The following is a 144,179-nucleotide window of genomic DNA, read 5'->3' as shown; positions in this document are numbered from 1 at the left end:
CTGCTCACAGCCGGGCACTTTGAACAGCTGTTTCTGCCTTGTTGAAACAGTGACTCCCATTCTCAGTATCTATTTTTCTTCATTTATATGCATGGGAGATTTCCTTCAAGCACAGAGGCTGGGAGGAGAGTAGAGAGCACAGGGCTGCCAAAGAAACCGTCAGAGGAGGGTAGAATGTAGGAAGTTCACACCTAGGCACCTTGGATTGAGTCTGAGTCCCCCAGAGGCCAGATGCTTCCAGCAAGAGCTGGAATACTAATTCCAAATACAAGGGGGCCAGGGAGAACAGGTCCCACCCCCATCTCTGCCTAGGTTCCAAAAGTACCTTCAGGGTTTGCAAGGGGAAGGACTCAGAATGACAGCCTCAGTCTCACAATGGCCACGGCAAATATGCTTTTTCCGGGACTATACTACTTGGAATCAGCGTGGATGATCAAGCACATGACTTTATGTGGGGGTTCACTGGTGCTGCTGGTGAGGTTTGTGGGTGTGCATGTACCAAAATATACTAATTTCCCGGTGCACAAGCCAACAGAATACCCAACCCAGTACCTGGCACAGTCTGCAGGCAGTGAATGAGCATATCCCACCCACCTCCTCCCCTACTTCCTCTCTCCTCCCTCTGTAGATCCCCCTCTATTTATATCAGTTTTCTTCCTGATTGCCTCACCAGTTCCTGGCTGCAGTCAAAAGACCTTAGCAGTAGGTTTTCCACTGGAAACAAAGTGGGGCTGGGTTAAGTGATTGGTCTCAATCAAAAGCCGTGCACTGGATAGGCTAATTCATGCCTACTGCTACCTACTTCCAGGAGAGCTTTGTACTTGCATTTAAGGATGTGGGATGGGGAGTCAAAGTCTGGCTCATTACAGTAGAATTAAAGACCTGTTCTCTGGGAAGGGATTCAGCATTCTAAGTGGCCCTGGCCAAAGCCGGGTGGTCCTTTGGGAAATCCCCTTTTATTCCTTTCACCTCTTCTGTTAGGTAGTGCTTCTTCAGAAGCCCCCGCGGCGGACCATTCATTCAGGTGGGGCCGTGCTCTCAGTCAGATCCCAGAGCCATAGAAGACAACGTGAGGGTTGCTGAGGATCTGACCGAGTGACCCAAACTGCGTGCGCCATTCCTGCATTTCTTTTCAGCATCTCTGTGTTGTCAGCATAGAAGTGACCATGCTCTGGAAGACACCACAGGCTCGGGGCTCTAGAGATGACTCACCAAGAACTGACTGCACAAGCATGAGGACCAGAGTTCAGATCCCCAGCACCCGTGTAAATACTGGGCTGCATGGTGGTCTGACTGCAATCCTAGGGCTCAGGAGACCAAGGCAGAGGATGCCCGAAGCAAGCTAGCTCAGTGAACTAGTCAAATCAGTGAGCTCAGGGCGTATGTGAGAGACTTGGCCCCAATAAGGTAGAAAGCAACTGAAGAAGACACTCCATGTCAAGTTCTGACCTCTGTATGTGCACTGACATGTGCACTAACCCTCACATTCATGTGTACCCCACACATAGGCAAATATGCGTATGTATACCCATGGGCAGCACACATATTCTGCATGTGCAAAATTAGGTATCATCAGCTTTAAGGCCTGACCAATAATGACCGAATGGACTGATCACTCAGAAGATGAGTCCTGAGGGGCCTGGCCAAGCCAGTTCCCTTCCCCACCCTCTCACACTCAGGGATGGACTGCACATGGTCATGGGTCAGCTACTGCACTGACCCCATCCAGGACTGGAGTTAGACGCTGGTGGGCACTAGAGATGAGAGGCGCCGCCCCTGCTTGCCACAGGGTCCTGTGGCTGGGATGGACAGCAAGCACCAAGCTTGGGGTATCTGTGGTCTGGGGAATATGTGTGACTGGACTTTAGGGGAGACATGGGGAGAGGACTAGGAAATTGCTTGATGCAGCTTTGTTTTTTAGACTAAGGAAAAAAAAGTAGAACATTCTAGACAAAGGGAGCCACATTGGTGAAGCCAGGAGCTCAGCCAAGGAGGGATTCTCCCTGCTCTATGGGTAGAAGCAGACCAAACCTGGGCAGAGATGGCAGCACAGGCGAGATTCTTCTTAAAGGGACTGTGGTTTGGCGCATGTGCCTTTGTGTGACGACTGAGGTGAACGCCGCCCCTGAGGATATGAGGACAGCCATGAGAAACGGAAGCTCTGCTATCAAAGATGGCACTTTGCCCTCCAAGAGCCACAGAGGATGTGCTGGGAGGGTCTGAGGCTGGGGACAGAGAGACCAGCTTCGAGACTGACTAGCAGGCCCAAAGGCTGTGCCTCTGCCACACAATGAGAAGTCTATCTGGGGAGAAGGACTGGAAGGATCCAGGCACTCTGGAGTCAGGGTCCTCGTTCTCACACCAGCCTGAGCCCAGAACACACTGAGTGTCTTCGCTTATCTGAACTTCAATGTTCACACCTGAGAGCTGGCTAACCGCTACACTTTCTTTGTCTAAATATTCAGGATTCTCTATATCCTGATCTAGGAAATCCCTTTTAGAACTGTAAAGCTGGCAAAGGGAATATATATATAATCACACCATACACATAGTACACACACACATACACACACACACACACACACACACACACACACACACACACACATTTTAAGCCATTCACGTCTCTCCGAATACTTTTATTCAACATTTGTCTTCCCGTGAGGCACTCTGGGCTGTCTATCTATAATTAGACTGGCTCCTCACTCATAAGCCAGGCTGTGTGGAGTGAGAGACAGCACCGGATTAGCCCAATGTAAACAAATTTGGTCAGTCCACTTCTCACCCGTCAGGGTTCTAGCTGAGTGGATTTCAACAGCTCCTGGGCAAGTGTTAATGCCATCTACGGACGCGATTGCAAGAAGAAAAAAAAAACCAGTAACGTGGTGGTTTCATGTTTTGATAATGCTCTAGGCTTTGTGTCAGCAGCTTCTTTGTAAGACAGTGCGATGCCCAGGGTGGGGTGGGGGGCAATAGAGCAGGAAAGCAGTACGCAGAACCTTCACGTAGCTAAAGACAGCAGGTGTTTTAATACCAAGTTTGCAAAGCAAAGTATGCTAGGCTACTCAGTTTTGGTTTTTTTTTTTTTTTTTTTTTTTTTGCAACCTTGAGTAAGTCCCTCTTTGAGTCTTGGGTATCCTGACTGTAAAAATGAGACTAAGGACACCTGCCTCCCAGGCCAGCTGGGAAGCGTAACCGAGGCCATCAGTATCCATGACAACCTCAGGCAGAGCCCTGTGGGTGAGGGTCATGACTCAGTCCTCCAAAGCAAAGGGTCTGGAAATCAGGACACATGCGCAGAGGACTCGGTATCGGCAGACCCACCCCTGAGTCCTAGAAAGTAGGGAAGGGTTTGGACCAGATGCCCATTGCCCTAGTTAGCTTTAACTGTTAGCTTGCTACAGCCTGAGAAGGGAACAGGAGGATTGCCCGGATCCTGCCGGCCCGTGGGCATGTTTTGGAGGATCGTCTCGATGGTTAATTGATGTTGGAAGTCCCAGACCAGTGGGCAGCACCATTCCCTGGGCAAATAGTCTAGGTTTGTATTAGAAAGCTCACTGGATATGGCCCGAGTGAGCCAGTAAGCAGTATTTCTTCATTGCTTCCGCTTCAAGTTCCTGCCCTGGTTTCCCCAGCGACGGACTGTGATGTGCAGAAGTAAGCCAAACAAACCCCGCCCTTCCCAAAGTTGTTTTTGGTCAGAGTGTTTTCTGCCAGCAAGAGAAAAATTCTAGACCACCCCTGACATGCTCTGCGATGAAAATTGTCATGAGCTGGCTGCAGATAGCCAATATAAGAGGGCAGAAAGAAAGGCACAGACATTATCGAGCACTGACAGTCTTCCTGTAAACCCATTCCACATACAGAGAAACTGAGGTCCAAAGAAGAATTGAAGAAGGAAGAGAGAATTTGAGATCAGGTTAGACTGACATCAGAGTCTACCTATGGCCCCTGTTTGGGGCATTGCAAAAGCAATCATATCAGATTTAGATGAGGAAAATACATAGTAAGTTATAAAACAAGAAATGATACATTTAGAGGTTACTGCTGATCTCATCGGTGCAGCATCAGGGAGGACGAACTTTGTCAAAAATTCCAAAGCGTCATCTCCCCTCCTTGTTGCGTCCCAGCCCCACGAACACGGCCTGGAACCAAGCGGGCAGTCAATATTCTGGCTGAGAAATGAGTGAACGGAGCTCACAGATTCGCCATCGCCACATGAGCTTTTCTCACTGAGCAAAAAAAGTCTCTCACCAAAACGGTCCAAGGGATTTGCACACTTTTGCCGACACAACTATTTCTGTTTCGCTGCTGTGTCCAGTGGCTAGGGTGCTGACTTCTTATCGAGAGCTGACAAATCAGCTGAGACTAAACCCCTACCCCCTATTTTCCCCGGTCTCTCCTTATATATACAGATGCTCTACACGCAGGCATTTAGCCAGGGCTTCTTATCTACATACCAGCTTACCCCAAAGAGAATACTGCTGTCATCACAGGGCTAAGCCCAGGGTCAATGTGGGAAGGCACAATAGAAAGGTATGAATATTGTGATCCTGCAAAGAAGGCTGGGGCAGCGATCAAGAGTACTGACTGCTCTTCCAAAGGACTAGGGTTTGAATCCCAGCACCCATGTGAGGGCTCACAACTCCCAGGGGATTCTGGCTTCTGAGGGAATTATGGTACAGAGACATACATGCAGACACAATAATCATACACATAAAAATCAAAAGTAAATAAATCTTTACAAAGGCATAGCTATCAAAACGCTGTCTACGTTCACTTTCTGGAGGAGCAGATGATGCTGAGTTAATGTGTGGAAGGCACTTAGAAAGGTGCCTGGCACTTAGTGGGCACTGCCTAAGTGTTAGTAATAGCTAATTACCGACGGTAATTATAGCATGCTGTTATCAACATTGTGAAATTTCTAACTGCAAATGCTTTTAATTTACTGACTACAGTTCTGCGACAACCCTCGAGCCCTGCATACACTATATTATAGAAAATGTGCTGTTGTGTTTGAGGAGCTGAGTTGGGCAGAAAAGACAAAGATGGATCCTTTTTCGTCTCTCCCCCTACTCATTTCTTTTTGTTGGATTACTCGTAGCTTTGGAGCCTTTCCTAGAACTCACTCTATAGACCAGGCTGGCCTCGACCTCACAGAGATCCACCTGCCTCTGCCTCCCGAGTGCTGGGAATAAAGGTCAGTGCCACCACTGCCCGGCTTTGTTGGATTACTCTTAACTTGAGTATAGTTATTGCTCATTACTAGAAATTATGTTCAAACCTAAAGGAGGATTATTCATTATTATAATATGGTGTTGAGCAAGAATTGTTTCCAAGACCACTGTCACCATCTCTTCCCCCTCCTTTTATTCCAAGGTTCTTATTAGGAAAGGGACTCAAGACCCAGACCCAGCCAGCGAGAAGGGTAGGGAATTTTGCTATCAGTAAGTTCTGAGAAAGATCACTTTGATGAAACAGAAGAAACATTCAGGGAGAGCCTGCATTTCCTTTCATGCCTGTGGACAGTTGGGTGAAGGCATGACACGCAGAAGTGCCCTCACTTACCCGATAGATAAGAGACAGAACAGTGTGTCCCAGCAAGCCAGTACATGTTTGACTGGAAATGGGGTTGCTTGTGGAAATCTGGATCTCACCAGGTAGCCCTTCGCCCCCCCCCCCGGCTTGAAGTTGAGCTACCTAATGGATCACAGATCAGTAGGAAAGAATGTGGTTCTGGATTGGGGATGGTTATTACACAGCACTACTGTAACAATAGCTAGCTAATACATCGCCTGGCATCCTGGGCCACTGTCAGATGTTGAACTTCAGAACATGAGGTGGCCGTCCTGCCCTGCCCATATATGAAGAGAAAATACAGTGAAGAAGTTCTTAAGGGAGTCCCTTAGAGTTTAGGAACTTATAAAAACAGAAAGCTTTGTGTCTCCTGGTTTCTTTTTTGTCTGTTCGTTTCTTTTGTTTTTTCAAGACAGGGTTTCTCTGTAACTTTGGAGCCCTTCCTGGAATTCACTCTGTAGACCAGGCTGACCTCAGACTCACAGCGATCCTCCTGTCTCTGCCTCCTGAGTGCTGGGATTAGAGGTGTGCGCCACCACCCCCCAGCTCATCTCCTGGTTCCTAAAGGCAGGAGTCTTGCTGAAGTAACCACGCAACCAATATTAATGGGGACCATGGAGTCGTATGGCTAAGACAAATAGTTAAAATACGAGACTGAGCCTACCCTCACCATTCAACGTGACCAAAGAGCTATGGCATTATTAATCAGACATGGGGAAGTTGATTTAATGGTGGAGCCTAGCTGGAAGCGGCTGTTCCGGGAAGAAAGGAAACCATGCCTGGTTTGTGGCTCCAGTTTGAGGTGTGCAATAACCCTGCAGCAATGCATAGTTCTCACTGCCTGAAAATGCCGCGGCTGTCCTCATTGCTGTCACCTCACCGTGCGTTCACACCCAGCCACTGACAACCGCAAGCACAGCACAGGTCTCCCTACGGCTCCCTTTCTGTTGAGGTTCTTCCCCCGTGCTTTTGCACCAATATACTGTGTACCTGGTTCTTGCGGCAGACAAGCTCCCGAGGGTATCAGTATACATAATTTAAGCCCACGAGTCTCGGAGCTTACAGAAATCCTCAAAGATTGTTAGTCAAGTGGAATCAGCAGTATTACTGCCGGAATTAAGGCTCTTGATTGCAGCGGCAGTAACTGAGATTTTTCTGAACGCTTTCTCCACGCCTGCCTCTGTAGAGGTGTTCTGCATGCAGCGCATCCAAGTCTCAACAGCAGGTTGATGAGAACATTGTGCTTCCATGCTCCCAGGGACAGCAAGGCAACAACTGTCTGTCCCTGTCTCTCTGAAGAGAGCACTCTGCAGCAGCTGGGTGACTACTTACCCCGTTTCTCAGGCAAGAAGAAGTTCTCACATCACAGAGCCAAGAAAGGCCAGCATCAGGATTTGAACTCTGGTCTACCCACTACTGAGCATGTTTATTTGGCTCCACCCATTTTCAGCAGGAGAGAACACGCCACCCTGCTTCTCTGACCTTTCGTCTACTTGGCCAGTCTTGTCAGAAGTCTTGCCTAGGCGGGAAAAGGTGCAGCAGTAGGTAAAGACGCTTGTCTTGCAAGCCTGAGGTCATGAGTTGGAATCCCCAGAACTGACATGTGAGCAGCGACATTTGTGACCCCCAGTTCTCCTGCAGGGACATGGAACAAGGAGCCAGGAGATTTCCCAGAATCCTGAGGGCAAGCTAACTTGGTATACTCAGCAGAAAAATGACAAGAGATGCTGTCTCAAAGAATATGGAGAGACCCAAGGCTTCCTCTGACACTCCCCGCACACACACATGGTGGGGTGCATGCAAGCCTGCTTCACACACGCACTAAAAGGTTTACCACCACCTTGGAGTATGTTCTCCTGTGGGTGAAATCTGGTGACTTAAGAGCAGAGCAGATGGAGTAAGACAGGTGCAGTCTGGTGCTGCCTAGTCCGGCTAGTGCTCCTCTCCCAGAGCCTACGCCACAGTTACTAGCTGTCCTCAGCCCCAGGGCAGGGTGTCCCAACCTTGCTGGTACTGGGGAATGATTAGGAGGCAGCCAGCAGCCAGTGCTAACAAAAGATAAAAACATATGCATGAATCCTTCCCCAAACGTTACAGCTCACAGATTGCTTTTGTGTATTTTAAGTCTTGTATTTGCCCCACAAGATAAACATCACTATGCTCAATCTATTCATAAATTAGGTATGTCATTCATACCCTGCCCTTTGTTGGACAGGTTCAAGCACAATACTTCATTTAACTATCACAAGTCCTACAAAGTGAAAATTACTATTTGGCCTTAAAGGAGAAGGGAATGGAGTCCTGAGTGACATACCCGCTGTCCCCTCCACGCAAGGACAGAGTTAAAATTTGCATGACTTTCTTGGGCAAAACTCCTACTTAGCCCATGCTAGGCTCTCTCAAGAAAGCCTCGTCTCCCCTTTGCCCCAGACACTCACAGACAGGCCAGACTCCACTGCTGTCCTGAGAGGGTGTCTCCTGTCATTGGCTGGGAATGCCAATGACCTGTCTTTCTAGTCCACAGGACTGCTTACTTATCCAGAGAGAGCTTTGTCTCTGACACTGATCTCAAGGAGCCTCATTCCCAGCCTGACCTGATTGGTGGCAAGATCCCGCACCTTGAACCCGAGCCTCCCACCACCCTGGGGTGAGGCTCTGTGGTTCCTGGGAAGTATTGAGTATGGCAAGCATGCGGAGTAGATGGAAATGAACTGTGGTAAGAGGGCAGACCACCATGGCACTTTTAAAACATGGTGGCTGAAAGCCATTCATGTTCCTCCCTGAGTGCCCTCTCCCTCCGTCTAGGAGACTCAAGGCTTAATAAACGGACTTCACTGTTCTTCGGACTTTGGGGATGCTTGGTCTTCCATTCCAGTCATGGTTGTTACATGGGAGCCACAGCATCCCATACAGACAAGAATGACAATCTGCCCTGGCTGGCCATGTGAGTGGATCCCCAGAGGAGTCGTCAGCTCATGCCTAGAGCACAGATGAGATGATCCCGAAGCTTCGTGAGCAAAATAAACGGTGGATCTTGTCTTACTCACAATGCCATGGCTTGCTTAGCTGTGCTGTAATCATGAGAGCAGTGGCCATCTTGAGATTTCTGGAGCCTATCCTGCACGGCAAGGTCCTTAGACTGGCAACCAACTATTCCTACATCTTTATAACAATCACTTGAACACACGAAGACACCGAGGCTCAGAAAGGATGAATTCTGTGCCTAGCGGGTGGATGGGCATAGATCTGAATAAAGTCTAAGACCACTTACTCCTAGCTCTGTCCTCTATACTAAAGGCATTTGTAATGGACCCTCCCTCCTCAGCCCTCATCTCTCGATGGGCCTGTGTCTGGTAAGGTCCTATAGAGATGAGCAAAGCAAACATACTGGCTCATTTTCTTCTCAGATCCAGTGAAAGGTGTTTGGAAATAAACACATCCAGTTTAAATCTCAGACTGCTCCAGGAAGGAGCACTGGCTGCGTCCTCAGAGGGACCCTCCCTTCAATTCTATCTCCTTAGACTCACCACTCCTCTGAGCCTCAGTTTCCCACTGTGTACATGAGGGTGACAGGACTTCCTTCTTAGAAGTCTTGTAGAGAGCTGGGGAGGAATTACTAGGGAAAGAGACAAGATAAGGCACAGTCCATAATACTCTTCAGTAAATTGGGTATTTTTTTTGTGGTGGCTTGAGACTGAGATCCTTCATCATACATCTGCCTGACCCCAGTGGGGAGAGAGCGCCGAAGGTCACAGTGTAGTGACTGCACCCCACCTTGAAGCACCATCCCCCCGAAAAGATGCAGCCCTTTTGGCTTCCACTCAGCTAGCCCCTCCACACGAGAACAAGGCTCTCACACAGACGCCTGGGCTTTGCTCACACATCCCCCTTCACGACTGACTGAGCCCTGACACAGGGAAGAAACATTCCATTGAATCATGTAAATCCCCACTCATCTCCAAATTGGGTGCTGGAGCGCCTCAGGGAAGTGATTTTACACCCTCTCTGACTCCAGCCAAGGTAGGCTTCAATTGCTCTTGCGAGATAATTCAGCCTCCGCCTGCCCTGGCAGCAAAACTGAGTAGGGGCTCCCTCCTTCCTGCCAGAGAGATGGCCCCCTAGGCTGAAGGGGAACAGCATCTTCCCCCAGCCAGGAAAAAAAAAAAAAACAAACAAAAAAAAAAAAAACAAAACAAAAAAAAAAAACAGGCTTAAGCTGCATTCTGTAGCCTTCCCCCAACTGGACAGTACAGGTGGAATTCCATCCTCACCTGAACAAAAGCTCTCAGAGAAGGATGGGGGTGGGGGTTGTAAGAGCCAGTGCACTGGACTGGGAGGTCAAGGTTGCCTGGCTTTCCCCTCTGCCCGCCAGGATTTTCAGAGGCAGGGTTACGCTGTGATGGACTGAGCCGTCCTCGTGCCTTCACGCAAGAAAACCCTTCCCAGCTTGCTGTGCCCCTGGGGAGAACTGTTATCTGTTCTTGTATGGCTGCCTTTTTAAAAAATTTATTTCCAAATCTGGGCCTCACAATAGATTATTCAACCCACAGCCAAGTGAGGTTGCAGGAAGCACACACACGCAGCCCCGGCCTCTGCTTGCCTAACACAGCCCCAGCTTCCTGAAATGCCCTGGCTGCCTCATTGTGGGTCACTTGGCTTCCCGGGATTGCTCTGAAGGATCGCTTTTCTCTCAAGTTGTTGGGAGCCCAAGTCCTAGCGCAAATGTTAGAAAACAGGTCAGCAGCCTCAGCCCCCATCCCACTTCCCCCTGCCCTCCTCAGCCCCTTCCCCACTCCACAACAATTGTCATCATAAAACTCTGTCATTCGTCAGCGCAGGGACATGATTTCACACCAGAGCTCCTTAAGGCAGAGCTTCCTGTCCACATTTCATAGCCTCAGAAGCCAACACAGTCAGGTTTGTCCTAGGGCGTCCACGGCTATGTGGCAGAATTAGGACTTTAGTTCAGCCATCATGAATCTCTGCTGAACTCTCTGGGAAAGTCCTTCCCAGAGACGCTCACTCTCCAGACCGCCAACTGTATTCGGCTAGCATCCTCTGAGGACTCTGCCCAGGGCTCTCCCCACCCAGGTCCTGAGCCTGAGCCGGTAGCTCAGCTCGCTGTGGGCGCTGTGCTGAGTTACAGTGGTTACTTTTCTCATCCCCAACATTTGCTCTGCAGACCCCAGCGCCACTTCTGGGGTGCTTTGGGATGAACAGCTTCACCAAACTCAAGCCCCTACTGCTTGGGCGTATGCCATATTTCCCCCCGCTGTCTGGGTCCTGCTCTCAAGACTGGAGTAGACCAGCCTTTACAGAGAGCCATGGAGAGATGTCTAGGAAACCCGAGTCAAGCAAAATCAGCAGGTGTTCTCAGCCACGCAGTCATCCTTATGACAAGGATAACGCTCTGTTTCTCGAGTCCAAATGTTCCGTCCACATGGGTGTTCCTTTGCCAGAGGAAACCCACTGCCCATACCACAGCCTCTGTGTCACTATGAGGAGCAGTTAGCACTTCTGTTCTGTCAGTCACATGAGGGTAGGCAACCTTACCCAAGGCTGTTGTCATTGTAGCCACACACGTTGGGTCAGTTCTACCCAACGGCAGGTGGCTAGCCATGGCGCCCTCTGAGGACAGAGGACAATCCAGTTATTAGATGCAGAAGGGAGGTCGGCTATTCAGAAAGTGTCTCTGAGGTAGGATGGGCGCCCTCAGCAACCTGGGATTGTCTGCAAACAAAATCATGACGGAGTGAAACCCTGGGTAACTAGAGCCCTGAGGAGGACTAGAGGCGTCGAAGGAAGCTGAGAGCTGACAGAAAGAGAGGCAGAGAGACGCCAATAAGCTGCCGGTTGGCTATGCCAATCGTGGGTACTGGGTGCAGGCCCAGCAAGCATCGCAGCTGATACTGCTAGACTTGCTGCATGCAGCTGCCTTGGTGGGAGGCATGGGACACTATCCTAGGGTTCCCAGGGGCACCTTCTGTCCCTTTGGCCAAGAGCGACTGCACAGCCATCCCCTCCAGCGTGCCTCTTCCTCCTGGCGCTATCTACACAAGGCCCTTCATTATAACAAAGAGACTCTGCCAAAGCTCCCGGCTCCACGCGGGTGGATGTGTGCATGGTAATTGGGTTAGTTGTGTTTTATAGACTCTGAACTGAATTGATGCTATGCTTTATCTGGGCATTGGGAAAACAAGGGGCTCTGTTTGTGTCTTGCCGACGCTCGTGGAGAGGCTGTGACACCAGGCAACTGTCTTTGTTTCCCCATTACTTCCAGGTTATTCTTTTCTGCATGTTTCCTCACTATTAAAACTCACAGGATTTCCACTTCGTATATTGTTAACAATTTGTAAGTTCCTTTTTAAAACAAGACAATAAATAAGTATTTACAACAAGATACTATAGAAGTCGGGCCTTGGTGGAAAATAGTTCACACACAAGATTCAATTGGGGAATGGTTAAGAACAGGACCTTTTGGGGAGGTGTGGAAGCCAGTGAGATGAGATCATGACCAGGGAGAGAAGGGACCATTACAACCAGAGGTGTTTTGGGCACAGCCCAAAGTCAAGGCACGAGGAAGTGTGAGGAAATACAGGGACTGTCTATGATCCACAGCACATCGAGAGGAGGGCGGGAGAGATGCTGTGACCATCTTCCTTCACCTTGGGACCTCACACTGGCGCTTCTCAACTGGAACCTGAAGCCTCCATCCAGGCTATGGTTTTTCCGACTCAGCCTTCCTGGGTGTAGAGAAAGGTTGAGGAAGGTGAGTGGAGAGGGAAGGGAGGAAGTGGAGAATGGGTTTCAAAGATGAACGTGAGGTCTGAGGGTTGAACATGGTCAGATCAACACACATGCTCACACACAGAGAAGTCAGGGCGAGCAGAGCTGAATGGCCAAACCCATTCTATGGGACTGGAGCTGCCCCACCTCGCGACTTCACAGCAAACCTTGTGTCCGGCTCCTTCCTTGCAGAACCATACACTTTTCCTCGATTCTGGATCTCTCCCTTGACCCCCTAGAGTTCCAGAAGTGTGCAATGGTTCTGCAAATCGTACCTAATGCCTCTCACTTCCAGTTCTTCAGGTTCCAGTTGTTTAGTCTGTTTGGATTGCTGTGGTCCCAGAGTCCCACAGACAGGGTTTTGTTCATACATGATCTATTACTGTGTACCTCTCTACTTAGCAAGAACATGATTTGCCCAAGTGGCTGGGAAGCAAGGAGGGGAACTTTGAAGACAATGGTTTCTTCTATTATTGCAAGCACTCTCCCAAGCATCCAGCTTTTCTTGGGAGAACAGTGTCTTCTGGTTGCAGTTCCTGTCACCTGAATCATAGCCAAGGAATAAATTGAATCTTTTTCTAACATAGAATATATTACTCTTGAAATAGTAGGAAATGTTGATAATTGCCTTTTATTGGACTCACAAATAATTTATAAGTTGGTCTGATTTAAAAAAAAAAAGTATTATAATCTTAGATTTTTGGTTTTTTCCCTTGAGGCAAGGATCAGTCTCTAAAAATAGAACCAGTGTAGAGATAGGCCTAGCTCTCCCCCTGGTGGTCAAGATCTAGAATTGCATGTTCCATAAATGGACCTGGAGCTGGAGGCTACATTTAAATAATTCCTTTTCCCCTAAGTACGCAGAAATATTTGATTTATTCTTCCCAGCCATGTCTGCGTTACAGAGTACTTCTTCTTATAAAGTCCATCTGCTTTGAGAGTAAGCAAATGATCTATTCCTCGTGTACATTACCAGGCAGTGATAGGAACAGGCTGAGGTAGGAACAGCTTCCCCGGTTCTATCAAATGTCAGGAAGCTGGGAGTTTCTTCAGAAGACACAGAGGAAAGAAATGCAAATTGGCTGTTATAGGAGCAGGGTGACAAGGTATTGAGGGGGTGACTCAGTGTGAAGGTGTACGCAGGAGTGGCGCAGGAAAGTGGGGAGACAGGGAAGGACGTGATGCTCTGCTTAGACCCCTGGATCCACTGACAACCTGTTGGAGGCAGGATCCTGGCATGGCTCTCCCTGGGTACAGAAGACAGGCACTTTTTCTCTCCATGGAGAGACTATTCTTCATAGGTAGCTGGGGACCTAAGCGACAGTTCCAGACAGTGGGCAGAACTGCAGCCCTTCCTGGCCTAACCCTTGAGCGCCCGCTGATGGCGCCCACTCTGTCTGTATCCACACCAACGGCAATGAAACAGTACAGGATAGCAGGATCACAGGAGGAAAAGTGAGCTCGACTCGTCTTCTAAAGCATTTATTTTCTCTTTTGAGATTATGATAGAACTACATCATCTCCCTTCCCCTGCCTCCCTCCAAACCCTCTCATATACCCCCTCCTTGCTTTCTCAGTTCATGGCCTTTTTCTAAATTGCCATTTAGCAAATACACAAATATAAGTAAGTAAAAGAGTGTATCTCTCTCCCACACGCATATTCCTAAATACATAACTACAGCCTGCTCCGTCTGTATAATGTGTTACTTGTGTGTATGTTTTCAGGGCTGGCCATTCGGTATTGGATAACCAACGGGTGTGCTCCTCCACAGAGAATAGTGTTTCTCCTGCTCTCGGCATTGCTTAGTTACCTGTGGTTCTTTCTTTAAGGTTGAGGCTTCCTGGTCTTTCTTCTGTTCACTTTGGCCTGTCTATTGGTGCTGTTCTTGTTCAGCTCCCGTTGAGGCAGTCATTCTGGTGAGACTTCATGGTTGTAGCTGCTGACCTCCCTAGGAGATGCGATCTCACAGCCAACTCCCTGGTCCTGTGGCTCTTGCACTTTTTTGGTCCCCTCTTCCTAAGTGATCTTAAGTGTGGGAATTACATTGTAGCTGTATCTGCTGGGGCTAAGCGCCATACCTGTGCATTCCTATCACTTGTGATGTTCTGCAACATTCTCCATTTGTTGTGACAAGGAGTTTCCTTGGTGAGGAATGAAAACTATACTTATCGGTGTATATAAGGACCAATGTTTATAATGGAGTTAAGAATTATGCTGGTTTAGAGATGTTGCAATGGCAGGTTTTCCTCCAAGCTCCATGGCTTCACTGGCCCTGGGTGGTGGGCTAGGTCTCCAGTATTAGACATGATTTCCATCTTACTGAATACATATGCTGTTACAGAGTCCTCACTTGTTTTGAGAGCAGGAGCCCCCCTCCCGGGTCCCTTGAATCCTGTGATTCCTCCAATTAAACTGGTTTACACGACATGCTCACTCCTGAAATAATCAAGACTCAAATCTGAAGCCAGGGGTGAAGTCAGATTCACTTAAATCACACAGACCAAGAATGAGATCATACATTTTAGAAAGAAGAAATTTTTTTCAGATGCCTTTTTGACAGAAAAAAAAAATGGTAATGTTTTAGTCACTGTTCTATCATTGACCAAGGCAACTCTTATAAAAGAAAGCATTTAAATGGTGGCTTGCTAACAGTTTTGGAGGTTAGTGCATTATCGTCATGATAGAGATCATGGCAGCATACAGGCAGACATGGTGCTGAAAAAGTAGCTGAGAGTTCTTCATCCTGATCCACAGGTAGAGTGGGGGGGAGGGAGGGAGGGAGGAAAAGAGGGAAGGAGAAAGTTGAATTTTATGTGGACTTTTGAAACCTCAAAACCCATCCCCAGTGAAACACTTCCTCCAACAAGGCCACACCTCCTGGTCCTTCTAATCCTTTCACTAATGCCACCACTCCCTGGTGGCTAATGAGCTTATCTGGGGACATTCTTATCCAAACTACCACAGGGAAGTAGGGGGAAGAGGATACCAAAAATGTCAACTGCAGCTGGAATGTGAAATGGTTCATTTTCTTACAACAGGAAGCAGGTTGTAGGGCTGGATGGTGGATGTTATTTTTCAATCACTCTGAATCATCTTTTGGGAATCTTTTAGTTAACTGGGTGGTATGGCTTGCAACCTCCCCACTGCCGACAATGAGTTTCCTAAAATACCCTCACATGTTGACTTCTTAAACTATGCTCAGATATTGACTCCCCGTCTCTCTTGAGAGTGCATGTCTTTTGAAAGAAATTCTCCTAAAAAATAAATAACTCTTTGATTCTGCTTTCCTTCTCCCTCAATGTGTGTATCTTTTGATTTTTGTGTTCTTCCCAGCTAGGGGAAATCATAGGGTGCTCAATCATGATGTCATCAGACCATTTTTAGGCAGTTTCTTTAAATACTCTAAGAGCCATCTTTGGGAGCAGTCACCTAGAGAGGGATCTTCATAAGCCCCCCCCACAAGAGTCTTTACACCGCAGCTCAGATTTTGTTACCATAGTTTCACCCCCAAAGTACAGTCCTCTGATACACTATGCATCTGTTTGGGGATTCCTGTCTTCTGTAAAGGTTTCCAAAGACAATATATCTCTAAACAAAGGTTTGCCCCCTTAGATAGAGTAACATAGGCAATTGTCGGTGAAGAGGCACAAGCATATCTTGAATCCTGGGTATCCAGGGTAAATATTAAAGTATGCATATTCAGGATGAAATATAGATTTTCTTTGTTTAATAAAAGAATAGAAAGAGGTGGGTTGGGATCAGAGTATCCTGTATCGCCCCTTTTGATCCTTTGCAGCAGAATTCCTCCAAACTTTAGGCTTTGTCTGAACTGAGTACGATTCAAAACACCAACACATACATGCATTCTCACATATACACACCACATGTGTACACGCACATATGCATGCACGTGCACACACACACACACACACACACACACAGAGAGAGAGAGAGAGAGAGAGAGAGAGAGAGAGAGAGAGAGAGAGACCTTCTTACCAGACTGAAGTTCTCTCTTGCCCTGGGGAGACCAAGCTCTTACCAGAAAGCTTTGACCCAGTCTCCCTCCATTTTCTCTGCTTTCCCTGGCTTCATTCAAAGGATCTGGCTTCCCTCAGATTCACAAGAGTTTCTCTCCAACCCTCTGTCCTGACTCCTCCTCATTCACAAAAAGACCTTGCTGCCGTGTTTTGACTATTTAGTCCTGTTTGCTTGATTGACTCTCGTGCAGGGCTCATTGCTCTTGTGATGCTATCATCCCGTGGGCCTGCACTCTATTCTGTCACCCTCTGAGCAGTTTTTCACCCCGCCCTGTGCCCTTCGGTCCAACAGATACCTCCCTGGTCACTCGAGGCTGCTAATCCCAGGTTTACTTAGCCTCTGGTTTTCTTGTGGCTTTCAGGGTTGGGCCAGCTCTCTGTATAAAATTCCCTCTGTCCAACATCAAGGGAAATCTCTGCTCTTATAATTGCACGCTGACAGATGTACAGATACAGCCACTGCCTGCTCTATCTAATAGTATCTTGGGAAGGCTGGCTCAATCATAAAACCAATGAATGGATAAAAATCACAACCATGCTTACCTATAATGGATGAATTTTTCTATTTCCACTCTCTACGACCTTTATGGCTACACCAAAAATAGGCTTTTCTAACTCTCTTTTTTAAAAAGTTCCACTCTTCCTAGCTCAGTGCCTTGTTCCCCAACCACTTGTTCAAGTTAACCAGCGCAGTGTGGCATTTGCATCCCTGACAGATGGTCAAGACACCAAGTACAGAGCGAGATCATCAGATCAGAAATGCTTCAGCTCCACAGAGCCAAGGCTGCTGGCGGGGCCTGCAGCGCAGTGGTGAAGGACTGGGTACCCTTCCACTCTCCAGGTCTGATATGTGACTTTAGCCAGAAGGAGGCCAATTTACTGCTATTCCCAGAGCCCAGTGCAATTTGCACATGAAGGAAAGATGTACAGTTGTGGCCAAATAGACAGATTTGGACATTGGACCGGATACTAAAATGTCTCCCCTGTGCTGGAGGCAGGCACATAGCCGGATGGTTGCCTTGAAGCTGCCCGAAACATTATTATATTTCCATGGTCTGGACTGAGTAGAAGCCAAGCATTTGGAAGAGATCTGGAAATGGATGGCAGTTTGCATTCCAGCTACTTGAAAAGGATCGCACAGTCCACCTTTCTGCGGCCCTCAACCCATACTGTCTCTCCTGGGCTTGGCTATCAAGGATGCTGACTGCGAAGACACATAGCCCTGGAGAAAGAACAGAAGACTAATTCATCGGAATGAGATGTCACCTGAGAGGAACACACTTGTGAGCATTTGTAAGGCTTAGCCCTGAGCTGGGCACAGGGGAAGGGAGTGAATGAGGAATAGGTCCTGTCAGGTGGTGCACGCCTTTAATCCCAGCACTTGGGAGGCAGAGGCAAGCGATCTCTGTGAGTTCAAGGCCAGCCTGGTCTCCAGAACTGGCTCTGTACAGGACAGTCAAGGGTACACAGAGAAACCCTATCTAGAAACCTCTCCCTGCCAAAATAAGAAGCAGGTCCTGTTCTTGAAGACCCCATGTGTGTGTGTGTGTGTGTGTGTGTGTGTGTATGTGTGTGTGTGTGTGTGTGTGTGGCGGGGGGGGCAGATAGGGAGGGGTAAAGGAACAAAGGCAGGTTGGTGGACAGATGGCATCCAGACAGTCCTATGTATCCCATCACAACAGTGAAAAACAGGCGTGCCGTGTGAGGACGGCTGGGATGATCCGGACAGGCAACCCCTCAGTGAGACTTTCACACTCCTTCTCAACCTCAGTGTCTGCCTCCCACTTGTCCAGGCACACAGTGGATTCATGTGTGAAAAGTCATACTTCATGCAAGAACATGGGTGTGGTCATCATGGCTCCCTCTGCAGCAGTAGCAATGAAACTCTACCCCTGACCCTGTGGGCTCCGGCCATTGTGAAGAGGAACTGTCTCAGAGAAGGAAGACTGTGGCCTAGATTGGGGACGGTTGGGAAGCAGCCTTTGGGGACCTCGGGAGGACTGCTAGCATAGGTGAATGCCTGACTTGAGGCTACGAACAGACCCAGTTCCACGGGACAGCTGCATTATGAGACAGTGAGGAGGGGCCTATGGGAGCAGAGGCCTCATGCAGTGGTCAGTCAACGGAGAGACAGCGTTTCACTAGATCTTGGGGTACCAAGAAAGGCACAGGTGGGTGGCACACACGTCAGGAATGGCATTCTAGGTAGAGAAAAGAAAGTCAGGCAAATCTCCGGGGATATGATGAATCGTGTCAGTCCAAGAATGAAGACATCAGCTGTGGGGACAAAAGGTTGGAGCAGCCCCAGAGTCCAATTCTGAAGAACCTTTCGTATGTGGGAAAACTTTGGACTTCGCCCCTTGTATGCGGGGTCAGATGGACTTCTCAGTGCACAGAGTCACTGTCAGCTTCGCCTATGGGAAGATCAATCTGGAAAGCCCCAGAGGGCTTGTTTGATAGGGTATGGGAAACTAGAGGCCAGGGCATTTGGGGTCTAAACACACATCTCCCTGGAGAGGAGATTCACTGACGAGCTTGACTATTGAGATGTTCTAGAGGCCTAGACATCCTCTGAGGCGAAACTAAACTGTAAGTCCCTTATGGCGAGGACTGATCTAAGGACCAGACACAGGGGTGGGCATGGAGAAAGCACCTTTGTCGATCTGTGCCCAAATGGGGCACAGGCAATAGGGATCAGGAAGTGGTGTGGGAGAATTGTTTGTAATCTGTCAATCATATTTTAAATAAATGCTGATTGGCCAGGCAGGAAGTATAGGTGAGAAAACCAGACAGGAAGTAGAGGTGATGCAATGAGAACAGGAGAATTCTGGGAAGCAGGAAGCTCCCTCCACCAGTCCTGCCCAGACCACTGAAGAGGCAATATGTGAGCTGCCACACTGAGAAAGGTACTGAGCCGTGTGGCTAACATAGATAATGATAATGGACTAATATGAGTTACAAGGACTAATAAGAAGCCTGACCTAATGGGCCAATCAGTTTATAATCTTATGGAGTCCTGTGTGTGATTTTTCTTTGGGGTTTGCCGGTTGTGGGGTACTGGGCAGGACCCAAACCCCAACAAGCCAGCCCCTCATGTTACAAGGAAGGCCCAAAGTATCTTCAAGAAAGGTGGGTAAATTTAGTGGTACATGGAGAAGGGTCAAGGGGCCAGATGTTGAGTTAGGTTATGGCTTGTTGGGCTTGAAATGTCTGAGGAGGACCCAAATGAGAACTCTCAAGGGCAGATGGATACACAACACAGTGTCTTCAATCCATACAGCAGTGCATACCTAACTCATGAGTATTCAAAGAGATGTGTTGAAAACATGAATGGGTCTGGAATTCAGAAATGTCTTGGACTTCCTGACTACCTTCTGTGTGGCAGAGGCTGTCAATCTTCTGTCCCTAGTTATTCCCTTCCATAGTACTTAAGGATGTGAGCATCTATGCTCCCTTCCATGTGTCTTGGCCTAGTCTAGCCAACAGAGAAAATTGGGTAAATATTTGAATGAATGAGGGCCTAGGGACGTGGATGTGGGCGTGGACGGGATGCAAGCAGGAGCCAAGAGCAGGGAAGTCCTCAGCAAAGCTGGGTGACCATGTTCATCATGGAACTTTCAAGTTCAAAGTTTGCCACACTTCTGTGGCCCGCCCAACTTCCTCATCCTCCCTGACATGCCATACCTCTGAACCAGGCCCTAATCAAATCCTGCTGCTCTTTCACCTGAAACCTGGGGATTTGGTGCACTTCCTGCCTCGGTGCTTATAGCATTAAATGATGTAATTCCGTTCAACATATGTTTATATAGGTGATTAAATGCCACAGTGATAAAATGCCTTGGAATAAATCGCTGACTTTCACATTCAGGTCCACCTGGCTAATGTCCACACGGACTGTCCCACTGTGGCTTGAAGTAGCATCCTCTGCTCCAGAGACAGTGGGAAACATATCTCATTGACAGAAGCGTCTCTCCCTTCCCAGGGAAGCCCTTCATTTCAGTGATAAAAGACTTCCATCCTGCAGTCTGACTAGGGGCCAGCCAATCTGTCTCCCCCAGCCTTTCTATTCAGAATGAGATCTCTCACAGGGGCCTAGCTGCACCCCACCTCCCGACAAGCTGTTGCACTGACTCTTGGCAGCTGGGATCTGAGCTGATGACCATGCTGCTAACACGACTAGTGAGTGGAGGATATGGACATCACGGGAAGGTTGTTGTCAGGGTGACAGGTGACAGGCCACGCTCCTGAAAACAGATATAGTGCCTTCTATCCTTTCAGCCCTCTTAAAGTCTGTTCAGGAGAATCGCTCCTCAAACTCAGGTCTGTGTCCAAGCTCGTCTCTCTCTGGACTGCCCCGTCCTCAGTCACGTTAGGACTGAGAGTCAAGCCTTATGGGCTCCGTGGAGCCTGTCTTGCCTCTCTAGGCAGAGCTGTACGGCCTCCTCTCTGAAGAGAGAGGAGGGAGAAATACCGGGTTCTTGTTAGCCATCGTCTGCTATGCATGATTCTTCTGTGCCTTCTAAAATTTCTGTTAGCAGTCACGTGGGAGTAGAATTGGACTCCATTTTACAGACCAGAAAGCTGAGAAGCAGATAAGATCTCTCAGTCAAAGTCAGAGCTGCTAAACAGTTGAATCGGGATTGGCCATAAAACCAAATCCACACTATCTATACTTTTTCCCTGTTATCTACAGAGCACAGATCCTGTAGCTCTTATTCTGTCTTGTCGAGGGCAGGCATCTCTCCTATTCTATCTTGGTGCCTTTCTTAGCCACATCCTGGGCAGGTCTAGAGCGATCATGGCCACAAGGCCAGATTTTTTTTATTAACCAAAAAAGGATGGGATGGTTGGGGGCGGACATCCCACTGGCAGGGAGATCTGGTGTCACCATTTCTCTAGTCTGGTGCACGCTAAACTTACAGTCTTTTGTCACTAGAGTGTCTTTATGTCTTGCCTGGTCCCCAACCTCCATTGTGTGTTCCCGGTCCCTCCAGCTGGACTTCTGTTTCTGTCTTGATGCTCACAAGGCTTCTATGTGGGGTCTTAACACTTATCTGCTTGTCTGATGCCCTGGTACCTTTTCTGAGCACAGCAGGCTCTCTCCCTGGATGCTGAAATCCATCTCTAAAGGCCAGTGATTCTCTAAGTGGTTGGCACCATCTTTCCCTTAAATCACAGCAGTTCCAGGGCCATGAGCTTCCGCAGGGTCAGCAGCTATGCTATGGCTATGAGCATTTGATGTTACCTCAGCAACCAGGTCTGAGTTGGAAACCTGGCTCCTCATCGTATGGGCTAGAGCTTTCTTTGTGCTTCAATTTATCCATCTATATGATTAGTAACACTGACACAGTAAGCCTGTTGAGGAACTGAATAGCACAATACACGTATTAACCCGATACACTAACATGATACATGTAATAACCAATGTTATTCCCAGTAACCCAGATCATGTCAGTTAGCACTCCAATCTGATCTTCAGTTGGTTCGTGCCCCACAGAGTTGGTTAACCCCACCATGTCAGGGCAGTTTTCCATATCTCCTGTCCCAGTTCTTCCCCTTGCCTTTGTTTTTCCTACCAACCCAATTCAAAGTCACCGTGATTCAATAACAAATAGAAGACGACTGTATCAGTCAGGATAAGAGAGGCCATGCCGCAGCAACAAACTACCCCAAATTCTTAGAAACTTACACCAACCAAATGTGACTTATAGTTCAGGCTAGTGTTCCATTAACATTAGACTCTGCATCACCGTTTTGCTTCGAGGCTCGGGGAAGCTGATGCGATGTTCAAGGATGTGGTCCCCACCCCTGATTTTGTGACACTTCCACCTTAAAAAGATGTGTTATAGGATGGCTGCAAAAAGAAAGGAAGGTGGACAGTTTAACACCCGCAAGTCATATTCTTCTCGTGTGCCTAAGACCAGGAGATAAAAGTAAGATATGGTGAGAACCAAGTATTTGGTCTCCCCTCCTTACTTATATTTGTGGGATGACCCACATAGCTCTGATATGTGAGGAAGGCTGGCTGCATCCAAGTACCCCCCCCCCCCGCAGACTCCTCAGCCCTGGTAATGGCTCACTAATCAGTATCACAAGCCCTGCCACCCTCAAAGGACATGACTCTGCCTTTATTTAACACTCCATCCCAAACATGGACCAAAAGCGTTTGAGGCAGAGTTGAAGTTAAAATAAAATATCTAACACTAATCGGTTTTATAGCATGGTTGCAGGTGAGGCATGAAGAAGAAATAAAGAATGCTCCTTTGTTTCAAAACACATTTTATAGCTCTTTAACTTGGGTGCTCTTAACTCCTTCCCTGAAGCCACAGTTTGGAGGCCATCTTGCTCCTGCTATCTGGCAATGCCTGCACATACCTTCGACCCATCAAATATAAGTATGGCATTCAAGGGGCCATACCAAAGGGAAGGAGGTATGCATGTGGGTGCTGGTAAAAGCCATGTCCACCATGTCCTCAGAGGGAAAAGTGATTTTACCTCACAGACTTCAATAGAACTTTCTAGTGGATACGAAGTCAGCTTTTAAAACTATGATGCATAAGAAACATACCAGTTGTTTTCGTGTGGATGTTTGTGTTCTTCCCAAAATTCACACCGAAGCTTAATATCCTATATGCAGGTTTTCAGAGGGCCTTATAAGCGGTCTGGAGGGAGTGTGGCTGGGCCTTTTGGCCCTTCTATCTTCCATGAGGATCCAGTGGCATTCATCCTATGCAGAACATGCTGTGCCAAAAGCATTCTCTTGAGAGTGAAGGCTTGGGGCTCTGACACTTGTTAGTGTCTTGATTTCAGAGTTCCCAGTCTCCATGGCTATGATCATTAAAGTTACTCTATTAATACGTCAGTTGGTCTGAGGATTTTGTTTTAACAGCACAAGTGGATGGAGATATCAATTGACCTCCAGAGTCTGTGGCAAGCCCCACCCTGCTGACTTCCTAATAACTCCAAACTTCTGTGCATTGCCGTCATTGTAGCAATGCCTTGAAGTCCCGATCCAAGTAAACAAGACCCAAAGAGAGATGGGAGTTCCCTGCTTGAGGTTTCTAACGAAGGACCCACTTTTCTGGGTGATGGAACATGGGAGTGATTGATATCGGTAATGATTTCCTAGTTGCCTAGAAGTCGAGAATTCCCCATCTCCTTGCCACAGGGGAATACCCTTCTTTGATCTCAGCAAGACAAGCATAGCAGAAAACATCTTAATAATTCATCTGAGTATGCATACATAATGTAACTGGCATTGGTGGAGAAAGGCAGTTCCTGTTCAAGAACCGAAGGGCTACTACATCCCTAGCTCCAAGCGGTACACCTGGTGCGAGACAGCTGCTAAAAGTCTCCTTAAATGATCATGAAAAGGGAAGCAGGGGCTGGAGAGGTATCGTAGCAGCTGACGGCACTCGCTGCTCTTGCACAGGACCTAGGTTTGGTTCCCAGTACCCACATGTCAGTTCCCACCATCTGGAACTCCGTTTCTCGAGCACCCATGACCTTCTCCTTGTTTCGAAAGGTACCGTGCTGACAAGTGGTGCATGACCACACATGCAGGCAAAATACTCAAACACATAACATACAAATAAATAAATCTTTTTTTTAAAAAAAAAGGGTTATTAAAAAGAAAGCAACTCGACTTGGTCATGTTTGCTTAACATTCTTCAAAATAAAATTGTAAAGGTCATAAAATAGGGTAGGAGATGTTGGGAGGACCACGAGAGGAGCTGGAGAGGGAAAGGGGGCAGTAAATATGACCATGTTTTATTGTACATAGTGTGTGTGGTGGTTTAAACAAAAATGGCCCCACAGACCCATAGAGAGTGGCACTATTAGGTGTGGCCTTGTTAGAGGAAGTGTGTCACTTGGGAAGGGCAAGGGGATTTGAGATTTCAAATGTTCAAGCCAGGCCCACTGTCACTCTGACTTTCTATGACCTCTCAATCCACATATAGAACTCTTAACTACCTCTCAAGCACCATGTCTGCCTGAGCACTGAGATGCTTCCCACCACAATGATAAAGAACTAAACCTCTGAACTGTGAGTAGCCTCAATTAAATGTTTCCTTTATAAAAGTTGCTGTGGTCACGGTGTCTCTTCACAACAATAGAAACCCTAACTAAGACAGTTTGAAATTCTAAAAAAATGAAGAAAAACACATTTTTATTAATTCTTTGTGAATCCCATACAATGAACTTTAATCTCTTTAATCATATTCATTGTGCCTCTCACAATCCCTGCAAGATCTACCCACCACCACCCTACCCACCCAACCTATGTCCTCCAGGGGGAAAAAAAATTCAGTCTTCTCTTAGTTAGGGTTACTAGTATGGTAATGAAACACCATTGCCAAAAGCAACTTGGAAAGGAAAGGTGCCATCAGTGAAGGAAGACAGGACGGGAACTCAAACAGGACAGAAATTGAGCTGGAGCAGAAACATGGAGGCAGGAGCTGATGCAGAGGCTTTGGAGGAATGCTGCTTACTGGCTTGCTCATGCCTTGCCCAGTCTGCTTTTTTTTATTTTATTTATTTATTTTTGGTTTTTCGTGACAGGGTTTCTCTGTAGTTTTGGAGCCTGTCCTGGAACTAGCTCTTGTAGACCAGGCTGGCCTTAAACACACAAAGATCAGCCTACTTCTGATTCCTGAGTGCTGGGATTAAAGGTGTGCGCCACCACCACCTGGCTTCAGTTGCTTTCTTATAGAACCCAGGACTGCCAGCCTAGGGTTGGCAGCACCCAAAATGGGCTGAGACCTCTCCCAGTAATCACTAATTATGAAAACGCCCTATAGCCAGATCATTTTCTCAATTGAAGTTCCTTCTTTCAGAAGACTCTAGCCTGTGTCAAGTTGACATAAAACTACCCATTACAGGTCCAATTTGTATTGCTCATATACTCCCGAGTAAAGAGCTTCCCTGGAATGTGCTTACCAAGGGTCACATCCTTAAAGAAAACAGATTTTTTTTCCCATAGCAACCAGATGCCAATAGCTCCTGGGGTATGAATGGGACTTAGTGGTCCTCACCCCATGCCAGGATTTTTTCTGGCATGAACTTACACAAGTCTTGTGCATCCTGTCGTGGTCACCATGAGTTCCTATGCGCAATTGTCCTGCTGTGCCCAGAAAACAGCCATTCACCGTCTATGGTGCTTACAGTCTCTCTGCTTCTTCTTCCTCAACGTTTCCTGATATAGGTGTCCCATTTAGGGCTGGGCACTTCATAGTTTCTTCTTATTCTCTGCTCTTGACCGGTTATGTTCTGTTAATTGCCATCTACGGCAGGAAGAAACCTCTCGCAGGAATGAGAGATGTGCCAATCTATGAGTATATCAATAAGTCATTGGGAATCATTTAAATGGGGAGGGGGCTAGATACGATTGTATTTCATTGTACACAATATGAAATTCCCAAAACTAAATGAAAAAATTTCATCTTGTTGAAGCACTTGTTAGTAAGATGTTGACAAACATAAGCAGAAAATGGAAATATGCTCTTCCTTCCGGATAAAAGAGAAATCAAATACTGGATTATGTACATTTCTCAAACAGAAATAGAGCAAATCAAGATCTTTAAAAGTCCACAGACCTCCAAGACAGTTCTAGGCATTTCATCCTTTTATACAATCTATAAATAGTGAATACCATATAGAAATCCATTCCATGTTTCTGATTGGTTGCCGATTCCTTCCTACCTGCCCACTTGCCTGTCCTCTACAGAACCCTAATCTTCACTTTTAACCATCTTATTTTACTTGATATCTTATCACTCAAGTCTTTTGAGGCCATTACAGAGGGAGGAGAAAGCAATACACAGAGAAAACTGATATCTGGGAGGAGCTGGCTTGGGGGAGCATGAGGACTTGAGTTCGGATCCTTCATGCTCACGTAAAAAGCCAAATGGTCAAGTCATATCTGTAATCTAGTTCTGAGAGGCAGAGACAGGAGCATGCCAGGGTCCGGCTGGCCAGATAGTCTAAGCAGTTCCTAGGCTCCAAGTTCAGTGTAAGCCCCCACCTCAAAAATAAGGTGGAGAGGGGCTGGAGAGATGGCTCAGTGGTTAAGAGCACTGTTCTTCTAGAGGTCCTGAGTTTGATACCCAGAAATCACATGGTAGTTCACAACCATGTCTAATAGGATCTGATGCCTTTTTCTGGCATAAAGGTGTATGTGACAATAAAGCACTCATAAGCATAATAAATAAATCTTAAGAAAAGATAAGGTAGAGAATGATAAAGACACCTGATGTCAACCTCTGGCCTCCACATGGACCCACACACACATACACACACATGCATGCGCGCACACACACACCACAGTGTGACGCAGGGGAGGAGATAAAGAAAATGAAAAGGGAGAACCAAACCAGTGTGTTTGCACAGCCAGGGCATCTGCCATGATCTTCCTGAGCCTCGCTGTCTTCAGTGGGGAGAATGAAAATAATACTGAAAACACTATCATGAGAAAGAATAAAGTAACATTCTGTCACTTGTTACACAATAGACTTTCAATAAATTTAACTTCCTCTCCACTCTCCTTCTCTCCCTTTGGAAAGTACTCGGGATATAAATTATACATAAACAAATTACATGTTCCGCTGAAAGTCCTCAGACATGATTAATGTAACCAATAATAGCGTTAATATTAATAGCGGGTTCCTCCAGCGGCAGCATCCTGACTCTGACAATCAATCTGCACACGCCAGCCTTGTCGCCACATGACAGATAGCACTCAAGGTTTTCCCAGGGAACTGGAGAATGCACAAGCTTGCCCGTTTCCCCATTTTCAAAAATATTCCTTTTTCACGTTGGGGTATGGTAGAGAAGCCATTCCTTGCGGCACCAAATGTAAGTAATATATTACCCAAGAAATGAAAACCAGAGACGTGATAGGAAGACACTGAGAAGTTTCAAGTAATAGCCGAGGCTGGGAGGTTGGGAACAATCAAGAATGTGCTGGAATACGGATGGTTGCTACTCACTGCCTGTTGCATTTACCTTTCCCTGGGAATTCACAAATCAATGTTTGTTCACTCCAGATAGGCCACAAGCAGGAACCAAAGTAATGATCGGGCCCAAGTCTAGCTGGGGAAAATCAATGTGTTTGCTGAGCATGCTCACAGACATATAAGTAAGAGGTTGTTTGAAGACTCGTGGGTGGCCCCCAAACAGTTTCACCACCAGAAAGTCCCAATGCAGCATGAGTGGTGACTTCCCCCAAACTGCAAAGGTGGAGCCCCTGCTTCAATGAACTTCCCACCTCTTCCAGACTTTCTTAGACCATAGACAATTGGGGCAGAATTATAGGTAGAAGGTAGGGAGGAAATAGCTAGAATCTTAGGTGAGGGTCTAATGACCCTCCCCAACCCTTCCTTCTTTTGAAAGGTCAACAAGCCTGATCTTGTCTTCTATAGGTAGTCATAGGCTCTCTGGAGAAGATGGTAATTGCTGAATGGTGATGAAACACGCCTTTAATCCCAGCACTTGTGAGGCAGAGGTAGGTGGATCTCTGTGAGTTCAAGGCCAGCCTGGTCTACAAGAGCTAGTTCCAGGACAGGCTCCAAAGCTACAGAGAAACCCTGTCTCGAAAAACAAAACAAAACAAAAAAACAAAACAAAACAAAAAGATAGTAATGACTGGTAAGTTTAAAGGGCAGTGACCCAACGAATGGATGTGACCTTATTGGGGGTGCATATTATCTCCCCAAAGGAAAAGCAAACCAAAGCAAGGAGCTTAAAAGAAATATCTAGAAGATTTTGAGACAAACCCCAGCCTATCTGGTAAGATCTCTAACAGCCCACTTTCAGAACCTAACAGGGATAGGGGAAATACTTTAAACCTTCCAGATCTCAAATCCTGCGAGTTTATGGTTTTTCATTTCTTGACCATTGAAAGAGAAGCAAACAGACTGGCTGCGAGGGTGGGGTCTGGAGCCAGGCTGCCTGGATGGGAGTTTCTGTGCTTTCATTTGCTAAATGCTGCTCAGAGGAGGCTGTGTGACTTGCACGGGCCTCAGTTCTCAGCCAGAGAGCAGGGCTCATCATACAGATAAGCAAGGAAAGGCCCGCAAGGTCTACGGTCCTGCTCTTGGCAGCAATGGACAGAGACAAGCAGCAGGCTATTTCCTTGTCCCTGGTTAACTGGAGCTAGCCTGGGGCTAGAGCAGCTCTTCCAAGTACCAGGTACTTGGACAGATCTCATCTTTGACTACATTGTGTTCATTCCTCAGGTAAAGTCAGATCTAGTTTGACTCCGGCCAAAATTCAAATTTTACATTCCCGAGTCCTCCTAATGCCTGTCTTTGCTACCTTCACCACCACCACCCTGCCCCCGTGTGGGCATGTGCGATTCCCCTTCGATCAAGGGGGGGTGCAAGGATCTGCCCGCTCACAGGATGAAGGCTCATGAGCAGTATGAGATCACTGCAGGTGGGGGTGGGGATGAAACAGTCCCACCTCACTGGCACACCCAGCTGATACAGTGCTTTAAGGGGAAAGGGAACAGGAAGAGAGCAAGGCAGGTTCTTGGCACGCAGGTTCTTGCCAAGTGTTAAGCACCACACCAGAGTTTGAAATAGTCATTAGTCCTGACGCTAACCTGCTCAGCCTTCATTTTAAAGACAAGGAGCACCTCAGAGGAACTTGTGGACCCTCCCAAGGCCAAGTGTGAGTAGGCAAACCGGGTGTAGCATCTGCATCGTATGATAATTAGCAGGATGATATATGGTTCCAAGCGTAATTCTACTTTTGTCTGTTTACTTTGCAATGTTTTTATTACTTAGAATATCTAATGTCATGTAAATGACAGGTAAATGCAGAGTTGAAGCAATGCCAAGAAAAATGTCCATACACGTGTAGTTTAGACATCACCCCATTCCACTCCACTTCCCTGACCCCTTTTTCATGGTACCCCTCTGCCACTACACTTTCCCCTTTTCCTATCATCTCGTCCGTGCTCTGTTGACCTCACTGCAGTTAGAATATGTATCACCAGGAAGAAAATGAGGGGGCCTAGCGAGATGACTTGATGGTTTACTTCTGCAAAGGACCTGGGTTTGGCTCCCAGCACCAACGTGGTGGCTCACAATGGTCTGTAACTCCAGTCCTAGAAATACCTTGCTCAGCAGGTTCTTCATACATGTACTGCACATAAATACATGGATGTAAAATAGTCACAAATAAAAATGTTTATGTGTTTTTAATAAAAAGTTTTTTGAAAAGTATACAATACATTTTGGTTTATTGAAACCAGACTAGAAAGTGGTCCAAGGGGGGCGGTGGAGAGATGGCTCAGAGGTTAAAAGCACTGATTGTTCTTCCAGAGGTCCTGAGTTCAATTCCCAACAACCACATGGTGGCTCACAACCATCTGTAATGAGATCTGGTGTCCTCTTCTGTCATGCAGAAGACATGTCATGCAGAAGATAAATAAATCTTTTTTAAAAAGAAAGAAAGGAAGAAAGAAAGAAAGAAAGAAAGAAAGAAAGAAAGAAAGAAAGAAAGAAAGAAAGGGATCCAAGGGATGAGGAAAGAGCCCAACTTAATTCTTATGCCTACTGGCCAAATAGTCCTCAGCCTGGACAGCTACCGATTTATCCTTTCCCCTCCCCCACTCCTCCCAGATCCTGCCTTCTCTATTCACCCAACTACGTATTCCCTCTCTGTCTCTTAAAATAAAAAAATCAGCCTAGATGGCCATCGACAGATGAACTCATAATGAACAGGGACACATACACGTGGTGGAATTCTATTCAGCTGTAAAGCAAAACTAAGTTAAGAAATTCATAGGAAAATGGATAGAACTAGAAATCATCATATTGGTAACCCAGGCTTAGAAAGAAAAATACCACCTCCTTGCTCGTACGCAGGTCCTAGCTTCTATACGCTAACTACAGTTAGACAGGAGTGAGCATAGGGGAAGGCGGGAGAAACTAGAAAGGGGCGCAAGGGAAGGAGGAGGCCAAGCCCAATTCTTATGCCTACTGGCAAAATAGTCCCCACCCTCCACAGTCCCCACAGCTACCAATGAACAGTGCCTAGTATACACTAGGGTTTACCAAAGCCAAAGCAAACCTCAAAGCCCCTCTGGATCTAATGGGCTGTTGGGAGACCCTGCTTACCCCTCTGCCATTGTGGACTGTCCTGAAGCCACTAGGGGGAGCCCTTGTGTTGGGAGCATGGAGAAGCGGGAGGCCCAAAGAGCCCTGGGGCCCAGGACTGACTCCAGGATTTATGTACCTGGGTAGAGCGGACTAGAGTGCTGAGTGAAGGTAACTGAAGACCTAAGGTCTCGAGGAATGAGAGCAAAACTGACTATGTGCAGTGCTGAGAAAAACGAAAGTCCTGCGGTCTCTCACCTGTTATGAGATAAGAAAACAGGTGGCTTCCTCACCTGCCCTCCTCACCTGCCCTCCTCTGCCGCCCCTGTTAGGATAGGGGAATCTTATTTTTAAGAACTTGGAAGCTAGGCGTGGTAGCCTGCCTTTAGTCCTAGTCCTAGGGAGGCAGAAGTAGGTGGATCTCTGTGAGTTCGAGACCAGCCTGATCTACAAAGTGAGTTTCAGGACATCCAGGGCTATGTAGACAGAACCTGACTCAAAACAACAACAACAACCCAATAATAATAGCAGTAGCAGAAGTAATAAAAATAGGTTGGAGGTCATTTCAAGTTGTATAGCGAGTTTGAAGCCAGTCTGAGTGTGAGACCCTGCATCAAACAATAAATAAACACATAAACAGATTTTTAGTCCATAAAAAGAATGACAATCCAGCAGGTTGCATACAATTCAGCGCACAGGTCGTTCACCCTGCCCACCTCCAATCCCCATGATGGTTGTGTGACCTCCCTGTCCCCCAAATCCAGGAACTGAAGTTTGGGTTTCCCACCAGGACCAGCTCTGAACAAAGAAATCAGAACACAAGGCCCTCTCCGAGTCAGCCAGAGCCTCTTTGGCTTCAGGTCCCACCAGCATCACTATGGACTAGTTACAGCCATTCTTCTGATCCCCTGTTCCTGCCCTGCTAAAATGAACACAGCAGCACTTCCTGGGGCTACCTGTAAGATTTAAAGGGAGACATGATTCAAACACCGATCGCACAAGTCTTAAAACAGGTGTAGTTATTTTAGCTTCCTTTCTTATCCCCATTAAACGCACCTGCCAAGTCCGCCGCACTTTGGGCTTTCTTTTCTACGACCCTGAGCAGCTTATGTGGAATTAAGCTCCCATCAACATCAACGGGGGCGGAGTTGGGCGAGTGTGTCACTAGTGGAGACTAGTGTCCTGAGCCTCACATTCTAACTTCAGGGACCAGATGCGTTTGACTCTCAGCAACTCCCCCGGGTGGGATGAGGTGGGAGAGGACCGGAGGCAGACACAAAGTGAAACCCTTGCAGAGGAGTGAAGGCAGGAAGCCTGGGGAGCAGTGAACAGAGCCTTCTGCTCAGGTTCGGCCTCCTTCCCCAGCCGTGGCAGGTCCAGCTGGGAGGATGGAGAGCCGCCCGCCCGCGCCCAGCCCCAAGAGAGGGTGGAGCCACAGCCCAGGTGAAGCTGGTGAAGAGCCTGGGCTCCAACGTGTCCCAGAAGAGGGGAAGTGACTGCAAGCTGGCTGGCGGAGGCAGAGCACTCTTGGCCCCAGGATCCAGCTCTGGGAAGCTGAGATTGTCTACCAGATGCTGCCTCAGAGGATTACAATGGAAGAGGTAAGACACCCGCTTGGGTATGGGCCGTCTGCGTGCCACCTCGCGAACTTTAGTTCCTTCCAAAGGCGGAATCGCTGGGAAAAGAGCCAGGAAAAGCGTGTCCTGGCTCCTGGACCTGACCAAGTACGTCACGTCTCCAGCTAGGAACGTGTCATGCTTGCTATGCTCAGTCAGCCTGTGTCTTGTTTCTCCAAAGCTCTATTATACCCAGGACCCCGGCGTTTAGCAGCTCCGAGAGCCATGGTTCAAGTGCTTCTCACTTCGGTATTGACTTTCCCACTCTTCCACCTTTGCGGCGGCAGGCGGGTGTCTAGGTCCAAGGACAGAGCATGACTCTGGGAAAAGGTGGCCTTGCAGTGTGCCCCGTGACTTCACGTCGCTGCTCCCTATTAACTCTGTAGCCGGGGACAAAAGTCCTTGTGCTCTTGAGCCCTAGAGCTCTCCTAAAGCAGAATTGTACGAGAGCGGATGCTTTGTGAGACCGGAGGAACCTGAAGAAATAGAGCCCAGGCTTGTAGCGGTAGTACCCCAGGGACAGACAAGGGCCTGGAGAGGCTAAAGCCGGTCTGAGTCACACAGGGAGACCCTGCTGGGGTTTGGTTTTGGTTTTGACAAACGCTTCAAAAAGTTTGGACCGGCTGAATGAATGCTGTTGGCATTCGCAGAGATTTTGCCTGGCTAATCCCGGTTCTTTCTGTTTCCTTCTCGAGTTCTTGCTCCGCCGTCCTGTTAGTACCTACCTTTTCACAAGTGCCCTTGCAGTACTGTGTATAGATTAAACATTTGGAAGCAAATCATTTATTCCTGAAATTGTGATACTTCTCGCCCAGATGTTTGGTTTACAATCAGGATGGGGGAATCCTTTCCTCTGTGACCGGTCAGGGACAGCTCCTGAGTTTTAAAGGGACACCTGTGTCTCTGGCTTCTCACTCTGCCCAGTCGGTGGGGTTTTGGAAAAGAATGAATCAAGGATGCCAGTTCCCTCTCCTTGTGAATTCCCTTGACTGTCCCATCTGTCACACAGCGATGTTTAGACACTTATTCTTTGGGGGGAAGGGGTGGAAAGGGTTGTTTATTTTTGTTTTAGAAAAGGTCTAACTTTACAGTCCAGGCTGGCTCCACCTCTCAAATGCTTGGACTACACGCCTACGTCACTGTGCCGGACCCTATTCTTCAAATTTTGGGACCCTCCTCCTCCGTGATGGCAACTTGCCAAGATGAACTGATCCACGTAGATTCAGAAAAGGGGAAAACTACTGATATTCTGCCCTCTCTGCCCAGCCAGGGTCCACACTGTCGGCTATTTCTGCTGACATTCTGCCCTTTCTGCTTATCAATCTGATGGGGCCTGAAGGTCATTGGCCCTGGGTTTTTTAGGTGAGGAATCTGAAGGACAGAATATTACAGCTATGCAGTTGTGACAGCACCAGCCAGAAGCAGGGCTGGGATCTAGTCTCTGGTTCTTTAATCATAGCAACTGTGTGCCAGCTCCAAACCAGGCGGCCCTAGCAAGGGTTAGTTCCTCCAGCAGAACAGATAGGATGTTTGGCAGTTTAGAGAAAAAAAGTACAAAAGGGCATATTTGTTACCTAGTAACATTTTATAGGACAAGAGAAGTGAGTACACATTCTCCTCTGCTCAGAAAGACTAGGGGAAGAAATATGGGAACCGGGTGGGGGTGGTACACGCCTTTAATTGTAGCACTCTGGAGGCAGAGGCAGGCGGATCTCTGTGACTTTCAGGCCAGCTTGGTCTACAGAGACACGGATAGCCATGTATACACAGAGAAACACTATCTCCAAAAACAAAACAAAACAAAAAGAAATATGGACAGTTCCTCACCTTGAAAGGATTGTTCTATCATTTTAGAAAACCAACAAAACATTCCTTATATAATATGTGCATTTGGAGTGCTTCCCTTCTATGGGCAAATTCTGTCTTGGGTGCATGGATACAGCGAGGAACCAAACAGTCACAATTATCTGCTTTAGCCAGGCAGGGTGGTACAGCACCTGGAAGGTTGAGGCAGGATCCAAAGTTTAAGGCCAGACTAGGCTGCATAGCTATACAAAATGTATTCAAAAAGTTTATATGCTAATAAGAAAGGAGAAAGAGACAGGATGTAAGGGTTAAATGTCAGCTGTACAATGTGTACGTTCAAAGCAGAGAAGGGTCTAAGGTCTTGAGGCAGCAGGAAAGACTGCCATTCTGAGTGGCACAGTGTCCAAAGTCACTGCAAGGAGGAAACAGAACAGAAACTTAAGGGAATTAGAGGGTTGGTTGTGTGGATGTTTTCCAGGGAGCGAGTCTACCAAGAGGTACTAGCTGATGCTAAGACAAAAACTGCTTGGGTGAGCAGCAGCCAAATGCAGACTACATGGAACAGAGGAAGTAGCGGCAAATGTTCACATCGTACAAGTGTGGAACCCTCAGTATAAACCAGCATTCCCCAAGGATTGCAGGTAGCTGGGGAGCATCATCTTATGCTGGCTTACGTTTCCTAAGAGTCATGTGGCTGGAGTTTGGAAATTAGAGAGTCTGAAGGGTAAGAAGCTAGCTGTATGGCCCGGTAGAGGGAAGGTACAGGGATCTAAGCAGGGGGAGAAGTGACTCAGGCCAGACGTAGCAGGGATGATGGTTATACAAGTGTCAGCTTCTGGGTCCCTGACTGTGGATGAGCGAAGTAATGATGTTTTGGCTTTACAATGCACAAAAGAGACACACATCTGGTCAGAACTACTTTTTCCTGGGCTGTCCATGTGTGGTGCTGTGTAGGTCAATGAATATTCTATGGCTCTCTGTCGCTAAGCACTGAGCTTTGGTAGATTGGATGTATCAACTACATTTTTAGCTTATGATATTTCTGATATTCTCAACTTAGCATGGGATTATCATGCCATTATCCTGTGATAAGGCAAGGTGCATCTGTATATTAAAGGTAGGATCAGCATGGTACACTGATTAGAGGAGGGAGGGAGGGAAGGAGGGAGGAAGGGAGGGAGGAAGGGAGAGAGAGAGAGAAAGAGAGAGAGAGAGAGAGCGCTGAGGACCCAAAGGCATGAAGACTGAGCTTTCAGAAGGATGGAGCCGGAATTTTCTAAGATGACGGAGTACTAAGCAGTTTAGAAAGACACCAGGCGTTAATTTTAGACATGGCATGATTGAAGGGCTAATTACACAAAGGAATACTCAGCTTCGGAGTTCAAGGGAAGAAGCTGAGGTGGGGGGATTATCAGATGAGGTCTACATCAGAACCGTGCTGACAATGAGTGTTGTCAACGATTGCATGGGGTTAAAGCTGCCCTCACATTCTCCAACATTCCTCTCCAGGGGGGAAACCATGCTACCTGTGCTGTATGTAGCTGGGCAAAATTGCAGGCTGCCTCAGACACTGTGGACTTCCACACTTGGCGCCGTGGGACTTCACAGACTCCTAAGAGGCCATGCTGTTCCCGCCTTGTTCTTAGAACTAATTCTTGTAGCCCCCAGCTGGGTCTGCAGCCTCTGCACAACTGAAAGTAACTTCATGTAGACCCTGACCGACAGTTCCGGCTGGGCCTAGCTTGCCAGCCTTCCCCCAAGGCTTCTCTCAGAGCCCCACAGACCATACCAGCATGAGGCAGACGCCACAGAATGACTTTCCTCAACCATAGAAATCTCACCAGGCTGGGCCCTGTCAGTATTCCCTTCCTATACAACTGGGAGATACAGAGGAAGGTGGGGCTTGTGTTTGTTTTAGGCCACCCAGTTTTCACTTGTCTGGTTCTGCATTAGCAGGTATTAGAACCAATGGATATCTTTTGTTCTTTTCAGTTATTGAAAGAAAGATTATGTTTATCTGGGCATGGTGGTACACACCTCTGATCCCAGCATTTGGAAAACTGAGGCAGGAGGACTGCCTGTGCTACATAGTGAGATTCTGTCTAAAACAAAATAAAACAAACAAACAAACAAAACACGTTAGGGCTGATTTAATGTTAAAGGTGCCACACACCTTTAATCCCAGCGCTCTGGAGATAGAGCATATATATCTCAGAACTCAAGACCAGCCACATCTCATAGTGGTTTCAGACCATTCAAGGTCACACAATGAGACCCTGTCCTAAACAAACAACAGGAAAAAAGCTAGTCTTTCTTATAGATATATGGTTCAGAAGAAGTCTATAAGATCTGGTTTGATCTGGCTCAATTGTAAAACACTTGTCATCCAAGCATGAGGATCCAAGTTCAGTCCACAGTACTCATGTCAAGAATGTCAGGTGTTATGTGGGATATATTTATAATCCCCTAACAGGAGAGACAGAGACTGCAGGATCCCTGGGGCTTGATGGGCAGCAGTCTGGCACAATCAGTGAGCTCCAGGTTCAGTGAGAGCCTGCCTCAAAACACAAGGTGTGCGGCTCCTCAGGAGCCACAGCTGAGGTTGGCTGCTACTCTCCACATGCGTATGAATATATGTACATATCCACACATACATACATCTTCTACACACACACTCATGGGAAGTACTTTTAGACCCTCATACAGAGAGGTTGGTAAACCCTTTGTGAAACTCAGAGTTAAGTAGTAGCCCACCTGTGCCCTCAGTCAGGTGTGGTTTCAGTTGAGGCCAGTCTTGTCAAGAAAGAATTGCAGCATTTTTTTTTTTTTTAGTTAGGGCTTATCAGCCACGGTGTCACCAAATGGAGCTTGAATGTTTGATGGATGAACTTGGGCCACATTAAGAACCAAACCGCATTTAAGTTTGCCTCTGCCCAGCGGCAGCCAAGTGATTTGAGCTAGTGCTGGAGTTGGGAAATTTCTCAAAGTCCAACCAGTTTAACAACTCTCATTTTACAAGGAAATCTGAGCCCCGGGGGCAGAAAGCAGGCGGCAGTGTTGTAACTACCCATCCAGCACCTGTACCTTGGGTGCCCAGGAAGTGTTCTTATTCCTGTTGGGTTGGAAGATCACACTAGACCCGGCTTACATTATCTTATGGACATTGAGCAAGCATCTTCCACGTGCCAGGCCCGACATGAACATCTGAGAGGGACCTGTCTTGCATGCCAGCTAGTTGCTCATCTTTTCAGAAGAAGGTTAAAAAGCAAATGATGTAGAGGAAGAGGAGGAGGATCAGCCTCAACGGCAGCAGTGCCTAGCCCGGAGTGGGACCTCATTTGAGATGCTGTCTGAACTGAGTGTAGAGGAGCAGGTAGCTATGTAGGAGAAGAAGAGTGGGCATGGGGCGGAGGGCAGTAGACAAAGGCTCAGAGGTCCAGAGTGTGGTAGGGACACTACCACAGGGGACACTCTTGAAGCAAAGTGTTACCAGGTAGAAATTTTTTAAGTGAAAGTAAGTTGCCGGAATGGAATCCTAAGATTTAGAAAGGAGAGGGGCTGAAAGGCCCTTGGTGCTGTATATGTTTTATTCTGAGAGCTGAAGGAACCACTGGGGGGATAGGAGAGCTTTTCCTTTAAAACTCAAGGTTGAGCTGCATACCCTGAGATGGTCCTGAGGCAGTAAGATGTTACAAGGTCACATTTGACTAATTTGGCTGGAATCTAGGTCTGAATGCCTATAAGACATCATTTAACATTGATTCAAGAGGAACATTTGGACTTTTTACCTAATCTGACGTTTAAGGAAAAGGTCCTTAGGGAGCACCTAAATAATGAAGGTGCCAGCTGTTTCTTCTCTCTGTTGGCATCTGCAGTCCACAAGGGTCCATCCCTAGGGATCCACCTGCAGTGACAGTCTCCTGCTGGTGAGTTTGTCTGTGGAGAGTAGAGACAGTTGCGATTAAGAGGTTTCCATCAAAGCAGAGTGTGCTGGTACACACCTACAATTCCAGGACGCAGAAGGCTGAGGCAGGAGGACTGCTGTGAGTTCCAGGCTAGACTGGGTTATGGGGTAAGACCCCATCTTTTAAAAACAAGCAAACAAATTTTTAAAAAGCTCGAAAATTTCTCACTTGTATTCTGAGGGGAAAGAAGACACCCTGTAAATCAGCACATAAAAAACTGGACAGCTCACATCTGTCTTGGCTGGGAGGCTGGGAGCAGCATCCTCCTCGACTGTCTTGTTTGGTCCTTGCTGGTGAGATAGGAAATTACCTGAGTCATTGCCGGTTCATTCCTCATAGCAAGCCCTGCCCTTGTCCCACCATTGCTTCCAAGGGAAGAGTCGAATCCCCTTCTCTAAATCATTTGCTGTCATTTCCTGAGAGAATGTTCCAAAGTGGGCACTGCTAGCCATGCCATTCTGCTTGCCAGGTATTCTCCATGCTGGGAGGTGGAGCCCATGCAAGCCAGCCTCTCCCTCAACAAGGCTGGTGGTCTTGGTACCCACTCCATATCCTCCCACTTTAGCCATGGTGCCCTGTCCCTGGGCTGTAACTGTTTCAATCTGGTGTTTCTGTAAGCATCCTCACCCAGAGGCATGACCTCTTGCTGGTGTGACTAAAATCAGGCCTCACTTTCCTAAGAATACCTCCACACCTCCTTGGCCACAGTTGGCTTCTCCTTTCCTTGCAAGACACCAGGCCCTTTGAGTAGAGCCAAGTGTGATGTCCCAGGGAAGAAGGCATTGCCCCGCTGTAAGAGACAGGAAAGCTTGACTCTTAAAGACGCAGGCTCTGAGGTGCCTGACTGGTTTGTCCCTAGCCCTGACAAATACCACCTGTGTGGTTTTGAGCATGGTATTTAATTTCTCAGTGCTCCCTTTGTAAAGAAGAGAAACTAATATCTGCCTCTTAGCATTCCACAGAGGCTTAAATATGTTCATAGGTATAAAGAACTTGGACCAGCCCCCTGGGCTCAAAGGGCAGATGATGTCATGCCTGACACAGCAGTAATTTACAGGATGAACGGGATGGCTGTTACAGTTGGATTATATCATTCTTCTCCCAAAGTCTTACTTCAAAGCCCAGGCCAGTGCTTGGAGAACACACATTGTATTTAGAGGGTCTTTAGAGAAGAGTCAAATTGAAGTGAGGCCGTAAGAGTGAGTTTTCATCCAGCATGAATGATAGCCTCAGGAAAGGGGGATGTTAACAGGGAAATATGCAGAAGATAGACAGTATGACCATGCTGAGCTAACACCCTGTGGAACATCAAGACTTCCACCAAACCCCGAACTGAGCAGAAGACCTACAATCCTCAGGAGGGAACTAACTCTGCCTGAAGCTTCCAGAACCATCAGACAACAAATTTCTCTTGTTCAAGCCACCACTGGTAGAACTTAATCATGGCGGCCCCAGCAAAACTCTGCAAGAACCCATCTCCACAAATGAACTAAGGAAGTTGACGTTAGTATTGAGAGTGGTATTTCCTAATGTTCAGGGTGACACTTTGAGCCACTGTTTTGAACTACCCCAAAGCAGCTATGCTTAGTGATGCGGGAGAATTGTGTGTATTCTGTCAATCATATTTTAATAAAACGCTGATTGGCCAGGCAGGCAGTATAGGCGGGAAAACCAGACAGGAAGTAGAGGTGATGCAATGAGAACAGGAGAATTCTGGGAAGCAGGGAGGTTCCTCTGCCATTCCTGCACAGACCACCGAAGAGGCAGCATGTAACTTGCCCAGCTGAGAAAGGTACGGAGCCATGTGCTAACATAGATAAGGATGATGGGGTAATATATGTTATAAGAGCTAATAAGTAGCCAGAGCTAAGGGCCAATCAGTTTATAATCTTATGGAGTCCTGTGTGTGATTTCTCTTTGGGATTTGCCGGCTGTGGGGTACCTGGCAGGACGGAAACCCCAACAAGCCGGTCCTCTCATGTTACAGCTTAGGTCTTCAGAGAAGGCACTTGGGAAAGTGCTACACAGGAACTAGACAGACGTGAGCATGGCATGGAAGTTGGGGGTCTCTCCCCAGTCAGCAGATCTCTGGGAAGATTTACAAAGATTAATCCGAATAATGACCCATTTGCAGGTGCTCATTAACTGCAGGTAAATTGTATAGACTATATTTTAGAATATCAGACTTTGCAATCTGACCGTGGAAAGAGTTCCAAGTTTTTGTTTCTCTTGTTTCTTGACTCTTTTTCCTGTGATCTTCCCATTTTACAGATTGGGCCAGGCCCTGGTGCTAACTAAGACTGTCTAACTCAAAGTGTCATTCTTTGTGATTTTTACATCTTATTTACTGACTGTGTGTGTGTGTGTGTGTGTGTGTGTGTGTGTGTGTGTGTGTGTGTGTGTTTTCATGATGCCCAAGTCAGAGGACAACTATCTAGGGATCATTGAGTCTCTTCCACCATGTGGATCTTGGGATCGGGCTTGGCAGAGAGTGCCTTTGCCTGTTAAGCTATCTTACTGGCCTTCTAGGTTCCATTCTTGATGGTTGGCTTTTCCCCATCCATCATGACAATAGTGGACATTGCATGGGACAGAGGGCTAAAACATTGAGCCGGGAAACCTGCATGTGAGCCACCATCTGCTGTGCACTTGCTCTTTGTCCACAGACAAGTCAGTTATTTTCTCTGACTTTAATTCTCCTTATCTGTATGTGTATATAGTAACACCTGTCAATTTTGTCAGTAAGGATCACATTTTGAGTAGTGTATTTGAATAAACTGAAAAACTAAAATGCTGTACTTACAGTTGTTGATCTTGTCAAGCTCCCCCATCCATGGAATTACACCATTGGTATGCAAACCATTTTCCAAGCCCTGCAACCCCCACCACCCATCCACCTCTTTGGTGAAGTAGCCCATAGCTTGTCTGGAAGGTAAGTCATGGTTGGAGACAAGAGAAAAGAAAAGGGTAGGGGGAGGCTTGTTTCTAATAATAAATTATTTTTGAAGGCAGCGTTATTTCAAGCTTTAAAGGATGAATGGGGACATGCCAACTTCAAGTGCCCTTAACACACACACACACACACACACACACACACACACACACGCTCGCTCACACACACACACACACACACACACACACACACACACACTATCCCAGGCTGTTGAGTTCTTTCTCAATAGAGCTGGGGGCTTTCTTTGGTTATTGCTGTTACTGTTTGTAATGATTTGTTGTTGGTGTTGCTGCTTTTTTAAAAACCGTTTTTTGTTTGTTTTGTTTTGAGTGATAGAGAGTGAACATAGGCAGCATTTCTTGTTCACTACTCTACCAAACCTTCATTTTCTTCTCTCTTCTCTCTTGACAGGCAGGGCCTCAGTAACATTTAGTTGCCTGGGCTGCCTTGAACTCACTCTGCAGCCCAGGAAATTCTTGAAAATCCTTGCGCTTTCGACCCTCCTGCCTCAGGCTCCTGAGCAGCTGGTATCCTAGGCCGATGCCAACATTTGCCTTCAGAGCTGCCATTTTGAGTGTGTGGAATGTGTGTGCTGGACGTTTGCTGTCTTCTGTGATTCTGTGATGTGTACAAAGAGCTCGAGACTGGGAGTCTCAGGACTCTGCCCAACCTGATGTCCACCTCTCAGGCCTGCATGCCTGGAGGTGAATTATTTTATCCCTGTGGTCTTTGGCTTCATTGCTTGTAAAGGTGGATTTAAATTCGGAGAGGAGACAGCTAAGAGCACCTAGCAGCTGAACTGTCTGGGTAGTCTGAGTGATGTGAGGTGCTGAGGAAGAATGTGATACAGGCAGAGCGGCCCTGATCTAAAAGCTCCAAACTGGAAGTGTTCTCACATCTGAACCGGCCTGAGCACTGACATGCTATCACAAGGAGAGATTTTCATACCACCAGATTTTCATTCAGGCACAGTTACTAGGTTACCTTCAGAGCGTGAGTATAAGGTATATGTGAAACAGACATGAATTGCATATTTAGATTTGATAGCATATTACATATTTACAATATTCCAAACTGCCAAGAAACCTAAGATCCACTACACTACTTGGTCCACACATTCTGGATAAAGGTTGCTTGACTGTATGTGTCTTCTGCCTTGTTTGGTCTTCAGGTCATAGACCAAGGACCCCAAAGTCTGACCTATGTTGCTGATAAACAAATGACAGCAGTAGGCGTGTGTTCTGTGTTTTTGCCGCTCCTTGGCACTCACCACAGTTCCTTGCTTAGTGACTATTTTAATGAACTTAATATCCTGGGAAGGATGGATGATATTTAAAGAACACCGTCAAGTCTTTTTCAGGCACAATTTTGTTCAAGCCTCACCAATCCCATGAGAATGATTCTAGTTCCATTTTACAAACAAGGAAATGATTTTCTGGGTTGCCTGGCTTTGTTCAAAGTTTCATGGACCAAGAGCCAGGGAGCCAGTCTTTGACCAAGATGCTTTACTTGGAATCCTTAGCTGCTAAGTATTGACTAGGGTACCATTTTTTTTTTAGTTTATTATCTGGAAAAAGCATAAACATAGAAACATTAGTTTGTGAGCTGTGATTTTAAATTTCCATCTGGAGTAGAATAATGTGTTCACTGTGCTGGTTTGGTTAGATCTGGAATCAACCATCTGGGTACTCCTGTGAGTAAATAAATGTTCATATTTCATATTATTAAAGGAGTAAAGGTACTCCTTTAAATAAATGTTCATTCTACAAGTCCTGTTCCTCTAAAGAACACTGGCTAGTATATTTACCAAGAAATAAAGTAGCCATCACTAATTGTCTTAACTTCTCTGTGAGCCAGAAATTCTTCCTTGCAGTCAGTGCATAATCTGTGAGTGTCAACCAATTGTCACGGTGGAAATAGAGATGCTGGCTCTATCCATCTTTTCAGAGAGAATATTCTGAAAACTGCCAGGACCACATCTATTTTTTAGAGCTTCCTATACCTTTCTGGATGGGAGTGCTGGACCAAAGACCAAAGGCCTAAAAATCTTGAATATGCACTATATGTCCAGGTAGCGCTACCCCAAACTTTTCACAGGAAGAGAGGCTCCGAGGATTAAGAGACACTCTAAGACATGGAGGTTCACCCTGAAGCTCTGGAGCTCTTGCCCATGCTCCCAACCTCCTCTGTAGCATCCTCTAGGTGGCTCTGGATCTTGCCCCATACTAGCAACAAGAAGAGCTAATAAGTAGGGCTTCTTCTCATGACTCACTATTCACAGGATTCCTGAGTTGTGATAAAACGTAGAGACTCCTGGCAAATGTCCCCAGTTCTTCTAGGGTTTAAGTGTCCTTTCCTGAGCAGGGTCTGGTGGAACTTCATCAACAGCGGTATTCATTCAGCTGGGAATAAGAGGGATTCGTACACAGCCAGGCAATGACAAACTTCTGCATCCATAGATGTCGCAGGGACTTAGTTGGAAAGTGCTCAAACAGCCACAGCCATACTTTACCTCGACTCTTTCAGGAGGAAACTATAAATAAGCCATCCTTCAGTGAGATTTATTATTGTCTTGGTACGAGCAAGAAACATTTTTTTTCTGAAAGAAATTTGAGGAACAGTGAAACTATTTTTGCCATGTCATTTCCCTGCTGATGTATAGTCAAAACTGCCTTTGTTTTTCCCCAGGGACTCATAGGCAAGTTATGCCCTTGTGTTTCATGGTGGGGTGTATTGACCCTTCTCTTCCAGCCCTGACTGTCTTTTCTGCATTGTTCCAGGGCCTATGAGAGAGAGGAACTCTTGTGGAATGTTTCCCGAACACCTTTCCCCCAGGATGGGGCTGTAGTCCAGTGGCAAAGCATTTGTGAAGCATGTAGGAGACCCTGTTGTCCAACACCAACCCCACAAAGCAAACAACTCTAAGTACCTGAGTCTGAATCCCAGTACTACCTCGCATTGGCTGTGTGATCTTAAGCCTGTTATTCAGCTTCTCTGAGCCCCTCAACGGAGGGCCCTGTCCACTCATTGGCAGAGCCTAGACTTTCCTGAGCTCATAGGTTTCTACAGAACACTTAGAACTGTGCCTGATGCCGTGAATGCTCAGGCAGTGCTTGCTGATGCTACTGATGGCATACAATGAAAGAACTCCCAGTCTAGAGAAAGACAGAAAAGCAGACATGGTAAATAAAGCAATAAATGCTCATGGCACTAACAACATGATCAAACAGGAACACGAGATGGAAAGGAATTGAATATTGAGATGAAAAGGAATGAAAGCTGAAGTCTAAAGAGCAAATGAGAGAGACAGGGTGGGAAGTCTCACAATGTTGTAACTGGGGTAGATGTGTCACTGAGAATAGTAAAAAAAATGGGGTGGGTGAGGACCTCAGAGGCAAAACAGTTCCCTAACATCTACAAGGCCCTGAGTTGGGAGAGGAGAAGGAAAGAAATGTGGAAATGATTTTTAAAAAGTACAGACTCTAGGGCTGGACTCATTGAGCACAAACCCCAGCCTGGCTGCACGCCCTGGAAACCCCACTCCACTGCTTTGTGCTTTAGTTGCTTCATCTATAGCGTGAAATGGCATAATAATGGCTCTTGTCTCATTGGTATCTTTATGAAAGAAAACTAAGCTTGGAGATATAAAGCTTTTAGCCTATTGCCTAACACATGGTATTTATTCAATACTGACTGTTAGTAATTAAATTCCTGTAGGCCTGGACCATCACAGGAGAAGGCATGGCGATGGAGCACTTGACTGCAGTTGACTAGGGAAAGAATACAAAGGAAATTATTATAGGAGAGAGCGTATACTATAGTCATAAAGCATAGCCACATGGCCAAATTGCTTAAGGCATTTGAGGTTAAGTTTTTCTTATGTTGAATGGGATTGATAACTCATCATTAAGATGGTTATGGAGATGAAAGGACATCAGTGAGGAAAGGGTTTTGTGAATTATGATATGTTGTGGGAGGTCCTTCTGTCTATGTGTTGCTCTTATTGGTTAATGAATAAAGAACTGGCTTGGTCTATAGCATGGGAGGAGGAAGGTGGAGTCAGGGAGATGCCATGGAGCCCAGCCAGAGACGGATGTGGGAACTTTAGTCGGTAAGCCACAGCCAAGTGACCATACACAGACTAATAGAGATGGGTTAAATTAAGATGTAAGAGTTTGCCAATAAGAAGCAAGAGCTAATGGACCAAGCAGTGATTTAATGAATACAGTTTCTGTGTGATTGTTTCAGGTCCAAGCTAGCCAGGTGGTTGGGAACCAACAAGTGGGCCCTCCTTGCAACAATGATACAAGATACAAATGGAAGAAAATAATGACAGGTGCGTAGGGTAGATAAATACCTGGGGTAGGATAAGGGCAGGACATAGCCTCAGCTCTCTCCTACTCAGATACATCTTTGAATCAAATTGTTATCTGATGTATTAGTTACTTATCTCATTGATTTGACAAAATACCTGGCAAAAGTAAGTTAAAGAAGAAAGAGTTTCTTTGGATTTACAGTTCTAGGGAATGCAATCCATGGTGGTGGGGATATATGACAGCAGGAATGTAGTGAGGAGCTGTGGGCAGGTCTGCTTTTCGTCCTGCCTGGCTCCCGCATGGCTAGCTTAGCCCCAGAAATAATAACACACAAATTGTATCCATTTAAACACTGCCTGGCCCATTATCTCTAGAGAGTTAGTTACTGATTAACTCTTACATCTTGATTAGCCCATTTCTAATAAACTCTGTAGCACCACGAGGTGGTGGCTTACCAGAAAAGATTCAGCATGTCTGACCTGGTGGCTGGCTCCATGGCGTCTGCCTCATTGCCCTCTTCCCAGCATTCTGTTTTGTTTACTCTGCCTACCTAATTTTCTGTCCTATCAGAGGGCCAAGGCAGTCTCTTTATTAACCAATGAAAATAACACACAACAGAAGGCCCACCTACATCATTTCCCCTTTTTCTATTTAAACAAAAAAGAAAGGCTTTACTTTAACATAGTAAAATTACATATAACAAAACAGTTATCAAGTAAGATTTACAGTTACAATATTTATATCTATTTTATCTTTATCATAATAATGGAAAACTATAACTATAACTAACCATTCTTCAACTCCATCAAAGACTCCAGAAGGATATAATATTACCTAAGTAAACAAGAAGTAAGCAACTTCCAAAACTCTAGAAATGACAGAGACATCTCGCTGCCTGAACAGTCACCCAAAGTTCCTCTGTATTGTTGGGGCATCCATCTTCGGCCTTCAGGCCCATAATATCCAGCAGACATTTCCATGAAGCAGGAAATTTCAAAGGCAGTTCAGTCACTATCTGCTGTGTCCTGCAGAATGTCTCGCAGACTCTTTCATGAATCAGGAACCCCGAAAGATCATCTCACCTTTAGACAAGTTCAGAAGTCCTCTCTCTGCGGGTTCTCTGTGTCCAGTCCATGCAACAGTCCAGGCAAGAGCAGTTTCTTGCCCAAAATGGCTAACCAACTCCATAAGGAGCCTCTTCAATGCCCATCTTCCTCTTGAAGTAGATTGGTACTGCCAGGAGCAGACGTGTCTCATTGTCATGAAAAGTCCTAAGTTATTAAAACATTGAAAATGCCATATTCTGTAGTCTTTGAAAGCTATGAATAATGCCTATCTAACTAAAATATATCTCTATACCTAGAAAATCTAACTAACATAACTACAAACTTGATTATAGATGAGTATCCATTAACAATCTATATTTTTAATTATACATTGCATTTTTAAATGAACTACACAATCACAATACCTTAATCAAGATCAGAAATACATATACATATAACAAGATTGACCTTAAAATCTATACAATTCAAATTATTCATATCTATATCATATCCCCCTTTAAATGTAAAAGAACATTTATAAACAATATTTGGGAATATGGGCGTAGTTATTTCTCTCCAAACTTCTTCCTGCTGTATAGGGACGCTGTTAATCAGGTCTTTCATGGTATAAACTGTGTGCTAGATTCATCTCAGTTGGCAGTTGAGCAAAGTAATTTCTTGAGGATGTTCATAGCAACCTTTCAGGAGGATGGGGTCTATCATACCATATTGGGATAGAAGCAATCCACAGGGTCTCATCCTCTGTGAAAACAAAAGAAGAACTTTTCCAAAGCATCATAACCTTAGGCTGCTGGTCTCATGTCCAAACAGTCTCCAAACTCAGCAACCAATACTTGGATTCAGCTTTCTTTGCCCCTTTTATTTAGTTGGGGACCAGTGTTCATGGAATGGTACCCCTCACATTTAGGGTGTGTCCTGGTTAGCTTTGATGGTCAACACAGCCTAGAGTCTTCTGAGAAGGAAGTCTATTGAGGAATCGCCTTGATTAGATTGTCCTCTGGACAAGTCTGTGGGGGAGTTGTCTGTATTGTTAATCAATGCAGGATGGTCCCCCCCCCCCCCCATTGTGGATGACACTGTGCATGGTCAGGACAGGAAGTCTTGGGCTATGCAAAAAAAAAAAACAAACAAAAACCAAAACAAGTAAACAAACAAAAAACTAATTAAGCATGGATTTGCTAGTGAGCTAGAGAACAGGATTCCTCCATGTTTTCTGCTTCATGTCCCTGCTTGAATTCCTGCCCTGACTTCTCTCAATGATCTGTAACCTGTACGCGGAAATAAATCCTTTCCTCGCCTGTGTCTATAGCTTTTGTTCAGAGTGCTTCAGCACAGCGACTGAGATAGCACTAGAATGGGGCGTGCCTTCCTACCTTTACCCTCTCAATCTAGATAATCCCCCCGCCGACCTGCCCAGAGTTCTGTTTCCCTGGCAACTCTGATTCCTAGCAAACTGAGAGGCAAGATTAGCCCTCGTTTGTGGTGTAGCATCCAGGCTCATAAAGGTATAATTTTAAATTAACAAACCCAAGTATAAGCTAAGTAGAAGCATTAAGGATCATAGACTTCCACTGGGGAAATATCCATGCGGGAAATGTCATCCAATCTGGCCTCCAGCTAGGAAGACTTTTCAAGGAAGAAGGTAAATATAAGTGGCCATTAATCTCAAGACCCAATAAAAATCCTTTTGGGAAAATATATCAATAGTCTTTCTACCAAACAACTAGATTAAATTTTGTACAAAATAGAAAACTGATGCAAAATACAGTTTTAGTGCCTTTGTGGTTTGTCTTATTTGGGCAAGCACATGTTAAATGCAGTGTGAATGTTCGTGTCTTTCTGACCTCAAAACTATTAGACACACTTTCTTCTTTCCTCTCCTCACCTCACTCCACAAGTTTGTGCAAAGGCAGTCTGTGTTCATTTTCTCTTTACCTAGCACATATCTCTTGTTCTGTAGCTGCCACTTTAAAAACCCCTCTCTTGGGAACCTCTTATTAAGTCAGCCTTTTAGTGTTATGGCCAACAATGCTTAGGCGTGACCAGTTATGGCCAACAACACTGAGTGCTGCCCAGCAATGGCCAACAGTGCTATGAGCAACAATGCTTAGGGCCAACCTGCTATGACCAACAATGCTTAGGGGTGACCAGCTGTGGTCAACAATGCTTAGGGGTGACCAGACATTCCTTTGCTCTCTTAACAGTTCCAAACCTCTTTTCAAATTATATTAAAATCATATGACAAGTGCTGGCCAATAGACTGTGAGTGGAAGTGACATTTCAGACACCTGCATACTGTGTGAGTCTCTATCCCCTTCCGTACCTGCCCTAGGTGTTGAGATGTGGCATGCCGCATGGTGGATCTCTAAGACTGTGAACAACAGAGTCCTCCTCTAAATCAGCTTGGCCATGTGGAAGAGAGGAATGGACTGGAGGAGGAAATAACTTGGGTTAAGCTGGTAGATTTGGGGTCTGCTTGAGTACAATAAAAGCTCTTCTATGCTAACCACTGATCACCCCATTTTAGTCAGAGCATGAGTATTAGTATCCGATTGGTGTTGTAACAAGTGGTCCCTCAGGGCTGCATGCCTCCCCTGCCTATGAGAAGCATCTGTGTTCCTGCCCTTTTCACCTTAGAAACCCCTTGCTGTCATTGCCGGTGCCACCTTGAGTATCAAGGCCAGTAGCATATCATCTTCTCTTCTCTCTGATAACTTCCAGCCTTTTAAGATAATTAATTCCTCACCTTTGTCCTATAAGGACCCTAAGAATATGCTGAGTTCACCTGAGTGAGCCAAGCCCCAATTTCCAAAGTCCTTTCACCGTGTAAGACACCATAATAAGACATAGTCACAGGTTTCCAGAGGCAGGGCATGGGCGTCTGTACAAGCTATGGAGGGGACTATTTAGCCTACTTTTTTCCTAGCCCATCCTGACCAGTTGTTTTTGGAATAGTCATCCAGATTTTTGTTTGTTTGTTTTGTTTTTCAAGACAGGGTTTCTCTGTGTAGCCTTGGCTGTCATGGAACATGCTTTGTGGACCAGGCTGGCCTCAAACTCATTCAGCTCTGTCTGCCTCTGCCTCCCACATACTGAGATTAAAGGCATGCACCACCACTGCCAGGCTGATTTTCTTACATGAGTAAATAGCTATTTATTTCCTATATTTGTTTTAGTTTGGGTTTCTATTGCTGTGACGAAATACCATGATCCAGAAGTAGGTTGGGGAAGGGGGCTTTCACTTATTTGGCTTACACGGTCATGTTGCTGTTCATTTTTGAAGGAAGTCAGGACAGGAACTCAGACAGTGCAGAAACCTGGAGGCAGGAGCTGATGCAGAAGCCATGGGTGCTGCTTACTGGCTTGTTCCTCATGACTTGCTCGGTCTACTTTCTTGTAGAACACAGGACCACCAGGCCAGGAATGGTACCACCCACAATGGACCAGTTCCTCCCACATTGATCATTCATTGAGATAATGCCTTACAGCTGGATTTCATGGAGGCATTTTCCCAACTGAGGCTCCTTCTTCTCTGACGACGCTAGCTCGTATCAAGCTGGCACACAGAACCAGCCAGTACACTATACAATATATTTCTCATATTGTGGATTCCAGTCTGCAAAAGCAGGGTCCATTTTCTACGGTTATCTTGTCTGCTAATTTATGTAATCAATAAGAATGACAGATCGCTACACTGGTACCAAGTGTGTTTGGAGACCTGGGAACTCTTCCCTTCCTATGAAGAATGTAATGCTATCCCCTTGCAGTCTGATGGGTCAGTAACCATTGTGTCTTTCTCAAGTAGAAAACTAAACCCTCGCAAGTTTGAATAGTTCTGTCCTGAGACCACGCAGCAACTTAATCATGGGACCAGGGCTTGAAACTATGTCTGTGTGATTCCAGAGATCCTTCGTTTAATAGGCAAGGTGCCAAGAACTGTTAAATGAAGCAATTTAGGCCTTTCTCAAACAGTTTGGGGTTTAATAAGGAAGATATACAAAAACAATATATCTTCTCTGTGGGCACAATGACACCACATTCAAGTGACTGGACTCACATGGGTGAGTCAGAGAAAGAGAGATTATTTCTGATTTTGGCTTTAATGACACATGATGGCAGAAAGGCTTTCCCAGTGAAGAGTAAGGCATATATCTACCTATCCTCCTTCTGGGGCACCAATAAACCAAGTAAAATTCCACCAAAGTCTAACTTGGGGAGCCAGTGCCTTCCTTGGGCTCACTCACAGAGCATGGGTGAGAGGCTCTCTCCTATGCAAGTGACCCAAAGCAGCCACACTATCAGAAAGTCTGAGCAGGCAGACATGATGACTTCCCAGGAGCTGCATCTATGGAGTCTGTCTTTTAGTAACCCTTCCACAACTGTATAGTCTGGCACCTTCCAAGGCCATAAGGCCTTATGTAATTAGGGCAGAATTATACAGCATAGTTAGGAGGGTGTGGGAGATAGCTGCTGAATCACAAGTGAAGGTCCAGTTCCTCCTTTTCCCACCCCCTCCTTCTGGGAAAGAATGTCCACAATCTCCAAGCCCAGTCTTGAGGTGAGCAGCCATGGCTGTTCTGATGAAAGTGATGGTCGCTGTGCCGTAAGGAGTACGACACAGCTCAGCAATGGAGGGCGGGGGTGAGAAAGGCATCCCAGCCACACAGGACAGCGCGTCCCATGGGCCTGAGGCAGGAAAGAGGGTGCCTTGAGGAGTCCTAGGCTGTGTGTTTGACCGCATTGTACAGTGTGGGGTGGTGCAGACAAACGGGCGCTTGTTGAGGGCTGTGATCCACCAGAAATCTGAATGAGACTCTGGGGTGAAGAGAGAGCGAGAGAGAGCAGGTGATGTTCCTAGCAGATCCTGCATCCGCCGTCTTCCTTCTGTGCCTCTTAGGGCTGCTCATGAGCCAGTAAGAGGGTGCTTTTAGAGTCTGGTTTTCAGATTTGAAAGTTTCACAGCATCGTCATAGACCCTGTGTTCAGCTGACCCCTTTGATCTCCAGGCTTCGTTATTCATCCGCTCACCAGTTCACAGTTATGTTTGAGCATCCCAGGTAGGAATGCTGCTCTGGGCACCGATGTCCTTAGCTAGCCATCCCCCTATCTCTGCTAAGCTAGGTGCATACACTCGGCTCTTCCTACCCAGACCATGCTCTTGTGTGAGACACATCATTGTGCGCCTTTAAAGAGAATGCCTTGAACCTGTGTGGCCTTACATCCAAAGCATCTTCCTGTGGCCCTTGATTTGATATTTATAAGAACTTTAGTAAGGAAAAAGAATAAACACAGTTATTTCCATTTTAGATCTTCCCAAAATAAAGATAGATTATAGAAGTTCAACTAGTCAACACACGTTTCAGCTTTCTTTCTCAAGTTGTGACGTAGTCTATGAGAACTAATTAACATGATCCTGTTAACTTTTACTCATATGTCATGGTAGACCTTGGGGTTTCCAATCCCTAAGTTCCTAAACTATCTTCTAACTTCCTATCTTCTAACTTCCTAAACTAGAAGCGATTCCATGTTGTAGACAAACATCTAAGGCTCTGAGATGCCTGCTCCAGTGTTAATCCTCCTTTCAGTCTGGCCTCCTGGGAGTCAGATCCTCTTGAGGAACCGGAGCCTGTGTGTGCCACAGAATCAGAACCGTACCCTGTGTGTGCCACAGAATCGGAACTGTACCCTGTGTGTGCGTGTGCCACAGAATCAGAACCGTACCCTGTGTGTATGTGTGTGTGTGTATGCCACAGAATCAGAACCGTACCCTGTGTGTGCCACAGAATCAGAACCGTACCCTGTGTGTGCTACAGAATCAGAACCGTATCCTGTGTGTGTGTGTGCCACAGAATCAGAACCGTACCCTGTGTGTGTGTGTGCCACAGAATCAGAACCGTACCCTGTGTGTGTGTGCCACAGAATCAGAACCGTACCCTGTGTGTGTGTGTGCCACAGAATCAGAACCGTACCCTGTGTGTGTGTGTGTGCCACAGAATCAGAACCGTACCCTGTGTGTGCCACAGAATCGGAACCGTACCCTGTGTGTGCATGTGCCACAGAATTGGAACCGTACCCTGTGTGTGCGTGTGCCACAGAATCAGAACCGCACCCTGTGTGTGCGTGTGCCACAGAATCGGAACCGTACCCTGTGTGTGCCACAGAATCGGAACTGTATCCAGTGTGCGCCACAGAATCGGAAAGTTGCTGCTTCACACCTTTTATTTTCTTGAAGCTGAACGATTGCCTGTGAATTTTATTTGTGTTATCCTGTGAATTAAAGGTCTTAATTCATTTTTTCTGTCTCTTACCACACATGGCCCCTCCCCACGCAGGCTATGCAGATTGCCTATGTCATTCAGGCTGGTATTTGAGCCAAGTCCCAGGTCTGTCCCAGTACCTGTGAGAAAATTCCAGGCCACCTCCGACTGGTGGCTTGGTCAGAGTCTCGCCTCATGAGGGCTCGCTTTGTTCTTTCCCTCCTTCCCCTGGCTATCCTTGATGAGGGACTCCCAGGATAAAGTAGAAATGGGCCTACACCGGTGTTCAGCCGGGTTCTGGTGCATTGTTCTGAGCGAGCACCATCGGCAGGCTGGGGAATAAGGAGGGAAGGGGAACAGGAGAAGAGAATGAAGTCAGAGGATAATTTCACAGACTGGAAGGGAAGTATTAAGGTATGTGGATTAGCAACATGGCTGCCTAAACATGAACTGAACATGGACGCATGCTAACATGGACTGGATGGGGAAAGCCCATGAGCCCTCAACCCTACGTGAAAAACTATAGGCAATTAGGGAATGCCAGAAAGGGGAGACTTAGTCTTCCCTGTGGAAGAGCACATGGCTTATTTAACACCAAATGGTCAACTCTAAAAACATACATACAGGTGACATTATACAGGCTGAACTGGTTATTTTTGTGTACTTAGGAATAAATATATATATATATGTCTTTGTGTTTGTATATATTATGTATATTATATATACTTGACAACGACTGACTATGGCTATGAATTTAAAAGGGAGCAAAGAATGCCATATGGAAGAGTTTGGAGGGATAAAAGAGACAGGGGAAACTGATATAATTATAATATCAAAAGATGAAAGAAATAATAAAAGAAAAACTTCTAATCTGGAATAGGTCAGAGGGCTGGAGAGGTGACCCAACAGCTAAGACCATTTGCTACTCTTGCAGGGGACTGAAGTTCAATTCCCAGCACCGACATGGTGGCTCACAACCACCTCTACCTTTAGTCCCAAGAGATCTACAACCCTTTTCTAGTCTCCACGGACATCTTCATGCACATGTGTAAGCACACATGTACACATACAAATATACACACCACTCATAAAAATACAATTAAAAATACTTTTGAAAACTATTACAACGTAATCCCTATATATTTTCAAGCAGCCATCAATAAACTTCGCTCTCCTTTTCCCTACAGGTCCTAATTCATTTTTAATTGTTAGTACATTAATTTTTAAGCACATCTCATAAGAAGCTAAGTGTTATTACCTTCAAAATCTAGATTGTATGGATTGTTGCAGTGCCCTTGAGGACTGTTGTACTGAAATTTGATTTCAAAATGGATTCTTGATTCATATATCATGGTATGTTAATACTGTACAGCATTTTGTTAGCAAAGTGTTAAGAACCCAGACGAGCATGAATGCCTCACGCCAGGAAACGTGGACGTTTATGTTTGGTTCTGCGGTGGTTGTTGACTTGTCTTAACAAGTTGTCCTCATTTTCTCTTTTGTTACTTCAGTGGCCCTGTGAGTTCTTCCTCCTATGGTAACAGTTGCTTTAGAGACAAAGTTGGTAACAGTTGCTTTAGAGACAAAGTTAAGTTTATTTTTATATTGTTCAATGAGAATACAATAAGTAAATATTGTTAATAGAACATTTAAAACTGAGAAGGAGGAGGAGTGGCTATGGTGGGTGTGGTACAGGAGGGGCCAAGACTGAAGCATCATTGTAACTGGGAAGTAAAATGCCACCTATTGGATAAATGATCTTCCCACCTGAACATGCCAGGCTGATTAACTTCGGCATGTGCTATTTGCCACAGATGGTCACCCTGCCAGCATTGCCATCATAATCATGGGTTATCAACATCACCATCACCACCAGCAGCCCTCCTTTGCCACATTGCAACTGTCTTACCCCAACATCATTGCCTAGGGGCCTCCTTTGTGCCAGGCACCAGGCCAACATTATTGCCCATGATGGGAGTGGTTGGTTCCCCATTCCATGAGTCAGGAAAAAGAAGAAGAAAAAAAAAAAAGAACTGAAACAGCTGTGTTAAGGTGACACAGGTCACGATGCCAACCTAAGGCATTTCAACCCTCAAACCCATGATCTTAGCTTTGCTTCTGTTATCAAAAGTGATTCTCAGTTTAGGCAGGAAGTTGAAAATAGGACAGTAAACACATGGCTGAAGGAGGTGTGGGGCTCCCAAGAGCACAGGGCATTCACCACCTCTCACTCTGGGAGGCTTGCCAGGTAAGTGAGATATATAGTAACTATTGGAACACACACATTTGGTGGAGACCAGTGCGCTGCCACCATGTAGGGTTTCTCTTTAAAGCCATCACTACACGTTGGCCTCTCAAGGGCCAGGGATGCATCTTTCCTGGGAATCGTCTGGATAGAAGATGGTGTTGGTCCCACATAGTTGTCTACCTCCAAAGGTGATGGATCTTGTGAGTTGGTGCTAGGAGTGTTCACCAGGAACTGGTGTGTCACTGATTGTTTCAGTTAGGGTTTCTATTGCTGTGAAGAAATGCCGTGACCACAGCAGCCGGTGTGAGGGAAAGCAGTTAATTGGGGGTGGATGACAGGCTCAGAGGTTTCGTCCATGATTGTCATGGCAGGAAGCATGGTGATACATAGGCAGACGTGATGCTGGAGAAGGAGTCGAGAGTTCTACATCTGGATCAGCAGGCAGCAGGAAGAGAGAGTGGCACTAGGGCTGGCTGTGTCAAAGCCCACCCTTAGTGACACACTTCTAACAAGGCCACACCTCTTAATAGTGCCACTCCCTAGTGACCAAGCACTCAAATCTGTAAGCCTAAGGGGGCCATTCCCGTTTAAACCACCACACTGATGCTGTTGTGAGCCTCTCTCATGGGACTCTGACTCAGCTGCTAGTCAAGTGAAGGAGGTCCTGAGGCTGATTGAGTGTCTTAGGAGAATGCCCATGGACACAGCATGGACTGTCAAGCACTAGTCTCTGTTGGCTGAAAAATCTTGCTCCAAATGAAGGGTTTTCAAATACCCAACAGTCGCATTTCTTGTCTATTGACAGCCAAACCTGAGGCTGTTCTAGTGAGCAGCGAGAAACTGGGATATGGTGTTTAGAAGGTCTACCATTGATTAGCTCTTCCATCTTGGGCAAAGTGTCATGACCCCTCCTGCTCTAGTTTCCCCTTTTGTAAAATGGAGTTGATTACTTCTCCATGACAACTTCGATTCAGAGTAAAAAAGATAATGTTGAGAAAGGGCCCGTGATATAGGGAAAAGATCTGGCATTTTGGACTCAAATCTCTGTTGATCACTGTGATGTGGCTATAGCCAAGTAATTTATTAAGAAGAGAAATTGATTCCTCAAGTTCTGGAAGCAGGGAATCTAAGAACATGGTACTGGTCTCATCCCAACACGGATAAAGGCCTTTGTATTGTGTAGTGACAGCAAGTTAGAGCGTGAGTGCTTGGTCTCTCATCCTCATTTTACCAAGCTGCTGATATGGTCCAGGAGGCCACACCCTCACGACTTCATCCAACTCAATCTATCCAAGTGACTTCCTCAAGGCCCACTTTCAAATTCCATTACTATATAAATTTAGTAATTAAGTTTTTGACACATGAAGTGTGGGGACACACATGCAAACTCTAGAAGACTTTATTGTTAAATAGAAACTTCCCCTTAGTAACAGTGCACACGGACAAGACCAGTGAGGGTCAGTTAGTCTTCCCCAGCGTCAAAGTCAGTGCCAGGCACCGTGAAGAACACTGACCATGGATTATCTCAGTGAATTGGCTATTGAACTCTATTACTGATATCACTTTCCTGGTGGGAACTGGGGTGACAAAGAGTTAACTGAAGGCTGCCCAAACACAGCCCTTCTACCTCCCGAATTTTTAACCCACAGCAAAGATTTTTAACCCATGGCTGAACTGTTTTCTCCCTAAGCCAGCTCCTAAAGCTGTAAAATAAGATAATGACACACACCTTGCCAGCTTCCTAAGGGGTTCAAAGGTGGTGTCCAAAAAGCAGCAGTTTACACACCAGTATCAACAGTGGAGGTGGAAGAGGAGGATGAGGGGAGAGAACAAGGGTATGGGGGAGAGAGGGGGAAGGAGAGGAGGAAGAAGGAGAGATATGATCAGGAGGACACAGGCAATTGGTACTTCATATCTAAAAAACAAGTTTTCTGAAATTATTGCAGAAAGGAGATGTAATACAGACAGAAAACCTGGGGGGACCTGATTAGTTCCTCTCCTAAAAACATACCTAACATCCTAAGCAAATGGGATTTGATTTCTTTCCAAGTTTTTTTATTTGGCTGGGATTCCAACATACAAAACAAATCTAAGAAATTTAAAGGGCCCCACCGGCTAAGGCATTTGCATCACAACATAGTGGCGGGTTAAAGCAGTAAGGTGACTCCGCAAAGCTGTTTCACCCTTCTCCTTTAGGTGGTTGGTGAATTACGCGGCACGTAAAACTGTCATAACCCGGATGGACAGTGACTGGCTGTTCTGTGTAGAGAGGAGTAGGGGAGGACAGCTGGGGACCCAGAGAGCCCTCTTAAATAAAAAGACTGTGGTCCACTTCCCAGCTTCCCAGCCAACCACTTCTGCTGAAGCCCCAGTCTCCTCCCCGTCCCCCTCTCGCTCCTCCTACATCCTGTGTCTGGGTATGGAGGTACCCACATGGCAGAGGGCAACTCTCAGGAGGGATTTGATTCCCTCCACTGTAGATGCTGAGGATCTAGCAAGAACTTTTACCCAAGGCACTGTTGGCCCAGGAACTCCATTCTTGCCCCGAGCTCCAGTACCAAACGTGTGGGGCAGGTAATGAAGAATGGGCAGTAGTGGGACAGTTGGCAGGTCGACACATTTACACGGATTGCAGATTCTGCCTTGAGGCCCTGATCCTCCTGTCTGCTGATATAATTAAAACCTAGGCTGCTTTGCTTGGGGCTCTGATTTGAAACCGACCTCAGAGGCATACGGTCGATCTTTCTCCTTAGAGACTCTCAGCACCAACACAGAGCCCCTGCTCAGCAACATTTTGATACCTGGAAGCAATGCCAAGCCCTGCTGCTCAGCTATTTCCTAAAGGGCTCTGTAAATCCTGTGCCTCTGGTGAGGGGTGGTTTGCTTTGCTGGTCATTCTGCTCTGGTCACTCTACAGGCCCGTGCCTTGAAACGGGGAATCTGTTGGCTCTAAAATACCAGTTTCTTGATCTTGGGAGATGTCTCTGTGGGTAAAACGCTTGCCACATGGCTGTAAAGTCTGGAATTTAGATTGGCGCCTGCCTGTTACCAAACCAGCAGTAAAAACAAGCCTGGGGTAAGCTCTGGGTCCAGAGACCCTGAGTAATAAAGAACAGAGTGATTGAGGAAGACAACCATTGTGGACTTTGGGCCTACACACAGAGACAATATCACTCTCTGCTGCATTTCCCGGCATCCTCTCTGAAGGCGTTTTGAACTATGAAAACAAAAACGTGCCCAGCCCCATTTCTCTCCTCAAGTACAGTAATCCTTCCAGGGCTAGAATCGCTGCCTGCTGGGCTCTCTAGACCTCGGGCCTTTTAAAGCTGTATCTCCTTGCTCCGCAGCTTGTAAACAGGGGCAATCTTTCCGTCTCCTAGGGGCAATCACCCTCCGATTTGTTTTTCATGCTTCCTTTTCTCTGGGAAGTCGCTTGTTACTCAGACCCAGTCAGGTTTGTCCCGTCCTGCCTGTCCCCCTACTACTCTGTCCTAGCAGTGTCCTTGGGGTGCTGTAGGTGTTCCACAATGTGATCTCTTCCACAAGAAAATTGGGGGGGTGGGCGGGACGGAGGCTCAGTTTCATGAAGTGTTGTATGCTCCAGGAAAATGGGCCACCATGTCATTAAGGAAAAGAAGGTGGGCACAGCAGGGTTCTTTCCAAACACCACAGGCTTCAGGTCGTTGCTGAGTTCAGACCAGGGTTCGTTGGTGGCCTAAAGGAACTTCAGAAAGGGCTGATCCTTGGTTCAGCCCTCTTAGGAGGTAAGCTCAGCAGTCTGTTGGTGGAGCTACACAAACAGGCAGCAGAGACACGTTGCCATACACAGCTGGAAAGGCAGTCACATAAACCGATGTCACATAACAGTAATCCGGAGCACCCTTTACTTCTGTCTAGACTGAAGCCTGATTGTTCTCGGTCCCCACATCCGTGAATGCATACTTAAAAGGACCTGCATTGTCTGTGTATTCTCTGTCTGCGTAAGCACGGTGGCAGGAGCATGAAATGGAGAAACAGTGCGATCCTCACCTCTACAGACCTCAGCAGGGGGGCGGCGGTTAGAGCAGACACAGGTACATATAGATGACAAAGATACAATCAGGAAACTGAAAACATAGGGGCAAACAGAGGCTGAGTGGATCAGAACTGACTCTGCTCCTGGGGACTGACACCTTGGCCTTGTCTCAAATGATGAATAGGAGCACAGGATATAAACAGGAGAGGGCACTCCAGGTAGAGGGAGTGGCGTGGACAAATGCACAGAGGCAACTCGGTTTTCCCGAGAGGGGCGGGGCGGGGCTGAGTCTAATGGAGTAGGAAGTACTGGGAAAGAAGATGGGATGCTGACAAAACTCAGCAGACAGGGCCTTGTGTGTGTAGCTAAGACACGTGTAAGTTAGCATCAGGCCGTGGGGGACTACTGAAGGATTTTAATAAGGGGAGTACCATGGTTAGAAGAGCAATTTAGATGCATTGTTGGCAAGAAATTAATTGGCAGTTCTCTGAGAAAGCCCTTTTTGAAATGAGATTCCCCTCTGGGCCACTATCTGAAATCTGCTCATTCATTATGTTCAGAGTTGCTCTGGTAAATATTTATTGAACACTTGGAGTCACTCATCAGAGAACCTGTGGGCTCTGGGATGAGTGGCCTCCTCTGCCCGCTATGAATGAGCTCAAGGAATCCAGGGGAAACAAAGTATCCACTTGAGTGATTGGCATAGGACACGGGAAGTGAGAAAGAGTAAGACGGGAAGAGAATGGCATCTCTGCGTCCAGGTGTGTTGGTGGATGAGAGGCTGAGAAGGCCGTACCAAAATCATTGTGAATGCACAGAGATTCTGGTCAGTGGGGACATGCTCAGGGGTCCCCCCAGGGCATTCTAGGACACATCCAAGACTAAGAGCAGTGGCCAGAAGAGGTCTGAGGAGAGGTTTTGAGGAGCCGTGGTAACAGCCTCATGGGAGTTTCTGAGCAAGATGTCAAAGAAATGAGTATTAGTTGAAGGATGGGTATCTGGCAAAGACACACCGAACAGGTGAAGCACAGGCCTTGAGGATGCAGGAAAATATGGTCCCCATCCAGGAAGCCTAGCAGGTCCATGTGATCACGGAGTAAATGAAGGCGAATGAATGGCAGGGACTCCATGGTAGAACACTTGTCTAGCATTATGTAAAGTCCTGGCTTCCACAGCACAAGAGAGAGAGAGAGTGGGAAGGGGCTTGAGACCAGCTAGAATCATCTGTGAGGAGGAATCCCATATTGAAAAAAGTGCCTCTATCAGATCTGGCTGTAGGTAAACCCATAGACCCTTTCTTAATTAGTAATTGATATGAAGGGCCCAGCCTCTTGTGGGTGGTGCCACCCCTGAGCTGGTGATCCTGGGTGCTATAAGAAAGCAGATGGATCAGGTCATGAGAAGCAAGCCAGTACGCTTGCAGAACCTCCCTGGGTTCTGCTCCAGTTCCGGCCTCCAAGTCCCTGCCCAGCTTAAGCCTTTCCCTGACTTCCTTTAATAATGGATGGTAAAGCAGACATGAAACAAGCCCTTTCCTCTCCAAGTTGCTTTTGGTCGTGGTGTTTCATCCCAGCGCTAGAAACCCTGGCTAAGACAGCATCTTATTTGCTAATGAGTTATGGGAAAGCTCTGGTTTTCAAAAAGAGTGAAAAATTCGGAGTGAATTGTATTTTAGAGCCACTGAGTCTTTGAAGAGTTGTTTCATGCAGCTGATGGCCAGTGAGGAAAAACTGCGGAAACATAAGCAGAAGCAGATGGCCTGCTGGGGCGGCCTGCAGCCACGGCTGTCACTTTGGTGTACCTGGTACAGACTGACAGCCTTATTCTTCCTCTTCCAGTCTTGTAGGGTTTCCTGGGGAATCCTATAAGATTCCATAATGCCCCACCCACATTTCCCAAGCGCAGCATGCCTCTAAGATGACTGATTTGTTGTAAGTGTCTTGGTATCAGAACCCTACCTGAATCAACCCAAGAGAGTTTCAGGTCAGTCCTTGCTGGACCTTAGGTGAACACTCAGGTTTTCCTATGAAAACAGTAGTGGGTCTGAGCATAGCATGCTGCTGCAAACCATGCCAGGGTTTAGGCATGCAGAATCTGTCATATGCCGCCTTTTTAAAATTGGAGAACTTCTGCATCCCAAAGTATATCTGGACCACCACTTTTGCATAAAGATTATAGACATATTCTTTTTTTTTAGAAAGTAATTTTATTAAATTATAAAAGTTTCCATTTCCGCACCTCCTCCCCACACCCTCCCACTCACCCCAGTCCCTCTCCTCCTCCCGCTCCATCCCTAAGAGCAGTCAGGGTTTCCTGCCCTGTGGGAAGTTCAAGTTCCTCCCCGCTCCCTCCAGGTCCAGGAAGGTGAGTATCCAAACAGACTGGATCCCCAAAATCCAGTATATGCAGAGGAAACAAGTCCCAGTGTCATTGTCAATGGCTTTTCAGAAAGACTCCGGGTCAACCACATTCAGAGAATCCGGCCACATTCAAAGAATCTGGTTGGATCACGTCCTCATTCAGTCCCAGTCCAACTGGCCTTGGTGAACTCTCATTAGATCAGTCCCCTTGTATCAGTGGGTGATCGCATCCCTCGCAGTCCTGATTTACTTTTTCATTTTCTTCCTCCTTCTGCTCCTCATTTGGACCTTGGGGGGCTCAGTCCGGTGCTCCAATGTGGGTCTCCATCTGTATCGCCATCCATCATCGGAGACATATTCTTTTAAACTGAGATAAAAATCTAAACCTTAGGCTAGAGAGACATCCCCTGAGGGCTTGCCGTGAAGCATGAGAACCTGAGTTTGATTCCCTGGGACCCACCTGAAGCTACATGGGGTAGTGCACATCTGTAATCCAAGCACTCCCATTCGAGTGAGATTCGAGGTGGAAACCACAGCCGGAAAGCTAGTGGGCCTGCTAGCCTGGTATACAAAGCTGCAAGCCACAAAGAAACCAGCTCTCAAACCATGGAAAGCAAGGCCTGATACCCAGGATTGACCTCTGACCTCCACATGTGTGCATTAGCATCCACATCCACAGGCACACTCACACAACACGCATCCATACACCCAAATCTGAAGCTCAGTAATTGTCCTATTAGATAGTTGTATGTCACCTTGTCACAAGCTAAAGTCAACTGAGAGGAGGAATCTCAACTAAGAACATACCTCCATTGGATCAGGTTGTAGGCAGGCCTGTAGGGCATTCCCTTAGTGATTGATGAGGAGGGTCCAGCCCATTGTGGATGGTGCTATCCCTGAACAGGTGGTCCTGAGTTCTATAACAAAGCAGGCTAGGCAAACCATGAGGAGCAAGCCAGTAAGCAATACCCCTCCATGGTCTCTACATCAGCTCCTGACCCCAGATTCCTGTCCTGCTTGAGTTCCTGTCTGACCTTTGATAATGAATAGTGATACGGGAAAATAAATCCTTTCCTCTCCAAGTTGATTCAGTCATGGTGTTTCATCTCAGCCATAGAAACCTTAACAAGACAAGATTATAAGCAACTTCCCAAAGACAGAGAGAGCAATGAAGCCTGGGTTCTGTGAAAGACCTAGGTGGACAGGATTGGATGGGGGAAAGTTGGCTCATAAGTATTCATTTCTGACACTGGAGATGTAATGGATTATTTATATTGGTACCAAGTACTATTAGGACCTTGAGTTCCAGTTCCAGAGTTTCTCTGGCCGCTGATGAACAGAAAGGCCTTCTTAAAAAAAAGGTATCCGCCAATAAAGACTAAACCTTGTCTGTGTTCTCTGAAAGGCTCGCGGCACCAAAATACCTTCTCTTTCTTGAGATTATCTCTTCCTTGAGTAAAGGCTCTGAAGAGCCTCTGTCAGTACATCTTTCTTCTCCCATCACCTCTGCCATGTTCTGGCTGCCCCTTGAAATGCAGAGGACCTGCAGGCCTTCATTCTCTTGTTTATTCTGTCCCATCAGCCCAGAACGACTCCAGAGCCTCCTCTCCAGTGAAAACCTTTCATCTCACTTCAGGCACACTTCACCAGACTTATTTAGTGTGTGTGTGTGTGTTTGTATCAGAAGATAACTTACAGGAATTGGTTCTCCCTACTCTGTGATTTCTGCCACTCAGCAAACTCCAGGCTAGCTAGTCTGGGAGAGTCGGAGAGGTTTCTCCTGTCTCTGTGGGAGCAGTCATTACAGATTCAAACCACCACATCTTTGTGATGTTTGCAGTTTGAACTCAGGCCATCAGACTTAAGAGCCAAGTGTTTTTACCCCACCGAGCCATCTCAAGGGCCCCAAACTGATTCATGATGCCACAGTGTACTTATTGACAAAACATTCAGTCCTGTGGTTAGGCGGCTGTTTTCCATAACTGCCTTCACTGAGCGGGCATTGAATGTTTGGGGTTGCTCCGCTTAGCTTGGCCCAGCTATCAGCTGAAGATAACAGAGATGAATAGAGCTGCTGCATTGTAAAGAATGGAGGGCTGAGAGAGGCCACGGGCAGCCGAGATAAGTTAGAAGGCGATAAGCTAGCAGAACTGACCCAAAGGAGTGCCCAGAGACGTGTGACCACTGGGAACTGGCTTCCTGTCTGCAGGGGTGGAGATATGACAAGGGAAGAGTTTGACCTGTAGGCCCCAGTTCCTTCCCTGAATCACCTGGGGAGCACTCCTTAAGGGCTCTGATACCTAACTTAGGAGGACAGGGAGCAATTATCAGTCCTTATATGGATATCACGGGGGCTTCAGGTTTTACTCTGAATCTTTCCCAGGGCAGGTGAGAGGACTTCAGACTGCTCTGTGCCATTTTTACCCTTTCCTCGGGGTTGTAGGTGTTAATCCCTGGTACCAGGGACACAGGCCGTCTCCCCACTATCCAGCTCTCAGAGTGGCGGGGCTTATATTCTGGAAAAGTGACCCCACTCTATTTGTAAGACTTTTCCCTCTTTCTGTGTTAGCTAATACCTGGCTGCTATGGCCCCTCTTTGGCTAGAGCATGATTTCTTGGCGTCTGCAGCGTCCCTGTGTCTTGGATTTTTAGCTTGCCTGTCCCTCGGGGTCCTTGCATTTGCTGTCCAGCAGGGGTGGTTTCAGGCTTGTCATAAACTTTTTCTATCCATGTTGCCTTTATTCTTTCCTATGGTGGAGAGTCCTACTCAGCAATCTATGGAAACTCAGAAATTAGCGGCATTGAGGGGCACAGCTGGCACGAGGGGAGGGGTCAATCAGCTTTCACACGTGGGGTCACTGCCAATTCACTGGAAACCTGTAGTTCTTTCTCGTGGGGGGACTGTGGTATGTTGTGATGTAGGCATCATGGAAGGACATCTAGAGAACCATGATACTCTGCCCAGCAAAGAAATGTGGCCAAGTAGCTTCCATCCCATGTTTTATAAACATCAGAAAGGGATATGTGATTTGACTTTTTCTCATCTGCAAATTTACTTTATAAAAATGACATCACCAAACTACATTTTGTTACTTAGTTTTGCATATTTTTGTATTTTTAGATTATATCACATCAGAACCACCCTCAGAATCCAAGACTACATGAGCATATTTGCTATGTCATTTATTATAATTGTCTTAATTTCAATTTTATTAGGAAAATGTTGTATCCCTGTCAATATAAACAACAAAAAGCAAATGAAGGTGAGGGATCCTGGGGGCTGGAGACATGGCCCAGTGGTTAAGAGCACTGCCTGTGTTTGCAAAGGACATGAATTCAGTTCCCAGCGGCCATACTGGCGGCTCATAACCCAAGCTCCAGTTCCAGAGGATCCGGGCCCAGGCACGCACACAGTGCACATACAGTTATGCAGGCAAAACACTCAAACACTTAAAATATAAATTTTAAAAGACTTTTTAAGAGATAGGTTTTCTGGAATTTTAATTTGCTTTTATAAAATAATCAGTAAGTAAGTTCTGGTTTCGTTTGTTTTATTCATTGTCGTTGTATGATGTGTGTGAGTGCAGGCACATGTATGCTACAGTGTACATGTGGTCAGGCCGTGGTTTCCAGGGGTTGAGTTCTTCCCTTCTGCATGCATCTGGGAACTGAACCCTGGTCCTCAGGTTTGCTCAGGAAGCCTTTTTACTCACTGAACCACCTAGTTGACTGTGGTTACTGTACAGTTTCTAATGGACTTGTGGCATATACACAATTAGTTCTAGAACTTCTGTGAAGCAGCAAAGGATTACAAGCTGGTTCTAAATTTATAAGTACATTAACTAGCAGGATGATTGGAAGCAGTCCTGGGATTACATGGAGTTGGATTCAAATTTCTATGTGATGTTCTATATCAGTGATTCTCAACCGGTGGGTCAAGGCCCCTTTGGTGATCAAATGACCACAACCCTTTTACAGGGCCTTAATAAAATATAGATATTTACATTATGATTCGTAACAGTAGCAAAAGTACAGTTGCAAAGTAGCAATAGAATGACTTTATGGTTGGAGGTCACCACAACATGAGGAACTGTATTAAAGGGTCTCAGCATCAAGGTTTAGGACCTTTGTTCTATATAAGCTTGAGGAGTTGTCTAACCTCTCTTTATGCATTATCTATAAAATGGTGCATAAGCATGCCTGCATTGTGGGGCTATCGAAGAGATTAATAGAGACTCTGTACATAAGAGTTCACGGTGAGGCCGAAGAGGACAGAAAACACGGGTATCAAATGTGTCTGAAACACACAAAGGGGCATGGGAGCACATGTGCTCATAGAGTTGGTGGTGACCATGAGCTCCAAAGCCAGGCTGCAGGAATCCAATTCCAGTTTGACCTTCTGTGACCTTGAGGGAGTCACGTTAGGCTTTCTGTGCTTGGTGTCTGTCTGCACCTGGGAACCCAACAGGTGTGGGCAGGTAAATGTGCGTGAACCCCTCAGGTCAGCGTGTGGCGTGTGCGCGGATGGGAGTCCGTTCTGAGTGTCGTTCTCCACGTTTGGCTAAATTGAGATGTCATAACATCAAGTCCAGGGAACTGGACTCAGAAGCCTTTGATCCTGGCTGCCTCCTTCTGAAGTAGAGCTTTCTTTGTTTATGGTGGCTGGATGCCCCTCCTTCCTGTATCAGAGATAAACCTCTTCTGTTTAGAGGACACCGCGCCTTTTATCTTTGATTGTTCCCACAATATCTCGGGCAGGGCTCTGCCACGTGCTTCCGAAAAGGACCATTTGCTGCTCACCTGGTCCATCCAGCTCCGAAGTGCCCAGGATGTTTCCCAAAGCTATTTTCAGCGCTATCTTCCGACATTTGAGGGGATTGTGTGTTTCTGTGGAGATTCGAAGCTGGCCTCACAAAGACGTGCCAGAAAAGTTAAAAACGCTACAGTTACCTTTCCAGTCTCCATGGACCTGCTGACTTTCCCCAGCATGCTTTCACTGGTTCATTTTTTTTTTCACTTTGTGAGCCTCAGGGTTAGAGGAAAGTGAGGTATTGTGTGTATCATCTAGATTCTGAAAGACTTGTCAATCTTCATCCATTCATCAAGATTTTATTGAGCAGATGTTGTAAGACTTCCATTCTTCCAGGTTCTGACGTCACAGCAGTGACCAAAAACTGAACTGCAACCAGGGACCTGCCCCTGGGAAGTCTCTACCCTGACTGGGGGAGATGGACGGAAACACTGAGTGCTCAGAGGTGCACCTCTGAGGATGGATACGTCAGGGATCTTCATTGCAGATGACTGAATCTGCTGTTATTTATCTAAACAGCAAGGGGTTGATCATAGATGACCCCGGGAATTACCAAGCACACTGGGAAGGATGCTGTATGCATGTGGGAGCCCATGGATGCGAACATCCACTGCATAGCACGGCAACCTCTCCCATACTTGGCTCCCAAAAGCTCACTTCCCTCACCTCCGCTTGGAAAGGTGTAGCAGAGAGACCACTTGGAGATGCGGCACTGACCATTCTGGCCTCTGCGTGAAGGGCAAGTTCACTGCCTTGAGCTGGTTGAGGCAGGCTGCCTTCAGGGGAAAGCAGGCAGAGAGCGAATGTGGTGTCGATTGTTGCCGCCGAGGAGACGTGGAAGGTGTATCTGTTGTAGATCGCGCTCTTCAGTAGGACCGTCAGTCATGTTCCCTGTTCTAACGATTGCCTCAAGGGCTTTAAGAAAACTGACTTGCAGCCTCACCTCTAACTCTTCCATCTATAGCAAGCTGCTCCACACCTCCAGGCCTGGGGTTCTTGTTTTCCCTCCCACCGTTGGCCCACTGCTCTCCCTTGTCACCTCCAGGGAGATTTCTTTGCATCTCCAAGCCTCCGTTGTGTTGTGTATGCAGTGATTTCCTATAGTATACTCCAGTGATCCAGGATGTCTGCCTGTTTCGTGAGTCAGAAAGGGGCTGGTCTAGGTATCATAACTTGAGTGTCTAGCTCCTAGAAGGCCAGCAGTACATATTGTGAACTGATATGAATCAGACTGGCTAATCTGAGGGATTAGGAGAGAGACGGATATGCCAGGCAGAAGAAAGAGTACATTTGAAGGGACGGAGACGTGAGAGGGCAATGTGCCTGACACACTGAGGCAAGAAACGGGGTCGTCTGCTGGGAGGGGCCCCAGGGCTATCAGAAAGTTCAGGAGATGAGTTAGGATGGGTCTCTGTGCTCAGAAAATGTCTTTGAGCTGATTTGAGAGCTCAAGGAAGTCAATGTGAAGGATTTTCAGCATGTAAGCACTTACATGATCAGATCCGTGTTGTCAAACAGACTTGTCTAACAGCTGGGTAAATGAAGGATTAGAAGAGTTCAGAGTCGAAGCCAAAAGACCATCAAGAAGCCATTTCAAAGTGGCAGTAGCAAGAAGACAGGGAAAGCTCCCAAGGATGTGGGGCCCTTAAAAGGGAGCTATGGTTTTAGCCAGGAAGCTTTAACCCACGGTTAGCTCCCAGCCCACCCTTTGCCACCTACCCGTGCCCTCAACTTTGAAATCTCAGAGAGTGCTAAACAGAAAAGACCAAATCTTCCCCATGCCTACCAAGGAGAAGGAAACAGTGTCATGTTGAAGAGGCCTCAGTGATCATAGAGGTCAGCACCCACTCTGGCATGAGACGGAGCAAAACAACGAAGACCAGGAGGGGAGCCACACACCACTGCCACACCGTCCTAATTTCCCACCTGGCTCCTGCCTCTAAGATTTTCTTGTGTGTTTACTTACAGTCTCTATCTCCCCAATAGTATACTGTAACATTTGAGAGCAAAGGCTTTTGATGTTAAAAACAGTGTCTTGTCTAAGCAGCAGGTACTTAATGAACATCTATGGAAAGAGGAAATGACCCAAGCATAGCCAGGTTTGCCCCATTCTGAACCAGTGCTCTTTGCAGAGGTCCTTGGTTTGAAAGTTACCAAATGCACCGTTCTATTTCCTATTAAGGTTTTGCACAATCGCTCCAACAAAGATTAAATCTTCCCAAGTAATAGCTTTCTAGTTCACATGGCTTCAGATAATAAAGAAAAAAATCATGGTGGTGTTACTTTAGCCACGGGCCAGTTCACGCCTGCGGAGATCCGGAAAAGGCAAAGTTGGTGCGTACACTGAGAAATAAGAATCCCGTGTGCCATTGTGTGGGAACGTAAAATGATGCGGTTGCCATGGAACGCAGTATGGAGGGAGGTTTTAACGAAACAACTTAAAAATAGAATTGCCGTGTGATCCAGCAATTCAACATCTGGGGACAGACCCAAGAGACCCGAAAGCAGGGCATCAAAGCAGTGTTTTAGAGCAGTCTAATTCCCAGCACCTAAAACAGGCAAAGGACCTAAGTAGATAACCCAGGCAGGCCTTGGCAGAAGAGCTTCCTGCTTCCACCCACCAAGTAGTGGGACTTCACGTGTGTACTAGCTTGCCTGGCTAGGGGAAATTCTAACTCTATATCCCAGCTAAACCTTGAGGGTATTGCACTAAGTTATGTCACAAGACACAAGGAGACGAATGCTGTATTTTTTCATTTGTTTAATTACCCACAAGAGTCAAACTCAATGCGTCAGAAAGTGAAGTGGGAGGGGTCTGAGGGGGCTTTTGTTTACAGGATGGAGGGTCTCCATTTTGTAAGATGCAGGATCCTGGAGACTGTTTGCACACAACAAATCTTTTTCATGGTATTGTAACTAATCACCCAGAAGTATGTATGTCTGTTATCTGATCCTGAACTGTTGTGAGAAGGTACATGTCTTTCCAATGGCAGCCAGCCTGTACTATTTATGAGAACAGGGCTCCTCGAGTATCCCAGGCTAGCCTTGAACTCCTAACCCTCATATTTCAGCCGCCGGAATAAGTAAGTCCTCCTTTGTAGTAAGGAAAATAGACTTAGAGTCAACAAAAGGATTTCATAAGGCACCTGGCTGGAGAAGGACTCAGCCAGGACTTCACCCTGAGGCTCCCTGATGCCACTCCCAGTACAGGCTTCTGCCACATCAGAGAGAGGACACGGAGATGCTTTAACTGACCTGTTGACTCAAGTATAAGAAATGAACTATTGGCAATTTGGAGGGAGAACCATAAGCGTGCGCTGGGGTGGAGGTGTGTATGGGAGTGGGATGAGGAGAGCTCACCGTCCAGCCTGCAGCCACCTGTTTTCTGATGCCTGTCAAATTCCCTCCCTTCCCGAACCCTCAGGGAGCAGGTGTGAGTCAACTGTAAACATGGCAAAGAAAATCTAAAGTCCCTGCCATGACGATGGTCTGTGTACGTGAAGTAAGAAAGAAAAAAAAAAAACTTGAAACATGATCAGGAAAGAATAATGGTTCTTCGTGTTTGGAGTGGCTCCGTTAAATGTCCTGTTGCCTCCCATGCAGGCCAAAGATGCCAGAATGCATTTACCAAAATAAGTGAGCGCTAATAGGAGAAATAGAACAGTAGAAAAAGTATCAAGCCTGTCTGGCTGGACTAACAGCCAGTTCCCTGCATAGTCCTGGACACTCCCACATGGTCCCCACCCCTACCTTCTGCCCTAGGCCTGGGCTGCCATTACCAAAACGCTTTTCAGATGCTGGATTCAAGCTGTGCTCCAAAGGGAACCACAAACAGGAGAATATTTTCTGGCCCCTTGGAGCTTTGGTTTATCACAGTCCTACTATGTGTCGGACTCTCCACTGGACACTTCCTGTGCAGTAACCCAATCCTTCTAGGGTATAATATTGTATAATCTTATACAACTGAAAGTGAAGCTAAGACAGGACTGCACGTAGAATTTGCCCGGATGAGAAAGGACAGAAGCAGATCTGGACATAAACCTTCTAAAGTTTGCTCTTGTGAAGTGTGAAAATCAACAGCCAAGTCCTAAAGAGATCAAAGAGCATCAAGGGAGAGCGAAGCTGCTGGCTCTCCTGGGCTTCCTAGAGGCAGTCTTGATGCAGAGTGAGCTGAAAAATCAATCAGGAAGTGCACAGAAATATTTGACAAATGGATGGGAGTGTACTTTGTGACTCAAGTAGGTCAGGATAGAGGGTAGGGCAAGTCTCCAAATCAACTGTAAACCACCTATCTGTATAAGAGTCATCATGTTTCAATTGTTTCATGCAGAGATAAAATTCCATTATCTTCTGAGCAAATAGAGACAATATCATGAAGAGCATTCTTCTAGGCCAAAGCAGATTATAACTATTTTTTTTAAGCGCGAAGCCATCAAAAGTCTTATCAGACAGATGTGGTGGTGCATGCCTTTAATCCCAGCGCTCTGGAGGTAGAGGCAGGTGGATCTCTGTGCAGGCCAGGCAGGGTTGCATATAGTGAGACCCTGTCTTACTACAACACCAACAAGGTTTATGATCAATTGCTAGTGCTGTCTCTGATTGGTCCTTCCATGCCACGAGGACATCCAACATGGCCAGATTTAAGAGGGAGAAAATGGTTTCACCCATCCACATCAACAGCAGCTGTAGCACAGGCTACTATTGCTCACCTGGGGAACAATTCTGTCACGTTGGCCATGGGAGACCTTTAACAAGTACAATGAAGTCAGCTGATCATGCTGCGCATTTCCCAGGGTAACCAGACACTCTTTGTTCCTCTTTGTGCTTTAGGAAGGAGTAAGCAACTTCAAGGAACTTCGAGCCAAATTTCAAAAGTTTGATGCCCCACCTCTTCCAGGACCTATTAAGTTGCCAGCTGGTGTTTCTCGAAAGGAGGACAGGGGACATACACAGCCGACTCAAAGTCTGGCTAGCAGGAAACATCTCTCATTCCCCCACCCTCAGACCCTATCTGATTCTTCTACTGATGCGTCTGGGCCTCTTAAAAGCCAGAAAACGAAGTCGACCCAGAGAGGTGATATTCACAAGAATTCAAGTTCCTGGGGACCTCCAGAAAAATCTGCTGTGTGCCCTGCAAGAAATTCCCAGAACACCACCATGCCATTGGATGCGAGTAAATCAGGAGCCGAGACATCCAGTGAGGGCAAAAGAATGGGCGTCAGCAGCTTCAGATATAAGCTTTGGAACTGGGAGCAATTCTCATCTCAGAAGAGTGAGATGTCCCCAACTCCACCCCTTACCAACTGTGGGAATAAGACCCTCCATCTGGCAGGGCAGAAAACCACGGTGCTTGCACATAGAAAACCCGAAAAGGGCCCAGAGGCAACAGTTGTCCAGACCCTTCCTCTCCAGAGCCATCTGATGGTCCAGAGAAAATCACCAGGGACCTCTGAACCCTCCCCTTCGCCACTTCCTCAGCACAGCAGGAAAAGCACAGAAAGCCCTGGGCCTGAGGGGAGCCCCAGGGGCAGCCTGTGCCAGCCTGTTTATGAATGTGAGCTTCCCAGCCCGGTTCCAGGTAAGAAATCAAGTCCAAGTCCCTGTGGGAGCGAAGACAAGACCATTGTGCCCTTCTCTCCCCGAGCCTGCAGACTTGAAGTAGATAGAGCCTTTGCAATGGAAATACAGCGCGGTCGGCAAATCTGTTAAATTGTAGTCTTGGGGTTTTTGGTTGGCATACCTGTTAAATTCAGTCTCAGGTTCAAACAGGTGTTTAATCCAGAATTGCAGGGTGGCACAGTTTTGACTGCATTTGGACTTGAATCACAGCTCTACCTACTACAAGCCGTGTGAGCACGGGTGGTTCATACACTTCTTAAAGCTTTGTATGTTCTAGCATGAGCCAAATTCATCACCAGCCTTCTCTGTGTAGGAAACCGCACAGAACTCACCATTTCAGGGTAGGAACCTGAGAGGGAAACTCTCATCTTCTGACCGTTCCATTCTTTGCTTGGAATTCGTCAGTTACCTCTGGCTCTACCCTAAAAGTATGCTCGACATCCCTCAACTTCCGTCTCTGCCCAGGGGTCCAGCCTCTACCATACTTTTCTCTCACTGGGCCATTACCAGCTGCTTTCCCTGCTCTCACGTTCCTGCCCCCTGGTGTTCTGTGTCCAGTCCAGTCACCCGTTCCCTGTCTCCTGTACTCCTGTGTCCACCACCTCCGCCCCCCCCCCCCCCCCCCCCGCCTCAACCACCACAGACGTGGTGAGCCTCTAAGTTAGCACCAGGTCACATCACCCTGCTGCTCAAAATCTGCCCGACCTTCTAACAGTGCCTCACACAGCTTGGTGCTGGCCTGCTTCTCCCATCTTCCTTGTCTGCTGATTCATTTGCCATGTAGTCTTTAGACATAAGACGCTGGTTTCGTCCCAGGACTTGGCACAGATCTGCCTAGAAAATTCTTCTGCATGGTCCCTGATCATGACCCCGTTCCTCCTTCGTAGTCTCTGTTGCAGTGACCGACCCCTGCTCTGAGTGGACTCTTTAAATCAACTTCATGGTTCCTGTTGCTCTTGGGCTTCTTGCGGTTCTGTGGCTTTCTCATGGCCCTTGCCTCTCCCCAGGAAGTTGTCACACACTTGTTTGTCTCTGTAAAGTGGCGTTTCAGAGCATAAAATTTATCTCGCCTACCGCCTTATCATTACCCAAGAACAAGAGCAAGTTAAGTCTCAAAAAAATATTTATTTAGTGATTGATTGGATGGATGCATGGACGAGCTGATGGATGGTTTGATGTACGAGTGGATCACCCACACACCCTAGGCTTCTCCTTGTCCTTAGGATAGAAACTAAAGTACTATATCCTTAAAGGCCTTGCCTGTCAGTCCTTGTATCTCTGCCTTCTCTTCCCCTAGCTCCTGAGCCTCTGGTCTCCATGCCAGGTAGACCTCCAGGGCCCCCTTCTTCACTCCTTTTTTCCATATCATTACTCTCTGTTATTATGATGAGCATCTCTGAAGCCAGGGATCTATTTGTTTCTGCTCTCAGTTCTTGCTCCAGCTCCCACAGTAATGCCTGGAACACAGTAAATAAATAGGTGCTGGTGACGAGTGGGAAACAAGGTGACTGAAAAGAAAGATGTATGGGGAAAAGCAAAGATGGGTGGGTCATCCCCCAGGCACAGCTACTCTGGAGCATTTAATGATAACCAGGTAGCTCAGCCTAGCACAGTGCTTGGGGGGAGAAGTGCATATCCAGCTAATAATTGATACGCCGCCTTCTTGGTTTTATTAAAACTAAAATTTCCAACTTCAGCACACTTACTGTTATAGCCTAAGAGGGGAGTAATTTAGCCCTGAGCTTCTGGAGATACGGTCTCTAAAGAATGGGCAAGAAGGAAACGTGGCCTCCCATCTTAGCCTGCAGAGGGCACGAACTTCCCAGAGGCGCATGTGACACACAGTCTGCTTGTTTAGTTTGGGCCTGTATAGACAACTACTGTGTTGTGTAAACCAAGAATGAAGATCCCCTGCTTATTAAAAACATTGTGCCCTTTCTGTCCAGAGAAACGTGCCATATGATTTTTCATGTATAATCCTGGAATTCCTGTTGGTGTCATATTTATGAATACAGAGAGTAGAGATGCACACTGTGTCAAAAATCTGAAGACACTGAGTTCATAGATCCTAAGAACCTTGAAGCCAGAGCCCTGGAAACTCAGGGATCAATTCCTAGTCTGCTTTACAGTCCCATGCTGTTTGCTCAGCCTGTGCTTGAGGAGTCTTTTCGTTGACCATCCACGGTCCCTCCCGTCTAAGCTAGGAAAGAGTCCCCGCAGAAGCTCCCCGGCCATGGCACAGACGCAACACCGTTAGTAATACACCAGAGCATGGAGATTAGAGAGTGTTAGTCCTGGCCTTGGTTCCAGGAAACTCAAGAGGACATTTTTAGGGATCTTTCACTGGAGTTCAGCCGGAGTCAGCATCTCAAAGTCAGGAGGGGCAGACACAAAGTCTCAGATATGAGCGAGTCAATGACGGCTTTCAAAGCCAGGGCTGGGGTCCCGAGAAGTCAGTGGTGTGAGTGGAAGACATGTGCACTAAAGATTGAGAAGCAGGATAGGGCTGTGTGCTGGGAAGAGAATCTGGAAATATGAGTCTATGGTGTGCTGAAATAGCAGAGGAGCAGTGAGTGGGCCATGCTGAGGGTCAGCCAGGCAGTGATGTGAGCAGGTGCGTGTCCGAGTCTGCGTATTCTCACCGCTGGATGGAGACTAGTCAGAAGGCAGGGAGGCTGAGGCCAGCAAACGGGTCAGTTTTACCTAACAAATGTAAATAACACCCTATGTGTTTTCCTGTCCCTACTCAGAAAAGACAGAGAGCAGGCTTCACCAGCTTCCCAAAACAAAGCCACTGCCTTCCATTGAGACCCTCGGCCCGCCTCCCCTGAAGCCTGCAAAACCCCCATTTGTGAACCTGCAGGCCTTCCACAGGCAGTTGACTGCCGGCTCCAAGACCCAGAAAGAAGGTAAGAAGATGCGCAGTACCTGCCCACACCAGTCAGAGTCTTAGCCCAGCGCCTGGACCACAGGCCCCTTCCCTCTCCAACCCACTTCCGTGTAGCAGGCTGGTCCTCCAAGGGGCTGAACGTGATTACTGCTGTCTGTATGTGCAGCCGTGGCCGTTTGCCCGTGAAATGACACAGGGGGTTAGGAATTGGTCCCTTATCACTCCCGAGCCAGTCCACTTCCCCCTGGGAGCACTGCATTGCATCACCGGGAACCTGCCCAAGAGGAAGAAAATAAAAAGTTTCCAAGTAAGGAAGTAGTGAACCTTTATGCGTGCTGCACAGCCTGTGCTGTAAACAGTGAAGGAGGAAGAAGAAGAAAGGATGGGGCAAAGTCAGTTTAAGCTTGACCCGACAGACTTACTAAGGTTTCCTTGTGCCCTGGGCCCCGCGTCCTCTGTAGGATGTGACGCATCCTTGGAAGCCATTTTTCTGTGCTCTTTATGTCTCTCCCTCTGCCATTTAGGGGAACACCTCTGGTCCTTTCTGTTCCTCCCTCGGCTGCCTCCTCCTGATGTCCGAAACACCTTTCCTTGGTTCCCCACTGAACACGAGGGGAGTGTACACTTCAGGCACGGTGCAGCGAGTGCTGTGGAGTGCCGCTTGGCGTTGCCGTGGCTATCCATCAGTACAGCAGAGTACCCGTGTGGTCACAGAGCTAATACAGCTTTGATTGTTCATTTGCCTGCTTTGGGCAGCTTCACAGTTGAATCCCTCTAACTCCCGGGCTCTCACACTGAAGCCAGCAGCAGAATCACCCGAGGACTTTAAAAGCCTCATCCCCAGAGTTTCTCATCTTGTGGGAGCCTGGGCATTTGCCTTTTAAGTGTGTGGTGGCATGCTGGTCCGGGGACCCACACATGGAGACCCACACATTCACTCCAGGTCACCTGCAGCCTTACCCTTTGAAAGAAAGTCCCCACTCAGGGACAGAGCTTTCCTGGGTGTTTAATGGTAACGTAGCCAGCTCCACATCAGGGAAGACTAGGTGTGATTTTTTTTAAAATTTATTATTTTGTTTGTTTTTTGAGACAGGGTTTTTTTGTGTAGCCCTGGCTATCCTGGAACTCCCCATGCAGACCAGGCTGGCCTCGAGCCCAGAGACCTGCCTGCTTCTGCTTCTAACAGTGTCTTTTATAAACATTAAAGAACTCAGGCTTTAAACTATCGCCTCAAAAGGGAAGATAGCTGTCTAGAACAAAACACTTAAATCTATGATAATAAAAACAGGCTGGCGGCTCCCAGCTCCTTACCGGTAGCCACTTCTGTTTGAGCCCGGTACTCACTGAGCCTGCTTTGTTTGTGATGTGAAGCGGGGGACTGTGGTGCTGCTAATCTTGGGGGATTGTTATGAGAAAGTATTTTGCTTGTGCCTGGCACACAGCACATGCCCAGTAAATCTCAGTGTCATTTAGAACACATGTGGGGTAGTTTCTCTCCCAGGCATGTGGTCAGAACAAGCAATGCAGAGGCTAAGCCTACACAGGGGTTCCTGTCCTTAAGGAAGCCAACCTGTCCATAAAGCGCGCCACGGAGTGTAGGTCTGTGCGGCTGTGCAGAGACAGACAGTCCTCTGGGCACCAGGGTGGGAGTGTCATTCCCTTTAGCCAGCCTGCCACTAACACCCCCTTTTCCTTCTGCCTCTTGCTCTTGCAGGGACTGTGAAGGAGGGCCCCCTGCTTCCAGATAGGTGAGTACCTGTTCCTCTCCTCCACTGGGGGACACTCATGGGCCTTCTCAAGCACAGGCGAGAAGCCCAAAGCCAGCATGTGTATCCCCCAGAAAGGCTGCAGGAAGAACAGATTTACAAAACAAACCACAAAACTTGGTTTTAAGTAAAAGATTAAATAAGATGCATCTAACAGCGGCACCAATGCTCAGTTGCTAGTATCATCCTCTGAGGTACTTGATGTTTCTTAATTGTCCAGGTGGGTTTAGTATATTATAACATTGGCCCTTCTTGGTTATAAATCAAATAGGAGGCTAAAGAATGCTCTGGGCAGCTGTGGTGTTAGGAGTTGGAAACGGGTAAAAGATGCTCTATTTCTCATGCCCCCTCCTGAGAATTTTATTATGAAAGAGTCAAGTCATTAATTCACTTAGCCAAATAATATCTCTTGAGCCTCTGAAGTGCCCGCCTTGAGCTGCCTGGTTTTTGTGGGCTTGCTCTTTTGCATGCCTCTTGGGGGCTGCAAAGCTGCAGCTGCCGCCCTCATTCCATGGCCCCAGATGCCTAGCTTCAGAAATGCCCCACTTGCCGAGGCGCGATCAATTCCGAGGTGCCCAGACTGTTTTGACTAAGCCTCATCCACTCACGGGGATGTTCTTGGCAAGGACAGTCTTAGGAGGAGAAGCAAGCTGACCCACCAGCCTATTCCAACTCTGCCATCGGATGTTCATAGCCGTCAAGCATGGTATCTATAACAGGGGAACCACGTGATTCAGAGTGGCCCCAGTGAGAGAGTGGCCATATCTCCTCGGGAGGGACCGGGAAGGCTTTAGGGAAGCATTCCTCTATTGTAACATTAGTAACACTTAGAGAAAGCAGATCTTTAATGCTATGAGTCCTTGGGGACAGCGCATGTGTATCGGACTGGTAGTAGTGCTGGCGGGAGCTGCTCACATGTCTGCAGCTCAGCTGGAAGCTGACGGATTGAGAATGGCCCTAGGACTGGATATGTAGACTTGGCACTGACCGTCACCACGAGACAGAAATGTTCTCCTCTCAGGGGCAGCAGACAAGCCAGACAGTAGCATAAACACTCACATTTTCCCAGCCTTCCCCGGGTGACTTTCACTCACTAGCTAGTGCTCAAAGCATCACACTGGCCACTGAGGACTCATGTGCAGAAGGATGAGGATTAACGGGAGGGTGGTAAGTAGGGCTGTTAATCCGCTCAACCCATCGGTGAAGAGGGAACACTTGAGTTCAGTGTAGAGGAGGAATGTTTGCTCGGTATACTTCTAGTGAAGAGATGCTATAGGAGGGGACAGGGGGTGTGTGACATAACCTGTCTTTGTGGACCAAGAGAGTTGAGTGGAATCAGAATGTGGACAGTATAGACATGGGATGGAAGAGCAGACAGGAGCCTTGTGACGTACCTTGTACACCCGGGGATTGTTGCAGTGGCCCTGTGCTGTCAGAGTCTGGTGGTGCTGTGCTAGACATAATGCGTGTGCTCCGGAAATTCCTAGTATAAGTCCATTTGAAAGCGTTGAGGGCAAAGTGGGTCACCGAAGCTGCAGTTCTGTGAAAGAGACGATAACGTGGAAGGCTCTCGCAGCGGTTCACACTGGCCGCTCAGTGATCACAGGCCCGGAGGGGCAGCTGCAGTGGCGGTGCTCTCTGTAGTGCTCTGAGCCAGCCTGGTCTCACGGCCGCTGTTCTGGAAATATGTCAGAATGAGTGTAGCTATGCTGGGCACATTGGCACTACATGAAGATTTCTCTGGCATTTTAACCCCAGCAACTGCAAGTCATTTTACAGCGAGAGCTGTGAGGGCCTTCGGGAGACAGCTTGCTGTGGGGCCCTATCTTCCTACAGGATTTATGGAGGCAATTTTGACTATTCTTCCCGGTCACGGTGGCTTCAGAACACAACTCCCATCTGAACTTTTTGTTATACATAAATTATGTTATATATGATTTATATAGTGACAGAAGAATGAAAGGCGAAGGAGTTAAAGAACCACAGTACTCAGAGGTGCATTCATGGGGAGAGGAACTAACTTGAGCTCTGCCTACACATTAGGGGTAGGTAGGTCTACTTAGCCTCTGTGCGTGCTGCTGTAATACAGAAGTGAGATCTGAGCAGGGTGTTCCTCCTGGCAACCTACACCCCTGACAGGTGGCTGGATGATGGATGAACGCTATGACGAACCGTCAATATAGAAATAAAATTAGGTACAATAGCACATGGCTGTAATCCAAAATCTAAGAGAGCTGAGGCAGGAGAATTGACACAAGTTCAGGGACAGTCTGGTCTCATAGTGAGATCCTGTCTCAAAAAATAAAGGAACAAAAACTAAAAATAAATAAACAAATAAAACCAAGATGGGGAAAAGTGTGTTTAATAAAGATGGTAATAAAGAGGGATAAATAGAAAAAAGTATCCTGATGTGGGAAAAGAATTGATAAATTCAGATTATAAACTATATCCAGCCATCTGTACCTGTGTATTTTGATCCATAGATCCAAATAAACCTTAGATGGAAAAAGTTTGGAATAGACTCTGTGTGCTAAGCATGTAAGAAACGTTTTCTTGTCCTCATTCTCTTAGCACATGGTGTCACAGCTATTTACATGTGTTGGTACCACACTGGCATGTTAATAAGCTAACGGTGATGTAAGTGTGTGTGGGGGTGTAGGTTCTACATACATGCTAATCACTTTATAAAGTGTTATGGGCATCTGTAGCCTTGGTGTTTGCAAGGGATTCTGAAGAAATTCCCAGAGATACTGAGGGCCGGGCAACTGTATATCAAAATCTTGCTAAGGAGTTTGGACTTTGCCTTGTCAACGACAGCACAGGTGTTAGCTTGAACATGTAACTGTCATCATGCCCAGCGGCCTTAGATACAATTTCCATGGAAACTGGTACTTGCTGGAAAAGAAAATCTTCCTTGTTCATGTACTGACCTTCAATACAGATATTAGATTTTGGCATAGATTTATCATAACTGGAAAAGAACCTGGCAGTTTTCTAATATTGCCAGGCCATGAGCATGAAGATAATAAGAGCGTGGGTTTTGAATCCCAGCTCGACCACTTAACATGTATAACAGTGAGCCTGCCTTAACCCCTGCAAGCCTGTTTCTGTTCTTGTGCAACAGTGAAGTGAGGCAACGACCGTCAAGTGTTCATTACAGAATCTGGCACCCAGAGAGTAGCTCACTGAGCTATCATACAGCATCCCAAAGGAGAGAGTAATGTGAGGCCCCTGCTTCCCGGACATCTACTGGTGTGGAACTCAGTAGCTGGAATACTCAGTACCGTTCTTTCTTTGTTGGATCGGATTTTAATTCATTTAACAAGTATTTCTCCAGTACATTCTGTATACTGAGCAGTCTTTCAAAATAAGCTGGGAGAAAAATTGACCTCCGTACCCCAAAGTTTTAGCCATTTGTCCCAGCTGAACTTGATTCTTATGTACAAGAGACAGGAGTGTTAACCCTTCTCAGGACAGCACTTTCAGCATAGACTGTCACCTCTCTCTAAATAAGAGCACTTGTCCTTGATCTTTGAAGATGAAGTGTTTGTATTTTTGCTGTATTGGCGGGGAGGGGGGGTCACACATTATAATTATCTTGATAAGAACTCAGTGCCATCAAAGGTGGCCGTCGCTCATTTCTATACCTCTTCCTACCCTATGTAAAAATCTGGGAAGCAATGCTGTGCAACAGAACACGTACACTTCTGGAGTCAGAACACTAAGAAGACCAAGCCCCTCTTCCACACTTGAGAGGAGGGCAACATGTCAGAGCTTTGATGTTCACATCTGCAAATGGACATATGAGGCTATTTCCTTGAACGTGTTGTGGCGACCAGTGTATACACCAAGCCGTGCATGGATAACGCCCAGGGAATCTTAGCTACTTCATCACAACCTCGCCATCCTTGTTTGTATCTGAACTATGAATGTCTCATTAACTCGCCACGGTGGCCGAGCTCTTTAGTGAATGTTCCTTCTCATCGTTCTTTCATGCAAACCAAGCTGGCTGGCATCCCTCTTGAATCAGCAGTCAGAGTCTGTGTGAACAAAGCAGATTGGTCCCTGGGCAACAGCTAGCTTTAGGTCACTGTCAGTACATAGCAGGGCTGGCCAAGGTTTTATTCATGAGCTATAAATATGGCTTTCTCCCATTAAAAAGTAGTGGAGGGTAATCCTGATCAGGGAATGTCTGACTTCGATGAGAGAGAGACAGGGGCCATTTATTTCAGGAGTAGAGAAAATGCCCACATATGGGGCCTCTGAAGAGACTGCAAGTGTATTCATAAGAGTCTACCACTGTCTTACTTGAATCTTTAGTATCGTGTGTGTGTGTGTGTGTGTGTGTGTGTGTGTTAGAGACAGAGTCCCACTATCCAGTACAAACTAGCCTTAAATGTAGAGACCACTTTACCTCTATCTCACAAGAGAACTTTTAAAAACGATTTTAAGATTTATTTTGATTATTTCTAATTATGCATATGTATGTATTGATATGTGAGTATGAGCCACTGTGTGCAGGTATCATCTGAAACTAGGGGGTCAGATCACCCTGGAGTTGGAGCCAGCTGCTGACCCCTAGGTGCTGGGAACCAGACTTGGTCCTCTGGAAGGGCAGTATATGAAGGGAACTTTTTTATGCTCTGTCTCACAAAAGTTTAAAATACTGGTATCAATTTATTTCCAGTCATGTGGCTGGTCTCTTCCATACCTGGTATTTTTGAACAGGCTTCTGTATCTAGGCTCTCGTATGCTCACCCTGTGCAGAATGAAACACAAAGCTTTCAAGGGCTGGAAGCCATTTGACAGTGTCCAGGGCTCTCTGCACTCAGAGCAGGGAGGGGTTCATCCCATGGAAGGGGGAGCAGGTACCTCAAGTGGGGTAAGGAGATCAAAACAGTGATAGTAGCACTAAGAACAGTCAAATGCATTCACAGCCCTTATCCGAAACAGTCATAGAGAAAGCTGTTAGAGAGTATTAGCATAAAACTAAGAATTGAGAGGACCAAAGGAAGTTTAGAAAGACCAACAAAGGCCTCTTGTAGGTGATGACATTTGGCTTAGCCCCTGAATAAGTGTAGTAATGAGGAGCTGTGGGCTGTATCCCTCTGCCCCGAAATAACCACACAGAAATTGTATTAATTAAATTGCTACCTGGCCCATTTCTAACCTCTTCTTGGCTAACTCTCACATCTTGCTTTAACCCATATCTAGTAATCTGTGTAGCACCACGTGATTGTAGCTTACTGGCAAGAGTCTAACCTACGTCCATCTCAGGCAGGAGAATCATGGCGTCTGCAATACTTCCCTTCTTCCCAGCATTCTGTTCTGTCTACTCTGCCCACCTAAGGGCTGCCCTATCAAAAGGCCAAGGCAGCTTTTTTATTCAACCAATGAAAGCAACACAAAGAAGGACCTCCTACATCAAATAAGAACCCTGTCCACTCTTAGAAACTCTCTAGGAGAGACTCAGAGTCTCAAATGAGACCCACCAGACAGGAAGTGATCGTGGCTATAGCCCTGAGAGCCCAGTGAGCAAGGGGAGATGGTGCAGGAGAATGTCATAGGTCAGGGGATAAATTTTGGCATTTTCCCTAACAAGTCAAGGGATAGTTTCAAAAACTATGGAGTGATGTGACAGATTAATAGTGATACAGATCACTATTAGTGTTATATAAATAATAAATTTGGAGAGGAAATATGAAGATAGCTCAGAAAGTCATTAAAACAACAAAAGTAGCAACATTCATAGAGTCTGCTTCAAGTCTTCACTTCTGTGACCATTCCTCTACTGGTAGTCCATACCCCTTTCCATAGGTGAGAAAATCGAGTCACAGAGAGGTTTAGTAACCAGACCTGGGCGAGGGGATAGAAATGAGATTAAAGAAATTACTGGGTCTATACTGGAGAAACCCAGCAATTGCTGGCTTGGGGGGGGGGGTGAGGGCTGATGGGATTCTAGGATGACTTCTAGTTATTCTGTTTCCCTCTTGATTGTTGCTAACAAAGATGAGGGTGCTGCACATAGTCCATGCTTAACACAAGACAAGAATGATTCTTCCAGAAGCTGCTCGGACTGTTTCTAGTTTGTAGCAAGAACCATACAGAGCATGTCAATGTGTCTTTGTCTTTGTGACAGACCCCTCAAGGCCAGTTTTTTAATTACTTCTTTTCTTCCTTAAGAAGTTGCAGGGCAGGAAATCAAGATGAGGTACCCCATCTGAGTGATCAACAGTAAAAGAAGCTCCTCTGGTTCTGCCCTGATATCTGGGGATGCGGGGGCCCCCAGAAACTCCAGTTCACTTGGCTAGAATGCTTGGAGGGAGGAGCAACTGTGGAGAAAACATTTTTTGGAATCTATATCCTATAGAATTTTAGATCCAAAACATTCTGATGACTCCAGTTTAAATCACTTCAAAACATCTTCCCATCTTTTAAATCAGACTTCAGGGGACATACGACAACCACTGTGTGTCCTCCTTTTCACAAGGGCAGTTGTGTCAGGAGAAACGAATGCACTAGAATACTTCTCTTATTTCATGTTTTCAGAATCCCGTCTTTGAAACACTAACCCGGTCACACAACCCTATCCCTCACACTGTGTCCCTCCTCATTCTAAAGCTCCCAGCCACAGCCACGCTGGAAAGAAGTGGCTTCTAGTGGCTCCTAGGTATCTGGCCTGCACAGTCAGGTCGAACAGTTTGTGATGATGCAGCTGGATGAGAAACACCCAGGTGTGTCCTGGTCAGATTCTCTGGACATCACAAAGCTTCCTGGTCACTCCTAAACGACAAAGGGAAATGAGGAGGAATACTCGGGGCCCACCCCAAAAGTTCTCTTTGGGTTTCGCTTAAGAGCAGGGCAGGGAAGAACTAAGATACAAAATGGTTTGGAGCCACACATCCTTCACCTTTGTCCCTACATTCAGACAAAAAGTTAGCAAATGGCAAAACTGAGGAAAATAGACAATTTGCAGGCTGCAGCCTATTTTTGTTTTTTGTTTAAGTGCACTTTTATTTTTTATTTTATTTTATTAGTATTTTCTTTATTTATTCCTTGTGCCTTTCACATCATGCATCTCCATCCCATTCATTTCCCCGGCCCTTTTATTTGCCCTCTGCTCTGGCAACCTCCCCCGACCAAACAAAATAAAATAGAATTTAAGATAAGAAGGAAAAGTCACGGACGTTGTACTGTGACACAAGGGGCCACCAGTAAACCCTTGTATTCATATGTCCTTACTTGCAAGTGTTCACTGCAAAAAGTCATCGGTCTGGTTCGAAGCCTCTGGTTGCTGCTACACTATCAATGCTGGGCCCTCACTGGAGCTCATTGGTTATCTATCCAGCTATTGCCCTGTGTTGTGACGATCCAGCAGCTTTGAGTCAGCAGATCCGGTCCTTTCTCGTGCTGCAGCAGATCACAGATGGGGTAGATGTTGGACTGGGCCAACTCATAACCCTGGTCTGGGCCTGGGGATTTTCAGGGTTTATCAGTCTGCCAGCTCTCCCTTGTCCTCACCACCAGGGTGAGCTTTCCAGCATTGCCCTGGCTAGTTCATGCCTCACAGCAATGAGCAAGGGATGGGGCTCATTCTCCTGCTTTGACATCCCCAAGGTCCCTTCTCCCACACCTACCCCTTCAGGGCCAGCTCTCCTGTGTTGCCCAGACATGGCATAGGGGACACTCTCCTGAGTGCTACAGCTGATGAGGGGCAGGGCCACCTGTCTCACCCACCTCAGGTGTTGATGGGGAGGTAAGGCATATGGCAGATGAGTGATGGGAACAGCTCTCCTATGCTCACAACTTGGGGACTGGCTCAACCATATCTCTATCAATTTGCTGCCCACGCAAGATTCAGGGCCTGCTCTCCTAAGTATTGCAGCTAGTAGGGGGACTGGGGCAGCTCTTTCATGCACCTCAAGCATAGATGGGGAGGCATCTCTCCCCCACCCCGGCCACCACGTGACAGATGAATAATGGGACAGCTCTCCCATGCTCACAAATTCGGGCTGGCTCATCCACACCTCCACCAATGAGGATGGCTCTATTGTGTGCAGCCTGCCTTGTACATAGGTCTATTCAGTAAGGTTGACTGGAAGCTAATCTTTAAATGTGGCCCCACGCCTGCCATTGCGTAGACTTGTTATAGCTGTTAGACTCATGCAAGGAAGGTATTATTTAAAATCTTGCTTCTCAGATGAGAAATCGGGGATTGTGGTATTTCTTATCTTGATTCAAAGTGTGATATATGTGGAGGTTCCTTAGGATATGAACTCAGGACTCTATTAAGGATTTTCAACTATACTGTATTCCCTCAGACTTTCCAACAGGAAGGGTTTTTGGAGGAATCTGTTATACTACAAACTTTGTATGAAAGGGTCATCTGTGGTTTTCATCTCTATTTCTCAGTTCCTATCATGCAGAGATTTATGAAGAATAATTACTGAATGGCTAAACAATGGACCAGGGGAACAGCAGATAAACTCAATGAAAGAAAGATGGATTAGATGATACACTTTCGGCTAACTTTTAGGCAAATGATGGTAGACTTCTTTTTTTGTATCTTGCACCGGTTTCCATACCCAGTGTGATAGCCTTTTTATTGTTTGAGCTTAGTGAATGGCTGGGTTGAGCTCTTTGTTTTTGCTTGGGAGCCGTGTGAAAATGGGGTTCACAGGGAGCCTTTTATCCTCCTCTCCATCTAGAGCCCAGCTCCAAGTAGACTGCCAAGACATCGTCCTGGTTACTTTAGCTTTCCCTGAAGACGTGCTCTTCTCCTGTCTGTTTTTGTGGACTCATTGCTCTATGGCTGACTGCACCATGAAATGCATCAAGCATTTGTTATCCATTCCGAATTTATAATAGAAGCCTAAAGCAGCGAACTTCTGCCCGAGTCCAGGAGGTCTTTCTTCGTATGTTCTTGCCATTGATTCTCCAGGCTTTTCTTCTAGTTCTTGTCTCCCGTGACTGGTTCCTTTCAATCTCTGGAGTAACCTGTGGGCAACTACTCAAACAGGCTTGCCGCAGCTCTGCAGAAATCCTAGCTTCCTCCTCCTCCTTCACATCACGTCCTCCTGGCTCCTGCTTATCAGACATGATCCATTTGGTTAATTAAGTAAATCAGTAATTATTAAACCCACGTATGTGCCAGCCGTTGTTTAGCCTCTGCCATCATGCAGAATAATTTTTTTTTCAGTTGGGGGAAGACAAATGAGCCCATAATGGCATCCTGACCAGTGGAATTACAGTGTATAACAGAGCAGTCTGTGACTAGCTTGACACAGCAGGGTTGTTGCCACTAAGGCCCCATACTGCAGGCAATGGGAGGTCCAGAACCTGACTCCTGATTACAGCCTGTCGCTAACTCAGAGGGTGGCTTCGATTCCTCTAAGACATGTGGGGTTAGATATATGGCACCACACAGGGCAGACACCCTGAAATATGGACCGCAGATACAGTTTGTCTGGGTGATTGATCACCTAGATCTTGCAGCCGTGTTCTGTTTACTCTGCTGATTGATGGCCTAGGACTCGCAGCCCTGTGTTCTGTTCACTCTGCTGAAGCTGCCAATGCTTGACTGAGGGTCTGCTTGGGCACTGCACAAGGATAAAAGGAGCGCATTCAGAAGGTCACTTAAAGACCATCACTGAATGTACTGCGCCTCTGTAATGTCCAGCGTGTTTCATGGGTGTTAACGTCAAACATGAGGATGACTTGCCTGTCGTGTATCTCCCTTGCAGATGGCTTACCGAAGACTCAGCTTGCCTGGCAATTGGCTCGGCCTCAAACTTTTTGAAAACTACTATTCAAAAGCCCCTCATGAGTTAAGTTCCCTCCATAAGCTCTTTGTCATCAACCAGTGCTTCACTGTTTTCCTTCTCCAGGTTTCCCCTTGCTTCCAGAAAGACTTGTAGTAAAGAGGAAAATCAGATGAACCAATCAGGCAGTCTGGCTTCGAGACCCAGGTCCTCTCTGGCACAGGAGTCTAGGCCTAGGTGTCCTTATCTGCAAAATGCCCCATGGTGCTCCTGAGAGAGTTAAATTAGGTAACAGGACAAAGCTTACATGACTACAGTTTACATGAATACAAAAGAAAGAGCCAGGTGCTGTGATCTCAGCTACTCTGGACACTGAAGCAGGCAGATCATTTGAGTCTGGGAATTTGATAGCACCCTGGGAAATATCTTGGCTTAAACAGAACATGAATAAAAGTGTATGACTTGACTATGTGAGAACTGCAGGGGTCCCCAGTTTTTGTATCCGCAGAAGATATTTCATTCTCTCCTCACAGCTTAGATAACTGTCTGGTCAGTCCCCTGGAGCCCTCTTTGCTCTAGATCTTAATAGCATCCTTAACCCTAACCCTACAACTACTCCCAAGTCCTCCCCCTGCACTCCCTCCCAAATTCATGGCACCTTTTTCTTTCAGTGTTATTGTTGCATATGCATAAATATAGAAATAGAACCTCTGAGTCCATTTAGTTTTGTTTGTATGTTTAAGATTTCAGGGCTGACCATTCCTATTGGAAAATAATTGGGAGCTCATCCCTGTGAGGGACTAGTCCTTCCTCTCTCAGCAGCCTTTAGTCTAGAGACAGGCTCTGTAAGGTACTCCCATCCCACATTAGCAAGTCTGTTGGCATTGTCCTGTTCAGGTCTGGGCTAGGCAGCCATATTGTCCAGGTATCAGGGGTATAACTTCATTGTAATTTCCAGGGAATACAATCTCACACCAGATATCCTGGGCCTCTGGCTATAAAATCTTTCTCCTCTGTCTTCCATGATGTTCCCTGAGCCTGAGAGGTGCAGGATCTGTGTTGTAGATGCAGCTCCTGGGACTGAGCACCCCATCAGTGTTCTCTATATTTTGACAAGTTGTGTTTTTTATTTTCTGTAATGACCTCCATTGTGAAGAGAAGCTCCTTTGATGAGGGCCGAGTGCTCTATTTACACCTGAAAATTTCCAGCTAGCAAGCCCAGATGAGACAGTATTTCTTTGTCTGGGTCTGGGTTACCTTTACCCAGTGTGATCTTTTCTCCTTCTCCCTAATAACCTACGTGCTACATGACTTCATTTTTATGGGCAGCTGACTAGTACTTCATTGTGTATATGAACTGTATTGTCATTATCCGTTTGTCAGCTGACAAACATTTAGGTTGTTTCCACTTTCCAGCTATTGTGAATGGAGCATAGAGCAACCATTGAACGTGACTGAGCAAGAATCTGTCAAGTAGGATGTCAAGCCCTTGGGACATATGCCAAGGAGTGGCAGAGTGGGGTCATCTGGTAGATTTATTTATAGCTTTTAAAGAATGCTCCACATGTATTTCCAGAGCGACTACACCGGTTTTCAATCCCAGCAACACTAATGGGGGTTCCGCTTCCCCCACATTCCCTGTTGGTTGGTTTGTTGATTTTTTTTTTCAATTCTGACTAAGGTAAAAGGAATCTCAAAGTTAGGTTATTTGTTTGTTTTATATCTAGTTTTTTGAGTTCCTTATATATTTTGGATAATAGCCCTCCATAAAATGTGTAGTTGATAAAAATCTTTTTCCATTTTTAAGATGTCACTTTGTGTGAATGATGGTGTCCTTCTCTGTGCAGAAGCATTTTGGTTTCATGAGGTTGTATTTGTTAATTTTTGATCTTAGTGCCTGTGCTAATGGTGTTCTGTTCTTTTCCTGTGCCAGTGAGTTCAAGAATATCCCCCCACTTTCTCTTCTTTGGCTCAGTGTATCTGGATTTATATTGAGGTCTTTGATCCACATGGAGTTGAGTTTTGTAAATAGGGTGATGAGTGTGGATCAATCTGCTTTCTTCTACATGTAGCATCCAGTTTGACCAGCACTATTTATTGAAGATGCTGGTTTTTGGTGTACATTTCTGACTTCTTTTTTAAAATTATATGTCCATAAGTGTATGGATTTGTATCTGGGTCTTCAATTAGATTCATCAACTTGTCTGTTTTTGTTCTTGTACCATGCTGTTTTTAGTTACTATAGTGTTGAGTACATTTTGAGGTCGGGGACGGTGATACCTCCAGCAGGCCTTTTATTATTCAGGATTGTTTTAGCCCTCCTGGATTTTCTGTGCCTGTATGAAGCTGATAATTGTCCTTTCAAGAACTGTGAAGAATTGTGTTGGAATCTTGATGAGGACTGAATTAAGTCTGTAGATTGCTTTTGGTAGGATGACCATTTTTACTGTGTTTACCATACAAGGCTTTTCCTTGCTTGGTTTGAGTTACCCCAAGACATTTAGTAAGATTTAGGGCTATTATGAAAGGCATTGCTTTCTGATTTCTTTCTCAATCTGTCATGATTTTTCTGAGTTAATTTTGTGTTCAGCTACTTTGCTGAAAGTATTTATCAACTGTGGGAGTTTACTGGTGGAATTTTAGGGTCACTTTTGTATACCATCATATAAATTAATGTAAAAATTCAAATAAAAATAAAAGTACTTTGACATCTTCCTTTCCGATTTGTATCGCCTTGGTCTCTTTTACTTGCCTTATTGCTCTAGCTAAGGCTTCAAGTACTATACTGAGTAGGTGTGAAGAAAGTGGGAAACCTTGTCTTGTTTCTGATTTTAGTGGAATTTCATTGAATTTCCCACCATTTAAGTTGATGTCACCTATTGGTTTACTGCAAACTGTTTTAATTATGTTTAGGTATGTCCCTTGTGTCCCTTTATCAGGAAAAGGTATTAGATTTTGTCAAAGGCATCTAAATGAGGTGGTCGTGTGGTGTTTTTGTCTTTCAGTTGGTTTGTATGATGGATTGTATTTATCATTTTACATATGTTGAAGCATCCCTGCATCTCTGGGATGAAGCCAACTTGATCATGGTGGATGATCTTTCTGATGAGTTCTTAGATTCTATTGAATCCAAGTATTTTATTGAGAGTTTTTGTATCTATGTTTATAAAAAAAATTGGCCTGTAATTCTTTCTCTTTGTTGTCTTTATGGGGTTTGGATATCAGGGTAACTGGCCTCATAAAATGAATTGGGCAGTGTTCATTCTGTGTCTATTTTATGGAATGATTTGAGAAGTATTGGTATTAACTCTTCTTTGAAAGTCTGGTAGAATTCTGCACTAAAACCATTTGGCCTATTTTTGTTTTTGGTTGGGAGACTTTCAATGACTGCTTCTATTTCACTAGGGATTATAAATCTGTTTAAATGGCTTATCTGGTCTTGATTTAACTTTTATAAGTGGTATATGTGGAGAAAATTATCCATGTCTTTCAGATTTCCAATTCGTTGGAGTACAGGTTCTTAAAGTGTGTCCTTCTGATTCTCTGAATTTCCTCAGTGTCTTTTCGTTATGCCCCCCTTTTATTTCTACTCTTGTTAATTTAGATCTTCTCTCTCAGCCTTTTAATTTGCTGTGGGATTTGTCATTTGTATTGATTTTTCTCAAAGAACCAACTCTTTGTTTCATTGATTCTTTGGACTGATTTTTTTTTCTTTTTATTGATTATCAGTTGAGCCTTTGTGTCCCAGTATGTGACCAGTTTTGGAGAAAGTGCTGTGAGGTGTTGAGGTATCCTCTTGTGCCTTGGGGAAATGCACTGTAGATGTCTGTTGGGTCATTTTGGTTGTAGCATCAGCTCCAGCATTTCTCTGAGAAGTTTTGTTTAGATGGCCTGTCTATTGATGAGAATGGGGTTTTCAAATTTCCCACCATCAGTGTGTGAGAGTCAGTTTGTGATCTAAGCTGTCATGTAGTGTTTCTTTATAAACTTGAATGCCCTTGTGTTTGATGCGCAGATGTTAAGAATTGCAATGTCCTCTTGGGGTATTTTCCTTTGATGAGTATGTAGTGTCCTTCCCTGTCTCTTCTGATTAATTTTGGTTTGAAGTCTATTTTCTCAAATATTAAAATGGCTACAACAACTTGCTTCTTAGGTCCATTTGCTTGGAATATCTTTTTCCATCCTTTTATTCCTAGGTGATGTCTATTCTTGATGTTAAGTTGTATTTTTTGGATGCAACAAAAGGATGGATCTTGTTTTCCAATCCATACTATTAGTCTGTGTTCTTTTTATTGGGAAATTGAGACCACTGATGTTGAGACTTAGCAATGAGTAGTTTTTTTTTTTGGTTTGTTTGTTTTTTTGTTGTTGTTATTTGGTGGTGGTGGTGGTGGTGTGTGTGTATGTGTTTCCTCTCTTGATTTGCTGGTCTGGGATTATTTATTCTTTGTATGTTATTGACTGTGGTTAATCTCTTTAGGTTGGAGTGTTCCTACTCTAACCCTGGATTTAGAGATAGATATTGCTTAAATTTGGTTTTTATCATGGAATGTCTTATTTTCTCCATCTGTTCTGACTGAGTTTTCCTAGGTATAGAAGTCTGGGCTGGCATCTGTGGTCTCTTGAAGTTTGTAGAACATCTGTCTAGGTCCTTCAGGCTTTTAAAGGCTACACTGAGGAGTCTAATAGGTCTTTACTAGGTCTATCATTAGGTTTGCCTTTATATGCTACGTGGGCTTTTGCCCTTGCAGATTTTAATATTTTGTCTTTGTTCTATGTGTTTAATGTTTTGATTACTATGTGGCAAGCGGACTTTCTTTTCTGGTCCAATCTATTTGGTATTCTGAATGCTTTTTGTACTTTGACAGGCATCTTTTTCTGTGGATTAGAAAAATTTTCTTCTATGATTTTACATTTAACATTTTCTTTGAAGAAAGTACCTATTTCTTCTATTATACCTTCAACGCCTGAGCTTCTTGTCTTCCGTGTCTTATATTCTGTTTGGTGAGGTTTGACTCTCAGGCTCCTGCTCAAGTTCCTAAATTTTTCTTTTCCAGATTTCCCTCGGTTTCTTTGTTGATTCTGTCTCCACTTTCAGGTCTTGAACTGTTTTCCTCACTTCCTTCCACTGTGTTTTCTTAGATTTCTTTAGGGACCCGCTTCCTCTTTAAGGCCCTCTGTCATATGCATAATGGCTGTCTTTCTCTTGTGCTTCAGCGATATTATAATTCTCAGGGTCCTGCCGTGGTAGGGCTGCTGGGCTCGAGACGTTTGTCCTGGCTGTTACTGCTTTTTGTTTTGTTTGTTTTGTTTTGTTTTGTTTTGTTTTATGCTGGCATCTAAGCATCTATCTAGCTGGTTGTGATTTTAGGTTCTAATATTTGGCTTGTCTTTGTTGGTTGGGTGTTTTTTCCTCTTGACTTGTATTGCTTTCCTCTTCCTGTTAGGAGAGGGTGGTAACTGTGTGTTGCTTAGTAGCGAATTCTTTTGAGATTGTTCTAGGTGTGGCTGTTGGGGGTTCCAGGCAAAATGTGTTTCTAGGTATTAGGAGGAGACACTTAGGAATGGGGAGGGATTAAGAAGGAGTCAGCTGCTATGGTCTATAGGAGGGTTCTGCTTAGTCCCTGGTAAACGGAGCAGAGAATGAGGAGAGGCCACATAGGTAGTCTGCTGCAGAGTTTGGGATGATACTTGGGGATGGGATTTGGAGGAGTAGAGGGAAAGTGAAGATCTGAAGCTCACCTACCTGCTCCCCTGACCTGCTTGCTTCTCCATCAGGCTTGGTGGGTGGATTCCTGAGGAATGCCACCTGGAGTTGGGGGCTGGGATAACAAGAGCAATGGACGGGGAAAAGTTGGAGCAAAAGATGTGTGTGATCCACTGGAGACTGGGGGCAGGGAAGCGAGGGAGGGAGAGCCGTAGCAGGTGCTCTGCTACAGAGCTGACTATGAAGGACTCAGGATTAGATTGGAGGAGAGAGGGCACAGGTAATGCTCTGGAGGTAGCCTGCCCGCTTCCCTGGCCGAAGTGGTCGGCCAATATAGTTCTTTATCAGGTCTATTGTGTCTTTTGAGATCCCTGTTCAGATTCATAGCCCATTTTGAAGATAAGATTCCAGGGGGCCTAAACAAAATTCAGAAAATTCTAGTTTCTTGAGCCATCTTTAACATTCACATTGCAGGAAAGAGGCTATTGTTGCTTCTTGGAGAAAAGATAATCATGATGAAGGCATCATTAAGACACATTAAAGCTGGGCTGGAGAAATGGCTCAGCAGTTAAGAGCACTGGCTGTTCTTCCAGAGAACATGGGTTCAATTCCCTGCACCCACAAGGCAGCCCACAATTGTCTGTAACTCCAGTTCCAGGGGACCTGACACCCCTGGCAAAACACCAATGCACAGAAAATAAAAAAAGAAACATTAAAACTTTATGATGCTGAATTTAAATTATGAGAGCTTCACCATAAGAAGGTGTGAAATTTAACGTCATATCTGTAATAAAAGAACTTTATAAGACACCCCAGAACAGCACTTAAAACACAAGGTTACCAATGCAACATCACTAAAATGCCTGTGTGGCACCCTTCTGCAGAGGGGAAACATTTCATTCAACAATCACACTATAGCTGTAAAGCATATCCTATTATTGGTATTTTTGCAGAGTGGACAACAGAAGTCTAAGCTGTCTTTCCAGGGCTTTCGAACTGCCTTTCAAGAAGAGCGAGGTCTCAGTTTCTCTCCGTCTGCAGCCACACCCCTGACCTGACTGCTGTGCAGCCTCTCCATGCGCCTACCATTCTGGGGGCATTTTCCATAAATGTGGAGATAAATAAATCAAATCATAGTGAGTTATTACTTGTTCAAATTCTTGATATTGATCCACACGGTACAAAATTGAGGTGGATCTTAGACCTAGCTCCAGTGTCCTAGAAAAAGTCAGAAAAGACATTCTTAGCAAGGGAGGGAATTTAAGTGCTGTCCACAGGATCTCTTTCCTGATTCTAGACCTGTAAAAAGTGCTTGTAAACTGATCTGAAGGATGTTGCCAGCTGCCGCTCCTCCTCTTCCTCCTAGTCCTTTTCTTTTTTCTCCTCTTCTTCCTCTTTCTCCTCCTCCTCTCTTCTTAGAAGAGGTTAAAATCCTTTTGTCACCATCTAAAGCTAGATACTTACTCATTTCTGACAAAAAATTGGTGCCTGGAATTGATTAGATATCCTCTTTCAATTCCTCCACAAACTGTTTCTTATTAATAAGGTTAATTTCCGATTTATCTGAGGAGATCATTAAGGCATTAGAGCGTGAGATACCTACCAGAACTTCTAATTTAGCAGAGTTTTTCTCGATGATCTCCAGCAGGAGGGATGAATAAAAATCTGAAAGAAAAAGTCACCAAAGCATCAGAATTTATCACTTTTCTTTTTCAGCAAGATGGAACTGGTCCTGTATCTTTAAAAACATTATAGAGAATATGCAATACCAGGAGGGGGAAAAAAGATGGCTTAGGGGTTAAGAGCACTTGCTGCTCTTCCAGAGGCCTCGAGTTCTGTTCACAGGCACACTGGTCAGCCAGCTAACAACTACCTGTAACTTTGCTCCAGGGGATCCGACACCATCTTCGGGCCTCCATAGGCAGCTGTATGCAGGTGCATTTACATACACACAAATAAAAGTAAAAATAAGTTAAATTTCTAAAATTATAATATAAAATAAGAAAATAGTCAAATTGTCAAATGAGGGAAAATCTGTGGATGGCGTGTGCTTATGATATTGCATAGAGGAAACAGCGGGAAAGAAATACCCCCCTTTCATTTCCTGTGGCTCATGTGAATACATCCGTGGATGGGAAAAATAAGTAAGAATACTGAACTGTGACGGCCTCCGTTGTGTGGAGGTAGAAGGATGTGTGGTTGTTTCTCCTCTCGTCTCTTCGCACTTGATGTGACTGAGGCCCCCTTTGGCTGGCTCCATGACTGCACTTCTCTCCTATAGAGCCAATAGCTCTCACGGATTTAGGAGTGGGTCCATAGAGATGTTTCTTATATTGAAACTACAAATTCACATATTCGTTCAAATAGAACTTGGAATTTTTGTATAAACAGTAGGTTGCTCTGCCTTCCAGGGCTTGTCTAGAAAAAGCAGTCTTCTAAGTAGGTGCCGGCATCCTGGGCCTGTGACTTGTGATTGCTGTCATATTCCAAGGAGCATCTCACATTGGTCATGGATTGCTCCCTGGGGAGTGGCGGATCTGGCTTCAAACTTCACATATGAAACAGTGCCGCATCGAGATGGATCCAAGTGAGCTCTCCACAGCCATTTGTTTACCAAGGAACTGAATTGCTAAATAATTAGCAACTAAACAACTTCGGCCAGATTTTGATGTATTGTCTTCCGTAATGATCATGCCAAGTCTTTCCCAAACAATATAAAGATATGGTATTTCTCAGTTTTCAGTTTTCCCACCAAATGCAGTGGCATTCTCAAGCGTGGATTCACGCTGATCTGCGTGTGTGAACTAAATTTTCCTGTTTACTGTGAGTTTAAGGCTTTAATTCTATGTGCTCTTCAAATCGACTTTTCCCTGGTGACTATAATGATTTTGTCAGTTTTCCATGGGCTATCCTTTTTTTTCCCTATTGCTGAAGTTCCTGTTAGATTTTATGCAGATGTTAACTCTTTGTTATACTTTGTCATTAAATATGGTATTTGTTTGGAGACTGATCCAGTTAAGTTTAACTTCGGGAAATACTCTTTTCATTCGTTAAAACCCGATTTTCTTCTATTAAAATTGTGATTAATTGGAGTGGTACAGTATCTAAGGCTGAGACATTCTTGTGATCTTGAAATAAATTCATTTGTTCTTGAGATGCTTTTAATACATATTAATTCACTTTTCTAGGACTTCATAGGCAGGGCTGGGTTGAGTCTTTTTAAGTGAGATTTGAACTCTTCCAATTTTCTTTGATTATTTGATTATATTGTTTTTATGTGAAAATTATACTACTCTCTTAAAATTAGTAATTTAGCCTTGTTTCTATTTTCTGAAACTTTCTCTTAACCAAGTGATTAGGGGTTGAGTGGTTAATGTACCTGCCGCACAAACGTGGAGTTTGCTCTGTTATGTCGAGCCAGCTCTGGCCACGTGTCCAATGTCTGCTAGAGCTGACTCCACTTAGGATCTCCCCTCCTTTGTGCACAGGGCCCCCTGCTGACCACACTTGGCTTCAGGGTTGTGAACTGGAACGATTTTTCCATCCTCTTGAATCTCCCCAGATTGAGTCTTTTGGGGTGGCTGATGTTCTCCGTAGAAGTGTGTCACAGTACACTGGGGATACGAGAGGGAACTCAGTGCTGAGATCTTCACAACTTAAAATGTGTGTGTGTGTGTGTGTGTGTGTGTGAGAGAGAGAGAGAGAGAGAGAGAGACAGAGACAGAGACAGAGACAGAGACAGAGACAGAGACAGAAAGACCCCACCAGGTTAAATACAGGCTCTCTCCCTGTTTTCAGGCACCTAGAATATCTCAGTTTTATTCAATATTTTTATTTAATATTATATACATGAGTGTTTTACTTGCATGTGTGTCTGTGTACTACATATGTGCCTGGTGCCCACGGAAGCCAGAAGAGGGCATCAAATCCCCTAGAACTAAAGTTAACACATTCAAGTAAGTCAACATGTGAGTGCTGGGAATCAAACCCAAGAGAGCCGGTGCTGCTAACCCCTGAGCCATCTTGCCAGCTAGGTAGCTCGGCTTTGAACAATAGTCTCCCTCTCATGATGGTGCCCAGCCACTGCCCTCCTAGTCACACTGGGTGACAGAGCAATTCTTCTCTCCTGCTGACCCAGCTGCCAGAGGAGCTGCTGCCTGACCAAAGTCTACACCTGGGTTTGAGGCAGCTGACAACTGTGGGCTTGTCCTACAGATAACACTATCATTCTCTGTACACCAGAACCACAAGGCTTGCCTTTGGATGGCGTGCCTGCTGCCCCTCCCCCTCCAGGAAGCCATGTTCTACTTAGCTTCTTTTTGGCCAGCAGCTGGTCTATTTAGTTCTGCTTTTCAGCTATTTTATCGTTGCCTTTGGGAATTTCCAACACTGTTCCTCTGTTTGAAATAGAATCTGTGCTTTCTTGTGCTCACTCTTAGCCTTAACCAAGTCGCATAAAGGCAGCTTCTAGCTCACCCTTGTACCCCCCCACATTAATTTTCTTTATTAATCCCAGGGATTATATTTATGGGCTAGGGAAATGGCTCAGCCAGCAAAGTGCCTGCCTTGTAAGCATGGAGACCAATTGAACCCTCCAGAACTATGTAAAACACCCAGACATGGTGGTACACATATGCAGGAGTCCCATAAAACCACTAAACTAGAAGTCATAGTATATACACAGAGGACCTATAGTATAAAAAGAGTGATATATATATATATATATCCTCTATGTATATTATATATATAACAAAAATAATAGGATAAATTTTGTTAAACTCCCCCTGTCATGACATTGTGAGAGAAGGAACCTCCAAAGATGTCCTTTTTTCTGGCCATCTACTGCTGGGCATGAGGCCCACCCTTAAGAGTAGTTTGTTTCCCCAGTGAGACTCCCTTGGATAAAATGAAATTTCATTTGCAAATAGTTATCAACTGGAGATAACTTCTGGGTTAGAGACTGGGGAAATTATGAGATCTCTCCATTTTTTTAAATATATGTAGTTACTTAGTGCTATGAACGTGCGTCTGAGAAGCACCTTCATTGTGTCCCGTGAATTTGAGTATGGTATGTATTTATTTTCATTCAATTCTAGAAAGTCTTTAATTTCTTTCTTAATTTCTATTTTGACCCATTTTTTAAAATTCAGTTGTGAGCTGTACAGTTTCCATGAGTGTGTAAGCTTTGTGTTACTTTCATTGTTGCTGTCCAGCTTCCGTCCACGTGGTCAGGCAGGATGCAGGGTATCGTTTCAATTGTCTTGTATCTACTGAGACTTGAGACTGAGTATGTGGTTAGTTTTGGAGCAAGTTCCATGAGGTGCAGAGAAGAAGGTGTATTCTTTTGTGTTTGATGAAATCCTCTGTAAATATTTGTTCGGTCCATTTGGTTTATAATGCCAGTTAGCGCTAGCATTTCTCTGTGTGGTGTTTGTCTAGATGGTCTGTCTATTGGTGTGAGTGGGTATTGAAGTCTCCCACTATCAGTGTGTGAGAGCTAATTTGTGATTTAAGTAGTAGTGTTTCTTTATGAACTCAGGAGCCCTTGTGTTTGTTGGGTGCGTATTTTGTTCCTTGGTCTCTGTTGCCGTCTCTAGTTCTTAGGAGGGTGTGGTGGTTGTGGTTCCTGGTAGGAAATTCTTCTGGCATCCTGGTAGATGTGCCCTCTGGTGGGAGAGTTTTAGGTAAAATGTGCTCAGGTATTGGGAGCTGACTCTCAGGAATGAGGAGGACACTAAGAAGGGGTGCAGAGGTGATTCACAGGAAAGAGGGTAAGAGAATGTTCCACCACAATCCGCCTGGTCCCCTGGGAATGTGAGCAGGGAGGGAAGAGAGACTGCAGCAGATGGCAGCTACAGGGCTGGGGACAAGACTTGGAGCAGAGGAGGGGAGGTGAAGACCTGCCATTAGCCTGCCTGCTTCCCTGGCCACAGTCAAGAAATGTGTTAGTTCAAGTAACCTTTTCCTCCTCCATCCTTTCCAGGACCGAGTTGGAAGAACCACATAATTATGACACAACAATTTCATATCTGAGTCAGTCTAGTAACTCCATTAACCTGTGTGCTGCAGGAGAAACCACTGATGGTAAGTATGCTAAGCCAATTAATAGTATAACCCTGTGAGGAGTGAAAATGTGTCAAGATGGCATTTTCCCTATAGCTAATGATATGTTAAGATGTTCGCATCCATTCTGCTCTGCCACCGTAGTCCCTCTGTATCTCTCCCATATCTTGTCCCTTAGCAATACATTTCAGTCCAGCTGGGCATCGGCACTGATCCAGATCCTGATAAACGACTCCTACTCTGGACCTCCTCCTTTCGGCCATTTCTTTTCATCTCCAGTCATCTTAACTGCTTTGCCCTTTATAGGTGTGTAGGAGGAAAAGCCAAGACACTGTGATTCAATTTTTCTCACTTCTCTTAAGGAAATCTCACCTCGCTAATCATAGCCTCCTTGAAGTTACTCAGTGTGTGGAGAAAGAGATGACACACCACGAGAATTAGACTTTGTGTTCCATCTAATTAAGAAAGGGGGCTTGATAAAGTAGCGCCTCAGTCCAGAGCTAAATCCTCCAGCCTCTGACGATGCTCAGCATGCTTTGTGCAAAGGAGACTCCCAGCGGAAAGGAACAAGAAGCAGAGACGCAGCATTACTGCAAGAGTCAATGCCTTTGTTCTACGGACAGCATCATCCAGTTCTCTGCAGAAGCCATAAACATTAGTGCTACAGTAACTACCGGGGCTTACAGAGCCAGCACTAGGGATTGTATCTCACTGCCCATGCTCTGTGCTGATACCTGCAGATTGAAAGTTTCCACCCTTCACAGTAAGCAACAGGAGACTGAAGATTAGAGAGGTTGAGCTGTACATGGTGACCCGAGTACTGTGTGGTGAAGCCGTAGGGCAGAACATGGTGACCCGAGTACTGTGTGGTGAAGCCATAGGGCAGAACAGGCTCAGCCTGTCTGGATACTCCACGCCCATTCCCATAAACCTAGGCTGCATCTCACTCAGGGGAGCTTATCTCCGTTGGAAGGAGGCTCCAGACGGTCTTCTGGCTCAATAGTTGCTATATAGCCAAGAGGACTTAGGTTCTAGGAAATAAGTCACTATTCTGGAATATATACTTAGGTTTGTAACATAAAACATGAAGACATATTGACATTTCTGTAGCAGGCTTTTTCTTTTGGTCCACCAACCAGCTCCCAAGTCACAACACAGAGACTTACTAGTTAGGAATGCTCAGCCTAGCTTACGTTCATTTCTGACTAACTCTTTTAAGTTAATTTCTCTTTGTCTACCTTTTGCTTTAGGACTTTCACTGCTTCTCGTGTCTCCTGGCTGGCGCCTGTCCGGCTGACCCTGGGTGTCTCCCTCATTCTCGCCTCTCTTTCTCTCATTCTTCTTCCAGGCCTATATTTCTCCTCCTCTTTATTTTCTCTGCCTGCCGGCCCCGCCTATTCTTTCATTGCCTAGCTATTGGCTGTTTGGCTCTTTATTAGGCCTATCAGGTGCCTTAGGCAGACAAGGTGAAACAAATGCAACCCATCTTTATAAAATTAAACAAATGCATCACAAACAAAAGTAACACACCTTTACACAGTTAAAATAATATTCCACAACACATTTTGCTCTGCTTTCCAGGAGTGGAAAGTTGAATAACTACTAGAAAATTCCATTGGGCAAAGTCTATTATCAGTGATGGCTGATTTAGGCATGGAATGGAAGTTCTGCAACTGATTATTAATGTCTGCCTTAGGTATAGGATTTTGCTGTTGTCGTTTGCTTTTTGTTTTGTTTCCCATCCATTGCCTACCCCACAACAGTGGAATCCTAAAGTCTAAGAAGTCAGACAGTTGTAACATGAGGGCTGGCTTGTTGGGGTAACTGTTCTGCCCAGTTCCCCACAGCCGCAAGCCCCAAAGAAAATCACACAGAGATCTCCATAAATTATAAAACTGATTGGCCCATTAGCTCAGGCTACGTTTTAGCTCTTGTAGCTTATATTAACCCATTATTCTTATCTGTTAGCCACATGGCTCGGTACCTTTCTCAATGGGGAAGCTCACATCTTGCTTCTTCGGTGATCTGGGCAGAACTGCGTAGGAGGGCTTCCTGTTTTCTGGAATTCTCCTATTCTTATTGCATCACCTCTATTTCCTGTCTGGTTTTCCCATGTATACTTCCCGCCTGGCCAATCAGTGTTTATTTAAAACATGATTGACAGAATACAGACAATTCTCCCACACCAGACAGTTGTCCTTGTCCTTGTGCCCTGATAAAGCTCCCCTTTGAAGAAAACCAATGTTCCCATGTGGTTTGTAGAATTTTAGCCATAGGACTAGAGCAGGGCTTTTCACTTTCTAATGTATGCACTGATGCTTGGGATCCAGACTTTGGTTGCACAGCTCTGATAAGTGTCCGTAGAACCTGCATTTCTAACAAGTTCGCCATTTATGTGACAGTGCTGGTCTGTCCACCATACTTTGACTGGAGAGGCTAGGGCCCATGTGGGCAGAATTCTCACCGAATGACTTTCTACCAGATTCTCAGGGCTGAGGGGAAGCTTATGTCTTAGCCTTCATCCTTTTCCCAGACCCCCGAGACTCCCTTACCCAGAACCTATCATTAGGGACATGCCACACCAAGGTCCTGATTGGGGAGCTCCCTTGGTCCATCTTACTCTTAATGAACTGGCCTTCAGGGGAGGCTGAATGGATGTATCACACATGCAGGGCTACTCATGCTAGTGGGTGAGGCTGAGGATTGACTACAGAAAGCTGGGCAAGAGATGTTCATTCACTCACTGCCAGACACAAATTCCAAAGGTGGCCTTCCAGGGACACCATTTGAAGTGGTACCTAGTGAAGGGTACCTAGTGAAGGAATTACCAGCCCAAGCCTTTCTTAGGTCTTTTCTGAAGGGTCCTTTGATGCACTTAAGGAACAATGCCACCAAACAGGCAAGGGCTGGTGACTAAGGAGTCAGAGTTCAGAGAGTAAGACCTGGTCCAACTCAGAAATGGCTGTGTGGAACAGCAGGGAGTCAGGTGGGAGGAGAGGGAAGTGGCTAAGGCTATCCTTGACAGCAGGACCTCTTTCTAGTAGTCAAGGATAGACCAGGTAAACCTTAAGAAATTGGGGAACTATAGCCAGCAGTCGGGAGGATTTCTGTGATGTGCCCCACCTCTTACAAAGATAGGCGGAATTGACAAACCTCTAGCAAGACTGACAAAGAAAATTCACAGTATCCAGAACAAAGCAGAGACAGCCTCACAGAGCCTCTGGGCACTAAGAGATAAGGAAGCATTATAAAGCACTGTGTATACACATGAATTCGGCAGCTTAGTAAAAGTGAAACAATCCCTGTAAAAGTGCAGACTACCACGGAGCACCCAAAATAATTTGAGTCTCCCTGTAATCCTTAGGAAAAACCTGAACTTAGAACTTTAAAAGCTCCTCCAAACAGAGACTAAGGTTCTGGGTCAGAGGGTAAAGAGCTTGCCATGTAGGATATAGTAATTAGTGTCTGTTGTCCCATTGGCAATTCTGTCCCTTGAAGCAAACCCAGTAGCTGGGGTGCTTGGCTCACACAGTGTCCACCATTACAGAGCTCAGTCTCGTCGCAAAATTCAGGCTGTTCTGGAAATTACACAATTGTCCACAGAGGTCATCAAGACCAGGGTTCTAGAGGGGTCTTGGAGAGCCTTGGGGACACCCTCAGAACATGATGTTCTAAGCTAGGAAGCTGTTTCTCTTGAGTGGCCTTGGGCAAGCTTCTTCAGAGTGTGGGTTTTCATATTGGTACAGTTTGAATATTTGTAAAGGAAAGGTACATTAGTAAAAGTAAAGCAAGCATATTGCTTACACTTTAAAGATGTTTACTGCTTTACATTATCGAATTATTTAGTATCAGTGACAGTCATCTAACCGCCTGATGTAAAAGACAGACTTGTCTAAGATCCCATGGGATGTAGTACACAGAGAAGCAGAAGTCTCCAGGCCACGAACCTCTGCAGTTGGAAAGCAGCTGAGGAAACTCTGCTGGAGTTTTCTCTTTTTCTGCCACCCTGGTGAAGCCGTGTCAGAGGAGGAAAGTTCCAGGCTCCTGAGTAGAAAGTGAACTTCAAAGCTGTGGGTCAAATCTCGTTCCAATTCCTAGTCCCTGCTGATGCCTTTGGAGTATAGCCCACTCTCCCTTTCTTTCAAGATTGGAATCACATTATTTCTCCCTCCCCTTTCCTCACTCTGAACCCTCCCACCTGCCTCTTCTTGGTCTTTTTCAAACCTTGTATTATTTTTTTAAAAAATAACAGTATTTATTTTACATCCCAGCTGCAGTTTCCCCTCCCTTCTCTCCTCCCCCTCCTCTGTTCTTACTCCCCCTCATTTCTGTTAGGAAAGGGCAGGTCTCCCTTGAGTATCAATAAAACATAAACCCATGTTGTTCTTGCCTTGGTGTAAGTTCAGATCCCGAAGCTTCCTAATGGAGACCCTTTTCCTGGACACAGTGAGGGCATCTTTAGCTGAATGTGTGCCATCTTTGCCTACTTGCTGGAGCAAGCATCCCCAGGGAATCTGCAAGCCCTGGTTTTGTAGTTCCTCAGGCATCACATGCCCTGATATTCTCCATGTTGGTTGCAGGGGAGCAAGTGGGATCATAATCTGTTAATTCTATGAAGAGCACAGACAGATACATGAAAGAGAAGACTGTCTTTTTAAAAAGGGAGAAGGAGGCAGTACTCAGAACTGATAGAGTGGAAAACTGAATCATAAACAGATTTAAATTTTTTAGATTTATTTTACTTTGTGTCTTGTCTACATATATGTCTATGTACCATGTGTGTACCTGGTGCCCGAGGAGGCCAGAAAAGGCTGTCAGATTCTCTAGAACTGGAGTTGCTGGTGGTTCAAGCCATCATGTGGGTGCTAGGACTCGAACCTAGGTCCTCTGCAAGAGCAACAAATGCTCTAAACTGTTAAACCATCTCTCAAGCCCCATAAACAGATTCTTTTTTTTAAAGTGTGTGTTGTGTGTGGATGTGTGTATTAAACAAAAAATAAAATAAGGGACAAAAGTAGCTTCCTCTAAAAGTCCCTAAAGATGACCATCTGTATTTACCTAAACGGAACTACATTATTAACTATGTATGTAAAATTTTAGATCTAAGAAACCCTAATTTTAGGGAAGAATTAGGATTACATTTATTTTATGAATAAATTATATGTTTACATTAAGAACTGAGCAAGGAGGCATTTTTTGGTCAGTTTCAGGACAACAGAAGAAACACAGCAGAAGCCCTATCTGCTCCACGCTTCTGCCAACAGTTTAAAACTTTCAGAGATGTTTGCTGAGCAAAAAGCATGTGAGAAGCAACTTTCTGGAAAATTTGACCCTTTTCATACAATGTCCAGTATCCTGTAGACAACATTTTTAGTTGCCATCTGGGAGGTACTGCTGGGCTAGCTTCACAGATGAGCAGCCTGAGGCGTGTGGGAATTCATCTGAATCCCCCGAGAAGAAAGTAGTGTTGGGTTCACCGGAGTTGTGCAAAGATGGGGACAGACCACCAAAGACTATTACATCAGAAGTAAACTTTATTCCAGGAAAAAAAATAAAAATTAAAAAATAAATCTCCATGGGGCACAAAGAGTTTATCTGCTAGCTGAGACCACAGCTGGAGATGGACTTGTAAGGTTGTGGCAATGGGTTGTTTCCAAACTCCCCTTTTTCTAGCAAGAAGCAAGCATTAGGCATGAACAAAGGAATGTTTACAATCTTGAGGTAAAACTCTGATACAAATTGCCTTTTTTTTTTAACATTTTCCATTAACAGGGGTTTTTTGTTGTTTTTGTTTGCTTGTTTGTTTTTGTTGTTAAACTAGTATTTGTATTTTAGGTCATTGTTTTCTTTTAGCGCTTTCTGATGGTGTTTACCAAAGCTCTACACTCCCCTGAGACTGCCAGTTTTGTGTAGCAGAGAAGGGTACAAGACAATGCACAACAAAAAAGTCAGGAACATCCCATCATTTAAAAGTCAACTCAGCTCGCATCAATTGCTGGTCATGAGTTCATGAGTGGCCGGGCCGGGGGGGGGGGTATCTAAAAGCTGACTTTCAGTCTGCAGAGGGACCCCCAGTTTGCAGAGGGACTCCCACTTTGCAGAGGAAATCCCAGTATGCACAAGGCCACTTCAGCCTTGCAGACAGAGCAGAGTAACCCGCTGTCAACAGTTTGTCTTCAGACTGCTGAGAAAGCTCTGGCAGCCTGTTCTCATTCTCCTCGGCTCACAGCTTTATGTTTTTATTTCTACGTTCTTATTTCTGGAATCTGCATTTCTATATTCTTATTCTCGGACTCTCCAGTGGGAGGATTCAAATGTGATGCCAATTCCTGCCACTACTTATATGTGTTAATAATTGAGGAAGTCCTGATTTCATTCAGTAACACTCACAGAACCATCAGACTGTTTAGGAAACAAAGTCCTTGGGGCAGGAGATAGCGTTTATCTCATGAGTTAGACTGGGGTTCCTGTTAGTCCTGCCAGCCCCCGCCCCCCACCTTCCATAGCTGTCTCCTGCGCACTACCCCTGATTTTCAATGTCTTTTAAGCAGGATGTAGGCATCTATTTACTAACCCAGGAAACTTAAGATAAACTTCAAATAGGCCATAAATTTCACCCTGAAAATCCTCACAGAACTCAAACCTTGACCTTAGAATTTTCCTACCCATGCCGAGTAGGTCATAGATCGATACTCTGAAGCGTGAGAAAACTGGACTCTGCGATCATGTGAACTGTGTTAATCCTGAATATTGTAGGAAGTGGGTGGACCAACTGACTTGAAATATCTTTTGTTTATTTTAGTCACCTACGAAGTTGAAATTGAAGAACTCCAAAAGGTATGGCTTTTCCTGTCCTTACTGGTGTGCGACTAAGCATAGCAGACGTGAGTCTAGGGTACTTTCCAGCAAGACAAGCGCTCCTTATGTACAGCAGGTTTTTTTCTAAGCTCCAGTGGTCAGCATTCTGAACCCCAAGCCTTTAGTACAGAATTAGAAGGCATGTACTGAGGTGGGCAGAGATGATCTCAGTTGATTCCCAGACCTTCATCTCTTGTGGTCTGTTCCAAATGACCTGTAGTAACCATCTCTTTCAGAGAGAAATGTCCTTCAGAACAATCCAAATTTGTATATCCTATGCTTTCACAAACACAGTCAGAGTCCGGTCCTGGGTTCCTGCTGGTGTGGTATTAAGTGCCTCATGGAGGTAATAAGCAATTCAGTTGGAGTCCCAAGGAGAATTGCTGCTGGCCTCAGTCAAGGCTCCTGGCTATGTCCTTGAATGTTGGTCAACAAGGACATTGTACAGGACACTCGTTCCAATGGGGAGAAGAGAACACCCACATCTGGAGCCCTTGTGAAGGCGAGCATAAAGCAAGCAAGGATGGTGTGGCGTGTTGAGGGACATTCAGCACTCGGGACCACCACTCCTCTGTAAATGGAGTATTCCCCGTGGGGACAGAAAGCTTGTTTTATCATTGTTTCTGCCATAGCGAATGTTCAGTAAATGGGGGAGGGGGACCAGTACTCCTTCAAATTACATCGAGCAGCTTAGTGTGTGAGCTTCCGGTGCAGTGTCTGGCACATAGTAAACGCTTCCTGGGCACTTTTGTGGGGTCAGTTAAGGGTCTAGTCCGCACTCGGGGGGGCACAGTTTGTATTTAAGATGGGTGAGCAGAGTCTGATTTTATCTCTTCTGATGACTTGGCTATAGGGCTGTGTGAACACAGTTCTTGCTCTTACAAGATACTGCTGGATCCTTGCAGAAGGCCTGGTTGCCTCACATCAGACAGGCTCATGGCTGTTTTCTGTGGTTGCTGTCCTTTCTGACAATTACCTTGTCTGCCCCCTGCTGGCGGGTTGGTGTCTAGCATGAAGCCCTTAATTTGATAAGGAATTAGATAACATTCATTCCCCAAGAATACCGTGGGAGTCGGTACCCCTGCTTCCAACTATAAATGGTGACTCAAGGGCTCAGAGCTATTTAATAGCCAGTGATTGACATTCAACGATATTGAAAAGGATCCATCAGACTTGTTTACTGGTGCTGATCTGCTAGAATTCTGGGAGGAATCACTAGTCACTGAACGAAGGCCTGCAGGGCTCTCCTCTAAGGCAGTCTTTTAGATTCTTGTTTTCTATTTTCTTCAGGGTTCTTGGCTAGATTCCAAACAATTAATGACCTCAGATGTGGGGCCAGTGATTAAGGGGGAAGGGGGTCGTGCCATGTTGTGATCACTGGGGTGTAATCTTAATAGAACTAAATCTCTGCTATGTAAGAGTAGAATTTTGATCAGAGAGCGTGTAGTTAGGGCACAACCCAAGCAAGACTCACACACTGTCCTTTGGCAACTGCCACTGCCCGAATACCACACGCTGCACATCCCAACGTTCTCCCTTGGGGCATGCCTAGAAGGAGACACAGAGAAAGCTGCTCAAGACTTCTCATGTGTGGTAACTTACACACACCGCCCCCTCAGAAGTGTTGGTTGCTTCTCTGCCTGCGCTTCAGCCCCACACGCAAGAGTTCATGGAACTCTATGTGGACGCTGTCTACTTGTGCCGTGTCCTGAGAACGCACCTCCCACTGATCAAGTCCCCTGATGATTTATACCCAACAACAGAGACTACATTGGGTAAACTCACAAAAATGACTGTTTTCCTCTTTGTTTTCAGCCTTGGAGGAGTTTTCTTCATCCAGAACCGAGGTAAGTTTTCTCTCTAAGCGAAAGCATAGTCTAGCCACCTATGACTCATGATTGAACTCATTTTCTCGCTATGAGTTGGCCGTGTTCCCAGTTCTGTTTGCCCTGGACCTTGTAAGGGACCCAGTGCAAAGCAGGTTCTCAGCGGCCCTGTCTGGCCTTCCTCGCTCTTGTCATCTTAGCCCGTACTGTCCTCATACAGCAAACTCTGGTTGACAAAGCAAAGAGGAGTAACTGAATAGCCATCCTATAGACAGCTGTGGTAATCCAAAACAGATGGACAAGGTGTTGAGGGTGGGGAGACAACATGGCTACCCCAAGGTCTCATCAGTGGAGGATTCTTGAGTACTGTGACTTAGACAAAAGAGATCTGGGATTTGTTAGCAATGTAAGATGCAAATGGCTTGTTCGGAAAAAGTAGCCGTTGATAAAAAGAAGGAAGTGATCAAATAAGCTGGTGGGCTGGGGGAGATTGTGAGACTCTACACCCAAACAGGCACTGAGGGAAGGAACAGAGAGAGAGATGGAATTGGAAAGGAAGAAGCGTGGCGGATCACGCGAGGACTTAGACTGCATCCTACCTGTGTTAGAGAACTAAACGAGTTTATGCATGAATTGCTACTTACACTGGTTGGAACGAACAGACATGCACATAAGCTGTCTGTCTGGTTGATGGAATCTTGGGTCCTCATCTTAAAGAAAGATTCACTTTTCTCAGTCATCTCATTAGGATTGGGACAATCTGCCATCTACAGGTAAGACCTTACTTTTCCTTGGTATCATCCCATTTGAGCCCTAGACCTCAAGACAAAGAAAACTGCATGAAGGAAAAGGAGCCATCTGAATTCAAACCTTCCAAGCCAGAGGACTGGCATCCTAACCATCCTTCTAAGGTACCGGTGTCCAAGGGCGCATGGTGGAGTTCAGATAGGTGATCTTTCTTAAATACAAACCTGATGAGTATCATCCACTGATTGTCTTACAAAGCTAAGAATAAACCCCAAACTCCTTGCTGTCTATACAAGGCCATTCAAGAGCCAGCCCCACCCCATTTGTCTTTTGAGTCTTGCCTTCAGTCTTCCCTCTTCTATGTCTTCGTTTAGCTCAGCTCTTGTCCCATCTTCCACACGACTCCTTCCGTACTCGTAGGTCACTCGCATGTCTCCATCATTCCGTTCTCCATCATTCTCCATCATTCCAGCATGACAGCCCATCATTTGCTCATTCCGGTTTGTCAGTCAGATATTCCTGTCTCCCTCCATCAACCTCTTACCTACGTTTTCTAAGATAGAGCTTGATGGAGTCTGCTTTTAAAAATTTTTCCACACTCAGTCTCTCGATGGAAAGGAGAAATCTCTCCATCCTCTGTTTCCATGGCTGCGAACACTTCCGTACATAATGTCATATTATGCCCTAATTCCTTGTGAGTGTTCACCATGACCAATATCTGGGATGCTCAGGTCATTGCCTGACCTGCTTCCGGAGCTTTTCATACTGCCCTCCCTTCAGTATAGGTCTCATAGATGAGAAAATGCAGACTGGAGAAGGACCACAAGGTAGTGGAGAGGAAGACAAATGTCAGGGAAACTGGAGGGAAGGAGGGATACCCAGAAGCCCCCTTAGAGATGTTGAGAACAGGGATACAGGGCTAAGCTCCCTCTCTCAGTAGAATACTAATAATGAGACCCATCATCAGTTCTTTGAGCTGCCTAGATTCTTTATTAAGGGTATGAATGCCATGATGGTTGAGATGGAAGAAAGAGCCTGACTGGGAGTTGGCACTCTCTGTGCCAGGCACTCATTGGCTTTTCAGAAATAAATGAAGGGCATGGTATATACTCCAGTAAGATGTAGGGTCTGGTAAGATGGCGCTCGACAACCTGTAATAATTAAGAGTTGTTCTCACCGAGAAGCACATTCTGAAGACCAGAACGCATGAGCCAGGAAGTGACTTGACAACCAGCCCCAGCAGTGCTCTCCCTCCTGCATGTGTTTAGGTAGGTGCATGTGAAGGGACACCAGGAAAGGTCCAGAAGGCTGCAGTCCATGAGGACAGAAGGAACATTCCAGCTGGAAACCAGGAAGCCATGACTAACGTCCCTCGGAACAGGCTCTTTCCTGAGGACATGATGCCGATAAGGCACTCCCAAGACATGGGTGAGTTCCATTTCCCCTGGGATCTCTTCGCTACCAAATTGATTTAAAGAGGAGCATGGCCGAGATCATAATTGATTTACAAATACATGGTAGATGTTCATTATGTACCTAGTAACTGGAGGCTAAGGGCTGTCTTCCCCAGAGCAATGGGAAGAGCAGTAGATGGAGAGGCAAATGGCTCACGTTCAAGTCTACTCAACTGTGAACTTAACCATTGGGTGGTCAGTTTGCTTTCCAGTAGTGCAGTTCTCCATTAAAAAAGGAATCTGAGCATGGACCTCACAGGAGTTGGGAGGGCCAGTTCCAACCGCATGTCATGTGACAGTCTTGTTCTTCTCTTGTCTTCCTACTGACCCTGCTCCTGCCATTGGCAAACTGACGTCACGCAGCATCACGAAGTGACTGTTTCAGCTGCGTCTCCTTCCTTCACCTTAGTCAGAACCCCTGATTACAAGCAAGAACTAAATCAGACCTGGTTAAATCACTACTTAAAAAAGGCTCACTTGGCAGGAACTCAAGGCATGCCTGGATCTGGGGACACAGATAATATCACAAAGACAACATATCCTGAGTTCTTTCTGAGGCACCTCTGTTTCTCAGGCAGAGTCAATTCCTATAAAGTCAAGCTGGTGGCAAGCAATGATAGGATTACAAACCATTCTCTGATAAGCCCCAAAGGAAAACCAGTAATTTTTATCTTTCCACAGATGAAAGACATGAGTCTTACATTGTCTTTGATTGAGCCACATGCCATCACCAATTAAAAACCTATGACGATCTAATTGGAGGGGGCTATGTCATATTTTTACTGAGCTAGGAGTGGGTAGAGTCATTTCTACCAAACAACCCACTGCTTGTGTTAGCTACTTTTCTGTTGCTGTAAAAAAAAAATACCGTGACCAAGACAACTTAGAGAAGAAAGAGTTATAGAGGGCTTACAGTTCCAGAGGGTTAGAATTCATGACCATCATGGCAGGAAACATGACAACAGTCAGGTAGGCCTGGTACCGGAGCAGCTGAGAGCTCATGTCTTACCCATAAGCATGAAGCATGTGAGGATGAGTTAATTGGAAATAATATGAGCTTTTTTAAAATTTGGGGGTCATTTGAATATTCTACTGAGCCTCAAAGTCTCAGAACTCATACTAATAGACATGATAGAAGTAGCTATAAGTCAAGTAGGAACTAGGTCATATTTATATTAAGTAAACCATGGATTGCCATCAAAAGGATTCGATGTACTAATTTAAAAAACACACAAAGACACATGCACAGACACCACACACACAGAGACACACACATCCAGTGCGTCAGGAAGCTTTCTGCTAGTTTTCTCTCTTTAGCCTAGGAGACAGAGCTGAACACTTGTGCTCTCAAGATACTTGTCTCCTTAGTAAATTGTCAGTTCTACACACACCGGCAAGACATTGAACTGGTAAAATGCATTCAATTCACTGTTTAAATAATTTTATCATCTCGCCATCATTCTAGAACAACTCTTTAGTATGCGACAAAGTGAGACTCAGAAGAACTCATCAAGCTTTTGCTAAGAGGAGGTGTTGATTGCATAGGAAGGACAAATTTCGTTGCGGGCAGGATCAGATTACACCCTAACATGAAAGCGTGAAGTGTACATATACACATTAATATTCTAATTGACACTAAATTTAGATACAGAATAATTACAACTTTTATATTTTGAATCGGGTAAAAGTCCATTGTTTCAGTTGTTCAAGAAGTTTTGGAATGGAAGTGTTTTAGTCAACTCTATCTGCCAAGGCTCAAGCAAATGAACAGTCAAAAGTAGCAATGGGCACAGGAGACCTTATCTCAGAGTTGAGTTAAGGAGAGACTGGGAATTCCACTCAGGGACCTGAATGTCCTGGGCATGGTTTTACTGCTGAGCTGTGCTCCTGGCCACTCTCTCTAAAGCTTTAAGGTCGTTAGCATTCAGGACACACACCATGTTCCATCTCATTCCAAGTAGAGCCCCAGGCATGGGATAGAATTGGTGTGGTGTTCTCATTTTCCTAATGGTCTGTTTTAGTCTCGAAATGTATGGCTGTGACAACACAGAAGGCTCACCTCACTTCATTCTGAGAGTCCCAAAGGGCATCATGGCCTCAGTTACGTCCCAGCCTGGTCCCTCCTTATTTTCTCCCAAACTGTGTCAAGCATGATATGAGCTTCTAAAACTTCTAAGCTTACCCCAGTGACACACCTCCTCCAACAAGGCCACACCTCCGAATCTTCCCAAATAGTTCCAGCAACCAGGGATCATGTATTCAAATATATGTGCTTATATGGGACATTTTCATACTAACAAAGGTAGAAAGAAGAAGGGTTTAAAGAATCCTTGACTTCCTAGTGAGAACTTTGTCTAATAGAGGAAAATGCTGCAACCATCAAAAGATGGGGTGGATAAATATATAATATCCTGTCCACAAAATAAGAGAAAAGTTAGTCAGAATAAAACACAAGTTGCAAGTAACCAGCTGCAACAACCTGACAACATAATGCTGAATGCAAGTATGCAGCGCTAAGACGTACAAACTGCATCGCTGCATTAGTACAAAGGTCAAAGGTACACAGAATGCAGCAAGAGACTGTGGTAGGGAACAAAGCAGAGGCCCCCAAAGAGGCGCTCACTCTTTGACAGCGGAGCTGCTTGCTCTGATCAGTGTATGTGAAGATGTTCAGTATGAGACAACCCTTGGCCTGTAGTTCGGTGATTTATTCCCCTGTGTACTATGTTGTCATTAAATCTTAAAACAGAGCCAAGGATGCAGTTCCGTTGTGAGTGCTCACCTCGCATGGACAAGACTCCAGGTTTTTATTCACAGCATGGCAGAAGAAAGAAAAACAGTAAAAAAGCAAAGTGATATAAGTAATCATGAAAGTAAAAAAATATGAAAAGGTTTTAAAAGAGCAGGTAACTATTCAACACAAACATAACGCATATGCCTCTAAAATGAGACCATTTTAAAATTATGAAGAGCAGAAACCTTAGTTAATCAGGAAAGAGATTTAAAGAGCAGAGGAAATTTTAAAAATATGTTATAAGGAAATAGGTACAAACATTTGAATATCAGTAAATTCTGTGCATGTTGAACTTACTAGTTAGAGGATGCATTCAAAGTTTTCAAAATTCAAAATATTTGAGTTTTCTTTGCATGACCTGTATTCCTTGAGCTATGGGGATTTAGTAATGAGAGAAACAGTGAAAATCCTCCTCCTCTTCATTCACGTAGGACTGAAGACCCTATCTTTCATTCTACATAAAAGTCAACTCAAAACGGATCAAAGGCCTTAATGTAACAATTAAAACCCTGCAGTCATGAGAAGGAAACATGGGGGAAACCTGAAAAATGTAGGTATAAACAACAGCTTCCACAAAACAATGTCAGACGCTGACGAATGAGACTGTGAACGCAGAGACTTCTGACCCCACAGGGAACAGCAGAACACAGACAGCCTATGGAAGGAGGGGAGATCATTGCCAGCTGTTATTGACCATTCATATCGAGACTATATAAAGTTCAAAACTCAACACTGAAAAATCAAATCAGTCAATGAGTGAGCCCATGACTACAACAGACACTGCTCAAAAGAAGTACAAGCAATTTCACAGAAAAACATTCGCCTTCCTCAGCCATCAGAGAATGTAAATCAGCACTGTCCTGAGAGTCCATCTCACCCAACCAGAGTGGCCATCACAGGGAAAGAAAACAAGCACCAGAGAGAATATGGAGGGGACCCTTAAATTGCCGGTGGGAATGGGAATTAGGGCAGCTGCTATGGAAATCAATGTGGCCGCCTTTCAAAAACGCTAAAAATGGAAGAGCCACCTGACAAATATGCCCGGGGTGGGTGGATGAAGCTGGGGAGCTAAGTCAGCCCACCTGAGCTTATCAGAGCACTGCTCAAAATAGCCAAGGTACAGAGTCACCTTCGGCAGAAGAATAGCTAAGGGAAATGGGACACATGTTCATGGGCATGCGCATGCACACACGCACGCGCGCGCACACACACACACACACACACACACACACACACACATGAGTTTTATCCTATTAAGAAGAATGCAAAGATAGGGAAAGGACTCCATTAGTAAATATCTTGCCTTGGTATACATGAGAACTCATATTTGACCATCATAACCTGTGTTTACACAAATAGAAACAACAAAAACAGGCATGGTGTTATGCTTTGTAATTCCAGCATGTGACAGGGACCAGCAAGATCTCCGGGACTCACTGGTCAGCCCAGTGATAAAGTCTGTCTCTTAAAAACAAGACAGACAGAGCCTGAGGAACAATTCTAAAGTTTGACCGCTACCTTCCGTGTACACATACACATGAAGAATGGAATTACTATTTTCAGGAAAATGAATGGGATTGGAGAGGACATGAGAAAGATAGACTCAGGGAATTAATCATGTTTTCTCTCTCATGTAAAAAGACACTAACAGTAAGGCGAAAGGGTCCATGTGGAGGGAGCAGGTAGGTCAACAAGATGACAGATGCGAATAAGATCAGCGTGCACACATGGCCTGTAAAGAAGGCTGCCGTGCAGTGCATTCTCCTGAACAACTAATCTATAGTAATAAAAAGGCCCAGTCCCCATCGGGGTTGCTTTCTGATCCAATGAGGCAGACAAAAATAACAAAATAACAAAGATAATAAAATAGTCTTATATGAAATGAAGGCAAATAATATAAAGAAAGGAAGGAGAGGACGTTAAGGAGGCCATGGACGTTGAATGTGTCTGTGGATGACTTCCAAGGCCTCAAAACAATCCAGAAAGGATAGTTAATCCTACCCGTCCACGGCATTTAAAGTCACACAGGAGACACACCTCTTGACGTGTCTGTGAGGGAATTTCCCAGGCGATGGAGCTCGGAAGGCTGGACCCACCTGCCTGTGGGTCTCACGGTCCCCCATTCTAGGATTCTAGACTGAGTACAAAACAGGAAAGAAGAGAAAGCAAGCAAAGTCACAGCAGTCAGCTCCCTTTGCTGCCTGACTGCAGGCGGCATGACCAGCCGCCCCAGGCCCCTGCTGCCTTGACCTCCCTGACATGGTGGACTGTGAGCCAAACGAACTCATCCTTCCATAAACCTCTTTGGTCAGGTGCTTTGTCGTAGCAATAAAGATAGCAGAGGCACAGGTGTGTCTGATATAAGAATACTCTGAGAAGAAAGGACAGGGAAGCAAGTTCTTCCCGCTCAGAGCTGATCATAGGCACTGGAGGAAAAGCAAGGTCCCTGTGACCTGTGACCGGAACAGAGACGCTGCCGAGGAGAGCGTGGTGAGGGAGGAGGGGCCAGCACAGGCTTTTAGGAATCCCTGTGAGGGCTTTGACCTTTGCTCTCAGTACAATTGCTTTTTTAACCATGGAGAACTTGCAACACACAAAACAGTCATGACCAGAGTTGTGTTGTAAAGAGCAGGATGACTGAGAATAGACAGGTATAAGCTGAGTCAGGGGATCTGTTGTTGTTGTTAGTGATTTAGGTGAGAGGTTGGTAGAGGGCTCTGTGCTTGGACTGTGGAGGTGGCCTGGATTGACCGTAAATCCTTGTTCGAAGACAGGCAAAAGTTGACTAGATATGAGATACGGAAGGAAAGAATCAAGGATGTCTCCAAAACTTGGGGCCTGAGGCACCTGGGCAATTGGAAAGGTATTAAAGACCTTTTTAGAGAAAGTGTAGATTTAAAGACTAGAAATTTAAAAAAGAAAAGAAAAGAAAAAAGAAATCATGGGATTGGTTTGAAATCCAATATGCCTGGAATAGTCAATTGGAAATGGCAGGAAGGATTATGGTGGAACTGGAATTGTCTGTTGAAAATACACATTTGTGGATTATGTTTCTAAGATGATTCCATAATGCTTCTCATGAGCCAATAAGAAAGATTAAGAAGGGGGGGGGCTGGAAAGATGGCTTAGTGGTTCAGAGCACTTGGTCTCTCCGAGAATGTGGGTTTGGTTCCCAGCACCCACACGGTATGTCACAGTCATCCGTAGCTCCAATACCAGGGGACCCAGCACCCTCTTCCGGCCTCCACAGGCACCAGGTCCATATGTGAGATACACATGTACGGGTAGGCAAAATGCTCAAAACCTATGAAGTACAATAAATACATTTTCTAAAAGAAAGTGAAAGTTCCCAGCTATGTGCTTAGCATCTTTTTTTTTCCCCTGAAACTATTCTATGAACTTCCCTAAAAAAAAAAAAAGTAAGCCACCTTCCTCTGGGACCTGCCCCTCTTTGAAATAGTTTGAGGGTCACATACTTCTTGTACTAGGATAAAAATCTTCTCATTTGGTTCATTTAATTAATAGATACCAGTCACTTTGCTCATTGCATATTTTTAGATACACTTCTTATGATAAGTAGTTCATGTCTGAAATGAAAATGGCCCCGAGTCAGCCACAGCCTAACTATGAAGCCACACCAGCTGATGACGAGGTGGCATTTTATGCTTATGACAAGTTTACACCTCCCTGCATCTATCAGGATGGCTACCTGTGCCAACAATCCCTATGAACTGTTCAGATGAGCATGTTATTTTCCAGTTAACTCTATGATTAATAATACATGTTGACATGTATTCGATTAGCTTCACTTTAAGAAAGAAAAAACTACCAAAAAAAAAAAAAACTAGAAAAGGCCATTTCAGTGGTAGAGAAAATCTTCCGGGCTGAAGGACTTTAACACAGAAGGTCAGCAGCAGCAGGAAGAGCCCTTAAGCTGGGGAAGAACTTTGCGTTGCTGGAGAATCAGCAGTCTCTGTGAATATACACTTGATCCTTACATGGCCACATAGAAGGGGCGGTTGGAGTTACTGTTGCTGGTTGCTTTTACTCTTTTGACTCTTTTACTCTCTTTGTTGGGGGGCGGGGGGGGCACCTCCCAGATCTCAAACAAACACACAGAGGCCTCATCTTACTTATAAACACCAGGCTTTCGCTTGGCTTGCTTCTAGCCAGCTTTCCTTAAATTATCCCACCCATCTTTTGCCTCTGGGCTTTTACCTTTATTTCTCTATACCTTTCTTTCCTTCTTATTCCATACCTGGCTGTGTAACAGGGTGGCTGGTCCCTTCTTTTCTCTCTCCTTCCTCTATGTATACCCTCTGGGTCTGCCAGCCCCACCTATCTTGTCTCCTGCCTCTATTGGCTGTTCAGCTCTTTCTTAGACCAATCGGGTGTTTACAACATGCAAGTGACAGAGCTTCACAGAGTTAAGCAAACACAACACAAAAGAATGCAGCACACCTTTGCATAATGAAAACAAATGTTCCACAGCATAAGCAAATGTAACACATCTTAAAATAACATTCCACAAGTTACCCCCAACTTCAGGGAGTTGTAACAGACTCTGCAAGATGAAATGGCTTCTCCGAGATCATGCAGAATGTGGTCGGTTTCGTTGGCATGGTAACTACATGACAGGACAGAGGAAAGTTTGCTTTGCACGAGGAGTTTTACTCCACAGTCCTTGGCTCTGCTGCTTTTAGGGCTGTAGTGGGGCAGGGCATCATGGTGGTGAAGTGTGTGGGGGAAGAGGTAGGCCCCCGTGGGCAGGAAGCAGAGACCAAAGAAGTAAGCAATAGCCTTTAAAGGGTTACCCCCTGCTGACCTATTTCTTATAAGCAGGCTCCACCTCCTAAAGTTTCCAGAATATAACAAAACGGTATCTCCATTGAAGACAGAACAGTGGACACATGAGCCCAGGGGACATCTCTTGGTCAGATCAACACATACCCCGGCTGCATTCCCATTTTATCACCCTTAGCCTGCCTCTTCCTGCTGTTGCTCTGCCAGGCATGGAAGCAGATGTATCTCTAATGGCTGATGACATTGCCTTGGGTTTTTCTATTTTCCTGACAGGTGGATATGTGGAGGCATTGGAGGTGACCAAAGAAACCCCAAGTCCAAGCACCATTAGGTCAAACTCCTCTTCAGAGAAGACGTACGATGATGTGGGGTGCTCCAGAGAAGATCTGTAAGTGAGGGCTCAGACCTCCCAGAAGTGGGGATGTGGTGAGACTCTAAAGGTGTGCTGGTTAACTGTCTGTGTGTCTTTCTTCACAGACCAAAATGGGACTTCTCCAGCTCATTCACCTCGGACAGCGGTAAGTGCTGGCTGGAATCGCAGAGTGCTTCTGAGGCTGAGAGACGACCATGTGCCTTTATTTGCACACATTTTCAGAGACTGAAAACTGAACATTGAGACGAAGGGCAGTGGTGCAGAGTGTTTAGAGAAGGGAGTGGTGCCCTTGTGGCAGAAGCTTCTCCACATGAAATGGCTCTGTTTGGGGCGTTTTCACAGCGCAAGACTGATAAAGGGTGTATGCTTTTATTTAAAATACTATCCGGACTTCCTAGTACTTATTAATTTTTAATTACCTGAATGTGGGGTAAGGGAGTATGTGCATGAATGCACAGGTGTCTGTGGGGGCCAGTTGTGTTAGATTCCCTAAAGCTGGAGTTTTAGGCTTTTTTTTTATTTACTTGATGTGGGTGTGGGAACTGAACTTGGGTCCTCTGCAGAGTATGTAGCCCCAACTTCCTAGTGCTTTTAATATCAATATCAATATGGTCCAAAGTAGTGATTCTCAACTTTCCTAATGCTGCAACCCTTTAATACAGGTCCTCATGTTCTGGTGACCTCCAACCATAAAATTATTTCCATTGCTACTTCATAATGGTAATTTTGCAATTGTTATGAATCATAATGTAAATATCTGATGTGCAGGATATTTGATAAGTGACCATGGTGTGTGGGAATGACCCACAGGTTAAGAACCACTGTCCTGAAGGCTTTGGCTGGCTCCGTCTCACACTGTGTTTAGTTTTCCCCTTAAGAGCCTTCCCCTGTCGACTCTGCCTCTGCAGTTGCCATCTGAAAGGTGTTTGCAGGTACTCATCCCTATTCAAAGTAATACTTGGTGACTAAGCATTCAAATATATGGACCTCCGGGGCTATTCTCAAACCACTGCAGAGGATACTTATTTTTTAGGTAGTATTTTCTAATAACCTATAAAATATCAGGTTTTCATATCTTCTTTTATTTTTTTAGATATCCATAATTTTGTTTACCCTTCCTTCTTTTCCCCTTTTCTTCTATCTTCTTTCCCATTTCCTGCTTAGACCTACAGAGTGAGTTCCAGGATAGTCTGGGCTAAAGAGTGAGACAGTCTCCCTCTTTGTAATATCACACACACACACACACACACACACACACACACACACACACACACGGACTAATCAAATGCTATTCTGGTCTGGCTCCTTAGAATACAGAAATTTGACACATAGAAACAATCTTAGAGAACATTAAATCCAATACTCACCTTTTTTAAACCTTCAACTTTATTGATAGCTTCATGAATACGCTAAGACAATAACCTTCAACTTCTATTGACTTGTTATACTTTCAAAAAACTGATATGTCTATGTACATATCGTATGTACAATACTCACTTTTTAATGAGAGAACAGAGGTACAGAAGTCCAGAGAGAAGTTCCAGAACTCTGCATGCTCCCTGTGTTCCAGTCAAGTTTGAAACTTTAATAGTTATATGTTGAACCCAATATCATTTCCTCTAGACTCCATTTCCAGGCTACAACCTGCATGTGTTAAGCTTACAACCTGTGTCTATTAATCTTATGCGTTAGGCTGGTGCGAAGGGAGACATTCTTCAGTATCTGTGGGCTTTCCTTTGTTTCCCCAGTGTGTAGCACGCTGTCTCATGTATAGAAGACGACAGCTGTTCTGCACTAACTGTGGAAAGGATGGAGGGGGAAGGAATGCGTCTGTTGAGAAAGCAGCTGCCTTAGGCTGAACCAGAGCCCACATGGAATCACACGTAGAAGACGTGCCCCATTCTCGAGCCTACAGAGCTCTAGAGATGCTTATGAATTTTTACCACGTGCTTATGAAAACAGGCATATATTTCAACAAAAATCACTTAACTAAAGAGAGCTGAAAGTACTTGACAGTTCACAGGTGTTCATTTTGTTGTTGTTGTTGTTTGTGTGGTTTTTGGTTTCAGAAGAAAATAGTGACGAGATGTATGAAGACATCTACAAAACAAAGAATTATGACCAAAAGCCAGAGTGAGTTTCTTTCGTGACTTTGGGTTGTAGGCTGAAGGTGTTTCCCATTTACCTAGTAAGCCTGGGTTTAAGGCGTGGCCCCATCTCCCACGACCATCCTTGAGGGAAGATTACGTGGAGTGATGATAAGCTATTGAAATACTAATTGTCACTAGCAGCATATTCATCAGCGTGTGCAATCATACATCATAAGATTGAGATTGATTGCTTTCTCCTTTGAGAAAAACGTTCATTTTCAAGAGTAAAGAACTTTGGCTTGTTCAGAAGTGTTTGAGATGGGGAAGGAAATAACAGTGGAATTTGTCTTGACTTTATAATTGCTTTTCCAGGGTCAAAGCAAGAAATATAACTTATCTTTGGTCTTTGTTAGCTAGTCAGACCGACTCCGGGATTTGGAACTTACTCAGTGGCATTGCAAATGATGTTTGTTCAAATGGTCAACATTGGCCAGTCTTACCTAAAAAGAACAAGGTAAAGCAAACAGCATAGTCACAGTGAGGAGTCTGGGGATTGAGGGCACAGTGATACTGGGCTGGTTGTGTGGATGAACTCCCTTTAACTCCACCCTCCTAAGCCAAAAGGATGTTGAGAGTTTCAGCATCAGTTGACCCATCGGTATGTCACCGCAGCTAGACACTCGGTTACTGGAGACTTTGTTAAGGACCAGAGATGGCAATTCCTGGAGTCGGCAATTCTCTGAGGTGTCTCTAGCCCCATTTAGAGTGAGTGTTCCCCCAAGTTATTCCCCTTGGAAAGGAAGATTTTACTTCATAATCTCTACAAAAGTGAACACTATTTGTGGCAGATGAATGTTTGTACACACTATAATTACTCTTTCCGTGGTTGCCTCAGATACGCTTCATATCAGGATCTCAGCAGACCTCACTCGTAATTGCTGAGGCCTTCCCTTGTCCTTCCTCAAGGGAGTCTCCTCTGGACGCGAGACTGGCGTTCTTGTCCTTGATAATCTACAGCACTCTGTCCCAGTCCTCAAATGCCATGTTGTTTTATCTCCTCATTCCTCTCAGTGTAGATGGAAGGACAGCGCTGAGAAGACTGCAGCAGCTCTTCAGGAAAGAGAAGGGCGTATTCAGGGTGAAGAAAGCCAAGTCGAGAGAAAACATCAGGTAAGCAGTCCCTTTAGCCTTTCCTCCTGGCTATCAGCAACACTGACTTGCAGATAGACGGTTGCTGTTTCTATCCGATTCTCAGCACCACACGCTCTCCAGCGATCTTAGCTGTGTACACCTCCGTGTTTACTTTGTCTCTTTTGAAAGCAGCAATCTGGGTATCATATGGGCGGGGGTAACCTGGTCTGCTGAATGGCTGGTGTATCTCAAGATCTTGGACTTAGAGAGACCCTGTCCCCATGTAACATCCACTATTAGCCTTTGGGAAGGTTCCAAATTAACCAGCAGTGACAGAGACAGGATTTTCTTCCATTTGTGCTCACGGGACCGTGCTTCCCTCATGGGTACAATGGAAGGGGACTATACAATCTCTAGGGGGCAGGTCTCTCTGCAGGATATCGACACAGGCAGGTCTAGAGCCGTACTTTGTGAGGGTACTAGAAAATAATTCGCCAAGACCATCACCTCCACTGAGGTAGACTGAAACTATTCTCCTCTAAAGTTCTTCCCAATTATAAAGCCTTGGCATTTTGTGATTTTAAGTCCAGTCGTCTGCTGGAACTAGATCTCCCGAGAGAGCCAATGGGCAGGCGTGTGGGCCCTATATCTTAGTCAGTCTGGACCACAGCAGAAGAGACCATGATTTGATTTTCCATCTCCCTTCATGACAAAAACTGTATCCAATTATCTTACTCATCCAGCATAAGGGCCTGGTTCATGGCTCCTGCAAAAGTACCCGTAGTACTGAGTTTAAGTTAAAGGCATCAAATAAATAGGTTTTTCTTCTTTTCTATATTTTTCCTTTCCCTTTTCTTATCACATATCTCTTTTCACATGACCTCTTAAGCAAAGAGAGGAGAGGAGAACCAAATCTAGCTGGGCTCCATGTCCTCTCCCACTGAGCAATTTGCCGTCTTATGTTTCCACCGGACTTGGGCTTCCTTTGTAAGCCAAAATCTTCCTTTGGCTTATAAAACACAGATGAGCTGCAATGTCTGTGGAGTCCCCATGAATTAACTCACCTGTACACTGTACACCGCTCTTTCTCATCGACCCTCATGCTCGTTCAGTTGATCTGGCTATATCATAGAAGATTCCAAGGCAGCCTGAGTGTTCTCATTAGCAAGTGGGTTACAGGCAGTCCCCAGGAATGTATGCGCTCATTTGGAATGGGGTAGAACCAATCAGAACAGAGCTGCAAGGGTCTCATTTCAGTACCATCTGGACTAGGACACCTGCCATCCGGATGACATTTTGGATATATCTGATAATTGTGCATAACTTTGTTCCGTGACCTTTTCTCTTTTTCTCCATTAGCAATGGATTTTCCATGTCACTGCCTGACTTAGGTAAGTAGCGTTTATTTGATGTTGTCCACTGATATTGTTGTCTATATGTCTGGTGTGCTAAGGGGCAGCAGAAGAGCAATGGTAATCTTTCCTGCCTTCCCAGTGAAAACTGGAGCCATCAGAATATCTTAAACAATTGGCACTTCCTGCTTTGGAGAGATGGGGAACATTTTTCTGGCACTTCCATAAGCAAATGTTGCTGTCTTTATAGGAGGCTCTAGGACCCACGACTGTGCTTTGTGATGGGGATTTGTCCCCAGGACTCTGACTATGAATCTTAGACATCCTGCATTGGTCTGCATACCTCTGATGGATTTGATAGCCAGATTAAGACATGATAAATTGAGTATGGGCATGCTGTAGTCTGCACACTCACTGACAAAGAATGGGTTGCTGGAACACTGTTTGCTATGCTATTAAAACGGCACTGTGTAAGTCACCACAAAGCCTGACACATAGGATGTCATGTATTGACAGGACACGCGATACGTGTCCAGTCCACGGCATCTGTCAACAACAGAGGCCTGTGTGCCCTTTGTTCATTGTTTTCGGTTCACGGGCACTAGCAGGAAAGTTACTTCTGTTTGTAACTGTGACTTAGTGACTCAAGCATCTGGTTCAGAAATATAAGCTGCCACACCAAATAGCAAAGGTTACTACAGACGTGATAAAACTGCAGCTCTCCCAGATATATTGTCATAAAAAAGTGTTAGAGGCAACTTGAAGTAGGAATGCGTCTTACAGATAGATTGCCTCTAATCCTCAAAGCCGCAAACCAAATTGCTCCAAAGTCTGAAACTTTTTTATTACTACCATAATTGAAAAATTCTATACCTGACTTCATGTGACAGGTGTGTCACATAGCAGGCACAGTAAACTACTGTATGAAATTACCATTAGAATATGTGTATTAAGTGTATATGGAACACTAATTTCAAGATTATATTTGACTGCTATATCCAAGATACCATCGCTCCATTATCTCATTGTATATATGCAAATACTCTAAAATCCAAAAAGATTTGACATCTTAAATTTTCTTTCCTAAAGCACCAAAATACGTGATGTCAAACTATAACCCCACCCAAAGCTTAAAGGTATTGCGATAAGTGAGTAGACCTAAGAGTGACTGTGGGTGGTTGAACATGGATCGTGAGTATATCAAACTGTCCCAGACTGGGTCAGATGGCAAATCATCTGAAAATCATGGAATTCTATACTGCATGGCAGTGTGAACATTACAAGCTGGAAATGTCTCATTATCATTCTGTATTAACTCAGACTCAGTGTAATACAATAATATCGCAAAGGAACAATTACTTCCAACCAATACAATTTTGTATGTGTTAGGAAGGCATCAGCAAAGACATTGCCATCCCTGCCCCCACTGGATATTAAGAAAAGCCCTCTCAATATGTTAGCAATGTAAATTATCTTTCAGTTCCAGAAAATGGGGACAGCTTACCATTTTAACGAAATCAAGCTGATGTAAATGCACACGCAGGTCAGGTGATCAGAGAGCTCCCTGCTTTTTTATTCCCTCCGTTGAATTTCTTCACCAGAGACTCATTTTATTCCGCCTGTCTCCGTAATCAGATAACAGGCTTGGGGGTGCACCTGGGTAATTAGGTCATTGTGTAGAATGTGGAAAGCCGGAGTGTATAAAACATACCTAATATATACATTTTTTTGTTCCTGTCTGTGCTGTAGGAATTAGGTCTCAGGACGTCATCATCTACGACGACGTGGACACAATCGAGAAAGAACCAAAGTAAGACAGTTCACCTCACTGGTCATCTCTGCTTGCGCCAGCCACTGCCTGGTGTTTGTTATTACGTCAGAGAGCAGATCCTGGGAGACTGGACAGACGTTTCCTAAGAGAAAACAATAAACACCCCCTCCCCTAGGCATCCCAACAGTGGTACCAAGCCAAAGGCATTGGAGCTTCAGGGTGTTTTTGTTTCTTATCTTTGAGTCTGGAGACTTGGAATTGTCAACACGTTTAACTACTAATCTTTTGTGTACACCCAAAATACAGGGTAGCCGGGGCTATTTGGCAGAACCATGTCCAAGGTCTAAGTCACCATCACCTATAGAAAGGAAACGGTTCTTACCTCAGTGCCCCTTGAGGCTTCTTCCTTCCCATCTCCACCAAGCAGCTGGTGATGGCGGTCTTTCATTTTGATCTACCTGTCCCTGCTCGCTCTATTAGGACTTGTGCTGGGGTCTTGGTGAACCCACCAATAATCCTTTGTTAAACCCGAGAGATATTCTTGAGATCATACCATGCTCAGATTTTTCTACAGTGCTTTAACATTTTGGTTATGCCCTCCTTAAAGAGGGAAAAGGGTCCTGCTCTCCCTGTGTTTGCAGGTAATGATTTCACATTCCTCCTCTTGGCTCTTTAAGCTTTATGGGAGTTCTGGGTCAACCATCCATACCTAGTGTGTTGTATGTTCTAGGCTGTCCTATAAAAGCTCTGTTCTCCTTTCATACACTCCTTGTTTTTTTTTTTTTTTTTTTTTTTTTTTTTTTTTTTTTGCAGGACGAGGATTGATGCCAGGCTTTGTGTATGCTAAGCAAGCACTCTGCACAACCTCGCCCTTCATTTTATGCTATTTCATTTTCAGGGTTTTGCTAAGTTGTCTGAGCTGGCCTTGAACTTGGGATCGTGCTGCTTTGGATTCCCAAGTAGCTTGAATTAGAGGTGTGATTCCCTTAGTCTTCACCTCTGTATATCTTTTACTGTTCTCTCACCTACATCCAAGATTCAATTATAACCAAGACATCAAAATTTATATTTTAAGGTCAGATATTTTTTCTGAGTTCCAGTAATCCTGCAAGGCAACACTATATAAGCTCAGGAGCTCTGTAATAATGCAGAATACCAATTTTTCTTGTCCAAACTTTTCTTCTAATCTCGTTAGTGATTAGAAACACAGTCATCCCTATGCTATATCCCCGAGCCCCTCCAATCTCCTGCCCGCCCTTCCAAGTCCCTGCTTTAATTTCTTTTGAGTGTTCTCGCTTCTTCCCCCACCGCAGAGCCACAATTCCCACCTTTTCTTCTAGGATTCCTGCAGAAGTCCCCGAGTCACCATTTCTCTTCCATTTCAGCTTTGTTTTTCTAAAGTCTCAAAACTACAAATATAGTCACCAGCTTTGAACCCTCAGTGGTTATGCATCATTCTCAAAATGAAGTTCTCACTGCCCCAGGCGGCCCCTCGGCCTCCCCTGCGCTCTCTCCATTCTACACCACTGGGGGGGGGGGCGCTTGAACTCCAAAACCGCCAAACATTTCAAACCTTCAAGTGTTCAAACATCATTAATTCATTCAACAAATACTTACTGATTATGTACTCTATGCCAGATATTGGGTGTAGAGCAATTCACAGACAAGATAGAATACCTTGGGTTTTGGGTGTGTGTGTGTGTGTGTGTGTGTGTGTGTGTGTGTGTGTGTGTGTGATTTTTGTCCAATAATGAACAAGTAAACCTACAGTTCTGTGTTTGCAGTTGGTTGTGCCGGGCCAGAATATTTGAAAGTAGACATAGGTGTGTAGAAAGCACTCTACTCAGCCCGTGTTTTATTTGGGCTTTTGACAAATTGCTCGAGGTTGCCTTGGACTTCTGCCTTCACCTTCCAAGCTGCTCAGGTTACAGGTGTGATGCCCCAGGCATGATGACATCTTTATATTTTTTTTTGACGTGTTCTCTTATCCATACCCAAGACTTCAATTATAGCCATGATGGACATAATATCAAAATTTATATTTTAAGGTCAGATTTTTTTCTGAGTCATAGTAAGCGTGGAGACATGTCTGATGTTAGCTTACAGTAGATCATTCACCTCTCTGGTTTTATCTAATTGGGTTAGGTACCCCCTTTTTTATTAGACTATTATCCTTATAGTTGCAAGAATCTATTTTCTTAACTGTTTTCTCATAGTCTCAGAACTCTGTGATCCTACACCTGTAGCTTTCAGATCTTTCAGTCATGTGGCCTCACCTAAAAATGTAGTGTGTTCAGCTGGGCTTGTTATAGAACTGCACAGAATAATCTGGACTCTCAAGATGATAACTTTGGCTGGAGTGTTGGCATCTATATAGAAGCAGTGAAACATCATAGTAACATTTGACAAGTGGAGGCTGGGGCAAGAGGAGAGGAGAGGAAACAGACCACAGGTTGGTGGACAACCACATGCATGGAACACACTGTGTTTGTTAAGTTTCTGGAATGAGTATGGTGGTGCGTGCTTTTAAGCCCAGCACTCTAGAAGCAGAGGCAGGAGGGTTTCCATGAGTCCGAGGCCAGCCTGATCTATACAGTGAGTCCCAGGCCAGTCAGGACTATACAGTAAGACTCTGTCTGAAAAGGAAAATCAAAAGAAAGTTTGTTGGAGCAAAAGGCATACAATCAGAAAAGAAGCCGATGTAGCATGATGTGAGATTAGAGGGCAGCTCTGGAATTTTTAGATAACAGCCCTGTCATACCAAGTTAAAAGAATGAAACCTTTTCCTTGAAAAATAAATTGTCTGTAAAATTAAGTTATAAAGCACAGTAAAGCCAACCCTGTCCTCGTATTAGCCAAGCACTAGAATATGGCCAACCCTGTCCTGTTACCGTGCGCACACCCCTCGTCTGCTCACTGGCCTCGCCCAGGCTAAGTGCCTTCCCTGCTTTTGTTCTTTTCCTGTTCAAAACAAGAGTTATCAAATTATAATCTACAGATGACACAAATACTGTTTCATTGTAAAAATTATTTCATCCTTTATATAGAATTCTGAACCTGATTTTTCTCAGATCCACTGTTTTGCTACCATAATTCATTCATTTTTCCTGCTCTTTGATTAAGACTCCAGTGCACATGTGTGCCACATGAACTCATCCATTCTCTTGTCAGTTGGTACTTAGCTCCTGAGTGACTTTTACGTTTGTGCTCAGCACTTGCACAGATGTAGATTGATGCATCCTGTGTGCACTTGGAAGGGGGATACAGACCACACATGGAGTATAAACTCACAAGTGCCAGCCTAGCACATAAGGGCTCACATTGACTCCCATGTTAGCACACGGAACAGAGAGAAGACATTTTTGTAAGCAGTATGGCACCATTCTAGTAACTGGCATTCCTAACAAGCTTCGGCGTCAGTCCCCACACTCACGTCCTTCTCCTATGGAGTCTGTTGTATCTTTTGATTGCTTTTCTCTTGTGTTGCTGGTTGTTTTCTTCATTCTAGGTTTTAAAACAATTTGGTTTTGGACACAGCTCTTTTCCCACATTCCTGTCAGTTCCCACGGTATCTTCTTCAACTGTTGATTGGCCTTTTCAAGTTCGTTTCTAATCTTCCAAAGAATAGGTCTTCAAATTCTTTTTTTCTGTTGTTTTTTTTAGAAAGTAATTTTATTAAATTATAAAAGTTTCCATTTCTGTTTCAAATTCTTAATGTATTTTAAACTATCATTTTTTTACTATTGCTTTCTATATCTTCTAAAGAACTTTCTCCTAGCTCACCTGACATTTTCCTATACTCCCTTCTAAAACTTAGAGCTTTGCCTTTTAAACTTTGTCCTTAGATCCACCTGAACTGATTTTGTTTCTTTTTGGTTTTTGAGACAGGGTTTCTCTGTGGATCCCTGACTGTCCTGGCACTAGCTAACTCTATAGACCAGACTGGCCTTGAACTCACAGACCTTGAACTTGAATCCCCGTGCCTCTGCTTCTGCCTCTCAAGTACTGGGTTGAGAGGCATGTGCCACCACTGCCCTGCAGAAGACAGGCTTCCCTGACCCCGAATCGAACCCAGGCCTTGGTAGTGAGACTGCTAAATCCTAACCACTAGACCAACAGGGAGCACCAAGTATCTTGTGAACTGAATTTTGTGTTTACAATGAAGGGGTAACCAGTTGTTTTCTTCTATCTGGATAAACGTCCTTTGCATGATTTATTGAATCGTCTCTCATTTTCCCCATCAACACCATTTTGTCACACGGTGGGTCCTCAGCACCTGTTTTCAGGCCCTCTGTTCTCTTCCATGGTTGCTTCTGTCCTAGTTGCAGTGTGCACAGAGCTGCAGTTTCTAGGTTTTCTTCCTTTCTTTTTTTTTTTAAGATTTATTTATTTGTTATGTATACAACATTCCATGTATGCCTGCACACCAGAAGAAGGCACATTTCGGATGGTTATGAGCCACCATGTGGTTGCTGGGAATTGAACTCAGGACCTCTGGAAGAGCAGCAAGTGCTCTTAACCTCTGAGCCATCTCTCCAGCCCCGTTTTTTTTTTTCCTTTCTGTTGCTCTAAAACATATAAAGAGTGGGATCTTTTGTCTTAGTAGAGAGAATAAGCTTGGATATGGGCGCTTGCCCAGCTCGTTCCCTTTTGTTCTCATGCTGTAGCTCCCTTTTAAATGGTTTCACACACAGCGCATACTAAACCCCGCTCTGTGCCTAGGATTGTGCACAACTTGTAGTAGACCCAACTGGACTATGTCCAAGCCCCACCTTCTGTGGGCTAAAGCAGAGTCAGACAATTGAGCACACATGCAGCACTTAGAAAAGAGGTGATGGCTAGAGCCTTCTTCCAGATGATGAAAACTGAGGAGGGGGAGGTCTCCACCAAGTCCCAATGGCCTTGCACCTTCTCAGTCTCAGCTTCATTGCCTGAAAGAAGTTAAATCCTTCCTCTCCTGATGAACCCTGTGACCAGAATCCGAAGGAAAGGTGGTCTTGGTAGCAGAGGCTAAGGCAGGGGAGTAGCAAGTTCAAGGCCTACCTAGGCCACATAGTTTGAGGGTTGGGATATAGTTAAGTCACAGAGTGCTTGCTTTGCACATGCAAGCCCTGAGTCCAGTTCCCAAGACTGCGTACTCTGAAGGGAATCCTAACAGAATGTCCATGAAAATGGGAAGTTTCTCAAACATGTACCTTTGTGTTTGGAGTCTTCCCAGGGCAGTTACTGAAGTATTTAGACATGTCAACACTATGACATCTGGATGGTTGGTAGAAGGAAATTCTCTTTTGTTTTCTTCCTTTCTTTTTCTTTGTTTCTCATATCAATGATGGACACCGCGGTAACTTAGGGGAGAGGCACTGTGGAGCAGTAACATGGTGAGAGACTATGGACTCTGGAGTCATAAATGTGCACCTACATTCCGCAGCACAGCCTCCTCCGCCACCACGGCAAGGTGTCCAGCTCTCTGGCCATCCCTTTCCCTTCTACGGAAAACTTAGAGTGGCCAGAGGATTAGCAAGTACTCATATGAAAATGGAGTGAATTATATAAAATGAGCAGCAGGAAACTTAGTAGATAGATGCTCAAATGTTTCCAGTCATTCTATAATATCTTCTTTGCCGTGCATGCTTTTTTTCCCCACATATAAATATACATCACATCACAAACCAGGATCCACATGGGAGAACCCAAGGTCTTCTCACCTCATTTAATATTACACTTTCCGGACCTATCCATTTCCCCACGAATTTCATTTTTATTTTACAGCTAAGATTATATTGTGTGTGTGTGTGTGTGTGTGTGTGTGTGTGTGTATACCACATTTTAGGGAAAAAAAAAAACCTGTTTCCCCTCGAGCCAGAGTTCCAGGCAACTGAGAGCTGGGAACTACGCGTGGGTTCTGTGGAAGACCAGCCCATGCTCTTAATCACTTCGCTGTCCCCCCCCCCCCCGACCCCTGTGCCACATTTCCTTTATCCATTCGTCATTCGTCTGTTGATAGATGTCTAGGCTGGTTCCAATTCCTTCTTGCTGTGAACGCTGCAGTGAAGAGAGATGTGCCAAGATCACCGTAGTAGACAGGAAGTCCTTAGGTATATGCCCTATACCTGGGTTATGTGATTATTTTAACTTTTTAGAAAACCCCATTCTTATTTCTCTAATAGTCATGCTATTTTGTACTCCCACAAGCATTAATTTTTGGTGATGTTAGCCATTCCTACTGGGTAAGATGTGTCCTTAGCCATTGGCAATTTCACTCAGGATTTACACTTTAGAGGACCCCCGCCAAAAAAAATCTGAGGTTCAGAGAGGAGATAAATATGATTACAAGCTACTTAGTTTAGTTTCTGGTTTCAAATTTGGGCCTCTAAAATGAGAGGTCAGCAGACTCAGGCCTGTGGGCCAGTGTGGCCTGCTGTTTGTCTTTGTAAATGAAGTCACAACAGGGGAGCTGAAAGTTGCTGTAGAGAAGGTAGCTGGTAAAGCCTAAGACGCTCACTACATAGCCTTGCTGTGAATATGGAAACATTCTAGATGATGTTTAAATCACGTTGGTCACTGACCTAGAAAGCAGCGGTGATTCTGTAAATGTTTACAAGTTCAATCTTAATTTACTTGATCAAAACATTTCTCTCCTCAGAGAAGAAGATAAGCTAAAAACTTGGAAGCCTAAGTTTTTGACATCAAAGGGGAATAAAGGGAAAAAAGACAGCAATGGATCCGAAAGGTAAGGACACAGTGAACTCCCAACTTCGCCGCTCAGTTTCCACCTCTTTCCAGCCTGATCTTAGGCAAGTCCTTAAATCTGATTTTCAGGTTCCTTGTCTGCAGCTGAGAACTAGCAACACTTGCCTCACAGTACAACTGAGAGGATTAAGGGAGACAAAGGTATAAAAACAGGGTTCCCTCCATTCATCTCAACCTCCTTCCCACTCCCCCCTGGTGAGAAAGAAGAGAGCTTGGGAGGTAGCCCTTAGCAAACAGCAAAGGCCTTCCAGTCTTCCCGTCTTTGTGGCCACAGCAGCGTTCCCCCAGAAGGACAGAGCTTGACTCCTGCACCAATTAGGGCTGACTGGCAAGGGTTAGTTATGACCACAGTCGGACTTAGAATGGAATCGGAATCTTTCAGCTTGGGAGCTATGCTCCACTTGTGTGATCTGGACTACACTGGCAGCTTCGGGAGGGTCTGTGCACTAGACCCTCAGTGGTTACTTAGCTATATTCTCCTCTTCCCATTTGCTGTGCATGAGGTAGGATGGAGGAATCCTTAGTAAATAGCGCGTGGCTTGCCTCTATCAGGGCACCAATGGTTTTCCTAGGCTATCTCAGAAGAAGCCAGACATTTGTCCACAGTGAATGGAAACAACTCGGAGTGGCATAGGCAGCCCCTCCCTTAAGTTTATTTTTTCTCAATTTGGAAAGAGGTATTCAGACTAGAAAAGTTGATTTTTTTTTCACATTAAATGTCATAATTGTTTGCATAGCACTGCAAAAGAAAAATCAAGGACGTGCCATGTCAGGAAGGTTTCTGACCCCTTTTCCAACAGTTTCATCTGTCATAAATATAATTCCATCTTTTTGGGAAACAATTTTCCAGGATTTTTTTTCTTAAGCTGACTTAATAAATTTACTCGCAATTTGAAAATGCAATAATGAGGCTATCATTGTCTATGAAGAGCAATGGATCAATTTCTTGGGTTCTTTTATAATGGTTTCTAGAACAGCTTGTTCTTCCAATAAGTACTAAGTGTTTTCTGTATTAGTTAACTGATAGCTTACTCTACCAATAACTTACAAAGTTTGGGTGAGTATTCAAATATAAAGGCACGCATGACCTGAACAGACACTGTGTGTTGAGGGAATGGTCAAACACCTGTGTGTGATGTCCGGAACTAGCATTTTGCTGTAGATAGTTCAGAGACACTGAAGGATGTTAAACAGGAGAGTGACTTGATTAATTTCAGAAAGACATTCCCTGTGGGCACATTACCAGTGGTCAGGGTCTGAGACGGACATTTCCAGATTCTTGGCTTTTTATTCAAGAAGAAAATAAAAACCAACACACACTGCAAAGTATTGAGGAAAGTTTATTCCTTATGCACTGTAAGAGGGCAGCAGATCTCAGGGGCCCAGGTTATCCTTTGAGGCTTCTCTTATGGGATCCAAGAGAGCAGGGGCCAGCTACTCACAGGTATAGTCAAAGTGGCTCTTAAATTGAGTTATATAATCATGTGTCTCTTGTGCATGTCCAGCCCCATAATGCACCTGATTTTAATCATGTGTGTACCCCATTATGGGTAAGTATAAAATGGTAATTACGGGATTCTTCCTAAAAGATCACTTGGGAACATGGTTTTCTCTATCACACATGTACCCAAAGCCAGTTCAGGCCTTCCCATTTCTGTAGCAAGATATGAGCAGAGTATAGCTGAATACGATCTAAGTCGGATAGGCATTTATAGCGGAAGGTGTCTGCAGGGTGATGCAGACTTGCTCAGAGATGTGTGTGCGGGGTGAGAGTCTCAGGCTGTCAGTGCTTGTGTAGCCCCTACCACGTAGGGGATCAGGCTGCTGAACTATGCCATATGCTTGCCTGCTGCGGTAATCTGCAAGGATGTGGCTGCGACTAGAAGCACAGCAAGGCATCGCTCAGTACAGGAGATTCTCCTCACGGAAACTGCCTAGAAGTAGACCCAAACTCCATTTGTAAAGCAGGAGGCAGGACGCGGGAGGGGTCTCAGCTGGCTCCTGCCGTCGATCAGCCCACTTTCTATGCCTCTTGTTTCACCCATGCTTGCTGCATCTTGCTGTCCATCAATTCCTGACGTTTGCTGTTGCTGTGATAAAATATCCCCGAAGCCAACTTCAGTCAGAGGGATTTATTCTGACTCGGAGTTCAAGGGTACAGTCCGGCACCCAGTTCTTGTTTCTTTACATTGAAAGCATACAAAAATCTATGGTTAAATGCTGCCAAAACCAGTTACCTTATTGCGGTGTGTTGTATGACAGATGTCCCCAGCATCTCGGGCATTTGAATACCGGGTTCCAGCTGGTGGCACTGTTTGGGTACACTGAGGAGATATGGCCTTGGTGAAGGAAGTATGTCACTTGTGGGTGGGCTCTGAGAGTTTAAAGACTCATGTCATTTCTAATTTGTTGTCTGTGTGGTGCTTGCTGCTCCTAGTCACTGTGTCTGCCAGTTCCCTGCCAGAATGGACTCTAGTGTCCCAGGGATCATGAGCCCAAATAAACACTTCCTCCTCTACTATGTCTTAGTCACGGTGTTAAGAAAGTAATACAGCACCTACTCCTCCACGAGACACGTTGTTTCTCTTTTCCCACTGCTCCCCTTGCACACAACAGTCTCTCTATACCACACTGATCTCATTTCATGTTTGATTGCTATCAAGAATATTGTTAAGGATATAGCTCAGTGGTAGAATGTTCCTTCAATATAGATGAGGCACTGGGGAACAAACACACATGTTTGTATAAAATGGAAAAATAATTGTATTACTGTTCTCAGTAGTTATGAAAACCTGCTCTTGTAGAGGGGCGTGTATGGACAGATGAAATGTCATATTATATATTATTAAAATTATACATACACAAAATTCGGAGTTTATCCTGAAACGGGATAACTTCAAAGACTCACAAATTTAGAACTTTTGTTATGCTATACTTTACCTTAACTATGTCATTTCTTGCCAGTTTTTCTCCCAGAAATTTCTTCAAAACTAAGAAGCACAACTTAGAAAAGAATAGAATGGAAAAAGAAGAAAAACTTTTCAGAGAAAGATTTCAGGTATGTTCTCTTCTGAGAGTGAAAATTAACAGAAAACTAACACTCTTGACAATTAGAAAGTTCTACTCTTAAAGGTTCCATTAGTCTGCTGTGTCTTGGCCATGCAAAGATAAAGATATGATCTTTGACTAAAACAATCTGATATGTTCCTATATTGGCATGCCTTTGGACCCTGCTATTTCACCTGGTAAAGCGTCAAAGATCTGGTTCAAGGCTCTAGTCAAATCCCACTCCCCAGCACATTTGTGCAATGCAGATGAGAAGAGACCCTTTTGTACTTCAGCACCCAGTGCAAAGCTGGATGTGTTGCATTTGAGCAACAGTCTGGGTTGCATTTGAGCGGCAGTCTGGATGTGTTGCATTTGAGCGACAGTCTGGATGTGCTGCATTTGAGTGACAGTCTAGTGAGTGAATGAGTGAGTCAGTATCTCAAACTCACATCCTTCCTTCAGTGCTCCCAAGTTGGCCCGGTCCTTCCTGATTCTATGTTCTGCCAAAGTGAGAACTTTGAACTCAGTAAACATTTCAAACACCATCCCAGTGCTAGACATGGATTAAGAGAGACAAATTCTGTCAGTCAGAGCTCTACCAGAAATGTTTCTAGATAGTTTCTTCAAGTCACAGCCACATCTAATCTGTTTCCTCTCCTCAGATTCTGTCTCTGCTCTTTCTGCTTTGGCAACGAACTGCTCATGATTCTGTTTCTAAAAGAGCTTGCACCTCTACCTCACCTTGCATCTCCTTCCTCCAGGCACCGACTTGGTCCACCCAACATCTGACATCCCCCTGCTCCTTTCTCCTTCTGCTGTGTTCACTTATCAAGACCCCGTTGAGGCATCTTCTCGTTCCAGAAAGACCTGCTCAAACTTCTGCTTAAAGAAATTGATCTTCTGCTAACTAAAGAAATTGCTCTTCTGCTCACCTAAATACCAACTTCTGGTACAGGTCATCACAAGAAACTGAGAGCCTCTAGGGGACATAGATGATCTCATCCTCACATCCATGTGCGCAGCCGAGAACCACTACCTCACACTTCATGAACTTCCCAAACTGCTTGGAAAGTGAACTAAAAATAAGACTGACTATACATAAATACATTAACTGTGAATATAACCTGCTTGGCCAACGCTGATAAGGAAGTTGTTATCTGAAATCACCACATACTAGGATGTTATTTGATTAGATCAAAAACAACAGTATAGCAATCTCTGGTTGAAAAGACCCCAATAATCTACCAAGGCTTTCTCCCTTGGCCTTGACTGAATGGGACAGAAATCCAGTCTCCTCTGTATGTCTAGGAGTCTATTCCTAATCACCCGAGGTGAACTTCCAGTTAGCTTTAGAAAAATGACGCCAATTCAATCCAGCTCAAATTAAAAAATACTGTGTACCTCACTGTTGACAGGACTTGAGGATGCAAAGGTAAGGAACACTCGCTTTAAGTTTCTTTTTAAAAGGCAGTGTGTTTACTGGATTCTCCAATAGGAAATAGTACAGAGTCAGCAGTAAGCTGTTCTTGGCAGTCACAAAGATATCACAGGTTGTTGGCAGCTGAGTATTTCAAGTAGAAAAAAAAAAGAGCACTCACATGAGCAAAGGCCTGGAGAGAGGGGAGCATGGTGTGTTTACAAAGCACCCTGGAGCTTCCTGGGGTTTCAGTAAGGACACAGACTAAGGGACAAGGAATGGCAGTATGCAAAGGACCCTGAATATCAAGCCAAAAAGATGTGGACCTCATCCTGAAGGCAACAGACTTCAGAACTGTGTAACTAGGAAGGTGACCTACTTAAGATTTGTTTATGGAACCACTAAGGATTCCTAGTAACCAAACACCACCCTGGAGAGAGGAAGAGAAGTTAGAGGTGTGTGAGGGTAACAGGTGGTGCTCGTAGTCAGAGGAGACCTTACACATGACCCTAATCTGCTAAAGGAAACACCAGTGACCAAAGCTACCTGTCCTAGGTTTTGTTTTCCTGATCAGTGCAGGAGAAAGTGAAGTATCCATAGGCCAGCTCATCAGGAAGCAATCCTGCGGGTTCACAACTATTTCCCACCAGGGATTGCTCCTTCACAAATGCCCGTCTTTCAGCATACACACGCATTTCCCCCACATACCCAACTACCACCATTTTAAAGTACATGTTCTCTGAAAAGGTGAGGATAGGGCATCATCTTGAAACAGAAAGTTAACTCTACAGCTTTGTTTAAATGTTTCCTCTCCTGGGTTAGGAGGTAGCTTTGTTACTCTTTCAGCGTACCTGGAGTTAGGGTATGTTCAGGGTATGTTCATAACCACCAGGACTTGTTCAATTATGTGTCAGTGGATGTGAAAACAGCTTTAAAATGTAATCACATTAGACAGATGTTTTGGTCTGGACTTTACTATAATTTTAAAGAATTATGTATTACTATAATTTTAAAGAAATGACGTAATACCCATCATTTGTTTGGTTAGTATCTAACACCCTGTATTTTAAGGTTACTCTATTGTATCTTCCATTGATTCTGGTACAATAACCATGCAAGCATGCCCTTACTAAAATAATTTCTCATTTTAGTATGGTAAAGAGATTGTGGTCATTAACAGAGCAGTAGCATGCTCCAGTAATTCACGAAATGGAATATTTGATCTGCCAGTAACTCCTGGGGAGCAGCTGGAAGTCATTGACACCGCTGAACAAAACCTAGTGATATGTCGCAATTCCAAAGGCAAATGTAAGTTTATGTTCAACTGTTTTCTAATATTAAAGAATTTTCTCTAGAAATCTCAGGTTAGTAATGTGGGCTTTGTTTCTACAGATGGATATGTGCTCATTGAACACCTACACTTCAAGTAAGTTGTTTAATTTTATATTCAGTCATGAGTTCCAGGTATACTAGTCTTAAGGGGACTTCTGAGTTTATTTAAAACCCAGCCATGCAGTTGGGCATGGTGGCACATGTCTTTAAACCCAGCACTCGGGAATCAGGCGGATCTCTAAGTCCACGGACTACACAGAGAAACGCTGTCCCCAGTAAACTGAAAATGAGCCATGCAGCACTATCGGGACCCGCATCAGAGGAAGCTGCATCACTGGCCTTCCTGAATGCACTCAGCAAACTAATGTGCAGAGCCCATTAGTAAACAGTTTTTAAAAATCATCTGAAATCTCCTAACGGTTCCATTGACCATCTAGTTCATACGCTTGCATGTTGTCTTTTCTGTCCCAGGCATCAGGGCTGACCCAGTAGGAAGATCTGCAAAAGGCAGGACGTGCCCAAGTCCCACAGCACGCTTCCAGCTCCTGTGTCAAAACGAGATGGGCTGTGGAGACTTCTGTCAGAAACTCAGATGAAAACCCTCAACATGTCAGTGTTGGTTTTACTTTGAAAAAGATTGTCTTTCAATGTTGATTTTACTACTGGTTTGAGAGAATGTGAAACAGAACGTTAGTACGCGAGCACTTGCCTAATGAGCCATAGCCCAAGTTAGACATCTTGCCGTATGGTGCCAGCGAGCTATGCAGACGGTGTAGTCAACTGCTAGTGTTAGTACACACCGAATGTAATTTCTTGGTGCACATCTACATTTTATATGAATTCTAAGGAATAAATAATGTAACCATGTTACTTTAAACAAACAAACAAAAACCCACCTGAGCCATAATTATTTGTTTGTTTGTTTTTAAACCAAAGTAAAAGACTAGAAGATACGTACTACTGAAGGGAACAGTTTGCTGAAAAAAAATATTCTTTTCTACATTCAGCCAGAAGTATTTTTTAGAAGAATCTGAGCATATTTAACAAAAATGTGAAGATATATACATGCTGTATCATGTTAAAACTTCATACTGTCTAAAATAAGGAAAATTATTAGCTTGTCTGTGCCCAAAATGTCCAAGTGTATTTCATTTACATTGACAGTACATAAAAACTGCAGAGCTGTAAACAACATTCTGATTCTACCTGATATGCACTGTATGTCAATAATAAATTCTACATGTGTTTTCAACTGTTAAACTGTAAGTTCATTTCCTAATTTTCTAGAGGACCCAAGTTTAGTTCCCAGCACCCACATGCAGTAGCTCACAGTACCTGTTACTCCAGAGGAAACGCCCTCCGCTGGCCTCCAGGGCACCTGCACTGATGTGGTTCATGTTCCTGCAAACAATTATGAAGAGTCTTCCTCATCTCCTTAAGCACCAGGCACGACGGAGGAAGGTTTTTTTCTGACAGCCTCATCCGTTCTACTTCAAAGCTAATTTTTAAGTGTCTACATTCTTCCATCTTCCCCTACATGGTCCAGATGGCGCTCACCAATTAAAGCCATGTTCACTCTAAAACACATGAATCAGAGGTATTTATAGAGGTCAACGCTTAGAGAATACAACAGGTAGACCACCACAACTAGCGAGCGTAAGGATTATACGTGGAATGAATGGCTGAAGGGTTGAGGAAGGTGGTATTGCAAAGGTGGCACTAAATGTGTGGGATAATCCTTTTGAGCACTGTGAAGACGTGCTTAATAAAGAGCTTAAATGACCAACAGTAGGAAGGAAGAGATTAGGTGGGACTTGTAGGGAGAGAGTTCTGGGATAAAGAGGGCGGAGTCACCAGGAGATTGGGGAGAAGCAAAGTGAACCTGCTGTGCTGAAGAAAGGTACCGAGCCACTGGGGGAACATAGATAAGAAATATGGGTAAATTTAAGTTGGAAGAGCTAGTCAGTTGACAAGCCTAAACTATCAAGTATTCATAATTAATAAGTCTCTATGTAGTTGTTTGGGAGCTGGCTAGTAGGACAGAAAATTCTGCTTACAAGTAAAGCTTGGTCTTGAAATGTAGGAAAATCTATATTCTTCCTGGAAACTGTGAATAAATTCAGGTAAATGGTATGCAGCAGGCCTGGTGGGAAATGGCAGAAATGGCTTCCTTTAAAGACTGTGGGCCCATTCAAGAATTAGGTTAAGAGGAAATGCCAGTGCTCTGGGGGGATTTATGGTTAATAGGTCTACAGATTATAAGAAAAAAAAAGACTTCTTTGCAATATTCATCAGGGGAAGTTCACAAGGCCCCTCGCCTAGATGAGCTATAGGCAATCAATGGCTTCTGAGAGAAAGACTCCATCTTCTACAGGACCAGGCTCCCTGATAGGTTATGTAAGCCCAAGGAGTCAGCTCTAAACACATGTACATAGGAAGAACACTAACTGGGCTCAGTACCGTGGGGGTGGGGGGTGAGAGAGAGAGAGAGAGAGAGAAACAGGAATTATAAAAGAGGTCAAGAACTGGGGTGGGGGTAGCAGAAATGATACAGCCACATTCAGAATTCTCAAAAAAAAAACTTATGAAAAATACACGGCTCACCTATTTGTTGCCTTTGGAAATGAATCTCCACAGGCAAAGACAAATGTGGCCTTAGCACATCACCACAAGTAAACGGAACCAGAAACAAACAGGTACATCCACTGGTGCCTGACACATTAGACTCAAAACTGAAGTCAGTCACAAGAGGTCACCAAGGTCACTTCATTTTGATTACAGGAGCAATTCTAAGCACGCACTCAGCAAACAGTGCACCTAGCTTCATTAAACAGAGCCAGCCAGATAGAAAGGCCTACAGTGACTTCAGCACCCTGCTCTCACCAGCAATCATCCGGACATAGCAGCAAGCAAAGTTCAAATGAAAATAACAGACATCTGCATAGTGTTTCATCTGTAGAGTCCAGAGTACACATTACTTTCAGCAGCCTAAAAATGAAGAACATTTTTAACACAAAGCGAGTCCTAATATATTTTTTAAATGTATGAAAGAATTCCTAGTATTCTATATGAACACAATGACTAAAACTAGAAATGAGAGTGCATAACTCATGAAAAACAACAACTATTGAACAAAGAGTGGGACATTAAACATTAAAAAAAAAGAGGGAAATTTCAGGATGTTTACACACAAATGCCAGCACCTGTGCTATATTCTGAACTCTTTCTACAGTGGGAGCAGTGTGGTTATAAAACTGAAAATGTAGCCTGAGCCGTCAGTCCCAACACTCACCTCTGAGTCGGCATGAGCACCCATCTCATCACTCCAGAAGTCAGTGCACATTTGCCAAGGCTTTCCCTTGCCAGTCACCCTGGAGGTCAACATGTGCGTCAAGGCTTTCCCTTCCACTCCCCATCAGCCAGAGCCATTGCTCTCACCAAGCCTTCAGCCAGGCCCATAGTCCTGCTGTCACCTAAGCAAAGCCAGATCGCTGCAGCCGCTCCACCTGTCATTTCTAGTCTCCATCGGCACATTTCATGTAGGTGCAGCGTTGGACCTGAAGGACACACCTCCGCTGCTGGGACCCAAACATGGACTAGAAACATGGGTTAAAAGTGATTTCCCTTTTGTTTGTTCTGTTTTATTGGTTAGTGCATGTTTTCATCCTGTCTTTTTGCTTTGCTGCATTTTTGGTTTTGTTAGTATTTTAGTAGTTTACTTTTTCATATACCTCCTCATAATTTTGTATATTATTAACTCACTGTGTTTTAACCTGTGTCACCAGAACGGGGCTCAACAGTTACACACACTGGCTGCTCTTCCAGAGGCCCCGACTTTGACTCTCATCACCCACATGGAAGCTCACAACCATCTGTATCTCCAGTCCCAGGGTACACATGGATAAGTGTATTAGTTCCTTTTCTGTTGCTGGGAAAACAAAACAAAAACATGTCCAAGGTAACTTACAGCCAATCTTCAAATACCCCCAACATGACCATTTAAAACAATGTCTCGCACCTGGTAACAACTCTGTACCAGCTACTTCTCGGTTGTTGATAAAACAAGATGACCATTCCATCATGGTGGAGAGGCATAGCAGCTAGCAGTAGGCATGGCTGCACAAGCAGAAAGTTGAGTTCATACCTTGAACTGCGAGCATGAAGTGGAGAATATAAACTGGAAGTGGGCCAAGTCTACATCGCAAAGCCTGGAACCCCGTGACATACGTCCTCAGTGATCAGAGCCTGGAACCCCGTGACATACGTCCTCAGCGATCAGAGCCTGGGACCCCGTGACATACGTCCTCAGCGATCAGAGCCTGGGACCCCATGACATACGTCCTCAGCGATCAGAGCCTGGGACCCCGTGACAGACTTCCTCAGCGAGTCCACTCTTAAACCTCTCCAAACAGTGCCACCAACTGAGGAACAAGGGCTCACATATCTGAACCTATGGAGAACCGTCTCATTCAAGCCACTATAATAAGTGAGTGAAAATGTAATTGATGGTAAAAGTTTAAACTAATTGAAGCTCCTTGGCTTCCAAATAGCCATCAAACAGTGAAGACGTTCACCAAGATAAATCATCGTAAGGACAGAAATCACATGATCATTTCAATAGATGCAGAGGAGACTTGACAAAATTTAACATGTCTTCATAATAAAAGTCTTGAAGTATTTAGGAACAGATAGAACATTCTGCAAACTAATAAATATTATATATGACAAACCTATTAACAATAGTATACTAAACAAGAGAAACTTGAGACCATTTCTTGTAAAATGTGGAATAAAAAGGTATCTACATTTTCTACTCATATTCAAAACAGCTTCTCAAATCTTGGCCAGAGCAGTTAGACAAAAGAAAGATATACCAGGAATAAAAAAATAAGGAAGAAGAAATCAAATTAACTGTTTCAAGCTGACATTCTATAATTTAATATTCTCTATTAAAAGCCCTTTTAAAGTGTATCAAAAACCTCAGTTAATAAGAATTTTCAGTAAGTTTCAGCATACAAATCCACATACAAAAGCAGTCGCTTTCTTACATAGCAGCAATGAGATTGCTGAAAAGGAATTAGGAAAAAATTTCCTATTTACAGTACCTCCGGGGACCGGGGTTGGGGGGAGCTGTACCCAGCAATAAGCAAAGACACAGACGACTTCTACAAGAGGTCTTTAAGACACTGATAGAAAATGCAAGATATTAGACCTTCCGGGCTCCTGGGATGGAAGAATACCGCACAAGCGCTTGCATTACTATAAGTAATCTACAGCGTCAATGCAATTCCCATCAAAATTCTGATGGCATTCTTCACAGAGCTAGAAAAAAAATAATACAAGAACTCATACAGAGAACAAATAGCCACAGAAGTCTGAAGAGAGAACCCAGCGACAGACATCACACTGCTTGGTTTTCCAACACACTCCAGAGCTGTTAGGGCACACGCAGCCTGGTACCCGCAGAAAACAGACATAGGCTGGTGGGGCAGCATAGTGACCCAGAAATAAACCCAACCACGATGACCACCTAATTTTTGACAAAGGTTTTAAAAACATGGAGATGGGAGAAAAAGACCAGCCTATTCAAAAAATGGTGAGGGGGAAAACCGGTTGTCTAACTGCAGATGAAGTTAGATCCACATCATTGCACCCTGCACAAAAAGCAATTTAAGTGATCAAAGTTTTAATATAAAACCTAAAATACTGAATATGCTAGAGGAAAACACTTCGAAATGTAGGTTATAGGAAAGAACTTTCAAAACAGAGTTCTATGACCACAAGGAACACCCTCCCCCAACAAAATTAACACATGGAACTGTGTGAAGTTAATTTTTTTCTGCATAGTAAAACAAGCTATCATACAGGGTAAACTGTCCACAGAATAGAATTTTTGTCACTTGCACGCCACATAAGGAGCTAATATCCAGAACTGAAAAAGAACTGTAAAAATTAAAGACTGAAAAATCAGAACCAACTAACACATAGGGTAATGAACAGTTAGTTCTCAAAAGAAACACAAATAGCCAGTGTTATTTTTATTTTTTAAAGGAAATGATGTTTATTAATTAACAGGCCACAGACCTGACAGGATTTATATGTGTCATTTTTTTTCCTTAAGTGAAAAATGTAAGGACCTTTTAAATATATATTTTGCTAGGTCCACTTATGGCTAAGTAAACTAATTCTAAGAAAATTCCTAGATCATCCACTCAATTTATTCCAGAAATAATCACTGGAAATTTACCAATAAGGTTTTTTTTTTAATGTTCAACATCCCTAGCTATCAAGGTAATACAAATGAAAACTACTTTGACATAGCATCTCATATCAGTCAGAATAGCTATGATAAAACAAAACAAAACAAAACAAATGAAAAGCCCCACAGGACACCACCAAACACTCCCGAAAATGTGGAAAAGAGAAGCCCTTACTCATTGCTGGTGGGTGTGCAAACTAGTACAGTCATTATGGAAATAGGTGTGGCAGTTTCTCAACAAAATTAAATGCAGGGCCCAGATGTCACCTCCTGGGCATATACCCAAAGGCCTCCATGTCCTACCCACGGAGATAGGAGTACATCCACGCATATTGCTGTGCAATCCACAATAGCAAGGATAAAGAACCAGCTTAGCTGCCCATCAATTGATGAATAATGAAATGTCATCTATAAATTTACAGAAAAAATAGATGGGCTGAAAACTACTATATTAAGAGAAGTGACCCAAACTAAGAAAGACAAAACTTCATGTTCTCTATCGTACAAAGATTTTAGCTCGTAATGTCTATGAGTGAAGCCTTAAAAAAGCCACACTAAACCAAAACAAGAAAAACCAAGGGAACTGACAAACAAAAACAGGGAAAGAACTGAGAGGGTAAAAAGAAACGCTGAATGTAGACAGAGGGACACATATGGCAGGAAAGCTGACAGGAGCTGGGTCGGGAGGACGGGGTAGGGAAGACGAAAGGAGCGGGAGGAGAATCAACTAAAATTTTGTTTGAAAATGTTGCGATGATAACTAAGATTTGTATGGTAATTGAAAAGAGAAATCATTACAACAGATACCAAAGAAATTCAGATTATTAGAACATACTTTGACAGCAACCTGGAAAATCTAAAGGAGTGATACACTCCTATACAGCCATAGCCTACCACCATGAAGCCAAGAAGAAAAACAACTTAAACAGATATGTGACAAACAATGAGGCCAAAGTGATAAGAGTCTCTCGAATCCACACACCACAGGCCCCAAAGGATTCCCTTCTGAATTCTCCTAGATTTTTAAATAATACCTGTGCTCTTCAAACCATACCAGAAAGAAGAAAGAGAAGAATGCTATCAAATTCATTTTCTGAAGCCAATACTACCCTGATACAAAACCAGACACTGGCAAACCAAATTCAATACATATAAAAAATACAATTCACTATGATGAAATTTATTTAATTCCACAGTTCATTAAGTATGCAAATCAGTAAGTGTAATACATCATTACATAAATTAGAATCAAGGACAGAAACCATATAAACATATTAATCAATGAAAATTTGACAAAGCTCAACATTCCCTACATACAACACCCTGAAAGATCTAAGAATAGGTGAAGCACATACCAACAATAGAGGGCATATACATCAAACCTATAGCCAATATTATACTAGATGAGCAACACAGAGCATTTCCTCTAAAACCAGGACCACGACAAGGGGGCCACTTTCAAGACTCTTATTCAATATAGTCCTCAAAATCTTAGCCAGAGCAATAAGGCAAGAGAAAGAAATTAAAGTCATACAAATGGGAAAGGAAGAGTTAAAGTGCCCCAGTTTGTAGCTAACAGGACCTTGTGCTTAAAAGACTTTAAACAGTGAGGTGGCTCCAAGGGTAAGGACACTTGTTGCCAAGCCTGACATCGATCTCCAGAAGCCACGTGGTGGGAGGCGAGAATCCACAGCAGCAAGTTGTCTTCTGACTCGTGAACACTAGGGCAAGTATGCAACTCCCACACATATTAAAGAAAGAGGAAGCGTAAAATATGAAAAAGGCTAAACAGTCCATCAAAACCTCTTAGAACTGAAAAACACCCTCGTCACAATATTAGAATATAAAATCAGTATATAAAGACTAGTAAACTTCCTCTATAACAATAACAAGTATGCTGAGAAAGAAATCAAGGAAATAATTTTATTTACTGGAAATGCCAAAAAAAAAAAAAAAAAAAAAGCAAAATGTGGACTAGAGAGATGGCTCAGCCATTAAGAACACTGGGTGCTCTCCAGGTTGAACTCCCAACACCCACCTGGCAGCTCACAATTGTCTGTAAATCCAGTTCCAGGGGCACCGACACCCTCACACAGGCATATGTGCAGGCACAACACCAGCGCCATATTGGCGGAAACCTAACAACGGAAATAAAAGAATTTTTCAATGAAATTTTAAACACCTAAGGAAAAAAACTGGAAATGACACTAGAAGGTGGAAACACTTCCACGCTCATGAATTGCCAGAATTCACACTGTTTGTTACCTGTCTGATTTTAAAAAGGATGCTAGAAACAGTGATTGGTGGAAAGGCCACTGATTCAACAAATGGCACTACGAAGAAGCTGGATATCGACAAGAAAAGGAATGAGAATTAATCCATCTGTCTCACTCTGTAAAGAAAAGAAGAAGAGGAAAAGATAGATCTAAACTATAGGCACAGGGGACCG

General features: G+C 45.0%; 1 protein-coding gene across 2 annotated transcripts; it reads left to right on the top strand.

The window, feature by feature from the left end:
• Window positions 1–31,967: 31,967 nt before the first annotated feature.
• On the top strand, window positions 31,968–136,731 carry Fyb2 (FYN binding protein 2). 2 transcript variants are annotated; one of them, XM_048453234.3, is made up of 20 exons: window positions 31,968–32,107; window positions 70,750–71,497; window positions 74,289–74,447; window positions 76,143–76,176; window positions 97,646–97,746; window positions 104,528–104,562; window positions 106,399–106,430; window positions 107,221–107,320; window positions 108,425–108,584; window positions 116,481–116,595; window positions 116,685–116,725; window positions 118,650–118,713; window positions 119,742–119,840; window positions 121,161–121,192; window positions 122,903–122,963; window positions 129,568–129,654; window positions 132,639–132,732; window positions 135,291–135,447; window positions 135,532–135,565; window positions 135,943–136,731. In XM_048453234.3, exons 1-20 carry the CDS (start codon window positions 32,078–32,080, stop codon window positions 135,953–135,955), a joined length of 2,196 nt encoding a protein of 731 aa, XP_048309191.3. In that variant the 5' UTR covers window positions 31,968–32,077; the 3' UTR covers window positions 135,956–136,731. The 2 variants fall into 2 exon arrangements, with proteins under 2 accessions (XP_048309191.3, XP_085542471.2); XM_085686345.2 differs by lacking the exons at window positions 129,568–129,654; window positions 132,639–132,732; window positions 135,291–135,447; window positions 135,532–135,565; window positions 135,943–136,731 and adding an exon at window positions 123,738–124,410.
• Window positions 136,732–144,179: the final 7,448 nt, after the last annotated feature.

This window comes from Myodes glareolus, chromosome 3 (assembly GCF_982192425.1).
Source record: "Myodes glareolus chromosome 3, mMyoGla1.1, whole genome shotgun sequence".
Taxonomy (NCBI): Eukaryota; Metazoa; Chordata; class Mammalia; order Rodentia; family Cricetidae; genus Myodes; species Myodes glareolus.
This window is presented reverse-complemented; position numbering and strand designations above follow the sequence as displayed.

Excerpts from the sequence above, each read along its gene's own strand:
- Fyb2 (XM_048453234.3), top strand. The coding sequence starts at position 32,078 with ATGCTGCCTCAGAGGATTACAATGGAAGAG. Across the intron at positions 129,655-132,638 it reads GACAGCAATGGATCCGAAAG|TTTTTCTCCCAGAAATTTCT; the intron begins GTAAGGACACAG and ends ATTTCTTGCCAG. Across the intron at positions 132,733-135,290 it reads TTTTCAGAGAAAGATTTCAG|TATGGTAAAGAGATTGTGGT; the intron begins GTATGTTCTCTT and ends TTCTCATTTTAG.